Source organism: Rattus rattus, chromosome 14, assembly GCF_011064425.1.
Source record: "Rattus rattus isolate New Zealand chromosome 14, Rrattus_CSIRO_v1, whole genome shotgun sequence".
Classification (NCBI taxonomy): domain Eukaryota; kingdom Metazoa; phylum Chordata; class Mammalia; order Rodentia; family Muridae; genus Rattus; species Rattus rattus.
Genome location: NC_046167.1, coordinates 58,463,664 through 58,607,842, shown reverse-complemented (window position 1 = coordinate 58,607,842; position 144,179 = coordinate 58,463,664).

Genomic DNA, 144,179 nt, shown 5'->3' with positions numbered 1-144,179 from the left:
AACTGGCTCAGATGGTGACTGTAGAATGGGCCTTTGTTGAGTTTCCTCTTATTAGATTTTTTCATTGCTCAAGCCTGCAGAGAAGTTGTCACAGCCTAATTGTGCCATCAAATTAATTCATGTCGTACCCTGCGTTGTGGCACCTGGACATTTGTACCTATGCCTTGCTCAGGTGTACAGGTTTTATTGGATACCCTAGAAGCAAGATAGTTTCCAAGTCCATATTTGGAGGTGTATTATCAAGAGACTATGCTACATACACTCTACAGAGGTGACCCTGCTATGATCCCATATGCACAGCACAGATAGCAATGTGTTATGCAATATGGTGCATTAAACATAGTAGAACATATGGGGAAATATGGGTTTTATGGCAGGCCACTGAAATCTGGCGAATTTTTTAAAACAAAGTATTAACAACTCTAGTGAACCACTCTTTATTTTCTACCTGGATGTAAATTCCCAGGAGCTTTTCCTTCTAATAGTGATCAATCTTGTCACGGTGGCGGTCTTGCATCTAAGCTGCCGCCTTCTTTATAAATATCCATTTCAATATGAGAGAAGAGGCTGTTTGCAGAGAAATTTATCCTTACTTGGAGCTCATTATGATAGGTAAATATAGTGGTTCTAGAAGTTTCTGGTAGTTTAAGAAACCACTAGTTTAGTTATGGTATGTGGTTAGCGTGTGTGTGTGTGTGTGTGTGTGTGTGTGTTTGCGTGTGTGTGTACATGCATGTGAGCATGCATACAGACACATATTTATGTTTGTGGTGTTTCTGTCCTCACAGTACTGGGAGCAAGCGCTCTCCCTTTGAGATACATCTTCCATCTACGACCTTATCTGTAAGTGCGAGGAAACATACCATCAGTGCTTCAAAATATTAACATTACAAATCTGAGCCTTCATCATGTTGCAGTGACTTAAATTCTGGAGTTTTTTTTTCTTTCTTTTTTTCGGAGCTGGGGACCAAACCCAGGGCCTTGCGCTTGCTAGGCAAGCGCTCTACCACCGAGCTAAATCCCCAACCCCAATTCTGGAGTTTTTAATGGAGTGTCCAACCACTGAAATTGAGGAAGCACACACCACAGTGTATCAGATGTCAACACCCAAGTGTCTGAGGCAGAATCATTTATGCATCTAACTTCAGATACATAGACCGTTCTTTGTAAAATCTGGAATCTTATGAACAAGCTGGAGTAATAAGGACAATAAATATCTGCATGGCAATGACCTCACTCCCTTCGGCAGTGAGGCAGTGAGGTCAGGTCAAGATACAGCCTCTTAAGTTCCTCACAGGGTGCAGGTGTCCACACTAGTGACGTTGGCTACAACGGGTCTGCCTAAAAGTTCCCTGACTCTGAAGAAAGATTCCGTTGCTGAAACTTTTGTTACAAACTATTCTCCTAAGAAGACACTCTCACCCATATTTAAATAAAGAACTACTAAGCAGGCAGAAACAGAAAATCCCTGATAGTCACAAGAAAGCAAATCTTTCCTCATGTTATTTAATTTCCTCCCATGTCGTGTCACGGCAGTGGAAAGCACCCTGACACACATTCCTTCCTGGACTTTATTGTTTTATTGTCCTGTTTTTGTTGGTTGAGATGGGGTAGGTCTCCTTTTTCTACTCTTCTGCTCAGATGGGAGACTGAATGGCTGTTTTATCCCTTCTCTTAGACACATGGCTGGAGGCGACACATCTTCATGTGTTCTTACTTGCATTTCCCCAAGTCTTGAAATTCTGTTTTCCTTGCCACTTAGTCAAAACGTTTCCGAATGCTCTCCATTCTTTATTTAAAAACCCATGCAGCATTTAGAAATTCATTACTTAATTTCCAAGCAGTTGGGGACGTCTCTTGCTTTCTTTTCCTTATTGGCCTCTAACTCAATTTCGCATGGTCTAACAATGTTCTTTGAGTATCTCAAAACCTTTGAAGTGTGCTGAGGTCTGCGTTATAAACTGGTATCTGGCCAATTTTGGCAACTGTCTCATATGCAGTCCACTGCTGTTGGATGAGGGACTCTTTAGATCCTATGGCTAAGTGGGAATTTGAGAACATACTCAATTATCCCTGGCCCCTTATAATCAAACCTTTACATAATTTTCTTCTCTTCTATGCTGGAGTGTTCTAGGAGTGGCATTTTATAACAGAACTAGCTCTTGTTCCATAAGATTGGGCCATTTATATCAGTGGATGCTATATTCCTTCTGCACACACGTTGAAGAGACCTATATGTCACTAGAGTAAGGTTGTGAATGAGCTGTGTAGATGGTAACTTTAAGTCAATATGAGGTAAGCATCTGGACTGCTGGCCAAATAGCTTGCAAGACAAAGAATTCTCTGAAGACGCTTGAGATCCTGGAAGTGAAGCCCTGAAATGAAACTGCAAGTCCATGCTGTACCGCCATCTCGGTTTTCCCATGATGCTCTCAAGGTGAGGGAGTTAGACATAGAATTACCTGAGCCTAACCCTAACCCCTAACCCTACCGTACCCCTAATCCTGAAGGGCAGATTATACAGGTTTACTGATTCCAGACACAGCAATAGATTATGAGTACAGTGCTATTTAGAGCTTTTATATCTATACTGAAATTTTGTGACTTTACAATTAGTAAAGTGAGACAGAAAATGGGGTGCTCGATTACCTCCACCTTCATGGCATTCTTTCTTCTCTTAGTCCTATAATATTTTTTTGCTTTATATATTTTGAAATTGAGTTGTGTAATATGTTTATGTGCAGTGTGCATGTATGTATGTGTGCATGCATATATGCATACGTGCCATGGGACACATTTAAATACCAGAAGATACCCTGAAGTGTTGATCCTTGGTTTCCACACTGTTGCTGGCAGGATCTTTTGTTCAGCCAAGTATATGCTGGTCTGGCAGAGCATGAGCTCCTAGAGATCCCCAGCCTCCAATTTTGCCATAGGCACTGGGATTACAGATACTTGCTAAGGAACCTTGCTTTCTGATGATCAAGGTTTCTGAACTTTGGTCGTAAGGCACAGAGAACAAGCGATTTCCAGAGCCATCTCCTTGACCTCCGAAGTTCATTTTTGACTGCAGGCAAACTGAGCACGTTTCTGTCTTCCTGGTTAGCCTTTCTCCTGCAGCATTCGTGGTCAAATGTTTTCCATCTTGGTAGTGGGATTCGTGCCTACATTACCACTTTCCTCTGCCTCGTTTTTGGCAAGTTTTGGGTCATGAGATAAGCTGTTCCTTTCTTCTACCATTCCTGTCCAGCTTCAGCACCCCCTGCATTTGCAACTAGGGCTGGTCTCACCCTTGGCACCTATACTAGCTATAACTTGTCCACATCTTGATTTTACTCCTGTTGCTATCTACCTAGCATGTTCTAGAAAGTGTGTTTGTTACCCTAAAATTATCACATGTGATTTTACACATTTTCCTTTCATGAGTTTCTCAGTTTTTCCCCCTTTTGTCTCAATTTGAATGTTTGTGGTGATCTGTTTCCCAGTTCCCCCAGTATCTGTGTTTTTAAATGTATGTAATCAAGAACCTCAGGTCCCACATGGATTCTTAGCTTCAGGGATCCCATGGGTCTTTCATGAGTACTTCATCCCCGGCAAGACTGTTTTATTTTCTAGAAAAATAAACCAAATATTCTCGTAAACACTTTAATTTTGCATTGTTTACAAAGTATGGCAAGGTAACCCAACCTTTAAAAACCAGCTAGTTAAGGAATCAGTAAAGGGATCAAGTGGTACAGGGAAATTGATGTGGTAGGCAAAGTTGACATCATTTGGCAGCAATGGGGAGTGGTGCCGTTTAAGAGGAGGTACCCAGCGACTGAAGGGTAGCCGAGGCAATGATATTTGATGTAGTTTTAATAAAAGCAAAGATCTCCCGCTTATATTCTTCTGAAGAAATGCTATCCTAGACGGTTCTGAAGTGGAAGCCATCCTAGAATACACAAGGAATAGGAAAGATAATCATTGTTGTTGTGCAGTGAAAAGAATGTTATGCTAAGAAGTCCACGAAAAAGCAAAACAAAACAGAACAGGAAGCAGTGTAATAAAGTAAGAACATGGCAAACGTAGACACTGGAGTTAGACACAGTGGTGCAGGCCTGTAGTCCGATCACTTAGAAAACAGGCAGGGGCATCGTGAGTTCAGGGATAGCCTTGGATACAGAGTGTATTCCAAGCTAGACTCTGAGGAACAATGCGGCCGGCCGTGCCTCAAAGCAGAGCACAGAATGATACAGTGGCGCAATGCAGCACCGAAGGACAGAGAGGAGGACCTTCCCGATGCGAGGAGGATCTTATCTTTTCGCTTTCTCTGAGGCACTCTTGCTCTCTCAGGGGCTGTGACTAGCAGTACAAAGTCTAAACACGAGTGGACTCGTCATCTTATTCTCGTATTGTGCTACATGCCGGGGGATCGTGAGATCCCCGTCCTCCCCTGAGGATCTACAAGCAATAAACGGTTGCTGGAAGAAAGACACTGCCTTGAGTGGCTTAGCTACTGGTGAGGTGCCCATGTGTCTGTAAATAACCTTTCACCCATGTTCTCATAAGCAACCCCAGTTGAACTCATGTCACAAAACATAGGTAAACAAGGTAATGTCTCCATTTCATGGTCCGCCTTTGTCTATGTCTGTAACATGTCTTTGTAGAAGAAAGGCTTTCAGGATCTCCGCACCTCATGTTTGGGTGTTTCCCTCCGTGTTCAAGGTAAATGTCGTAGGGCGTTGATAAATGGAAGGGTTCAGCTCATTGGTATAATTCCAGATCTGTCTACTTTGGAAGGTGAAGCCCGGTGGCGATGATTTTCTTGTCGGTACGATTTTGCATTTAGGATTTAAGTAAAGACACTGAAACTAACTTAAAGGTGTTATTTTTTAATTGAATTTCTTCTTTTCCCTTGACTGCTTGGGGCATTTTGTCAGGTAATTTGATAGATAGTTCCCTAGAAGGTTCTCATTTCCCTGCGTCCCTCCATTAGTAATGGGGTCAGTAACGACGCTGCTTATTCAAAGCCTGGCTTGCTGTCTTTTTTTCAAAAATGTATTATTGTTTTTTATTACTGTTGTAATTTAAAACTCTGTGTGTGTGTGTGTATGTGTGTGTGTGTGTGTGTGTGTGTGTGTGTGTGTTATTCTCAGTGTCTGCATGTCATTGTAGGAGTGTAGAGGTCAAAGAACAATTTTTAGGCATCACTTCGCTCCTTCTGTCATGGGCCCTATAAACTCAGGTAATGAAGTTTATGGGACAAGTACTATTACCTGCTGGGCCATCACTTGTGTCCTCCTTTCTTGTATTTTTAATTAATATTTTTTACTACTTTCTGAATTTAATGTACATTAAGAGTTCCTTTCTTTATTTTTCATAATGCAGCCTTATTTATTTATTTATTTATTTATTTATTTATTTATTTACTTACTTACTTACTTACTTATAGAACACTGGGGATTGAACCTAGGCCTTATGCAAGAATTCTTAATACTCTGGTCTAAGGTAGACCTCTAGCAGGTCCTTTTAATAGCACATTGAATTTTAATATATTTTATTGCATATTAAGAGAGGACAGCTTTTAGCTGTCATAATGCCTTAACATTTTTCACTGATGCTTCCTCTGACTTTATGGTAATCCTTTATTCATACAGATGACCTCGTTATTTTCTAGTCTTAATTGTAAGTAAAAGATTCCCTATATCATTTTATTCTTCCTCTTCATAACCTCATCCTTTAGTGAAACTCTATGCTCATGAAAATTCCTCCACTTAAAGTCAATGAACGGGGCTTGTTAATTCTGATTAGTGTCACTCCACTCCTGAATTCCCCAGCAAGAATATTCAATCCAAGGCAACTAGTCCTTATTATAACTTTTATGTTTCTTTCTCTAATCCATACTGGAATTTGGTCAGGCCTTCACTGGGTCAAGCCTTCACTGGGTCAGACCATTATTGGGTCAGGCCTTTTCATTAGGACAAGCATTTATGGGGTGAAATCTTTATTTTTTTTAACCCCCTGTAAGACTACAGCTTCCCATTCTCATCCTAGATTTCTTGAGCTGATCTCCATGATTTACCACTAATCCAGTGGGGTAGAACTTAAGATTTTATTCTATGTCTTTATTTCTCTAAATTTGTATACACCAACCTTTTGGTGATGAAACCCAGGGCCTTGAATATATTGTTAGCACTTTACCAAGAAATCACACCCCAGGCCTTCAGTCTCTTCTTAATCCTCAGGAATGAATTGTTCACCTATCTGTAAAGGCCAAAGTTCTCTGAGCTTCCTAGCTGTCACTGTGGTGTGTTCAGCTTACGGCTGAAAATGGATTAAATAGCACTTTGTGCCTCTTCACTTGGCCCTTTGTGGTTATTGTCTCCCATGTACACCTATAGGATTTTGCTCGTAAATATCACATCAAATCATAACTGTTCTTGTTTCTTTTTTGGTGCCTCAATACTCAGTCTTCTGTTAGACTTGGATGTTCTTGAGGGCAAGATCTTCATTTTACTTCTTGTGTCACTAGCGATTAATATACTGCCTGGAACACCGTGGACAAAAATAAAAATAAGCGATTTCAGTGGATAAAAATATAAATGGTCCGATGCGTCTGGGTCAGTAGGCATCCATCACTGTTTCAAAAAAAATTGCTGAAAGTGTGGCCCTCAGGTATTGTGAAAACAAATTTATCTTTCTATATAAAGGAAAAATGAAATTTCACGGAGAATATTAAATATCTTACTCCACTGAGGTATTTATGAGGCTTCTGAATTGAATTGGAATTCCTCCCTCAATATAAATCCTAGATACAAGTAAAGTGTTCTTAGGGGACAGATACTAGAAAAGGAAACAGAAAGAAAACCAAACATTAGGTTTTAGTCTAAGAATTTAAGTGCTTTCTTAAGCCCACCAATATAATCAGATTTATATTTATTTTTACAGAAATGTTTGCTCTGCTAATGCATTCCTAACCAAATAATGGGTGTTGCATGATGGAAACTTCAAATAAAGTTCTTAAGGCTGTCAAAAAGTAAATAAGCTAACGAGAATTGTATTTTTTTTGTTTCCCAGTGGACCTCATAAATGATTGGGTAGGATGTGGTGCAGTTAGAAAGAGGCACATAGACACCCATATGCAAGTACAGTTAGCACTTTATCCTCTGACCCTCACCTACCCCCAAAATTGCAGTTTTACCTTCTGCTGAAGTATGTTCAGGTTTCAGATGAACATATATTTTACTTGATTTATTTTGATAAGTTCCTCTATGCTCCAGAAAATACCAGAAACAAATCATCAACTAATTTAATTTACTGTGCACAAAACAAATAGCCTTGTTTATTCTCTATTTATATTGTTCTTATAGATATCTGCATGAAATGTACCTCGTGAATGAATATTTAATTTTTAATTTGTTCTAAAGAATACATGAATGTATATTACTCAAATGCTACTTTAGATTAGTTTGATGTTGATTTGAAATTTTGAAGTTTTTTTTTTATTCGACAAGCTTGGCATGGTAGTCCATAGTTACAAACCAGCACCAAAGAAACAGCAAATACAAGGGGATTTTTCTCAAGTTTAGGGCTACCTTAGGTTAGGTAATGAGTTCTAGGATGGCCTGGGCTATATTACAAACCCTCCCTGTCTCCAAAAAGAAAGGAGAAAGAAAGAAAGAAAGAAAGAAAGGAAGGAAGGAAGGAAGGAAGGAAGGAAGGAAGGAAGAGAAAGAGAAAGAAAGAAAGAAATGAAGGAAGGAAGGAAAAGAAAGGAAGGAAGGGAAAGAAAGAAAGGAAGAAAGAAAGAAAGAAGGAAAGAAAGAAAGAAAGAAAGAAAGACAGACAGACAGACAGGAAGGGGAAGAAAGAAAGAAAGAAAGAAAGAAAGAGAGAAAGAAAGAGAGAAAGAAAGAGAGAAAGAAAGAAAGAAAGTAAGTTCTTTGATATGATGTCCAGAGCCTATGGGGCTTTCCAACTGAACATAAACCTATGATACAAGGATTAAGATTTGTGACACCGTGGTTGTAGAATATTTACCATAAGTAGTAATTCTGGATAGCTTAATATAACACAGTGGAATATGGCCTGCTAACAATGAAATTGTTCTGAGTGAAAGCATGGAGTGATATTTCAGTGGTATGATTCATAAGGCATGAGCAATCAAGCCAAGTTTTATGAGACGTCATTTTGAAAGATTTCATTAAAACAGGTTTGCAAGCCCTGGGATGAAGTGGCAGAAGTTCAGATTGTCTGTGTTTACTCTTGATTGAAATCTCTTTCCGTGGAAGAATGGGAACAGCGGGTCACAAGTTCAACTATTCTCAATCTGAGAATCTGCTTCATTAGAGAATTCGGGTTTACACGATGTACAACAGTGCAAGCAAGAGGACATTGCTATGTTCTGAGCTCATGAAACCTGAGGCCACCAAAAGCTCACCCCAGGAAGGACATTGTGACATACAGAGGAGCCTAAAGATTCAATGGCTGTGAATGAGAAATGTCTCCTATAGGCTATGGGCTGGTGGGGATGTCATAGAACCTCTAAGAGATACAGGTTTGCTGGGGGAAGCATACCACTGGGGAGAGGGTGTGGTGTGGGAGGTCCATATCCCAACTACACTTTCTGCTCTCTTCCTGCAGGCAATTGAAATGTGATCAACTGGCTTCCTGCTCTGGCCACTTGCTGACAAGCCTACCTCCCCATTTATGGACTCCTCTCCTGGAACCATAAGTCAAATTTTTTTTTTATTCTTTAAGTTGCTCTGGGTTGTAGTATTTTATCACAGCAATGGGAAAATCACTGATAAGGGGGTCTTCAGAAGAACATTGTTCTCTTTTCATCTAAGATGGGAAAAGAAAAAGAAGGGTCTCATTAAACATAAAGAAACCTTTGGTTCCAACATTTAAAAAAAATAAAAATAGACTAAAGGACTGTCTTTGTATTTACGTATCTCAATTTGCACATAACAATATCCCAGAATATTTGAAAAAAGGAGGCCTATTCAACCAAGGTTGCTGGTCTACCTGGATGTCTGTATGTAGAAGAGAGCAAGTAGAGCTGTGTTTATTACTCTGAATAAATTTCAAGACCAAGTGGACCAAAGACCTCCATACAAACCCCTGATATACTAAATCTAATAGAATAGAAAGAGGGGAATAGCCTTGAATAGTTCTGAACAGAACACCAACAACTCAGGCAATAAGGTCAACAATTAATACATAGGCCCTCATGAAACTGGAAAGCTTCTGTAAGGCAAAGGACACCATCCATTGGAAACAAGGTTCTTAAGAAAAGGAAAACTTTAGAACTTGTTTCTGCAACTGCTGACTTTATGGTTCCATCAATGCTGTCCGTTGTCTATATTGGGAATCATCTCAAGGCTGGCTTCTCTGCTTCTGCCAGCCTCGTCTCTGTCTAGTCAGAGCTAAAACCCAAAGTCCTCCCCAGCGCTGTGAAGCCAGGCACCTCTTTGCCCCACACTCTTCAGCCGTTCCTCACCTTCTCAGAGTAAAATATGGAAGCCAATTATGAGGGATGTGAACAACATAGAACAAACCAGGAAGTGTGTTCAACAACAACAAGCAGTTGGGACCTGGCAAGGCTTGTCAGGAATTTACACCCCTAAATTTAGATATCCTCTTTTATTTCTCACCCAATTCCAGTTCCTCTGTGGTTATATGGAGGAAGACTGAGACATGTGCTGTTTACATAGTGACTGCATCACTATCAAATGCCTCACTTAAGAAACTCCTCCCTCCTCCTGCCACCAGTAGCCTTGGCTGTCCTTGAACTAGCTCTGTAGACCAGGCTGGCCCACAACCTTTTAAATATCTTGCATATAGGTCTTCTTAGCCATTATTCCGTCATAAAGTGAACCCATCTTCTAGTATGGAAGGAGTATCATCCCTAAATACCAACTCTGCTCACTTCGTCTTAAACAAAAATTTCAGAAGACAAACAGAAATACAAAAGACAAAAGACAATGTTTTTCTAATGCTCTTAAGTAAAGATCTATGTTGTAAAAATTTTGGGGGACATTTCGGGACATCCAAAATATTTCACCACAATCTATCCAAATAATAATAATAATTGATGGTTCCCAGGGATTCCATTTCTTCTGTATACCTCCAGACTACTTCTCATTATAGCATCAGTTGAAGACTAAAATCTCATTTAAACACTATTTGGCTTAAAAGTGAAATATTTCATTCTCAATTCAGGTATTAACTATACTTTAGTTTAACTACAATGATTTCATGTGTAGACCTCATAAATGATTGAACAAGCCCCTTACTCCAAGTACTCCCACAGTGTACATGGTGGAGCAGGCACAGGCTAGACCAAAGTTGCCAGCACGTCAGTTTTGAAAGGAGGAAATGAACCGTACAGTGAAGTCAGCCCACAGTTACATAGCAGTCCACTCACTGAAAGCCCACTACTTGTGTACACACAAGATTCTATGCTTGAATCTTCCCTCTACCAACCAACAGCCTGCATAGGACCATACATTTTGTAAGCAAACATTCATTGTGTTCACTGCTTAATAGTTCTGCAAAGAGCTGAAAACAGTCAATCAACTTAATTTTTAAACTTATTTTCCAAGTAACTAAAATTGTGTTTAAAAACTTTTCGCCTATACCCTCTACCTTGCAGTGTTTCACTTGTCTTTTCCTCTAGCAGTTTCAATGTTTCAGGTTTTACACCGAGGGCGTTAATCTGCTTGGAGTTGAATTTTGTACACAGTGAGAGAGGAATCTAGCTTCCTTCTTCTGATGTAGATCCCTAGTTTCTCCAGCACCCAGCTTTTATTACTGTGGCTCTGTAGGATAACTACTGAAGCATGCCTATGAAATTAAACAGCTTCTCTGTTCAGGAAAGGAAATTTCCAATGAGTGGAAAGGTAGCTCACAGAACACGAGGATTGCTAATTGACCGCTAGACAAAGCATTAATATACAAAATACACAGAACTGAATAAAACATTAAGCTTTATGAAAACAACAAAAACGGTCAACGTGCGTGAGTCATGTATCTGAGCAGAGAGACTAGATGCAAATGGATAATTAACATTTCAAAAATGTTTAACATTAAAAAAACTGTTACATCCTTCCAATAGTAAATTTTACACCATTTCTTCACAATAACATTTTCATGTTTTCTAATATAAATATAGCAATGATATTGTCAACATTTAAACTTAATTATTATTCATAGTTTGAAGAGTATATCATAAAAGCAACAAATTCTATTAGTAACAAACTCCTCCCTTCTAACTACCCCAAGAAACTCAGAACCCTTTTCCATGGCTTGAAAATGTATTCTGCTTCATGCTAGAATCAAGTATCCAGCACGATAGCATCGAGAGGCAAGATCTTTAGTATGTTGCTAAGTTCTGAGAGCTCTAACCTTGTGAATGGGATTAATAGCACTGCAAACTGTTTCTAGGAAGCTAACTAGCTCCCTTTGCCTTTTCTTCTACCAACTGCAGAAGGGGAAAAGCAATAGCGTCACAGAGCAATACACAGCAAAAGTTTGTCAAACACTGAAGCTACTGATGCCTCCATTTTAGGTCCCTCAGAATCGAGTCCTATGACAAAGTTCCTTTCCATGTTTTTCAAATTACTAAAACTTCCCCCAAAAGCCTGCATTCAAAGGTTGACCACTGGCACATGATATTGAGAGGTGGGCAAACCTTTAGGAGATGTAACAGAAGGAAGTTAATCATTAGAGAGATTATTAGCAACTTTTCTTCTACCCTCCACGAGATGAGTGACATCATTCCACCTAGTTCTTCCTGCAAGGACTACCGTTGCACAGGCCCAAAGCAAGCATCGAATGAAATCTCGAATCTGCACCAAAATATAGCTTTCCTCCCAGTAAGTTTTTAACTTCTGTTACTACTGGAAGAAGATGGACACATTACGTCACTGACATGTTTTCAAAAGCAGCATAGAGATAAAGACACTGCAATGATTGTGTAGATCGTGACACACCAGTGGTATGACTAGAACCCATTTGCAAAGTAGAAATATCTCAGCTAAAGAACACGGGCACCAAGAGTTCACACTTGCAATAACCAAAACCCTTCCTGATTTTCCCCAAAATGAAAATCTCTGACTGGAAATCTTAGGGTCATTGGAAAATTTAGTTTTAACTCCTTTCAGAATTTGGGCACACAAGATTTCTTAAATATTACAAATTTGAGGACATGGTTTTGTTTTGTAGAATCTGTGATGGACAAACCAATGCTAGTTCTATGCCACCTATTAAGTGTCCTGCTGTATGACTAGTGATGAGGTCATAGGTTAAAGAGCATTGTCTCTAGTTTGTGTGAAAATCACAAATTACGAAGCATCCCTAAATCACCCACATTTATGCCAGCATTGGCTATAAGTTGAGGCATTCCTGCAAGCCATCTTTCAGGGTTAGATAATTTGCTTGAATTACATGTCAAACTCACTGATATGACAATACTTAAAGTGTCAGTTTTATAATGAAGGATGTGAATAAGGAATGGCCCAATGAACTATGCCAGTAAGGAGAATCACGAAAGGGTCCCACATGAGCTCTGCTGGTTTTGTGGGGTGCACTGTCATACCAGCTCATCAAGATGTCTGATGACTGTGGAGGATCCCAAGCCTTATTGTCTAGAGTTTTATTGGGATTCCATTATGTAGTTACAAGTGATCAAACTTAAGCAGTATTTGGAACTTAACCTTCAGTTCTTTCCTCTCTTAGGAGGTAAGATATACCATTGAGGGGGAAATCACCAACCCTCGATGGATTGCTTGTCTTCCAGAGTTGTCTACAGGCTTACCTCCTCTTACACCATTAGCATAAACTTGGAAATGACTCATTATGAATTGCAAAATCTGTGCCCACCAGTCATCTCAATCGTGTTGAAATTGTGTCAGGACTTGTGAACGACAGCCAACTATTTTCTTTCCTCCATCCTAAATATTTTATAAAATCTTGTCCCAGGCTGTGAGAACAGAGGCCTTGTTCCAGGGAAGAACAATTAGAGTGGTGGGGTGTTGAACATTCAGACAGCATGGGAGGCAGATTTGGAAGCAGGCTGCAAGTAGGACATTTACAAAAAGCAACTATCGAGGAAGAAAAGCACATCATACATATTTCAGATACGTTCTTGCTCATGGGCAAATAAGTCAAGTGATTGGATCCTAATGTATTACTAACATGCCTGGATTGGTGGGAGAAGCCCCATGGAATTGCTCGTGTCCTCGTGAATACTTAGTTTATACAGCCTGGAAGAAAAAAGATTTAATTTTAAGATGGAATGAGTTTAGTTTCTCAGAATATTTTTTTTCCTGCTAAGAACAGCTGTTCATAGATATTTGCCTATTCCCCAAATTCCCCTTGCTGGGACCCAAGAGAAATTGTCTCAGTGAACTCAATAAGAATCACATTATGGGGAAACTCACCGATCCTCATTTTATTATTTGCAAATTACAGTTAAGCAATGTCAATACTTTACTATGTGTGGCCATAAAAATCATATTCTGTTCACAAAAAGAGGCATAAGACACTGGGGCAAAGACCATGTGGGAAGCCCAGTGGCAACAGATACGTTCTTGGACTGACAAATTTAAACTGCGATTACATGTAATCACTTGACTAAGATGGACTACACTTTCCTTATTTTGTCAAGTGAACAGACTAGACTTCTATCTGTTAGCTCCAAATGCAGTGCTTTGCCATTTAATCCCTCTCGTGTGGAAACTAGAGAATAATAATCTGACCTACATACATAGAAACACACACAAGTCACTCTAAAATGTTTATGTAAATTCTCACACTGCAAGGATAAGGACATAAGGAACTGAAAATAGAGACTTTGAAAGAAAAGCACAAAGAAACATATTCTTATTCCTATTTGCATGGCTGTCATGAAGGAATACGAAGCACGACTTTACTAATGGCTCCATTTGGCTGACATTTCACCCCAATCACTGCCACAGCATGTATGTCCCTCACACCCACCTACCTGTGGTTTTTGGTTTTGCCATCAAGGCTCTGCTGATGTTTTGGTCAGACACTCATGCAGGCGTTCACTGTAGTCACACATGCACTAACCCAAGTGATGGAGAGTCGATGTCAGAGGGGACAATAGTGATGGGGAAAGGGTACCTTAGATGATGGCCTCTAAGGATGGCCTCCCATCCTTCAGTAGCTCAAGTCTGGGAGTTATTCTGTACAGCTTCTCTGAGGGTTACAGTGGGATTAAATCTCAGTTGACCCCAGAAGTGATCAGCTCCATAATATGTACTAAGTGGCATCCCTTGGTGATCTATTTCAACCCTCGTGTTTGCTGTCTCATACCCTGTAATTGCTTCCCCAAGAAACAGCCTACATGTGAGCTAATTGCTCAGTCTCTGCTTGTGAAAGGTCCAAGAACATGAAAATCAGCACTAGAAATATCAAAACACATCCAGACCTTAAAGAGGAGATTCTAGGAATGGACCACTTATTGGCAACAGGGATGCTTTGGCTGGCGGTGAGCCAGGTGGTCATTAATCTTCAGAAACATTACAATTGCAAAGACTCTCATCAGGGGTGAGTTAGAATGACCTGCAGGTGGAAGTTAGCCCCTGACCAATCTTGACCAATGTGGAATCTCTCTAGTAAATACCAGCTGATAGTATTCCATTAACTGCTTTAGAAACCTTCCAAAAAGTTAAGTGTGTAGTTCTTATTTGATAATCTTCAGCTTCATATGTGCTGTAAAAGATAGACATCTCCATGTATAGGAAGTCCTTATGCTTTTTTTTCTCCCATTGGAGAGATTGAAAAGCAAATGTTAGATTTCATTTTACGATCTGTAATGTTTTGTGGAGGAGAAGGTATGTAGCAGCTGGTGCTGTCTTGGTCATTGTTACTCCAAAAGCCTGCTTGCAGTGTCCAGCACATAAGTTAAAGAAAGCCTGCTCTCAGCCTGGCTCTGATTGATAAGAATTTCCAAAGTCTGCGCAAAGGGAGACAGGTTGAGACCTTTAGATTCATGAGTTAGGAACTGAGAAAAAAAGGTGCCCAGAAGCATCTTGGGCAGCAAAGACTAGGGCGCTGCACAGAAGGAGCCAGGGCAACAAAGTTAAAATATAGAATTAAGGCAGGATGACAAGAGTGAGGTGTGTGCTAGCTGCAAGAAGAATTAGAACTGCCCAGCATTTGAGGTAGACCAGATAGCTCCTGGGCAGATGCAGCACTTGCAACCCTCCAGGACCCAAAGGGGTGTGGCTAAACTCAATGCTACATAGGTCTTAAGAGACCAAAGATATGACCCCACCCATGGCCAGCTTTCTGAATCAGAGAAGCTGTTGATGTTACACAAGCTTAAGATGGGGTTGAGTGTTGGTAGCATGAATAACTCAAGGGCAAAGGCCCAACCTATCATGGATGATCACTCATGACAGCTGCGTCTCTGTCTAGCTTACAGGTGAGACAAACCCATTGTACAGACAGCTCCACTCCCACGGCTGTTCTTCAATGTTTATATACCTTTAAATAGAGGTCTTATGGACCTTTCAACTTTCTGGGCTTCCTAAGCCTTGTGAGTTTCATGACCCAAGTTTCATGAACTTACAAGTTTTGTTAGCTTCCTGTGTTTAATCACCATTTTTCCTTCCAAGATGAAAGTGGAAATTGGAAAAGGGGTGGGGTGTGGAAAGCGAATGGGGAGGGGAGCAAATGCCTGAGTGAAGATCTTCTAAGAAAGTGACTGGAGAAGAAACTCAGTCTGATACCTGCATGCAAGCATCTGGAACGATAGATCTGACAGGTGCTCTTGGATTCCTTCACTCCACCATAACCTCCATGACAGAGGAAAACTGGAGCTCCTGGGAAGATTGCCATGGAGGGAGATCAACATGAAGGTCCTCATCTCCCTCAAGTCTCCTTCAGCTCCGCTTATTACCCAACATTAATAACTACAGTATTAATGGCTTCAATACATGTCGGTTGGAAAAATATAAACCCTGTCTGCCAAGTAAAGCCAAAGTCCTCTAAGAACAGTAACACATGTTCTGCTAAGGAACAGGACATGGATTTTGTGACAGGATGAAATTGTGCAATGCAAGGATGGTTTAATGAGCATCCTTTGACCTGGGAGCCTGTTCACATGACTGGATGTCTGTCTTCCAAGAAAATAGAGAAGCACAGAGAGTGTTACACTAGTGGGACATTTCCTTGGAACATGGTTATATACCTGTGGGAGGTACATGGGATGATGCCTGAGCCTTGCCACCAAAGTGAGAGTAGCTGAAGCCATAGCTGAATGACAAATCTTGCATCTGGAACAGCGGTTAAGCTTTCTGAGTGGCAGCATTATTTACAGTGCAGAAGAAGCTCCTTGGTAGCAATCTGGTTATAATTGAACTTACTCTCTTGGGAGGATGCTGCCTGTGTCCTGGACTACTCACTGACAGACCTTACCTGCCCTTGGGGCTTGCAGGTGATGTGATGTGGAGTCAACAGAATCAGGGACAGACTCCAGGAGCAGGTGAAAAATGCCACAGCAAGATGACCTGAGCACTGCTGCAAGCTCCTCTAATACCCTCACCCATGCCCCATTGGTCCCAAGAAAGCATCTCCTCTAAACAGCAGTTCCTGATTGGCTGGCATTGTCCACATCACCAATCCTTGTTCTCTCAGGTAGTCTTCAATTAGGTTCTCCTGCAGGAGATGCTTTTGCAGCTGAACCTACCTTGTACTCCCAGTTTACATAGAGGTGGCTCTGCTGTTCCTACTACAGGAGGACAGTGGAGGAGACTTCTTAGAATGTATAAAATACTCATTTTCCAGCCTTACATCTATGGTGGTTATTTTTTGCTATCAAGTTGATTGAATTAAGGACAGGCAAGTGAATTGGTGGTGCATTCTTCTGGGTGTGTTAATGGGGGCATTTCTAAAAGTGATTGGTTTATACGTCAGCAAACTGAATCAGGAGGACATACACTGAATATGGATGTAACTATACAAAGGATAGAATGAAAGAACAAGCTTTTTAAAAAGAGAAAGAGGCACAATATTAAAGAGGCATGTGTCGTAGAAATCTCAATAAGGAGTCTGCTTCCAAAAAGGGATATTTGTTTCTATCCTTGAACATCAGACTTCAGGTTCTTTGAACAAAGTACTTGTGCCCATGGCTCTCTGGTACTGGTTCCTGATGTCTAGTCTCAGGAAGGAATAATATTATCAGACTCTCATCCCAAGTCCTCTAACTTTTAATAGGAAGCCACATTTCAGCTCTGTAGGCTCACCAACATGCAGGTGGCCATCATGCCTTCAGAAACCTGCCTGCTTTCACACATATGAATCCAGTGGTTCAGGAATGGTAATGTCCTTTGAGGACCCTGGGTGGTAAGAGGCAGTGAGAAGATTCCCCCCAACCAGCCATATGGAAGCAGCATTGTTTAGTGCTAATTATGCAGGTATCATTGTCTTTAAATGAAGCACTGAGAATAAAGTCTGCTGAAGACAACTGATTGAGAGATGTCTTTCACAGTTCCGAAGAGAAAAGGCATCATGCTATACCACACAAGATAAGGTTACAATGGAGCAGGGCACATGAGTTTATTGGATACAAGGGGTGCAGTCAGCATCCTCAAATATGGTTTGGGCAAGAAGGAATGAGTGAAGAAGAAAGCAGGCTTATAGGGGCAAGGATAGGTGCATTTGACTAACTTATGCAGGCTTCATGATGTTTTTACACTAGCTACAGAAAGAAAATACCTTCCCCAGAAAAAATAGGGCAGAGGGACATTGTCCTGGAATGTAAAAGAATTGATACAGGAGTCTGCTGAGGAAGTTGAGGGGCTAGATTGGTTTGTGTACATAGGAAAAGCATATTTCTAGAAGGTTCCTCTGCTGTTTTTAGGAGTCAGCCATCCTGGGAGGGCAAATCCCTCCTGAAAGAGCTGAAGACCCGGATGTTAAAATATCAGAGGGGCAGAAGGTAAAAGGCATGCTTAACTCTTTCATATTTGCATGTTATCTTCCCTGCAGAAATCTGTGGTTTCACTCTCATTGCCTGAAGTCGCTTTATAAATGAACCACCATTTCAGGGAGTCAATCTAATGCCCTGTTCTCATAGAGAGGATATGTGTGCAGCAAAAGGAAAGGGTGGGGGTAGAGTCTTGGATTAAGAAAATTCTCTCGCCCACTCTGTCTCCTTTAGAATGGTTGACTGTCACCAACAGAGTCAATGGCTATGGTTTTGTTGTAAACATCTTATTGTTGTTCTACAGGAAACTGACTTAAGAAATTAAACACATTATACAAAGAAAAAATCAGGTTTGCTCTTGGAGCTGGTTTGAGGGATTCTGAAATGATATTTGTGTGTGTGTGTGTGTGTGTGTGTGTGTGTATATATATATATATATATATATATATATATATATATATGGAGAGAGACAGAGACAGAGACAGAGACAGACAAAAGGAGTGATTTCTCCTTTGATGCTGGTACATTTAACAGTATGTTTTATATTTCACAAGGAAAATTAGTACCAAATCACATAAATAATTTTAATAGAATAAGAAAATAAGCAGATTCATCAGAGGCAAAACTGAAGCCGTTCTTTCCACCATGCTATGTCACTTCTTTCCCCACTAACCACAAAATTTCCCGGGTCAGTGAGCACTAGGGACCCCTATGTGTATATGTAAAGGTCACTTCTTTTCTCAAGGTCCTGTGATCACAATCCTACTGTGACACGAGGACAAGCCATGTGGCTGTTGTCTCCCTAAGTCAGGGAGTCTTAAAGCCAGAGTCGTCCCCACTGTCTGCAGCACAGCATGGCTCTCCATCATGTGCCTCCTTCAGGGCTGTGCCTCCTCAGTCATATTCCTGAAGGAGCATGGCAAAGGAAAACAGCCAAAAGTCACACAAGAAGACCGGCATTTTGTTACTTAGCAAAGAATTTTAATAATCAGATGAAGAAAATACCAAATTCTTTATGCCAGTTTAAGGCAGTAGGCAGGAAGGGAGGTAGGGATGCAGGTCTACTCTAGAGGGCTTAACTTGTATTTCTGAATGGAGCATGCTTTGGAATGATTAGCTATTGTCTCCTTTCTGAGGCTCCCCTGTGCACTTTCTTAAAGGTTGGACTTTGGGAGTCTAATTACTTCAGAGACCCAATTATTTAGAGTTTACCCCGAATACCAAGTTTGTGTGGGTATCTTAAAATAACTTAGGTGATAAAGTGAGGAGTAGTGATGGCCTGCAAACACACAGACCTCTGGGATTTTCCCAGTAGGGAGTCTCATCACCTAAATGGTTTTCATGAGAACCGAGTGACTCAGAGGAACTGGAAATCAGAGAGGATTCATTGATATTTCCATTATGTCCTAACTCAAGCAATGTATAAGCAAACCATCATTCTAAATAAATATATTTACATCCATGCCTGCTTAAGACAGGATTCAAAAATGGAGCGCAGCCCCAAAATCCCCATTTCTCAGACATTTCATCTTGCCTGTCGGACATCATATCGCAGATTGCTTAACCTTTCTTCCATTTGCTTCCCTGCAGCAAGAGGTGATGTCATCGCTCTAGTGTCGTGATGTATTTGCAGATGGACGTTAATCAGTTGCTCCTGGTTCATTTGTGCGTACTTCAACCAGTCCTTATATAGCTAGTCATGAAATTCCGGATATTCACCTAAAGCACAATATTGTGAGAGAAGCACAAGAAAAAAACACATTAATCTGAAAAGGAAGTTGTGATTACTTCCTTGGGACTTATTTCATACATATATAAAGTACAAGCGATGGGTCAAGCTGACTGTCCTAGGTAAAGCACTCAAGAAACTGCCACCAGGTCTTATCTAGTCTCAGCCAGAGGGTTCTTTCCTCCAGCTTCCACCTTTCTTCAAGAGGAACCAGGGAATGATCAGTTGGTCTTCCGAAGACTCAGCAGACAAGCCCATCAGTGCAAAACAGGCAGGAGTGCAGTGAGCTCTCCGAAGTGGACTAGGGCGCTGCATAATTGTTGCCTTACCTACTTGTCAGGAAGGAAGAAGCAAAAATGTTATAGATAAGCTGTACAGCCTTTATTTTATCTAATGATTAGGCCAAAGAGAAATAGAGATGGGAAAGGAGAGAAAGACACTGGCTAAGAGTCCAATTCTTGCCCACACAGCAGCTTGCGTTTTTGACATTGCAGAAGGCTGTGGTTGCATCCCCTGGGGTCATAAGCAGTACGTCTTCCCACGTGCCCCATCAGCCACTGGGAGTCATTTCTTCTCAGTTATCAGGACAGCTACCATGGCGATGGGGTTTGTGTTCTGGGGTGCTTTACTTCCTTTACTAAGGGACAGGAATAGTGATGCTGGCAACTTGGTTACCATCTATGGTTATCATTGTATTTAATTGTTAGTTGTTGTTAAGCTCATACCGTGCCTGACTTGGAAACGTATACGGAGTTTATGTTTGAGGAAAAGTACATGAGGCCCATCTTTCATATCAGCTACTCTAGCTGGGACATAGATTCTCTGTGCCTCGGCCTGGGGGATCCTTTAAAGGTGCATCAGTAAACTTACCCAGTCACTCTCAATTTCCTTTAAAACCCCCAAAGACCTCCAATTATTCTCCCATCCAAGTACTAACGAGCTTGATCCTACTTAGTTTCAGACACTGGGCACATTCAGGATAGTACGGATAGACATCTGTCCATTGATTCCAAAGACACAAATATTAAAATTGCCATGGCAGGTGATGTTAAGATTCTGCTCTGTGTATTTACAGGTTGTTATCAATATTCCTAAGGGATGGATGGTACCGGGCTTTGTATGTTTAAGTGGACAATTATATCTTATTAATTGGGTCAAAAAAAAAAAAAGGAAGCCCTACAACAGCAGTCAGGGGCCTGTGAATGGCTGCCGAGCATTGCCTGTTGAATATCAGCTTTATTCACGGTGCACAGTGGCCTGTTCTCTCTCGTTGCTTTACTTTGCAATTTGTATGATTTTCATTTAATTTTGGAACATCCCCTAGTAAGTGTTCATTAACTTGGAAGATACCAAAGCATTTTCCGATGTGACTACCACAGGTTTTACTTTCTCAGGAACATGGAAGTGGCCGTTGCTCTCTCTTGTTCCTCAGAAAAACACATGTAGTCCCTCTGGTCATTGTAACATTTGATTTCTAGTTTGAGGTATTCTTCTATTCTTTATTTTTCTTTATTGAGTCAGTTAAAGGACAATTATTAAATAGCCATGGATTCATGAAGCCACCATGCTGTTTCCAATGTCAGGGAACAGAGTCAGTTTTACAAAGTCAAATATCAGATAGTGATCAAATAATTATGCAAATCAACACGCAGCACGAGAATGATTGTAGAAAAGTTATTTGAGGTTGTCAGGCTTTGTGAGCAGAGGGATTGACTGTCTGATTCTTGTTTGTTTCTTGTGTTTTTAGATTCCCATCATTAGATTAAAATGCCGCACTAAATTGTAAGTTGTAGGCGTTCTTCGTGAATATGGCTGCCGAGTATTGCCTGCTGAATATCAGCTACTGGAGAGAGTTGTCCTTACTATAGAGTGGGGGACATTTCATTTCGGTGAGAATATTCGCTGCACAAGTGTGAAGACTGGATCCAGACCCTGGTCTCCATGCTGGCTGTGGATGTGCATGCTGCTAACCTCAGCGCTGGTGGAGGGGTGGGGGGCAGGTAAAGGAAAACTAAAGAGCATCTCAGACGTTAACTGAGAGACACTGAGCTAAAATAGTGAGTGTCCAGTTCAGAGAGTTTTAGGTACGAAGGAGTGTCAAAGCAAGACAGCCTGCGTCTTCTGGTGCACACATAGATGCACAGATGCATACACACACACACGTGTTTGCTTGTGTACAAAGTTGTCTTCACTGTATTCTCATGACTCTTTCCATGACCGTGTGGTCTAGAGCGATGCCCTTTCTTTCATTTCAGAGCTTTGAATGTTTCCCTTCTAGTTCCTTGGTACTGTCGATTGCAAGTTTGCCTTTTAAGTAGATAAGCTAAATTTGATTCACTTCTCTATTTTGTTTTTGATTTTCTGTTTTATTAATTCCAACTCCTGCCTTCAAGGATTTCTTCTTTATGCTCCCACTTGGTTTATTTTACAGATTCGGTTCAAGTAGTGGCATTCTAGATGGAGCACAGTTATTCCCTTTCTTTCTTTATCCACTATAATAGCCCTCGCTCTGGTGCTGTGTTCAGCCCATTTAGCCCTTGTTGTCAGTGGGGCAAAGCATACGTTGTTATTATTTTTGTTTGTTTGTTTGAATTGTTCCATCATATCTTTGTTATGGTTCTGTAGTTTTCCTTCATAAGCTATCTTTCGGAATGGCACTTGATTTTCACTGCTGGTTCAACTTATTTCAAACTTGAATATTTTAAGCAAAGCTCATAAAATACAGCCTTAATCAATCAGAGTCTATGCTATGATGACATCACCTCATCTGGAATGCACGTGCCTTACGGATGCTGTGTTCATCCATATTTCATTTCTACAGTGTAGATGACAGTAATTTTACTGCCACGGCACAAGTGACAACTATACCAGACTATAAGTAACAACTTATATTTATTGTAATTATATTAAAAATAAATAAATAATTATACTTATTTATATTTATAGCTGCTCCCCCACTCTTACCACCCTAAGCATACATTCAGGGCTTCACCTCTGGTGCTATTCCTTTTCTCTGAAAAAGTTTCATAGATGAATACAGAAGAAAATGAATCCTATTATTTTGATCTCATCTCTGCAATTTACAAGTACTGCCTCTTCTCTCGACCTTTCTGATTTCCCCCTCCCTTTTAATTTTGGATCATACTCTCTGAGCTTATTAGAAATGGGATTTCATACTTTCATTAATTTTTGAAAATATCCACAATTAATTCTTCTAATATTCACTCTGTGGCCTGCCTTTCTTCTCCTTCTGGGAGAACATTTAACTGCTGCTGTATATCCTTCTTGTCATGGTCTCAGGTATACAGGGGGTTTCCTTCCTCTTGTGCAAATGTAGACAAGAGATGGAGAATGAAGAAACAAACCCTCAGGGGCATGTTGGGCAGGATTCCTGATTAGGAGAAGGGCTACTCATCATTTGACCAGGATCTGAGCGTCCACATTTGTACATGTATCAAGTTTTTTTTTTCTTTCTCACCAATAACAAATAAGTTTAGAAGCAATTAAAACTCACTGATCTGCTGTTGTTAGTTCCAGTCTTCAGCCATGTTTGAGCAAGAATAGTCAGTTAGGACCCATGTCTTCTCTTTCCTGCCTGCCTCTTTGAAAAGGCTAGTGGGAAAAAAAAATTCGGTTCGATAGAAGCAAAGGATTATCATATTAGCAAGTTCTAATTACTTTAAAAATGAAGCTAGATGAATAAATGTAATTTCAGGAAAAAAAATCTCAGTATGATATATCGATATCATTGCCCAGCTCCAAAACCAGCGGGGTTTTCTGAAAATTCCAATTGGCTCTGGCAACTCTGTTACACGATTTCAATCCTCTATATCTTGTCCCTGTGAAGAGTTTGAAAAGTACTCAGGAAAGAAGCAGTTTCTAACTTTGTCAAAGGGTCGAGGTTGGTAAATCCTGGTCTTTGTTCAAGGTATCAGGACCCTAAGTAAGAAATGAATGACAATTTATCATTCCCTTCCATCAGCAGGGCTTTCGGAGGAAAGAGGGGTCAGGCATCCGAATCCCATACTGGTAAAATCCTCATCTCATTAGAGGTCTGCGGAGGAAAGAAAACAGTTTTCTACCAGGGTCTGTGCGGCTGTCAGGCAGCGGCATATTAACGCATTTGAAAACTCCTCATCCTGGAGCGTGAGTGGTTTTCAAAGGTAGCTATTCATAAAATGTTGACATATCATTACTGTAACTGTCAACGGACTTGGATGCTGGTATGATGACATGAAACTATTCTGGAGAAGAGCAGAAATCACAAGACCACACAGAGAGCTCCCAGAATTCACTGCTCGAATCAAGGCAATGGTCAAGTTCATCTAAGTGTGTAAAAAAATGTGATTAAAAGGAGCAAATTCAAAGTAAGAAATTCCAAAATAGTCAGGAGTGATTCCAATAGCATAACTCATTAGACAGTTTTATTATTTATATTTGTCAAATATTGAAGAACATAGTTTTGCAAGTCATCATATGAGAAAAAACTTGTTTTAAAAGATATTAAGTTGGCATAAATTTTAATACATTGTGCATGCCTTAAAAACAACATATAAAGCTTTTATACTCTAACAATATAAAGTGTCACCAACAAAATTGTGTTAGAGTAAGGTGAAGGTTTTAATATTTGTTTTTAGGCACTTGCAGAGAAATCTGGGGAAGAGCATGAAGTATTTATATTTTTCTGTTATTATTCATTTACTGATGGAAAAACACTAACAAACTTAGGTTTTCAATGGCTTAAAATGCTTATAAATAATATTGCAAATATTTTAAAATAACCTATCATTTTCTTTCATTACATTCTCTCTTTTAGTGGATTATCCAGAATCAACCACACTCATTGATTAATCCTTTATTGGTTAACTATTTTGTTATGAGGAAAGCAATTGGTTTTTGGATGTGCTGTTAAATGTTCAATAAAACATAGTTTGATATGTTAGTTACAAAATTATCTGGATAATGTACATTTTCAGACATGACAGACTTCAAAAATAGAAAGGGGACATCCTTAGTCTATTTAAATCTGGGTGCAGGCTTTCGGGATGTCTTGTGCTTTTCCTATTCCAATACTCTTTGTATCTTGTTGCTTATTTCCTGAAACTCTGTCAAACCCCTCCTTGAGGGTACACACACACACACACACACACACACACACACACACACACACACACACCTCCCTTGGCAGAGTCAAGCACTCAATCTCCAGCAGGTCTTGTGTGTACTCCTTTATTTTCTGCTTTCTATCAAGAATGATAATTATTTGCTCTGTTGCTATGCATGTAAATTAGAAAGGCTGTATGACTCATCCATTTGTGCACAGTTGCTCCCATGAGGTAGCCATTTAGAGAAAGACACTGGAAAAACAAAGCAAAACAAAACTTGCACCCTTTTAATCTCCCCTGACTCCTATTTGGAGTTGATAAGGATCATCCAGTCATATCCGCATTTATTATACCTTTTTGTCATGGTCTTCTTGAGTATCTCTGTATGAAATAATTGAGGGTGACTCGTTTGATGGGGTGTAGATATTTCATAGCAATGTGTCTCCTAGAGTGCTTGCATTACGAATTATTACGAATTATTTTACCAGCTACTTTTCTCATTATTTCAGAATAAAAAAACTATCAAATTAATCTGGAGTGATTATAGCCAATAGTAATCAAGTAAAACAGATGGATTTGTTTTTCTAAAAAAAGCCTGTTTTTCTTTCGGTTTCAAAAGATATTCACGTTTCTAGGTAAAGACATCAGAGCGAGCAGTATTTCACTCCTCACATAGATGCCTCTGCATTGTTTTCCAGACTTGGGCTAAAAGCAAAAGTAAGGTTTTGGGGTGTTTTGTTTTGTTTGGGTTTGGGTGTGTGTGTGTGTGTGTGTGTGTGTGTGTGTGTGTGTGTGTGTGCACACGCGCACACGCGTGCTTTTCTACACAAATTTTTTTCTTGTGGCTTTAAAGCTTTCTTTTTATTTTAATTTTTTTCGACTAATTCTCTTTGCTTGGCTATGTTTTCCTTTCTGCTCACTATGGTTAGGGGATGTTGACCCACTTAGATCTGTGGATTTGCATTTCTTTTCACCAAATGTGGAATATTTTTGCCATTGTACCTTTTCCTTTCCTTGTATTGTCCTCCTCTGCATTTCTCCCCCTCTCCCCTTTCTTTCCCTCCCTTTCTCTCCTCTCTTCCCTCCCCTCCTCCTCATTTCAGCTCTCGCCCTCCCTCCCTCCCTCCTTCCCTTCCCTCTTCCTTTTAGTTCTTTTTTTTTTTTAAATCTCTGACTCTCTAGCTTAGACTTTGAAGTTACAATCCTCCTGCCTCAGCCTTTTCAGCATTGGAATAGCAGGTGGACATCGCCTTGTGTCAACTTGGCCATTACCCACCCGATGATTTGCTTCCTCTTCTCAACCTCTAGAAGGTTCCCACTGTAGCATCACAGGTCTAAGTCTACATGCCTGATCTCACAACACAACTATTTTAGTTTATTATTTAAGACAAAAGAGTAAATCCCATGTAAATTATTATTTAATATCAGGAAGGAAAAGTATGATGTAGTTAATATGCAGAAAAATGACCTCCAATACTAAATTTAGCCAAATATACAAAGGAGAAACTCCGTTCCTTGGTATTTCCGCTAAATAAATGACAATGAATGCTCGTGTGTATGATGGTTTTTAAAAATGACAACTCTTTGTAATAGCCATGACCTAAAAGTAAGCAGAAAAATACATAGAAAAATTGTGTGTATTGATATAAGGAATATTACTCAATAATTAACAGTAACTTTTTGCATGCACGTACCATCAAGCCTGTTTCACAGATATTATGTTGTCTAAATAAGGAGAGCAAACAATCTATGTCAGTGATCCCACTGGTATGCAATTCAACAGTTGACAAAATACAATAATAAAAGTCCAAAACTGATGCCTTGAGAGGTGAAGATTAATTCTGAAAGGATCCCCAAAAGAATATTTCTGTGAAATACAAATGTTCTCTGGCAGTGAAGAGGTAGGGAATGGGATCTTTCACCTTTCCAAAATCCATCAAAGTATTGTGCATACTATAGGTGACTGAATGCAGCTGGGGTGGGGAGCTGGTCTTCCCCAAGGAAGAGCACATTAATTGTTGTTAAGTATCAAATGACCAGTGCTGGAAACGTCTGCATTATAGGGACTGAACGGGTTATATTTTAAGCATGCATATGTTCACATATATTCACATATATGTGTGCAAAAGCAATTAGGGAACAAAGAGGCCATGAGTTTGAAGGTGAACAGGTTTGGGGTGAGGAATGAGAAGGGATAAATGTAATTATGTTATAATCTCAAAAATCAAACTTCGAATTTATCTAAAAATTTACAAATAAGTACAATTGAATTTGTTTTGGAGCTAGAGGGATGGCTCAGCAGTTAAGAGTGCTTTCTGCTCTCACAGAGAACCCAGCTTCCATTCCCATCACCCACACTGATGGTTCACAACTTCCTGCAATGCTAGTTTGAGGGAATTAAGCACCCTCTTTCGGCCTGTGAGGGCACCTTCACCTACATAGTGGATGTACAATATGAAGTAATAGGACCTGACAATTCTGAATTGTCTTGAAATGACTCTGTAGTTTCTATGTGTTAGTTTTATAAATTTTTCAACTGTATTGGAGAAACTGGGAATTATATTATTCCTATTGGAAAATAGATTCCCTTGAAAAGAAAATTAGATTCAGGGCTGGGGCAGAGAAAGCATCAACAGCGAGCAGTTTTGACCATCTCAGTGAGACAGAAAGTCAGGAAGTGCTCACAGAACGGCGAGGACTGGAGCTATGTTAGTGGTGCAAAGGATTGAGTTGGGTAGAGCCCTTCCTTGTCAAATTGCAACTTGACAGTCAAATAAGTATTAATTGTAATAGGTTAAAGATGGCTGCTCTATATAAAGAAAAACAAGGCCTCTGTAGCAACATCTGATGGTTTTAAGAATGTAGATATTCCCATCATGAGGGATTTCAAGCTACGGGCATCATGCCATTGGTTTGGAGGGAGATGCTTACATTTGGATCTCAGGAGTAAACTAGCTGACCAGAGCACATTGTCAGTTCTAACCAAAAAGAGAAAAGAGGAAGCCTATATGATGAGAGATTTTCAATCCCTGATGGGATCACTTAATAGGAACTGAAAAACCTCCTGTTTTATTGAAACATTTTCATTCATAGAGAAGAAATGAAGGGGTGGGGAACTCTGCGATTGCCAGAATTGACAAGAGAAAGTTTGATGAATGGTTTAACGTGGGTACTCTAAGTGGACAATCTGAAAGCCTTGAAGATTCCATACTTAATTGCAAAGAGAAAAACAGCGACATCACATAAAGAGATCTGGTGGCTTCCAAAGGGATTAAAGAAACCAAGTCATCTCTGTTAGGATCCCAGTGCAGAGACAAACAGATGTTACCAGCCTCCTGGCGTGAGGCCCAAGAAGTCTAGGATCCATCCTCTGCCACACCTGCGGTACCACTCGGGGTTCTCCCGGGAAACAAAGTTGGTAAGACATCACTCTATGCAGGGATGCGTTCCAAGAAACTAGATGGAGCAGTTGTGGCATCAGCAAATGCAAAACCTGTATGGTGGCTTGGAAATTAAGCCAAGACTTCTAATGTTGAAGCTGAATTCTGCCTTGCCAGTGAGCCTCACTTTTGCTTGTTAGCCTTTAAATGATCAGAAGAGACCCATCGTCATCACTGAGACTAACCTCCTTAAGGTAAAGTCATCTAACACTAGGTTTTAATCGTGTCTACGGGGCACCTTGAGAGCAATAATGTTCATTTTGTGCATTAGAGCCTAGCAATGCTAAGGCATAAAATTTAACCATCACTCCATTCAAAAATTCATATTCTGAATAACAATAATGAAAAATCACCAGGTTTTTATTTTAAAAATGAAGGGTCAATATTGTGCTTAATATTCACTCATGATTGAGTTGCAATTTGACCCAAAGGAGTCCCACCTAACCGTGTCCTCTGTACTTCTGACAGAATTCCAGGATTCACCTTTTCTATGAGCATCTCAGGAAATCATTTTATTTAAAAAAAAAACCAGGGTCCAGCAGGTATCCATTTTTTAAATGCCTAAGGATTGAAGAAGAGAAAGTTTAATGACCACAACTCGACATAAAGCAAAGATTCGTGATAATTTCAGGTTTTAGTAGTCATCCTGTTGCCATGACAAAACACCCAATAAAAGTGACTTAACGGAGGTTTTATTCTGGTTCACAGTTCAGGGGCACAGTCTATCATGATGAGAGACTTGATAGTGTGAGAGTGAGGCAGCCGATTACACCACACTCATAATTAGGAAACATAGTGATGGAATCTACTTTTCAGCACATTTTTTTCCTCATTCAGGCAAGGATCCCAGTGCATGGGATAGGATTTTTCACAATTAAAAAGGTTATTCAGACCTCAATTAATTTCAATCAATCCTTTACAGATATGCCCAAAGGCTAACTTAATCTAGAAAATCGTGTGGTGTTGTTGTGGTGTCCCGAACTTGTCCTGAAATTGTCAGGCTGACAGTCAGTGTTCGCCATTCTATCTTTACATGGGATTTGAATGCTGAATTTGATTTAGTCGTTGGATGAATTTAGGGAAATCTCTACAATTGGATTATGAATGTATATTGGTTCCCTTTCCAATGTTGTGATTCAAACATCATAACCAAGGCAGCTTACAGAAGGAAAAGGCTGTTTCGAGATTACAGTTACAAAGGGGGAAAGAATCCATCACAGTAAAAGGGATCGTGGCCACAGCTAGGGATGGTGGCAGGGACAGCTAAGTGTTCACATCCTCAGTCGAAAGCCACAAATGAGAGAGTGGTCTTCAGAGGGCACGTGGCTCTGGAAACCAGAAAGCCTTGGCCCAGTCACATACCTCCTCCATCGCAGCCATATTTCCTAAATTTGCCCAAACTGTGCCACCAACTGGGGACCAAGTATTGAAATCCTCAAGACTGTAGGGACATCTCATTTCAAGCCACCACAGAGTGTGTAGTGTGTGTGTGTGTGTGTGTGTGTGTGTGTGTGTGTGTGTGTGTGTGTGGCTTTTTATTATATATTCTACTTTTTACTATGTAGCTATGGTCGTATAAGGGAATGTCCTCATTCTCAGGAAGAACGTGTTAAAACATCTTCCATAGAAACACACATCACCTTCTCCTCCCCCCATAGGATGATGGCGTCCAGTGCCCTGCGAACATGCTTCAACCTGAAGCAAAGGTGGCTGTAGATTTGAGGAAGGATCTGGAGATGAGGTTATTCTGGGAAATCAGGCTGGGCCTAGTAAAATCGCAAGCATTTAAAACTGGCAGACAGGAGTGTCAGTGAAAGCATGCAAGGGGAGAAGAGAGAAGGATTGCAGTGTAGTCAACATTGGCTCTGCAGAGGGAAGAGACAGGCCAAGGTGTCAGGGTAGACCTCCACACCATAAGGAGTGACCGTTTCGAAGCTTTAAAGAGTTTCCTGGGATGCAACCAATGTTAAGACACTGCAGGTTTAAAATATGGGGTTCCAAAACTATGCAATTGGATTATCAGAGCAATAGAGCCAACATACTTGAAAGAATTCTGAACCATTGCCCAGTTTTGGAAACTATAGCTCAAATAAATAGTAGAAATTTTACAAAATGGCAAATTTTACTTAACTTACTAGTAGTTCCTTGTGCTGATCTTGCAAGTTTATGTTTTTTTTTAAATTGATTGTAAAATATAAAACCCATAATATATCTAAATTTTGTTTCAAATGAAGCAGGGAGAAGGAAATAAATGAGATACACACACACACACACACACACAGAGAGAGAGAGAGAGAGACAGAGAGACAGAGAGAGACAGAGACAGAGACAGAGACAGAGACAGAGACAGAGACAGAGAGACAGAGAGCAGTATGGAATATGGTTCAATGGTTAGTTATTAGGAAAGAAAATGGGTGAAATAATTTAAAGAATACTATTTTTACCTGCACATGTTGAAAAGTCTTAAAAACAAAGCCAAACAAACACAACGCAGAGGCCCTGACTACGGCTCCGTAGGAGGTAGGTTGAATGTGCTAGAGTGTGAGTTCCAATAACCCATAGGAAACCTAGCGTGGTTGGATGCAATCCCACTGTTGAGATTGGAGGCAGATATGGGTGATTCCATGAAAGACTAGAGGCCAAGAAGCCTGGGACACAGAGATAAACAACAACAAATCAACAACCCACAAATTCTCTTAAACAAGGCAGTTAGCCAGTATCTTCATCCAAGGTTGCTCCCTGAATCCATACATGAGCCATGACTTGTGTGTTCTTGCACTCAGACACACAGGTATACACACACACACACACACACACACACACACACACAATATATATATATATATATATATGTATATAATATTCATATAATATATATATTTATATATAATATGCTTGTATATAGTATATTATATATATTTATATATACAAAAATGTAAGAATAGGATTACTATATCTAAAAGCTTGTGGGATGAATATGATAAAAATACTAATTGTCCTGTCTGAGTGTTAACATACTCAACTGAAGGAAAAGGAAGCTGTCCTAAGCTATACCGCTCTAGTCTTGCCTGCCCTTTTTATTTTCTTGAACAGAAACAGGTAAAGCAAGAAACGGAAGACCTCTCTAAGTATGTGAGCCAGCAGAGAGTGACCTTTCCCTCACTTCCCAAGCTGCTCTGCAGTTGATTTTGATTCTCTGTTTGTCTTTCTAATGGAAGACAAGATGTTTAGAGCATCCTGTTGAAAATAACCATATCTGAAGAAACTGGATGTCACTGAAAACATGATCCTTGGATAAATATTGCACGCCGGTGGCTTTCTTACAACATGAATAGGTTCTGACTTTGTCTCTTCCTGACAGCCAGAGTCACTTGATTTTTCTAAAGCCTCTGGTGATTCCGTAGTTTGAGGGGACTTTTGGGGAAGGAGCGCATGACAAGCATTTGGACATCACTTTCATGCGCGTCACCTGCGTCCTTTTCCGAATAAGTCTCCGAAAGAGTTGAAAATCTATTTCTACGTGATGCAAAGAAACAAGACAACTAAAGGAGCTCAGATAGATAGCCAAAACTCGTTACTCTTCCCCAGTGAGGCAAACAAATGAGAGCATGCATTTTCTTGGCCAGATCCAATGAATTTAAGTTTCCATTAGCACATAATAGGTTTAGGCTATAAATCCCTTTGAGCGTGGGAATCAGCGAGGAAACAACCGGCAAGTCTCTGCCCAAATAAAGCTCAGAGTATGATTTTAGCATAGCCTGCGCCTGTAAAAAGAACGATAATAAGTTTTATGTGTATCCATTTTTTTTCTTTTAAACAGCAAGCTTTTTTTCCCCCTCTCTCTTCTTTTCTTTTTTTTTTTCCTCAAAAGCCATTTCATCTCTGAGAGATTCAATGGCCATGTTTGATGGAGAGCCAGATGGCAGCGTCCTCCAGCTCTGGTGCCAAGAAGCATGGCAGGAGCTGCGATTTACCTTCCGTATTGAGGCTGGCTGTTGCAGCATACCCCAGCTGCGGGCGAGCGGGTCTCTGCCGGTAGGTGCGAGCACAGTTGGTTCTCTCCCAATTTGGATTCAGCAGGTAAGAGGCTGAATCAGTCCCCAGCAATTATGGAATTGGCATACCCTGCAATGTTTACCCACAGTCCTATTCCTACTGGACTTTATTAAAACACCATCTGTTGTCAGGGCAGACAAAGAATGCAACGGAAAGAATAGCAAGACATGGTGAGAGCAGAAAGCGGGGCATGCATGTGCATTTGGGTCCTGCTGTAGGATCTGGTTGCAGTTCTAAGCGGCCACATTTAATCTTGGGGTTTGGTTTTGTCATCCTATCCCCAGCTCTCTTCGATTTTTGTTTATCACTTTCCAGTGCCAGTGAGGCCAAAGCAATTTGTGGTCCAAATGAAGTTGGCTGTGTGTGATTCGGGCTGGAATGGAAGGCAATGAGCGTGCGCATACAAGGGGGAGGGGGAAACCCAACCGCATTAGCATCGCTGCAAATTAAAACCAAAATCATGGAAAGTGAAGTCATCCCACCAATTGATGCTCGCAGTCAACTTCTGGGTTAATGTTCGGAAGAGGCTGAGGACTAAGGGATATCTGCCAATGGTATTACCTTCAGGGCACAAGGAAAAGTGACTTTTACAATCAGCTGTTTTCCCTCTCTTTTTAATCCTACAGATGGGGATCAGATATTTTTAATACACAGCTGGTCTCTGCAAATGGCCAAGTGTGATTTTTTTCATACGTCTGCTTGCAATTCCAGGTGAAATTAATTAGTCAGAATTCCGCGTCAAATGATATAATAATAAAACCTGATGCAAGTAATTAATATGCAAATACAGGAAGGGCAGCATGAAAACTCGGATCCGTCATTTCAGTCCTACAGAAAAACATCTGCCCCCGTGGAACCTCAGTGCAAACCAGAAGCAAAACCTTAAAGAAACCTCGGGGTTCACATTGCAAACCAGCCGAGGTTTGCACACTGCAAGAAGGGAGTTGTGGGCGGATAAACCTCAAGCGGTCATTGAGTATTCGGTTGGTGAAAATATTGGCTCCCTTAAAGCACACATCCAGACATCGAGCAGCAGGTGAACGGAAAGTCTGCGAGATAAGCCACGGGGAAAGCTCATGCCCCGTATGATGTCACTGCGTTTCATGACACTACAGCCTTGCTATTCTTGCCAGGGTATGAGCGGTCATTTTAATTTACAGAGACGCCGTGTACCACTTTGCAAGCCCTACCAATATTTACAGAGAACCCGGGGAGTGAATGAAATGAAACAGCTGCAGCTCCTTCCACCTCATTGCCCACCTCATCCCCAGCTTTGCTCCTCTCTGCTGTCACCTTCACGGCCGTTTGGTGAGCAATGGATTGGGTTGGCAACATTTGACACACCGGTGTCTGTCTAGGAAACACGTCACGATTTCTCTTCTGCATTTCCCCTTTCTCAAGTGCTTTCCAGAGAACCCCACAAAACACTGACCATGTTTTGAGTTTGGTATGGATATTTAAGTACATGACCATCCTAGTTAATGTATATTTCTCAAATACTCCATTTAAAACGTGCTTTAAGTCATCACCATGACAACGACTTATTCTCAAAATGCCACTTTGCTCTTTGATAATGTATGTATACCTCAGTCGCAGTTTTGGTAAAGACTGTTTGAAAAATGAAAGGTCATTATTATTTCTGTCAGCGAACTTAAAATTTATTTGGGAGGGAAGACATATACCGAGACAACGGAAAATAACGTTGAAATGGAAAAACTTGTGACATTAATAAATAGATCCAGAAGGAAGATGTAGCAAACAAGACAGTAATAAAGATGAAATCTTTGCTTTATAATAGTTGAAGACCAGACAGGAAAGAGGAACTGAGTAACCCAGTGTAGAAAACAACAGAAAAGCAACTTTACAGAAGTCACAATGAACACAGGCGTCTTCACAGACTGCAATATGGAGTCCCTGCCCAGAAATAACCAAGCCGATCACAACTCAAGGAAAAACACTATTTAAGGAGCTCTCAGGGTTTATTGTAACTCATAACAAGGCAGCAGTCTTCCAGGGAGTGCAGCAAAGAGTTTTCTCAAAAAAGAAAGTTTTGGGGAAGGACTTTTAAGCTTGATTCGATGTTGATTCAAAGAGACAAGTTTTATTTTATCTTTTAGTATATATTCTAGCAAGATTTTAAACCGTAAGTATGTGTCTTTAAGATCTTTAAAGCAATATGTAGGTCTCCTTCACAGAAATTGTAGACACAGGAACAACTATCTACATAAAATGACTAGAAGTGTGGTGGCTTGTTTCTGTTTATTTCTTTTCTCTGCCAAATGAATGCTGTAGGTAGATAAATACTCCATTTCTTAAACTTCATTTTCCCCTCGTATATACAATTTCTAATCCCTCCCCATTGAAAGATTCTATTTGGATAGGCTCGTGATTTAGAGAATGTTACAGGAACAAACAAGGCACATTCCCTTGCCCCTTGTCTGTATTATCTTTCCTCCCTGACAAACTGTATCTTCATAGATGGATATACCATTGACATTGAGCAATTAGTCAAGAGATTTTCTTTCTCTTCAGTCATCACCAGAAGAATTCAGTTTGGAATCTAAAGCAAACATTCAAACAATGTATATGCAATGTATATGTGATGTTTTAAAAAAAACACTGCAATGGGAATGCTCTGGAACATTTTCCATAGGGTTCTTACCATGTTTAAAAAGTGTTCATCATGTAAATGGTCATGTATATATTTGCACACACTGTACTAAGCCTTTGGTCAAAAGCAAGAAAACAAAACAAAACAAAGAATACAAGTAGAATATATTTGGCTCCAAGTGGTCTATCAAGTCATCTACTTATCAAGATGATAGCCATAAGTCACAAGTACCTAGTTCTCCATTACTGCAAGATTCTACTGCTTGTTGATTACTCATTGAGTGAGAACTTTTGGAGATAGTAAAATAAATTTATTCCACGTGTGCTTGAATCAAGCTGTGGAAACCTGAAGTCACTGGTCCAGTTAATTATTTCTCTTCCTTCAATCCCGTTTTAGTCAGGGTTTCTATTCCTTCACAAAACATCATGAGCAAGAAGCAAGCTGGCGAGGAAATGGTTTATTCAGCTTACATTCCCGTATTTCTGTTCATCACCAAAGGAAGTCAGGACTGGAACTCACACAAGATTGGAACCTGGAGGCAGGAGCTGATGCAGAGGCCAAGGAGGGGTGCTGCTTACTGGGTTTCTTGCTTTGGCTTGCTCGGCTTGCTTTCTTATAGGACCCAGGACTACCAGCCCAGGGATGGCACCACTCACAAGAGGCTGGACCATCCCACCCTTGATCACTAGTTAAGAAAATGACAGCTGGATCTTGTGGAGGCATTTCCTCAAGGGAGGCTCCTTTCTCTGTGATAACTCCAGCTTGTGTCAAGTTGACACACAAAAGCAGCCAGTATACTATCTTAGTTTACTGAAGACATCAATTGTCCCTTTATGGCTGGATGTCAAGTAACTAAGTATTATATATTATCATCAAGAAGAATGTCACTGGCAGCTGGCTAGAGACACTCTCTGTTATAGTGAATTATCAAGAAGTCCTTAATGTGGATATTCTCTCTCTTCCCCTTGTCCACACCCTTTCCACTGAAGACAATGGATGCCTAAGGCAGGTACTTTCCCAGTCTCTCAGCACAAGGACTTAAATATCCTGTGTTGATCAGGTGTGACATGTGGATGAAATCCCAAAAGTTCAAGTTATCCTGGAACAGCCCAGCTGTTACAAAGGCAAAGTTATTGGGTAAGTCCCATTAACTATCTTCTGGGCAGTGAATGATAAGCTTCAAGGAGTGTTCAGAAATTGTTACAAAACATGCAGTATGTATAGTTAAGAGATATTTAAGAAATAGATACACCGACCTTCAGTTCCTACAAGTGCCAAATTGCTACAGCGAGGAAGGCACTTTGGTGGGCTTTTTGATCAATTAAATGTATAATAAAGTAAGGTATCATTCCTGGCTTGGATGAATCACAGAGAAGGCGTGTAGATTTGGGTACAAGGCCGTCCCACCATTAGCAAATAACTATGGCCTATGAGAGACATCTCCTGGCTGACCTTTGAACCTAAGTACTAACTAAATACTTGACATTGTGCTACCAACTTATCATGTGGTCTGGGTTTCCCACCATTAAGTGGGTTCTGTCTGACCCATGAAGCCATACAGCAAATGGATGTGTGTGTGTGTGTGTGTGTGTGTGTGTGTGTGTGTATACACATTCCTCATCAAGTCATTAAGGCAAAAGCAAATTACTTAATAAACGGCCCAAATTTGATGGTTCTTACTCTTTCTGTTGCCTTCTGTCCTAAATCATGTAATGAGTAGGGTATGCTCTATGATGTGTTGACTATGAATCAGAAAACTGTGGCTGAACTTACAGATGGTTCTACATGCTATGTCAGCACCAGCCAAAACTAGACAACTACAACATTGTAGTTGCAGTTGTCTTTCGGAAACATTCGTTAAAAACAAGCTATGAGGAGACATCTATATAATGAGCAGAACTTCCAAAAGGGCAAAGGTTATACATTTTGCTTGAAATGAAGGTGGCTAGTTGTGTGAGCGGGAACTGGGAAAGAGCATGATTGAAAATTAATGAAAAAGGTATTTGGGGAAGAGGTATGTGAGTAGACCTCTCCATATGGAGAAGGATGTGAAGACAATTGTTACTTAAGTGAATGCTTGCAAAACATGACCACAGCAGAGGAGGCTTTCAGTAACAGAGTGAGACAGGAAGACCTATTATGTGGGTAGTAGTTAACTTCTCATTGTTGTCCAATGGCTTTATGAACAATATGAGCAGTCAGGACAGGAATGAAGGGTGTGCACTGGCTTTATGACGTACATTCCACTCACCAAAGTTGGCTTGGCCATGACTATTAATTAGTATCAAGTCTTTCAGAAGCAAAGACCAGCACTGAGGCCACAATACATCACCTTTCTTTAATATTGAGCAGCCAGTAACCAGATTACAAATTGACTCCATTACGTAAAGAATAGCATTTTTCTCCCCATTGGAATAGACATTTATTCTGTATATGAATCCATCTTTCCTGTACATAATGCTGTTGTCACAATTACCATCACCAGACTTATTTATAGAATTCTTTGTCAACTCTATCTGGCAAAGGAACTCACTTCACAGCTAAAGAAATATAGCAATGGCCGCATGCTGTGGTATTCTCCATCACCCTGAAGCTGTCTTGGTAGTAAGATGAGAGAGTGGCCTCTTGAAGATGAAGTTATAGTTTAGGTGTCAGTGACTTGTAAGGATGGGATAAGGTTCTCCAGTGACTGCGTGTACTCTAAATCAGAATCTAATATAGAGTACTATTCCCTCCCTCAAAGCCAGGATTCATGAGTCCTGGAGTCAGTGGACACAGATTGGAATGACATCACCTGTCAACATACTATCGACTCACTAGCAAAATATCTGTTCATTTTTGCCATTTCCTTACACTTTTCTCTCCTAGAAATCTTTGTTCCAGGCAGAAGGTAGAAACACAGGCTTCTATCTTCCAGTAGACACAATGAACATCATAGAACTGGAAGCTAAAACTTATTCCTGACTACTCTGGGATCCTGATTCTCTTAAATTAACAGGTGAGGAACAGAATTAAAATATTATCATGGGTCACGGATCCAGACTGCCATAGGCAAATCAGAGGAATCTTCCACAACAGAGAAGTTCTGTCTGAATGTGAAATACCTGTCTCAAGTCTAATGTACTTAAACATTTGGTCCCAGTTCTTTGGGAAGGTTATGGACCCTCTAGGAGGTGGAGCCTCCTTCAGGAAAGAAGTTACAGAAGACATTTCTTCCCTTAAATTGATTCTTGCCATGTAATTGATCCTAGAACTGAAAAAAAAAGTATTATTTCAGGAGTTAAAGAACAATATCCCTGTAAAACGGACAATCCTTGTGGGGGGGGTTGCCTTTTAGTATTATTACCCCACCTTCAGGAAAAAGAACTAAGATTCTCTGTATCCTTGGTGAGGGCCAGAGAAATATGTGAGGCCTAGTAGGGATGATTAGGTATAAAGATTTGCCATGGGCACATGACTCCTATTAAAGAAACAAGGATTGAAATTAAAATTTCCTACTCTGTAAAAATATACATATATATGTATTTATGTCCTTATGTGCCAAGCAAATATACCTTTTTACTTTTCTACTCCTTTACCATGTGATAGAATTTGAGTTAGTATCAGTGTGTAGCAGTCATTAAGTGCATATCGTCATACTTAGGGTTTGGGTCCCCAAAAGAGGAAACATTCCACAGGGGACTTTTCCTGGTGAAAGATAGAGATTGGGATTGCACGTGGGATACTTCTGTCATATTAGAATGAATTGTGACCTTGTCATTGTCTTTATCTGGAAATGAAGCATGACCTAGGAGATATAGTTGGGTGTCAATATATGTGCAAGTGGATGATTGCTCATGGCTGGTAATTGGACTGGATTAAGGAAGAACTCAGACTAATGAGAGAGACCCACGTCTGCAAAGATTCGTCCAGAAGTGGTTGACATGCTGGACAGTGACTGGAGGAAAAAAAGCACTCTCAGTGTGGGTGTATATTTTAATTGGCTGCCCAGATTAGAAAAATTCTGAGGTAAAAGCAAATGAGGTCAAATGAGCCTAGCACTGTCTCTGTGGTCCACTGGTGACATCAGAATCCAGGTTCTCCAATGGTTCAGAATGGACTCAATACATGTCACTTTCCAGGACCCTTCCTGGCTTTCTGGCTTTGTCCTCGGAGAAGGATTTCTGAGGCACCATGTTCTTAGACTGAGCACTGACTGGTTACCTGTCTTTCCAGTGTTGTGTCACCTATTGTGGGACTACTAGGCCCCATTCTAATATTTGAACATAGTTAATGTATCTAATATATTTATATATTCTATTAGAGAACCCTGCCTAATATACTTCTCAAGGAAATGAATTACTGATCCTTAAGTGTGCTTACATTGAGATATATAAACATGATACAGGTTTTAGAAGGTAGACCTGCTTTTAATCCTTTAGGATGACATTTTTATTATGTTAGAGATGCTGAACAAGTCATTGCTCCGTTTCTGAACCACATTCTTTAAGTAGCATGTTCTAGGAGGTAGTTTTAAAAAAAAAACTCAAAGAGCAGCGTAACTTTCATATGCTAAAATAGGACAAGAAATTTGACTTCAGAAATTCTGTTCACCTTTCATCTGTCCATAAGGTTATTGGAATAGAAAATTACTGTAATAATTCAGTATCTGTCAATTAACTTTGTCTGCGGATCATACTGGATCTGTTACTAAGCAACCACTCTGGAGCACGTGAACTCACCACCAGAATGAGACCCGAGCAAGGGAAGGATAGCCTCCATTTAGAACCTGTCATTTGCCCATCAATTCAAGTATGAAACCGATTCAATAATACACTGCTAAATACAGTTCTGCATTTCTGTGGGTCCTCTTCCTGCTTCAGAGTATTAAATTGGAACATTTGTTGAGACACGGAGCACCTTGGGAATGATTAAAGCTACCATGGAAGAAGGAGCTAATGGCCTTACACCTGTGCACATACTCTCCCTAGGACATTCACAGTGGATCTTGGAATAAATAATGTCTGTAATTGTCATTACTCATTTAAAACACTTACTTATATTTTAAAATACAAAGAACATATTAAAGTAAAACTCTATAAGTAAAAAGTAAGAAACGAACCTTTTCCAGACAAATTGTTGCTACAGGATATATTCCGGTAAGTATTGCCGGAACCTAAGGAAGATAAGATGGTCACTGATAACTTCAAGATCCAGAACGTTCTCCTAGAGACCTATGTGTTACAGGCTTGTTTTCCAGCCTGAAGCATCGTTGTAAAGTATTAGATCGTTTAATAGGTAGGTAGCTGTTATTGGGAAGTCTGAACTTTCCTGGTATCTGTTTTTCAGGGGTTTTGTCCTGGCTGTCAGTTGGGCAGATGTGTTCCCACACATATTCCTTGGCCTGCTTTAAGCCCAAAAGCAGGAGAGTATGAAACACGGGCTAGTATCTTCAGAACTACCAACCAAAGTGAACCTTTTCTCTTATAATTTGATTATCTCAGGTATTTTGTTACAGTATGGAAAGCTATTACAGACAGTGAATTCCTTTTACCTCATTTTTTCTCTTATATTACACTGAAAACTGACTATACTTTGTAGATGAGGTCTGTAGTATTCTATCATATAAATAAACTTGGTTTTGAAGATCAGCAGCTATCTTTTCTTTGATCTTTTTTAGAAAGACAATTCCACAGACTACCTCACCAAAACTTACTTAACATTCTTTAAATATAAAAATGATTATTCCATTAATAAGTCTATTGAATCAAAGTACCTATGATTCTGTCCATGTAGACACCATTTGTTGTAGGTTATCTTTTGCTGTCCTTTCAGGGTTTTTTTTGGGAGGAGGGGGCTTAATTTGCTTTATTTTGTCTTTGAGGGCTGGAGGATCAATGAATATATTCAACAAGCATCTCTGGTAGTTTGAAGCCAGACTAAAGTTTGAAAATAGCTTTGCTGTAACTTTAAAGGTCTTTATTTAGAGTTTTCTAATGTACGACCAAAGCTTTAACCTTACAATGATCTGAAACTTCACATCCTTAACTAAAATGCACTCCCAGCGTGAATTGACAATTTGAGGGAAAGATACCTTTGATACATTTGATTGTTTTGTCTATGGGAAGCTTAAAGTGATACAACCCTAAGGGGTATTAAACCATGTGTCTCTGTGATTGTCATCTTGTTCAGTTAATAAGAAATAATAACAGGCGTGCCATCCTGGGAAGAGAAATGATTATGGTGACCAATTTCTCCTTGACAGCAGGGTGGCAGACTCTCCTGAGATTATTTCCTGAGGAAGCATAATCTAATGTGCAGTATAACTTGAGGTTTTAAAAGCAATAATTTTAGGGTCACACATAGTAAGTCGATAGGACCCAAAATGTACTCTCACTTCAATTCTGACTACAGAATGCATAAAATATGCAATGAACCAGTTTCCATTTTTTTCTTTTTTTTGTATCATTTTATACTTTCAGATGTATGATTCTATTCTCTCTGTTATTGGGAAGATAAGTTTGGGGGGGGTGGTATAAGGCTTGAAAAGAAGGTGGGAACAGAATGCCATTTGTCCCAGAAAAAAAAATGTTTTCAGGATCCAGGAGCCCATTAAGGACTCAACAGAGCCACTGACTACAAGAAGTTCCTCCCATATGAGTGGCATTAGATACTGACCTGCCAAGAAGACAAATACCACATGCCTTTACCTTCATAGGGGTCAGTGCTTGCACAAAAACAATTCAGGAACTGTCAGACATGCCTTGTGTCTTGGGCTACCTTTGTAGAATCTTCTAGACATATGAGGAAGAACCTGTCTCTTTGGGTAGCACAAATGTGCTGAGGCTGGGGACCATCAGTGCCCGATCTTTTGTGTCCTTATAAATCGTATCCCAGCTCTTGCTGAACCAAAAAGAAAGATTTTTTTTGTTGTGCTTTTTGTGCATGGTTGTCAATCATGGCATGCCCTGTGGATTAGAGTAATAATAGAACTGACTTTATCAGCTATGCACTGTTTTCTGAGAAAGTTTTGGGATAGTTTATTGTGGAGTAGAGGGTTTTCGGAGGACTTCTCTTTTATAATTAAAATAATAAGGGATCAGCACCATTTATCACAGCTCTCTGGGTAGAAATTACCATCGCTCCCAGAAAGCATGCTGGAGTAAGGGTAGAGAATAAATTATATACTCCACACCAGAGTGATATCTAATTGTTTGATGTCCCTAATGTAGCCCAAATAAAAACTACTTTATTGACACCAGTGGAGCTGACACCACCCCTCCATGCATCCCTACTACCTTGAAACTGTGGGTTTAACGCTTAGCATGGGTCAAGAGAAAGCTTCTGCATATTATAGTAACCAGCTTGAGAAGCAATGTCAGACAGGAACATGCGCAAAAGCAACCCATGTCCCCACGCTTTGAGTAACTTTGAAAATCTAAATGTTTCCCTCAATTCCTTTCATTTCCAACTCCTTTCTTCCACCTTCTCCAAGACGATACAAAGTTGTCTTCAACATGCACAAGTGTAAGTTTAGTGTATAAAATAGTGGTTTACTTCCGGTTTGAAGAGAGCTTAGTGCGTCTTAAGATACAGTCATTCAAACCCACACGTGCTGGACTGTGAACTCCATCTGTGGAGTCAACCAACTAAAAACACTCATGTGCTTAGAAATTGTTATTTTGACAGGAAATACTGGAAAGGTAGGTGAAACATTTATAAATTTGATCCATGATTTCTTAGAGATTGATGAATGTTCTAATTGCTTTCTCTTTTAGGGAAAAGTGGATTTATTATAGAATAACAAAATAGTTTATTTGCTGGACCAAAAGCATTCTGCTAAGAATAATCTCAAATATATTTCATAATGTTTATGATTATGCTCAAAGGTCAGCAGTTTTATATACCATTCTATTTTGCAGAGAAACTGCTAATACAACCATTTTATGTATTTATTTTTCTAATATTCACTTATTGGTCTATCTAAGAATAACCCAGAGAATTTTTTTGGAATCCCAAAGGCCTATGATTAGTTCACCATCAGACTAAAAAATTATTACTTTCATATACAGTTGAGAGGTTTGGAGAGCACATTTTGGGATCTTTTCTTCTAGTTCTATCCTTGAACATTTTTAGTAATAGCCAGAGAATTCATATGGCTCTCAATCCATCTCTCTGTCTCTCTAATATATGTGAATTTCCAAAAATTGTGAATTTTGTAGTAATTATTATTATTATTATTATTATTATTATTATTATTATTATTATTATGCATTTTAAGTACAAGTATCCCCTGGGAACCATTTGCTGAGAATCCCTGTTCACTCTGCATATAAATGCAAGTAGCCAGCTCACGGCAAGGGTATAAAGGCATGTAATCAGGTAACTTGGCATGCTTCCTGAATGAGCAATTATATCTTTGTAAGATTCATTTGATTTTTAATAACGGCATGTGTATGTGCCTGTGCAAGCGTCTTCCATGTGTGTGTGCAGGTCTGTATGGAGGCCAAAAGAGTGTGTGGATACCCTAGAGCTGAAGCCACAGGCGGTTACGAGCCATCTGACATGATTACTGGGAACTGAACTCCCATCCTCTGGAAGAACAGCGAGTCCTAACAGCTTTAGCCATCTTTCCAGCCGGAAGCGATAGCCCAGGCTAGCCTCCTTGTCATCCTTCTGCCTCCCCGCGTTCAGCACAGTTACCATTGTGTACCACCATAACTCACAAATTACACATTGAAAGAATAAGTGTCTTAGTTTCTTTTCTTGGTGCTATGATAAAAGGGTGTGATTAAGACAACTGAGGGGAAAGGGGATTTCTTTAGCTCATAGTTCCACATGTCAAGGCATTGTGGCAAGAACTTAGTGTGGGTCCCACTAAGTCCACAGTCAGCCATGATACAAGCTTGCTATTGCTCTTCTCCCTTTCTCCACTCAAGCAATCTTTTTCCGGCTCATATAAAGACAGGTCTTTCCACATCAAATCATGTAGCCAAATAGTCCCCCTAGCAAGGCAAGCTCAGAGGCCCATCTCTCTGGTGATCCTAGCTTTTGTCCGGTTAACAACGATACTAACCATTAGAATAGGCTATGTGTTATATATTGATCCCAACACTAAAGGGATTTGCTGAGCTGGTTTTCAAGGTAACTTGCTAAGATATTTCTCTCTGAGATGCCCCCAGTTTTCAGTTCAGGTTTTTAAAAATCCAAGGGGGCACATACGTAGTGATAATTGTTTCATAATGAAAACATCATTGATATCCATACACCAATAATGGTGTATGACACTGACTAAAATCATTTCAAAATACTTAGATCGAAAATGGACTGCAACTGAATGAACGAGGTGAGCAGCTGTGAAAGATAAAAATGGAGATGTTGAAGATAGAGCACAGAGATGTGTGTGCGTCGTACTCCGTATGAGTAAAGGTCAAAAAGATCCAGTGTTAGAGAAAACAGTCAACTAGGAACTGCTTTGTGCTTGCAATGTTTTCTTCGCGATTCTTAGATTACAGCTGTTCCTCGGATCATCTGATCACCTGGGATCGCCTGTTCCTGGAGTTCTATCCTGATAAAACCTCAGTGAGCTGGAAACAGCCGTAAAATGCATCTTCTACTCTCAGATATCTGAGCGCCAGTGCCCAGCAACTCAGCACACTAGAGAGAGTAGGCGGTGGCCCCCTGTGATCTTGTGGCTGCTGTAGCTGTGGTCACTGCCCATGTGTGATGTAGATGAGCCTAAATATTGCCACTTAGGGGGAAAAAAACCCTAACTTCAGATTTTAAAGTCTAGTCTCTACCAAATGGGCATTAACTTCTCACCACTGTAAAGTTAAAAAGCCAAACCTGAAGCCATTGCAAAATGGGGCATTCTAGATCCTAATTTAAAGCATTTATGAGCACAGAGTGTCAATGGTTCCTCAGCACATACAGAAGCCAAGCATCTTCTGACGGACATGCATAGGTTCTCCGCCAAATGCAAGTTTAGTTGAGGTTCCATTTTATTTTTCTCTTTGGCTTTTGCATGTAGCTATCCGTTGTGCAGTTTTCAGATTTCCAATAAGTCACTCATTTCTTTTAACTCCAGTGATCTCAGAGCTCGTAAACTCAAAGTAGTTTCTCTCAACAAACCTGTAAGTACCAGCGTCAGCCTTAAGTACACAACAAACTACCTCATGGTGACCTGAAGCAGCAGAGCTTGTCTCCTGTATTCCTCAGGGTCAGCCACCAGGCCACCATGAGCTGGTCTTCTACAGACATCACAATGGCGCTGCCTAGGAAGAATTAAGTCATTTCTTCCTAAGAGAAAAAACCACATTATTCTTCAAAACATAAAATATGTGAGGCAGGAAACTCAATATAGGTGTCTTGAGTTGAATGCCACAAAAGAAAGGTAGAATGCCCTTCACTGGGGTAAGGAACATACTTCTGTGATTCATGGGAGGGTCAGTGTTGTAGTTCGAATATGAAATGATCCCACAGGCTTTTGTGCTTTAACATTTGGTCCCCAGTTGTTAGCTCTGTTTGAGAAGATTGTAGAACCTTCAGGATATGGGACTCCCTAGAGGAAACCAGTCACTGATGGCCTTGAGATTTTCCAGCCGGGTCCCACTTCCACTCGCTGTCTACATCCTAGGTGTGAGAGCAACAGGTCCGGCAAGCCACCTCTGCTTCTGCTGCTGCTCTCCCCTCACCCCACCGCTGCTACTGGGTCTTCCCACCCACGATGTACTCTACACCGCTGGGATTGTAAACCAAATAAACCTTTTCTCTCTTAAGCTATTAGGGTACTTCATCACAGCAACAAGTAGCTAAAAGACACTCAAAATTCCAGCAACAGGCGTAAATAATGCCACATTTGGCCTTTACCAAAGAATTATTTTATTAAAAACATTAACTTGGCAAAGGGCTGCTATCTTATTAAGGACTGATTTGTTAGTTGCTTCCCTTTGCATTCTAATCCATGGTGAACTTGCGCTCCCTCCCAGGTGAGTGCTCTTGTTGAGGTATATCTCCAGGGTAACTGCTGAAAATATGGCAGATGTTGCAGTAATTAAGGGTACACTCGAACTCACATTTATTCTGTTGTGTTTCAGTTCAACCTTTTACACAACTGTGTTAATATTTATATGATAGCCTATTTAATTTTAAAACACACCAAAATTGTCAGCCCCGTGGGTGCACTCCTCACACAGGTACTTAACAGCTTTTCTCAGGCAAAGGAATTTGGAAAGAAAAGCTGATGGGCTAACTGCATTTTCTGAGACGTTATGACTGATCAGAGGTGCTCTTGGGATTATAAATAAACTCTTAGGGTGTGTCTGTATGCCCCTCATCCGCATAAAGGCATTGAGTACTGCGGTACAAATGTGGATCTTAAATATAATTCAAACAGCGCTGAAACAGTGATACAAAACTCCCAGTTAATTTTCCCACGAGAATTTCCTGAGGAAAAATAGGAACTATCACCTCCCTTTTGTCCAAGACAAATTTACTGAATTTCTAGAGCAAAAGGCACATGGATGCTTAAGGTTCCCTGCTGTCAAATTTTACAAATTACGCTCCTAAGTGGGGCAAATATATTCTAGGATCAACAGAAGGATTTTTTTTTCTTCTTCCAAATGATATCTTCCGAGTACAGAAAACAACAGCTTTGCACCAGATGCATACTGGAGCGTCGTTTAGGGTAATAACCTACCTCTTTGTGAGCTTATAACACACATCCTTCACAATGAATGCCTACTTTAAAACCCTGCAAATCTCATCTCTCTGCTAATAGAACTTTAATCTAACTCCTTGCTGGGAGTGACTGGCACAGATCAATATTCTTGGAAGCTATCATTTCCTCCGTTATTACATGATGATGAACAAAGGCTTTCTTGTTGGGCAAGCGCTGGCATTTCCAAATTCAAGTCATTCAGAGCTAACCACTGCTCTCTCATCTTCTCGTGTTTATTCTCTCGGCCCCATTGTCCTGACCATATTGTTGATGCTCGATTGTAGATAATGTACTTTCTTAAATTTTTACATTTCTCACCTTTCTATGCCTCCCCATCAATGATTTTAAACCATCACTAAAAAAATTATCAAATATTTTGGCATATACGAGTCACTGGCATTAGACCTTGAGTGGTGTGAGGAAGAAATTATTGTGTAAGATAGACATAAACGTCTTGCAGACATATCTTGCAAACTTTATTACTCCGTCTTGGGTCGTTTAATTTGTCATAGGGTAGGCAACCAGAAACAACAGAAATGTATGGTCTACAGTCCTGAGGTCCAAGAAACATTCCCTAGAAGATTTCTTTTTTTTCCCACCATCTTTATTAAATCGGGTATTTCTTATTTACATTTCAATTGTTATTCCCTTTCCCGGTTTCCAGGTCAACTAACTGAAAGCTTGCTTCCTGGATCAGTGAGGATACTAACCAACTGCATCCCCACAGAGTAGAGAGACAAAGTGGCTGTCTGGGACCTCTTCTTGTAAGGACACTAATACCACTCATAAATGTTCTGCCATATCTTAGCCATGTCCCAATATCCCCACTCCTTAGCACCATGATGTTGGCGATTGGGTTTCACCATATCAATTTGGGCACAGAAGAACCATTCGGGGTGTGGTACATCTCATCCTGTCTTACTGTTGATATCCTTGTCTATGGTGTTTTTACAGACTGTTGCCAACACACTAAGGAAAATGAAACGTCTGTAGATTCTAAGACCTCACCTCACACCTCTTCTCATCCCATCTGCTCTCCTTTCTTGCAACACTTCTATTTTGCTCCTGTGTCCTCCATTCGAGGAAATTTCTAGCAACCATTGATCTTTCATCTGTCCCAAGCCTCCTGAGAGATCATGTTGCTTAAAGCTGACCACATCCTCTCTCCTGTGTGGCTCTCCCATAATTGTGGTTTTTCTCATTATCATTCTGCAATATCTTCCTCCTATTCTCCTAAGGTACCTTATTGGTAAGCTGACGTTCCTAGGAAAATGCTTGCACCTAGCTGCCTTTAGAAGAAAGACTGAATTCCCAGATCTCAATCTACTTATCTTACATAGTGAGCTGATGAAAGGTGTGATTAAGGAGGGGTCATTCTGCCTATTTTCAAGTTTCTATAAAGTTGTAAAAGCCACCTACAAGTTACTTTAGGTTTTAAAAACCTTTTGCATATGTTATTTATTGAAAAATTTTTTTTTATAAATTTACCTTGTTAAATGTTGAGTGATTAATTGACGTGACCCAACTCTTTAATGGAGTTACTGCTGGAATCGAAATGCAGCTCAGAACACCTGAAATCTTACACTCCATCAGATTGCAAGCCAACAACTCACATCTCATGGGAAGAATGTAAACTGGCCGGAGGCCTTGGGTTGAATAATGCCTTCGTTTTAAAGTTAGAGACAGTGATGAAAACAAAATAAAATTTATTCATTCAAGTGTGTGTACATACTCAGTATCTTAAATTCAGCAAGAAAACATTTGAACAAACATCTGTGGATTCCTTCGCCCTCTTCAGAGTGGTCCCAGAATGTACTTAGTATGTTGCACAATGACGTGACTTCTTGCTGTCACACGTCTTAGAACCGTGTGCCATGATTTTAGTCTCTGAAAGGCACTTTATTGTTTTGTAACTCACATCTAGACACCCTTAAATCAACTTAAACCTCTACTTTCAAGTAAGACAGTAAAAGCCTCCTTGCTCCAAAGTGTTAGCTAACTTTCAGACACTGAAACACCCATGATAAACAATATATAAAGAAGAAAGTGTTGCTCTGGCTAAACTTTGAGAAATTTCGGTCTTTAAATAATTGGCATGACTCCCATTTGAGGCTTGCGGCAGGGCAATAAATTATGGTGGAATCATTTGGCACAGAAAAATTTTTTACCAGTGGTGTCCAGGCAGCAGAGAGAAATAAAGGCAGAGCTGAAGTCCTGAGTGGATGCATATTAATGGACACAGCTTCCTCCTCCTGGATGACAAGAGCCTGAGACTGCTCCCCTACAAAGACCTCCCACTCATATCCAGTACCTCACCTCCTCCTCAGTCTACCATAGATAATAAAGTTACTGCTTTGTTCAGAAGTTCATAATAAACGCATCCCCTCAATTGGCAGTATATAATAAACACTCTTTCTTTGCGGCTGAAAGTGTGTCTCCATCAGAGTGGGCAGCGCACCTGATCCCTGCTTCTCTACCCACGTGTGGCTGTCCTTTCTTCATTCTCTCATGTATATCCCAGGCATGTCAAGTCCAAAGCCATGTAGGTCACAGCCATATTCCTTTCAAGAATAACTCCATTGACTTAAGTTGGTCCCTTTGGCGTTTACCTCGTAAAGATTCCATCCCCTCTTGAGAATCACCATATCCTTTAACTCAGGGCATTGGGATAACATTCAACCATAACTATAGCAAGGCAAGACTGGTATGTCTTTTCTTATTTCATGGATTTTAAGCTGAGTGTCTCCAGACTGAGTCCATATCCAGGTCTCTAAGGCACACGTATTATAGGTGCCTGTTTTGTCCATGTAGTGACTCCCTACTGTTTTTCTCTTGCTCTCCTCATTTCTTCCTCTGCCTCTGATATAATTTACAGAAATACTAAACTCTCCTTCCAGTTATGTGTATTTTGATATGCAGTATCTTTCCCCCAACTTCTCTTCCACCTAAATTCCTTCATTGCTTTTGATTGCTTAAGAAATCAGGTTATAACATCCAGCTTTTCACTAAATGCAGTAGATTTCTATTTTTTATTTTGGTAGTAAAAATTTATACCATTATAATGAACACTGAAGAGTAAAACCTATCGAGCCAATTTATATAGGAGAACCACAGCATTTCCAAAAACCAAGGGTCACCACACATTCACCAACCAATCAATATGTAATAACATTTTATGTGTCTTTCTGCTTCAAGATATTTAAAATATGTTGCTGCTACACCAGCAATTAAATTGTGGATGAAGGCATTGACATTGAGTTTGCATTACAGTTTGAACTTACCTGCTTGGCCTGTACTAAAAATTCACTGTTGTATAAAAAGTAAGAGCTAACATGGTCCTAGCATTCAACTTGAATTCTCCAGGTTTTGAAACTTCTCTCATGCCACGGCGCAGGTCTTCTCCATGTGTCTTTCACAGTGTTTAAAAGAAATTAAGTCAGCTTTTTGTTGTGCAATGCCACAAAAGCAGGGATGACAGGAAGCTACATAGAACACTCTATATAAAATATTCCAACAAAGGATGTCCTACAATGTCATGAATCCTAGAATTCATGATATCTTTGCTCCAATGAGACCTACCTACACTCTATCTCTGCTCTATACTGTAACTTACATCCCATAATGTTATTCAAAATATCATTATAACAATTGCCACATCACCATGATCAAAATAATTTACTTTGGGCTGCTTTAAAATTTTTTTAAGTAGAAATTCATTTCATATTAAAGTGGCCATCTTGGTAAATATGCACAAAGAAAGAATTGTTGTATAGTATTGTATTAAGGATAATTCTGACAATCTCAAGTAAAATTTTCAGGAAAGCTGTGCATGTTAGTGTTTTAAACCATAGCTTCCTTCACCTCAAAGGGGTGAGATAGGACCCTGATCCACCAACTAATTTGCTTGTCCTCAGCTCCTTCGTGTCTAGAATGTATCTCTGACCACCTTGAGCTTTCAACCCAGTCGTTCTGAAGAGTCTTATGATTCCTTAGTACTAGAAAGCTCACAGACAGGTGATTCTTGTCATTCTTTTTATCTGAAAATGTGATAAGTTCAGAATGTTTGCTTTCTATGTATTTCTTATATACTGAAGAATGCAAGCCATCCTACTTAAAAGTCAGAAGCACTAAGAGAGATGTCTCATACTTGTTCATGAGTAATTGGCCTATGACCTGTGTGCTGATCATAGTTAGAGACTTAGTTGATCTGATTCAGATCCACTAATCTGGATGTCTTTCTAACCATATAGATTTCACTCTAATTCATCACTTACAGCTATCTATCTATCTATCTATCTATCTATCTATCTATCTATCTTGACTTTCATCTATTCTGTCTAACCAAGCCATCAATAATTCTGTTGTCTATTGTTTATATATCAAATAGGTGTATATGTATGTATGCATGTATGTATGCGTGTATTTATGTATGCATGTATATATATACATGTATGTATTATCTGTCCATTTGCCTGACTACTATCTATTATCTATCTACTGATCTAGCTAACTACCTATTTACTATTTATTCATCAAGCATGTTACCTACCCCATCCATTTATCTGTCTCTTGTAGTTTCATTTATGTTTTTTGCTTAAAATATTATTCAAGTTCCTTTCCCCGTGATATCCCTTGAAATCATCCATAAACATAAATATTCTAATTCATCAATGTCAATTCCTCACCTTTATCACTCTCAAACTTACAATTATTGCTAAAATTGAAAGAGTGCTTGGTCCCCTTGCATGGATTAGTCATTTTATCCCAGAGCATAGTTTTAAAGAGAAAAAGGCACACAAATGACAGCCGAAATTCTCTCCACCACCTAAACAAACTAGTCTAATATCAGCGTGATACTTATCTCTGCGGGAGATAACAGCTTTGGAAGTGAAATTTCCCAGAAATGAAGACAAGGGAATGGATAAAAAGTACATCAGAGGGTATCTTATCTACATGAGCCCAGAGCCTTATGCCAAGATGTATGTCTGGAGTAATTATAATTTCTGTTCAAAGCCTTCTTAATTGGCATTGCTCAAATCTAGATAATTGACTGGGAGTGTGACCCTGCTCACACTGGTGGACTTGTTCTCCAGAGAAGAGCACTGATAACAGGCTCTTTTGTCATCAAAGGGTGAAGAAATGTGACAATCTGGGAACTGGTTTTAGAGCCCCATCTGCTAAACCAGAGAGAAATCAAGGTTTTACAGTTCTATAAATATTTTAGTATATCCCATCATTTATGAACTGTGGCAGCTATCATAAAACGTCCCTGACTTTTGTTACAACTGCATATAAGGCCAGAAAATTGCATCTCGTGGTAAGCCATAAAAACCTAAGTAAAAGCACCGTTCCTTTCAGTATATTCTAAAAATATACAACCTCCCTGTCAGTCCACGGCAGAGTAGTTACCATCTCAAGAAGCCTCTCTCTCTCTCTCTCTCTCTCTCTCTCTCTCTCTCTCTCTCTCTCTCTCTCTCTCTCTCTGTCTCTGTCTTACCAGATCTTCTGATCTGGTTTTTTCAAGATCTTTTGTATTTCAGTATCTTTTTATGTTTCAAAATAGTGACCATCACCACATACCAGTTGAAATAGATTTAACTTTGTCCCAACACACTGTAAACAGGGGACATTTGGAGGATGATAGGTACCACAGCTATACAATCAACCTTCATTTTTTGACCCAGTGTCTACTGGTTCAAGATGCACATCTTGTTTTGTCTCTAGTGAGCTGTTTTACTATTATGATAAAAAAGAGTTTAATTAAGAGGTAGCTGGCAGATTTATGAGGGAGTCATTCCTAAAGAACTGTATAGAAAAACAGATACAAGGCTGAACTTGACATTAGATTTGAAAGGGGATTTGCAGATTATTTTGTCCCACTCCATATATTCGGTCCTCGTTTTATTTGTTTTTAAATGTTGAGTGACACTTTCAATCTGTATTTTTATCCTTTTAATGGCTATAGCAACAAGCTGCAATCATGTGAGGTCAAACACGATTCAGTGGGGACAAAGTGTTCACATTAGCACCATTTGGACGAAAAGCAGAATGCTTCTCTTCTTAGCATGTGATGAATTGACGGGGTACAAAGATCTTCATGCAACAGATGGCAGGACTCAAAAGTTATTTGTAGAAACCTGGATGGATGCAGTAGAGATAGACTCTCAGTGTAGCCTGCTATGTACAACATATCTTTTTAGAATTAGGCAAGCGCTTTCTTCCTTTTCTCTCTGTGTTCCTTTCCATCTCTCCTCCTTTGTTGAAAGAATCCAGTGCCTACCTTAGGCTAAGCTTGGGCTCTTCTGAGCAGCATCCCTAGCTCACTGTTGCTTTCTTACAGACAGACCAATGTGTGATTCTCAGTGCCCGAATTCCACTTGGGTGGATGTCACCCAAATCAAATGCTTCTCAGCTTGTGTTTCGATGTGATTTCCAATCCCCTAAAACCTGCCTTTCTATTTCTATTCCGTACCCTATAAATAAGCCTTTCTTCCTCACAGGGAGTAAAGTCCTCCTAATACTTGAAATGGGAATGTGGGTATGAGACAATCTGAAGCAGATTTATTGCTTATGAATGTAGTTTAAGTACACCCTCGTCTGTGATGGACTGCTTGTGTGCTCCTGCTCCCAGACAGAAGCAGTGTAAATAAAGTCGCACCCGGGATTTTCTTCTTGTGCTCTAGAAAGTATTTGACCCGAGAAAACCCTTTCAGACCTAGACAAACTAATGGGTGGGTGAAGGCACAGTAACCTGGGGTGACAGTAGGGCACCTGCAGAGAGCTGGCTGTGCTGCCAACATTGGTACCACCTGCCTACAGAAAACCTCTTACTCCTGAATATTTCCTGCCAATGAAGAAGAGGCAATGCAGATTTCTAATAGAGTGTGGTGACTTGGAATCGTTGACCCGAAGCTTTCTGGATGCCCTAACCTCTTAAACTACATTCACGTGCTACAGAGCAGAAACATGCTAAACCACAAAATTAGGACTTATCTTGACTAGGAAAAGTCCAGAATAAATTGTAACATTATAAATCAGTCTTGGAAAACATGCCTCTTGCCAGGTAGTCAAAGTTTATTCGTCCTCTCAAGTTCTTTATTTTCTTTTCTGCTAAATGGCAAGACCACATGCTTAAAATATTTTGTATATACCTTCTGGGCCTACCCATAGTAGTCAAATCAAAATATATAAGGCAATGAAAATTCTTAGCCTAGGACCTCAGAGAAAGAATTCAATAAATCACACTTTCAGTTGTCATTATACATAGCACCTAGTAGGTACTCAGTGGATTTTGCCTGAATAGAACTGAACACACATGTCTGTATTATACAGGATTTCCTTCTACCCAATGCACACAAAACTTACTGAGGAATCTTCTGCTGTCTCAGAGGAAGGGTGAGAAGTGGGAATGTTAACTCACGTCAGGTGCAGTACTAAGTACTAGGGGGCATTTAGTTCACAACCTTTTTATATGGATGCTCTTATTTTAGTACTCCCCCTCCCCCTTATTGGTTAAGACCGTTGATTCTTTTCAAGATCTGAATTTCTAACCACACACATAACAGAATTCCAAAATTGGTGTCTGGGCCCACCGTGCCAAATTTTGAAACCAAGCAACAATAACAACAAAAAGGAAGAGAGAGAGAGCGAGAGAGAGAGGTAAAAGGAAAAAGAATAAAAAGAAAAAGAAAGACAAAAGAAATGCATCAGCAGGCTACATTGTGTCAATATCCTGTCACAATGGGAAAAGAAGACTATGGCTGGAGAGGGAATAAAGGGACAGTCAGCACACTATTTCATGTAAACATTCTGAAACACTTCATGAAGGCTTTCGATGCATGCATACAGTAACATCGCCAGTCACAAGCCAATGTCCAATGAGCCCTTTCTGTCTGCCTTGAAACCTGGTGGGGACTCTGCATAGGACTTTAGAAGTAGTTCTAGTAGCTTCTATGTCACAGGAGAGAATTTTCCTCTGCCCCCACTCAAGTTAACGGAAAGGTAATCTGGGGACTTTGTCCTGGTGCCTTGAAGAAGTCCAAAGCTCACAGTCTCAAGGCTTACAAAATGGGTCTACTAATTATTTCAACTGAACTCACTTAAGGAATCAGAACTTCAGAAGTGGCCAGTGTTGCTGTTTTCTCCTACACATGGCAAACCCTAAAGACTTGCTGGAGTGAAGCTCCTCATGTACCAAGAATGCAAAATACCCATGACCACCCGGCCCTAGTCATCACCCTTCCCCTAAGCTGGGCCTTCAGAACACAAATAGACAAATTCCAAAGAAACATTGTCCTCTAACTTTTCGTGCTTCTAAAGTCCTCTTAATACAACCCTCAAATGTCACTAGCTTAGTTCAAGTAGCCGTTGTCCTCTCATTTCCTCTCAGATTCCTCATGCTCTGTAATATTTAAAGGTATCATACTCTGCACATTTCTTCAGACTATCCGCTTAGAAAGGTCCCCATACCCATCTATTTCCTCTTCTTCTAAAGATCTTGTCGTGAACAAGGTTCACATATCCAGCCAGTGAGCCACAGAACTCGGCGACAGAGAGGGTCTCTCTGCTCTATAACTCTGGCTCATTTTGGAAGAGGAGAGCATTACCCCAGACCTTCATCAGCTCTACCTTGTGCTGAGGCCTTGCTATTTCACCACAGGGCACAAGCAAAAGCTAAGTGTAGAAAGCATCGGAAAACGTAAGATCTAGGACAGTGGGGCTGTGATCCTTTAATACAGCTCCTCATGTGGTGACCCCGAACCACAAAGTTGTTTACATTATCCACTTTATAACTGTAAGGTTGCTGCTCTAATGAGTTGTTATGTCAATATTTGAAATGCAGGATATCTGATGTGTGACCTCTGTGAAAGGGTTGGTTGGTCCCTAAAGGGGTCTCAATACACTGGTTGAGAACCACTGTAAGGGCCTTTCCCACCTTTAGAGGCACTACTGGTTACCATTTGCTCTTCAAGAGATGTGTGTGTGTGTGTGTGTGTGTGTGTGTGTGTGTGTGTGTGTGTGTGGTGGGAAATTTAGCAGATGACATCCTGACAGCCTTTAGAGTCATCCCATCCCATGAGGGATTTTCCTAAAGGAAATGATCTTGACTAGACCATGACTATTCACAGCTTCTAAAGGAAAACACCTCTTAAAACTACAGAGGCATAGACACATGTGAGTTTGTATAATCCCAGAATGCAGACTAAGTGAGCCCCTTAGCTATTGTGAACATGGAGAATGTGGGCCCATCCTCGTATAACACAAGGCAGAGAAGACACTGCATCTGGTAGAATCAAACATCAAACGAGCAGAAATGAAAGTTAAAACATCTCAAGACTGACAGGAGGAGGTAGAGAGAAATCAGAGTAGAGCCTGCTTGATTTCCGGAGCTCCCTTTCACTCCTGTGGTCGCCTCTGTCTGAACATTTGAAGCCCTGGCAAGACCACAGTCTAGGGATAAAGAGTCCCGAGCTCCTTGTCTGAGCCAGTTGACCCGAAGTGCATCAGCCCACCTCTGTCTCTCCAGTTAAGAGAGCATGTAGGCCTGATAGAATAACCGTGGACGGTGGGGATTCATTTCCGAAGCAGGAAGTTGGAGAGGGAGGAAGCACAGGGCTGATACGCGTTAAGGTAACTGAATCCAAGTCTGTGTTTAATCAAAGGCCACTAGGGAGGGAGTCACAACAGGGAGGGCAGGGTCCCGAGTCAGTAATCAGCAGCAGAAGGCCACATCAAATGCTATTCCTGTGCTGGTGTTCCTGCTCTCCGTGTCCCGCATACATCTGTAGGCAGAGTGAAAGACACCAGGTAGAATTTTCTATGCTTTTAAGTCCATGGGCCTTCAAACCACTGGTAACTTACAGTTGCATTCTTCACAGTTGCAAAGACAGGACGGCATGCTACTATTTACTAAAGGCGAGGACCTTTCTGAATTGGGGCCTGGGACTCCAAAGGCACTGTGATCCTCCTAGTTCATGATGCCATACAAGATCCCGGGGAGACCCTGGGCTATCCTCTTATCCATAGTTGAGGGTTTGCCTGGATTAAGGAGCAGCTGCCTTCATGTAAGTTATCCCCTTCCTCCATATCTTTAAGGGTTTTTTTTTAAGGCAACTTTGAATTTTGAAAGCCTGCACTGGAAACCATGATATCACAACTCTGTACACGAAGCACCCTTCTCCAAGGGCAGCATTTGCAACACTTAATCTTCATTGTCAGCTGGATCAGCATGGAAGTGGACCTCAGGGTGTATCTCTGAGGGTGTTTCCCGAAGGGTTTAACCGAGGAGGAGATGCTCCTTGAATGTGTGTAGCATCGTCTTAGGGGGTGTGGTCATGGGCTGAATAAAATGGAGAAGGCAAGCTAAGAACTCCCATTTCCACTCTGCTCCCTGACTGCCAATGCGGCGTGGCCAGATGCTTGCCCTTTGTGTTGTCTTCTCCACCTTCATGGACTGCGTGTCTTCAATTGTGAACCAGAATAACCCTTCACTGCCTTAGGTTGCTTCGTATTAGGTATTCAATCGCAGCAAAGAGAAACTGAGCCAAAACAGCTTTCCTATGCATCACAGAACGCCATCTCTTATCCCAACTAAAAGGTAAATTTCAGGGACACCTCTGTGCCACAAAACTCTATCAAGAGCTACTTTCCAAATGGAAGCTACATGGAATAAATGAACTATTAACCTGTGCATGCATGAGGCCTTGACTATTCCTCACAACTCTAAAGATAAAAATGAAGAAAAGACAGTCAGAATGACTATGACATTTGTTTTAAGTTATAGTTCTTTTCCGAAAGCAAACCTACAATTCACATCAGTTTCTTAGAGCAATTATAGATTTAGAATAGCATTGCTCAGATCTCCTATTCTCATTCTGTTTAGTCAAGCTGGTCCGTAACAGTTGGGAACGTAACCATGTATTTAAAAATCATGCTTCTCATTACATCATTTGGCGTTTGACAGTTGAATTAGTAGAATTTTGAAATTCAGTCTTTGATGTAAGTTACAGATCTGTCCATACTCATTTAGCATCTCAGGGTGATTTCCAGTAATCTTAGCAAAAAAAAAAAAATCAATGTTGGCTCAGTTAAACTGGCTGTCCTGTTCACCTGTTCCTAATAATTGTTATTATTATACACAGCATGCATTAAATGTGAAACCACTTAGGTAGGTCTGAGGAGACACCAGCTTACACCTCCTCACCATTTACAAGTTTCCATAGCAGATCAGAAAGTCAATTTTCGATCAAATGTGTGAAACAGACCCTTTGAATGCTTCATAACAAGTGATGCAGAAAACTCCAGAACAATGAGGAGGTTTGGTTCACTGCTGAGAACAGCTGTTCTTTTCTGCTTTGGGGACATCCTGTTCTAGAAGACGCCTGCCAACGCCAATCACAGTAAAGCATATCTTGACCCAACTGCTGACTTTTTTTCTTCTTATACAACAAAAGGAATCTAAAATATCTTCACGGAGTACATCAGAATTAGTACTTTACTCAGTCCTTTGGGGATCAGTACTTTGCTTAGTTCATCGATCAGAGGACAGTACATCACTCAGACCTTTGGGGATTGACGTGTTAGATTGAGGAAAGCAATTGATCACTTAATTGTATCCAGAAGGGTTTCTCTAAAGATCCAACACCCTGGACTGAGCTGATAGAATCCTATTTATACTACTGATAGGAAAGCCATTTTTATTTCAAAGGTAGATAGAGGTTTGTCTTGAGGTATATTTTTTTAAAAAAACCAACACCTGATACATCCTTTGAAATCTTAGATTGAAGGGAAATATTAAAGAAGTTTTCTTTGTTCGCTCCAATTTGTTCTTTGCTTGTAATTCCTCTTTTCATTACAGACTTTAATGGGAAATGGTCCTGTTCTCCCATGAAACAATAAACTGTCTGCACACCATAAAACATGGGAAGAAAAGAACACAACAGCAAAGGATTTTAGGTTAAGGTATTGGCTTTGATGTGTTCTTTTTTTAAAACTATATAACTCTATGTTCAGAAAACTTCTGCTCCCGCCTGTGAGCTCTTCCATGGCTTTTCGTGTAGTTCCCAGCATCCAAGTGAAGGATCCCCGGGTGGCAGTAACGACCTGCAGTGCCTTGCTCTGGGCTAAGATTGGCATGGTTACTTCCTTGGGACATAATTTAGTTGAGTCATGATTTCATTTCTTTTGAGGTTGGAGCTTAAGGGCCTCAAAGAATCTTCATGCCTGTAGTCCATGTTCTGTTAAAGCACACTCCAGGATCACCAAGAGATATGCACCGGACTCTCTTAATAAAACTTTCATCGGGTACCACTGACAACCTTGCTCTGTATCTGCTTCTTCCAGTAGGTACCCTTAACCTTTATGATCCTGACCTAATATTGAAATATAAAAATGAGCAACCAGCTATGGATGGGGTTGTCATCTATTTGCTGGGTTCTATTGCTTAAGAATGAGGCTTCACATTGAGAATTTCACAGAAGAAAGAACTTATTGTGTGTCGGCTATCACTAATGTGCCCCTGGCCAGACGATGCCTGCTTTGGTTGTCAAATCTCACTGTCTCCGTTTAAACTTTTTATCAGTGCTTTGGCCTGAGACTAAATGATCGCCGATCTGCACGTCCTCAGATGGTACCCAGAACCTTTGAGAACGGCGTTTCCCACTCTGACAAGCCTGTGGTTTTATTTAAACAAATTCTTCAACCCCAATTCCCTCCAGAGCAGCTGTTGGACCCTTTTGTTGATTGTAGTGGATGTATTGCAGATCTCCAGTTACCTCCCAGCGGACCACCCACCACAAGAAGCGTTTGTCTGCAGCACGGAGGCTCTAGCTGCCCTCATGCCTCCTGGAGAGTGGGCAGAGTCCTGTGTCTCAGCGGATTCCACTAGCCCTGTCTGTGCTTTTTTTCTTCCTGACACAGAGCAAACTAATGAATCTCATCATCTAGCAGGAAAATAATTAGGTGGTAAAAAAAAAAAAAAAAAAAAAAAAAGGAAACATCCCATTGTTCCTCTGTGTAGGAGGCTGACAGTTTCCAGACGTGGAAAACCCGTGATATGAAACTGTAGCAAGGGGTCAAGGGATTTGACACTGGAAAGAACAAAGTGTCTTGGGAGACCTGCAGGTGAAGCACTCGGCAGACTGAGTATTTACACTCAAAACCTTGAACTTGCCATCCCTGCTGAAGTACATTATCCCCACAGTATAGATTCTTAGGAAGGAGGCAACCCTTGGAAGTGCGATTTGCATTGTGAGGTTTATCATGACGCAAAGATTAAGTTCCAGTTCAAAAGCAGCGCATCATATCAGCGCAGCAGCCATGTAGAATCCAATTCCTTAGCTTCAACTCTTTTCTTATGCAACTAAGCTACCAGAATAATGTGATCATTTCCCTTGCCTTCCGGTTCTGCCTTAATACCTTTTCATCGTAAGAAAAGAGGGTTCTGTAAATTTCACTAATTTCAAGTGCTATGTTAGTGAATTATAAAATCAAAGAATTCACACGCCATAGTTATTACTCACCATGAATTATAAATGCATGCTAATTTGGAGAAATGAATATCTGTATAAATATATAAATAAAACCAAAAAATTTCAATTAAATTTACTCCGTTATTTCTTTCTTCATCAACCCAAGACTACATAATTCTATGAATCACCTTTTCATGGAAAAGAGGTATATCTAATATTTGGCCTTCAACTCAAGATTCAGCACCAGGATGAAAACTGAGTCAGTAGGGATGCTTGCACACAAGCCTGGGGATATGAGTTCGAGGCCCCAAACCCCCATAAAGGTAGAAGAAGAAAACTGACTCCACAAAATTGCCCTGACCTCCACATGGGTGGCTTAGCCAACACAAGCTGCAGATATGCACCATGCACATGCAAGTTAACAATGAATGCATTTGTTATTGCCTCATCTTCATCTCCTATACATATTATTTAAGATGCAACAAAATATTGATGGATTTTATCAAACAAAGAGAAAAGAATTGTAATAAAGCTTAACACGGGATGTTTCCTCCCACTTCAGTCCTTCTGGTTTTCCTTCAACACTTTTCCACAGCAACTTTATTCCTTAACAGTTATAGAAATTCAGAACAAACACCCATCACTGAGCTGAACACATTGGGTTGTCGAATCTGTGCTCGCCTTTAACTATTTGCGCCCTAGGCCGGTTGCAGGCTCCATGCCCAATAGAAGCCAAGTGACACTTTGTCAACTTGCTGCTTATTCCTGGGATTCTAAACCATCATTTCTAGCACACACACACACACACACACACACACACACACACACACACACACACACACACACACACACACGATGAACATACACTGGAAACACGACACACATTCGCATTCCACTGCTGCATTTTACGCTTTTAGCACCACCCGGGGAGCCATCTTCAATGAGTACGTTCTCAGTTTTTATGCACAGCCGATAGACAACAAACATTTGAATATATACACAAGCCGTAACTCTCCAGATGAATAGAATAAAATAAAGCAAACAGCTCTTGTAGCCAGCAGTCCAAGGGAGAAACATGGTTCTAGGGACAGTTTCACACTGTCATTTTCCCAAAAGAAACCAATGCTCTGAATCCTAAAATAATAATGCTAATGAACTGCTCTTGCCTGTTTGCTGACGATCATTTAAGTAAAAGAGCTCACTATATACACATTGCTTACACTATTATGCCTACTATGTGTCGCTGTCTGCAGGATTTCACTGACAAGCTATAACACTGGTTATTTTTCTGTTCTAGTTTTGCGCTGTTTGCTCTTTGGATGAATCAAAGTAGGGCCAGCTGGATATCCCGTAGGAATGTCCTGGGTGGCATTGCCTAAACATGTGTGTTCACGATACACACGAGTACGGCTGCAGACGTGCCGTGCTGCACGTATGGAGAGAAGAACCTGAGATGAGGTCTCTTTGTGGTTTAGCTGCACTGTATTCCAGACAAAACGGCTCAACAGCTTTGAGGAATTACCCCGTCTCACCAAGAAAGCACAAGAGCTATAGATAGGAGCTATTACTCAAGGCTTTACGTGGGTTTTGGTGACCTGAACTCACATACGCCTGTAAAGAGGGCAAGCATTTAGCCATCTCATAAGACGCAGCCTGCGCTTTTGGCTTAACTGTTTTGTATCTCCTTCCTAATAACATTGAGGGGTTAAAATATACTTAGTTTTAGAAGCATTGCAGTACGAAATAGTTCATTGACACTTTGCCTGCTGTTTGATTGGTGGGGTTTCTTTGCCTGCTGACCTATAGGAGTTCTGCATGCAGCCAGAATGAATTCTTCATTGGATATAGAGTTCCGTTATATCTCCCCACTCTGTGGCTTCCTTTTAACTTCCAGTTGTGTCCAATTTAAAACCGGCACTTTATTTTTAAATTGCTATCATGCTTGCTGCAAGAAAAAAAGATTAAAATTGTTCATTTTTTGTAAGCTGTCTAATTGATTCAGAATAATTTACAGCGAGGAAAATTCACTCTTTCCCACACCAATATCTGCCCTTCATTACAAGTCTCGTCACCGTGTATGTGCCAATTTGTCGCTGGGCTTTCTGTCTCCGTCCTCTATCTCCCCAGCAATGCCACTGTGTTCTTCTTACGACAACAGCATAACAGACTTTCACACACTGGCCGTACTTCCTCACAGAGCTTCCTTACTCGCCCTTCCACTTCCTTATAGATTCAGAAGAGCGCATCATTAAATATGCACACATTAATAAAAAAGTGCAAAACCCTTGAAGTATAATTTTCCTCCACATGTCAATCTTCTTTAGGTTTTCCACTAACTTTTAAACCATGCCGTGTAAGTTTTCTTTTAGATTTATTTATTTTATTTACACGAGCACACTGCAGCTGTCCTCAGACACACCAGAAGAGGACATCGGATTCCCATTACAGATGGTTGTGAACCACCATGGGGGTACTGGGAATTGAACTCAGGACCTCTGGAAGAGCAACCAGTGCTCTAAACCCTGAAGCTATCACTCCAGCCTGTCAATTTTCTTTTAAACGGTATTTTTCAGCACGAAATTTCTATGCTTTACAAAATTTATTATTACTGTTGTTATTGGGTATGTGTGCATTTGACAGTGTGTGTGTGTGTGTGTGTGTGTGTGTGTGTGTGTGTAATTCAGGACCGTGTGCATGGCATGTAACTGGTGTTCTAGCACTGAGCTTCAGCCCCTGCCCATTGACATGCCTTTATGTTTCCATGTTTCTGTCCATTCATGCTGACATGTGAGTATAGTAAAGCTTTTCTACATGGACCATTCATTGTCAGACCTTGCTAAATTCACCAATAAAACATATCAGTGCATTGGTAGATCACGTGTGCTGTGATGTTGTACATACTCCTGCCTCCCCTCTTCCCTTTAGTGCTTTCTTGTTTTACAGAGATTCCCAATGAAATGCACATCATCACCATAGTGAGTGCTCTTGAGTATTGCTGGGCCTCGGCAAGGCAGTGCAGCATGTCACTATTGAACCTGATTCTCCATGCAGGTTTGTTCTTGTTACGTCCATCGAACAAGAGAAAATGCTGTAAAAATCTCCATTGTAGGAATGGTTTTCACTTGAATGGTGATAAGTTTAACCAAATTTCCGTATGTACAGAAATGCTCATATATATAGTTTCATTAGTGTTAAGTTGCAATAATAATGCTAAGCCAAACTTTTTGCAGAGAAAAAAAATGGTTTTATAATTTGTGACTTCATCCAGAAAACTGTAATTTGTATATACCTTTGTGTCCTGTCAGATAAAAGGTAAAATACTTATAGCTGGCTAAATGTAATGTCTTATATATTAATTGAGACCAATCTACCATGTTGAGTTAGTCAATAAACCTTCATAATGTTAAATGTTGTTTTAAAATGTCTTTAAATATTATCTAAGAGGAGACTAGGTAGGAGTAAAGAGAGTTTAAAGAGATGTCATTTCCCAGGGGCAGAAAATGAACAAAGGGAGAGGAAGAAACAATTGATATAAGAAGAGATGATGACCACAGGCTGGAATATGTTCACCCTTTCCTCACAAGGGTTGGAATTAGTGTGAGAACTCTTAGGTAGCATTTGGACAAAGGTTTCTGAGCATCTCTTTGCAGCGCTGGTGAATTCCTCCGTTGCTAAGTCTATTCACGAGGTAGACTTAGGAAACTGTTATTCTAGCTGAATCCCCAGTTCCTCTTTTAGCCTTTCTGATGTCTTTACTTGAAGGAATCCTAGTATAGGCCTTGCCTGGAGTTACTGGAGTCATGCAAGACTTGACAGGTGGGTGAGAAGACAGAAGGTAAAGGAACTCACTTGCAGTTACCAAGGAGAAAGATAAACAATAGAACAAGGAAAATCATACTCTATTTCCAGTACTGTCTGAACATTGACACTGTCCCTGCAGCCCAGGAAGCTAAGGTCTTGGAAAAAAAGAGAATAACAGGTGTGTGGCAAAAAGGTTCACCTTGCCATGTCACAATGGCTGTCAGGATTAATACTCTATTATTATGCTCTACTAATGTCTCCATTTATTACTCTATGGTCAAAGTGCTTGGGTCTCACAAACGATTATGTTTTGGACACAATGGAAGCAATAACATTAATATATTTTCATGACTCTAACACCACAAAACAGTGTTTCTTTTTTATTCCTATACCACTTTCCAAAATTGTTGGGTTTTCTAATAGTTTGTTTGGCTATGTGTACACATAACTGGGCTTTGAAGTCTAATTCCTCCCTTATATCCTGTCCACAGAGTCATATAGATTACTCCAACCATAGAACACTCCTGTAAAATTGGTGTCAAAACTGAGAAAACTTACAAAGGGGGCTTCTGTAACTTGAGAACAGATCCTCAGGGTGGTTAGGCCGAGGCTCAAACACAGGGAATTTTATCCACAAATTCTTACTCCCCCTACATCACCATCTCTCTGCACTGCTAGAAATGTTTATCTAGGACTTTAAGAAATACACTTGCTATGTAGAGACCATCTAGGGGCAGCTACATCAGTGATGTTATGCTGCCTCTTCGGGGGGCAGAGAGAGCTGGCCAACTCTTTGCTGACATTGGGCCTGAATTGCTTTATCTTTTAATAGGATTTTATCTGAGATGAGTTGGCATTGAGGGTTAGAAACAATGTGATAGGAGTTATCCTGTGAGAGCAGAAAGCTCACTAGCTGCTTGGCACACTTTCTTCTAGAGCCCATAGCTGGTTGTTTCTAGAGTTCTCTTATGCCATGAGCTAAGCTAGACTGATTTGTTTTACTAGCAGCTTAGCCATCCAGTCTCCCGGGCTAGAGTGTTGATTTCCAGACATTTGGAAGTTTCTAGCTGACCACCTGCAGAGTATCTTCTATAAGTCAACAAGGAAGTAGTGTGATGGAGTACTGCACACAAAGTTATCAGGATAACAATGTCCTCTCTGCATTCAATGTGTGGGAAATCTGCCATACGTGAACTTGTGGTTTGTACGTATTTTTCTGTGTTAGAATTAAATGAGAAAGAGTCTTAGAAGTTGGTTTGTCCTTCCGCACTGGACTTACACATTATGAGATGGTTTTAAAAGAATATAAGCTCCTCCATTTTCTTAAGAAGTATAACAGCATTGTTAAGTCCAGTTTGGTAAAAACTTCACCCTTCACATACTAAACGCTGATGAAAATTAATTTAGAATATTTAATATTAATTTGGAATATTTATACTGCTCTATTTTAAAATTAATATTTAGCTAGACTCAAAAGTAGTAGTCTTTATTTTGGACTTCCACGTGTACACAGCACTATACCGGGTTCTTATTTGCATACCCAACCCCTACTGACTTTTCCATCCCTCCTCCTCTCGCTTCAGCTCTTCATCCACCCTAGCAGTCCTTGCTTGTTCATGTCCTTTGCACGTTAGCCTCCACTGACCCAATTACACGTTTTCACATTGGGACAGAATGTTCTCAACTACAAAGTGCATGGATTTCATTTGAGTGACCAAAAAAATCGAAAAAAATTTTTTTAAAAGACTTACAAGGTTTAATGTAAGTTTACAAGTCTGTGCTTGGCTTCATTCATAGCTATCTTTGTCTGTATTTGACCCATATGCTTCAGACATAGAATGACTGCAAATACTGATCTCTTCTAGATTCTATAGTTTCTTTTCTATACTCATGTCCTGAGTGCAAAGGAGTGTTTGTGTTTGTGTGTGTGTGTGTGTGTGTGTGTGTGTGTGTGAGAGAGAGAGAGAGAGAGAGAGAGAGATTCTTTGTGTAATTTTAAATCTTCACCCCACATATAAAAGAAAATCGGATGTTGTCTTTCTGAGTGTCTCATTTCACTTAGCATCATGACCCCTATGTCATAGCATTCTTACTAAGACAGTCATAACTTTAGCATACAGACCCATTCTACAGTGGCTGTCCCCACAATCTGGTGTTCACATCTTTTCCCTGTCTCCCCAGGTGAGAATGGACATGAACTGGGGCTTGCTGCAGGATGTGGAGACAACCCTTTGTCTCGGGATATGAATCCATCTTTCTCACAGACGATCTTGGGTTTTCCTCCTTCAATGGATGTGTTCCCTATTTCCATTTTAATTAGTGTCCATGGATTAGATGCAATAGTGAGATTTCAGTGACATTCCCATTGTCCTCGCCCTCTCACGGCACACTATCCCATGCTCATCTCCTTCCCTCCATGTTTGATTTTTGAAATTCTAGAAATTGGAGATGCTAGATTGAGATCTAATAAAAAAAAAAAAAAAGCAAGTGACATTTGTCCTTCTCATTCTGACCTTTCAGCCTCTGGAGGAGTGAGGGGCCATGATGGAAGGCAGACTTAAGAATGGGAACCTCTGAAAGTTAAGGTTGAGTCCAGCCAAACCCTGAAATAAGAATGTCACCCAAGGCTCCTATGGAGGAAGAGTTGGGGAAGGATTGAGAGCCCCGGCAGGGATGGCAACTCCAAAGAAAGACCAACAGAGTTAGCTAACCTGAGCCCTTGAGGGCTCCCAGAGACTGAATCACCAACAAAAGGTGGAGCTCAGGCTGGACCCCCAGCCCCATACACCACACATATGTAGTGGATGTACAACTCCATCTTCATGTGGGTCCTGAACTACTGAGCGCGGTGGGCTGGTGTCTGTGTGTAGAATACGTTCTAAGAGCCAGGTTGTCTGGTCTCAGTAGAAGATGCTCCTAGCCCTGCAGAGACTTAACGTGCCAAGGTGGAGGATAGCCAAGGAGGACCTCTCCTCTCTCAGAGAAGGGTAATGGGGACAGGACCGTGGAGGGAGAACGTGGATGGGAGGCAGCAACGGGGATATAAAGTGAATAAATAAAAAGAGAAAAAGAAAAAATATATTCTTCTCTTCAGAAGCTATTATTTGTCAGAAATGGTGGCTGAAGCAATCAAACAGTTGTATCGCACAAAACAAAAAGAAAGAAAAAAGAAAAAAAAGAATGCCATCCAAAAGTTCACAGTAGCATAATAGTCATTCATGGTACACTGAGGTAAATACAGAGAAAAAACAAAACTACATGGTACATGTTTATTGTAAAAATGAAAAATCTAAGAGCTCAAGTGTGCAAATTTTTGGTAGTAAACCAACAATTACCACTGTGTTATTGTTCGTCTAAGCAATAATTGTACATGATGTCTGTCTGACACGCTAATATTTGGGCAAAGTACTAAGTCTTGACATTAGCATATTCAAATTGTTTCATCGAAAACTCACATAAAAAATGAGAGCCACTGCTCCACATTCAGGGAAGAAATTTAGCAAACTTGTGGGATCTAATTTGTTAAGTATTTTTGAGGGAATTAAAGTATTTTTTAAATTGTATTTGATTCCCATGCAACACCTTCAGTGCCTTTCATCCTAAGTCCAAGGTTTCTGAGTTTCAATTTAGAAAATTGAAAAGCCCTAAATATTTTTCCTCTTCTCTTTCTTTTTTACTTTCCTTCCTTCCTTCCATCCTTCCTTCCTTTCTGCCTGCCTGTCTGCCTGCCTGTCTGCCTGTCTGTCTGTTTGTCTGTCTGCCTACCTGTCTGTGTCTTTCTTTCTGTTTTCTTAGCTGTGACAATGGAACACTTCATATCAGAAATAGTTTCTCACCTCATGCAGACAAGGAAACAAACCAGAAAAAGATATTGGCCTTCCACAATACCCTTTCAAGGTATGCCCCTGTGACGTAAAACCTAACAGTACAAGCCTAGGAGCAAATCATTAAAACATGGATCTCTCACCAAAACTAAGGTAGAACCCGCATAGGAAATGAAGCTTTATTGGGTCCGAAGGCATGAAACTCTCCTCTCTCAGACCTGACCACGGACAAGACACCCTTCTTGCTGAAATCCTGCAAATGAATTTCATCTTCTATAACCAAGGCTCTTCTAGCTGACACAAGTCACCAGGACAGCTATGCATATCACTGGGGAGGTGGCGTTTCTGGGGTTGATGTAGCCTTGGACATAGACACTGATTACATCTACTCTTAGAGGGAAAGCCAACACACACACACACACACACACACACACACACACACACACACACACACACACACACACGCACACACACACATACCCCTCAGTTTTGAGCTTTTATTAATTCATCCCAGTTCCCAGTGTGTCCTGTGAGTAGTCCTCAGTGCTCTATAGACTGTTGGTGGGGACACTTTCAGGCAAGCTGCGGTTCAGGATGTCGCCACCCGCGTGACCTTCCACACTGCCGTTATTCTTATTCCCGACGTCTGCTGCCCTAGTGCATTTAATATGATCTCTCTGTTTTAATATGCACAAGTCTAATATCAAATGATGGTCTGGTCCTACACATTTCGGTTTGGGAATCTTTTTATTCCTTTTCATACCCTTTGACTACTTTCTATTAACCTTTCTCTTCTTCTTCTTGTTGGTTTACAGCAATCTTTTTATATCATCCAAGTGTGTTCCTTGTCAGCCTAATTGATTAATTACTTAACTAGGTGACATCAACAAGTACAGCAGTGCGAATATGGAAAACAAGATGCTGAAGTGACTTAAGATGCTGGGATGTGTCATGGCGCGGAGAAGTTTAGTTTTTCACACACAAGATTTTGCTCCTCCACAGGAAGAGCTTACACTGCACGGATTCACGAATGCATCCAACAGGCACATGCAAAGCATTCATCATATACCCCTTGAACCACACAATGCACGACGTCCGTACTTCCAATGGCCATGGTCTCCAGCAGCTGATACTCTGCTGTAGATTCGCCAGGCATCCATGAGAAAAAATGATAAAATGGGAGAGGAGCAGAGAAAGATCAAGCATTTCCTTAGGAACGATAAAACAGTTAAAGTTGTATAATCGTCAATCTTTCCACTATATTGTTCTTTAAATTTAAAATTCTCAGAGGTGATATAAGTACATTTTCATAATAGATTCGTATCATGGTGACCATGTGTCTGGCATTCTTAGCCAATGCCATACTTTATAGTATTTCAACCAAAAAATTTCCACAGTAAGGTTGAGAGATTTATTCCCGCTTACAAATTGTTGTAAGAATATTCAGAGCGCCCTATTACCCTATCTGATGTCCACCTAGGTAATAAAAGGTTAAACTCAAATCAAGACTGGGTCAAGGTGAAGTTGGGTTCCAATCAGCGCACTCATCTAAACCTGCCCTTGAGAGGCTTCAGTGGTGAGCGGAACACGCAGTGTTCAGGCCTAATGATTAGGGCAATCCTCTCTAATTAAAAGATTTAAAACAGTAAATGAACCTACAAAATTAAATCTTAACCAAGGCTGGAAGGACCCAGCTGAGGTCATGTGGGTAAAGCAGGACTTGAACTTGTCTTCAGCTTACAAAACAAGTATCTTTCCTTAAAAGTCATCCTGAAGGGCAGGAGAGATGGATCAGCCGTTAAGGGCACATTCTGTTCTTGCAAACTTGCACATAAAGACGCCTATAGCCCCGGCTCCAGGGATCGGCTGCCTTTTTCTGTTCTCTTTGGCTACCTGAAGTCCACATGCATATACCGCCCACGAAGGTACACATACATATACAAAAGGCATGCAAATCGATCTTGTAAAAATTAAACGATCTTCTGAAGAACTTCCCCTGGGTTCCATTTGCTCCTTTGCACCAAGATAAAATTCTTAATAAAATTCCCAACTGAACTGTTTGTAGAAGCGATGATAATTCTCATGTATTGGTAACTTTTACGTTTAATATCTGGAGGCCAACACTGATCGACAAGCTTCCCAGGAGAAATATTGCATGCAAATTATACCTTCTCAGAAGGATTCCAAACATACAGGAATCAAGGCTCCCGATCATGTACTTCTCTGGTAAGTGAGTCTATCTCAGGAGGATGATGGGAACAGCAGAATTTTTAAGTAATAAATTAACAAAATTTGGATTCATTAGAAGTATATTAATGGTAGAAAGGCTCTTCTGTAGCCAATATTGTGGTTACAGAGAAACCTGAATACTTTTTAAAGTTGTACTTATTTTATTATTATTATTATTATTATTATTATTATTATTATTATTATTATCATCATCATCATCATCATCATCATCATCATCATCACCATTATCATCATTATTATTATCATTATTGTGTGTGTATGTGCGTTGTGTTTATGCAAGCAAATCCCAGGAATCAATTGTCTCATTTTGCCTCAGATTCTGGGGACCAAATCCAGATCATCAATCCTGTGTAGCAAGTGCCTTTACTCACTGAGCATCTCAATATCCTGAAACCCTGAATTCGTTCAAGGGTCAGAATCCAGTGTATCATCCTTGTTTACATAACATCTCTAGTTTGGGATCAAGAAAACACAGCCCTTTTAACTTTAAGGGTGTATGTTTTGGATATTGAAGCAAATGAATATTTCACTCAACTTAATAACTAGAAGAAAAAAACAAAATATAAATATCTGTTTGAAGTAGTGTGACTTACTTTTAAATTCTGTTGTTGTTGCTGTCATTGTTAAGTATTTACTTTTACTTTCTGCGTATGAGGATTTTTGCCTGGGTGCATGGATGTGTGTTCTATACATTCAGTGCCTATGGAGCCCATAAGCGGGAGAGCACCAGATCCCCCAAAGAGGAGTTACCAACACTGAAAGCAGCATTGTGTGTGCTCGGAGCTGAACCCCAGTCCTTGCTGAGAGCAGCCAGTGCTCTTAGCCTCTGTGCCATCTCTCCAGACCCAAGGGTCAAAGTTTAACTCAGTCTCTTAGCTGGCATATGACCTTGGGTAAGAGACAATCCTTTGCAAAATAATTAAAAACTTATTTGTGATGTTTTTCTCTAAAGAAACTTTGGCGCAAACCATCATCTTTACCAACAAGGTTTAAAAGGAAAACTTATACTCGGAATCTTGCAAGAAAATTGATAGAAAATCCACTTTGTAATATTTTTCTAGGTCAATGGTTCTTTGTTAATAAAGTCTTAACCTTTCTGCTGAAAATTGAGCCCAGGGATGTTAATGTAGGGTAGACCAGTGCTCTCTCACTGAGCTATATGCAAAGCTACAAGTTTTATTTTTTAATATTTCGCTTTTACTTTCCTTGATCATATAAATTTCCTTCCAATGCATAGTATACCTTATTTTTAGAAAAATATTTTTGAAAAAATATTTTGCATTTTTAGAAAAAATAATTCCATACTACATATATTATATATGTTTGTATTATGTGCATGTAGATATAACGCAAAATAATTAACAACAATAATTATACACACACAGATATACACACACATTTTGCCATTTTGTAGTTACCTTCTAGTAAAATCTGGGTTTGAAAGGATGACAGTCGTGGCACATGATGTAATTTGAACAATGATGGCATACTGTGAAGCTGAAGACTTAGTTAATGCCCACGTGTGTCTCTACATGTGTCTCTGTGTTCGGCATCTTACAATCATCACAATTCCATATACACCGCCATTTTATGAACTAAACACAACAGTTTCTTCAAATATTAAATATTCAGTTTTTGAGGATTTCAGACTCAACTGACTCTATGGCTCAGCTGAGATGGTCACAGAGACCTGCTTGACAGTACAATGTTTCTGTACTGCAGGCTGTCTTAGACACTCCGGAGGCCTGTGGTGCAACCAGGAATTGGTGGTGAGACCGGGAATTGTGGTCCCTGTCCATCCTCTGCCAGACACAGATGCCCCCTGGGCAGCAGCTTCTTCTATGACACTGTTATGTGGATGAGATGACCTAGAAGAGGTTCCATCAGGTCTGAAATAACCCAGGATGCCTCTCAGGGTGTCCTTAGAAGGTTGAAGTTTCTTTTTAACCCCCAACATCAACATTTCAATTACAACTGTCCATTCCTTAGTTGGAGTGGTGGCTGTATCGGTGGTCCTCCCACGATCGTGCCCTAAAATCTACACAGTCATATGGTATTTTTATGGACTATGTCTGTATGTGTCTGTGTAAATAAAATATTACTAGGGCAAGTAATGATTGAATTGACAAGTAAACTGATTGATTATTTAATTAAATAAATTGCACATTATACATTATAATTTATATGTTTTATATAATAATCTTTAAGTGTTTGAAATATCAAAATGAAGAGCTTGAGAGTGTAAGGGTTCAATGAGTCCCCCACCCCCTCTTTGGAAAGCTCCAAGAATGGTTGTTTTCAATTGCTTGGTCTTTGTTTGTGACAACCTTTTTTCTTTGTGTCATTTTCTGAAACCAGACTGGAAACAAAGCAAAACAAATTAGCACATGAACAAAAAACCTACAAAATATGGCAGTTGCTGGATACTAACAACTAATCAGAGAGCTCTTTCGTAACTTTCAATGTTTTTGACATTACCAATGTTTACTAGTGAATACTGCTCAACGGGCAGAATCTGTCCGCCCTGGTGTCTCAGCCCGCGGTCAATCACACACTCATTGTCATTGACTTGCGTTCATTTTTACTTCTTCCACGGGACAATTCTCCAAGCGGCGCAAATCCTTCTGGGACCACCTTAATACAGGAGCAACATGGATCACGGCCTACCCTGAGTTCCTTTCTTTTGTTTGTTTGTTTCCGCTTGGTTGTGGTAAGGAATCTCTTTGAAGACCATGTCTCAGCAAAAAAAACAAATCCTTATTACACCCTAAAGTCAGCCAGGGCTCCTACACTTTGACCACCTGCTCAGCTGTAGCCTCTGACACGGAGTTGTTCACCCTATTTAACGAGAAGCATTAAACATGTGGGGTTTGGTCTTACAAATAGAACTGAATCTGATTGTTGGTGAGAAATGGCGAGCGTATTATCCTCGTTCTTCATAGCCTTTGCTGAGACTAAGAAGCGCTGGATTTTTCTGTGTTCTTCATCTTTACCCCTTCCCAGAGCGCCTCCCCGCCCCTTTCCTTATGGCTCCCTGTGCACTAAACATTAGGCTCATTGATTACAAGGGTGGTACTGAAGTGACCTAACGGTGGGTCGGTCTTAATGAGAAAAGCGGCTGCCTGTGATGTTGCTTTGGCTCGGGGCACCCCCCACCGGGTTTCTGTGTGTCCGACTTAGTCTCCTTTAAAAGACCGGAGCGTGGAAAATCGACAGAGATCCACCCGGTGCCTCCCCACAGAATGGATCGTGTGCATGGCTATTTAGTTCTGCAAAAGAGAGCTCATTTGCACAAATGGGAGCGAGCATAAGGAGTCCTTCAGAGAAGAATGGGGCCTTGGCAAATTTATAGACTCCCCTGAAAGAAAGCGATTACACATCATTATCCAATTGAGGCAGATTGATGGGCTGGGGTCAAAGTAATATTGCAGATCTCACCAAGGGGACAATGGCTGCTTGTCACAGGAAGGAAAGAAAGAGAAAGGGAACCACCACACAGAGTGCCAAGACTCCAGCTTTACTCACCGCCCTAAGAGGGCAGGGGTTCGTATGGAGTTACTTTTCTTGAGGGCCCTGTTTTATTTCATGTTACAAAGGATGTGCCATTGAGATCAAATTGGCCATTCAAATGTATCCCAGGAAGAAACATGCAAATTGGCTCAACAAAGACAGTGGCTTCCCGTGCTTTTTTAATGCTAAGTGATAACAGCAACAGGAGTAGGAAGAAAATAGTTCACAACCCATGAACCCCACCTCTTCTGCTCTGGCTTATGGAATTTAATATAAAAGAAATATAGTATCAGTGAAAAGTGTCTTAGTCCTGGCTGCTACAATGGCTTTCAGCAGACCTGAGGGATGACGAGATTTGACTTGGAAACTCCAGAATGGTTTTTTGTCCAGCAAGACTGCAGTCCTGAGACCCAGTAAGATGTGAACAACTGTGGCGCTCCCTGCTTCTGTTCTGTGGATTCTTCCATGCTTAAAAAGTGCTTTCAATTCACAAACTCTGCCTCATGTTGTACAAGAGGCAGAGAGCAGCCGTGGCCACCAGTGTCGCCTTTCATCTGATGGTAGGGCTTTTGTACTTGAGATTTAAAGTATCAGGCAAACATTCCTCAGAGACCGCTAGGATTCTGTCTCTTTTGTTTGGGTCCCGGGTATATTAGCAAGTGAATAAAAAAAACAAACTTAGACACTGAACAGATTTTGCCAGGAAGGAGTAGAGTCAAGTTTATTTTGTTCTCTCATATAGGTTATTCCTAAGCGATAAGATTATTTGATTTCTCCAATTTATGGCTATCTGAAATTAACAGAATATGATACAGACTATTACAAATTATATTAGTATAGACTTATTTTAATCCTTATGTGTTCAGATATAATACATATAAAATATATGTGCTATATGCACACACATATGAGAGTCTAGTTGGAGAATGTGCACATGTTAACTTTCCCTTTCATGATAAAGTTATGGAATTTTAGATCCTTTCCCCCATATCCTCTCTTCTTGCTAAGATAAACAGGCTGCAGCTAGTGAGTGTTGCACTATGTTACACAACAATGTCATGCACTGATACAGACGTGTATCTTGCACATTCGCCCTCGCTATCAGATAACAGAGACATATGCCACATTCTTCAGAAATATGGAAGACATTTTCCGGTAAAGGCTCGCTCCTTAGGACGGCTCCGTTTTGTGTTTCCATGATTACAGGGTCTTCTCTGTTTCTAATGAGCTCTTAATGAGCTGTCAATTGCTTATGCAAATGGGGAAAGAAACAGACGTGGAGGAGATGACAGATATTCGGTTAGAACGTGACCTGTGTGACCCCTCCAAGTTATTAAATATGTAAATTGGCCCAACTTAATAATTGGCCTTGATCGTCCTTTTCCTTCTGTAGTTTCCTTAGGTGTCTGATTAAAAAAGGACCCGAGACATCACTCTTTTCCTTAAAAGTACTAGTGTTGTGTTTGAAAAGATTGATTACATAGTTAAGGCTCTCTCTAGGATGAATGTCCTGGATTCATTCAGTGGGGAATGAGAAATCTAAATTAGAATCTTTGTGTTTTTATTTTTGAGTTGTAGAACACCATAAGCATAGCCAGTCCTGTCTGTGCCCTTGAGTTTTGTTTCTTCAGATCCATTCCACTGGAGATAGAAGCCACAGGGGTGGGGAGGGGGTAAGGAATAGCTGTAGTGACTTTATTTCTTCATCTCCATCCCCTAAACAACACATATTAGAACTAATTCTATAGCATTTGCATTATACCTGGGTTAAGAGTAATCTAGACATGGTTAAAATCTCTAAGGGTGTGTCTACAGGTTATACAACTCACGAACGTTGTATGTTTTAAAGGGACCTGAGAGGACACAGATTTATTACCCTTAGGGGTCCTAGAAGGAATCCCCCATAGATACTCGGGGATTACTGAAGGCCAAATACGTAACAGTGATTATCTCTGGAGAGATAGACAAAACATATACATATATACTACAACTAGTCAATTCATCTCCCACTTTATTTGTGACAGATCTCACCACAGAGATAACAAATATGTGTGTTTGTGTGTGTGTGTGTGTGTACATATATATATGTATGCAATTGCTTGTATAAATCATGTATAAGGTATTCACATGTTCCTGTCTTCTAAAGACAAGTTGACTATTCTTGGTGGCTGTAGGGACATCTGGGCTAAGGAGCTTGCCTGAGAAGAATGGAACTGGGCCTGTATTTGAGTGTCTCCATGCTAATTAAGTTAACTTGTTTTATCAATCAATTAATTAATTATTAAGCTCTACACCTTGATCAAGAGTCTGCTGATGTCACAGGTATATATTATCACAATCTTGCCTCCAAGGTTTGAATTTATTAGTCATTGACTCTGATAAATTCATGAGAAACTCAGAACATGCCCCCCTTTCCAAAAGCTCAGACAACTGAAATTACAGAGGGAGACATTTTTTAAGTATGTAAGCAAGAGATGGGCAAAGGTCACTGAGAGTCACAAAAGCAAACCAACCCATCTCCCCATTTGTCTGCGACAGATCTCACCACAGAGCTAAAGCTCTACAAGATGCTTGACGCCTTGCGAGGGCCAAATTGCCTTCCTGAAAAGTCAGCTGCGACTGTAACCACGCACCTCTGATTGCGTGCTGCACAGTGTGATGGCATGTGGCACAGGCAACCATTGAGACAGGCCTGGTGCAGCCCAACGCTCAGCAAGGCTACACCCGACTCAGTAGAAGGGAACGCATGGCGGGCATCTTGGCACAAGCAGGTTGGCACATTTCTTTATAGCCTTGTATCATCTTGGCAAGATAACCACCTTTCTATAGGGGGCCTTTTCTACACTGTGAGAATCTGTAGTTAATCCAAGAATTGCTAGCCTCGCTGTGAAAGAAAGGCTACATTCAGACACAATGGACTACAAAATGGTGCAGGTTTTCTAAGAGCCTTGTTCTTGGCCAATTCTGTAACTGCATCTCTGAGCCATTAATGTAATAGAAAACCTCACCCACCTTTAGACACTTTCTGTGTAAATATTTAACACAGCAAACAATGAAAACATAGAGTTGTGGGCATATAGTTTTTGGTCCTCTACACTAAATATACATGGGCCAAGAAATTTAAAAATAAGTCACCCCAATTACAATATAAACAGGCCAATGCTTTTAATAAAGCAGTTATTGGTGATGCGTCATTTAACATTAACAAATAAAAAAAGCGAGTGAAAACTCAGGGCAGATGAAAATTACAAGGCTGTATAGTTTTCCACTTTGCTTTCCTTGTATGAGATGAAGTCATTGTAATAATAATCAATGTGCTCAGATGTACACCGTCCTCCTAAAGGAGCCAGGGGAGGGGTGAAATGCTTGAGGCTCTACATCACTCTCTAGAGAAGGGCTCTATGCGAACAATGAATTACTATAGTGCCGTTGTAAGAGGTAGATGTTTATACTGCCCTGAACTCATGTAACAGTGCGTTTCTGATTTGCAGAACTGGTGATTGTGTTGATGAAGTAAAAATCTGTCTGCTTATATAGCTACTCTGTAAAGAGATTAGAAAAATTTCCTTTGGAGAGGCTTATCTCTTTGGATCAAGTGAATTATTATCTACCCTCACCCAATGTCTTTGTTCAGATAATCTGCAGCTTCCCAGGATGTAAAAAGCATCTGGAACCTGATTGATTTCACATCTCAAACATTATCTCTGACCACAGAAAGTGGTACCTCGAATATTTGGGGAAATAGGAAGAAACCATAGATCCATTAAACTTTTCTAGCTGTAAATGTGAGTTAGATAGAAATCAAACAGTTCACCAATTCCAAACTACAGCATCTGTCCCTATTATATTTGTATTAAATGGATTAAGACCACCTTTATTGTAATTGGGGTTCTATAGTGAAAGATCTGTTGAATTAATACTGTTTCCCCTTAAAACGATATTTCTGTCTGTTTCAACTCACTCTAGATTGTTGGTGGTTCTCACAAGTACTATGTTGGTTGTCATAACAATTAGACTTTCCTTGATTTTTAAGTGTGTGTGTGTCTGTGTGTGTGTATCTGTGTGTGTGTCTGTGTGAATAAACTCCAGATGTATATGGGCACCCACAAAGGCCAAAAAAGAGAGGGAGTCAGATTACGTGGAACTGGACCTACAGTAGTTCTAAGCCACCTGCTGTGCTCACCTAAAAACAACCTTGAATACTCTGATTTCATAAAATGGCTCTAAGACCAAGCTTGCTCTCTGTCACCTACTAACTACATTTTAAAGTGTTGTTGTTACTACCTCTTGGTATTTTAGCTAAGGTCAAGTTAAAACAACTGTTAAAGCACTATTTTCATGCAACTCTAATAACCTATTTTAAGTAAGTTTGAGTCAAGTCCCCAAGAAAACAGAAGCTAAAGGAAAAGCAAGTGTGTTACTAAAATTTAGTTTTCAAGCTTCAGTTGGTCCCGGGGTGAATGATGGTGGAACAGTAGTCTTCAGTGGTCAAACTAAACCAACGACCATGGGTCCCATTCTTGATCTAAGTCTCAAAGTATTTATGGAATGGTACTGTGTGTACAGCAACCAGGTTATCTTGTAGGCATAAATCCTGAAACATTCTCACAGTTTCTGGGTTACAAGGAAGGACAAGGACTAGATCCATTTGCACAATGTTAAGTGAGGGCAGCACAGAGAATGTGATCATGGCACACCCCAATTCTTTTGGCCAACTACTTAGAGCTACTCAATGCTTAGCCGCATGTTGTAAACAAATTTACTTTCAACCACTGTGAAACTATTGAACACTCACATAGACATACATATACACAAAGATAGAGATATATAGGTAGACACACACACATACACACACACACAAAGATACAGATATGCAGGTACACACTCACTCTCACACAGAGATAGAGAATATGTAGGTATACACTCAGAGACACACACAGATACTGACACATAGGTATGCACACTCACCCAGAGACACACAGAAAGATACAGATATGTAGGTACACAGAGAGAGAGAGAGAGAGAGAGAGAGAGAGAGACAGAGACAGAGACAGAGACAGAGACAGAGACAGAGACAGAGACAGAGACAGAGAAAGTTGGCAAAAGATTTGGCTGAAAGGCATTCTCTCAATTATTGATTGACAGAAAAAGGGCCAGCCCATTGTGAGTGTTTCCCTCCCTGGGCTGGTGGTCCTGGGTTCTACAAGAAAGCAAGCTGAGCAAACAAATAAGCAGCGAGCATCCCTCCATGGTCTCTGTATCAGCTCCTGCCTGCAGGTTTCTACCCTGTTTGAATTCCTTTCATGAGGAACAACAATATGGAAATGTAGTTCAAATAAACCATTTCCTCCCCAAGTTGCCTTTTGGTAATGGTCAGAACAACAGAAGCCCTAACTAAGACACATGGGCTTGGTCAGGCGCATTCAAAACTGTAGTTCAGTAGTCTGTGTTGGAGAGATTTAGTGATGCCATTCCCATCCTCAAGTACTTGTAGCTACAACCTTTTTATTTTTAAATTTACTAAATACATCTTTTCAGAACATTTTCCTCCCATCTCCTCTCTAATCTTGCTTTAAAAAATTGAAATAATTTTAGCTATGAAAACTGCTTCATTTCTTTGCAGCCTCATATTAATCTATATGGCTATAGCGTTGTTCACAATCTGCAGTACTATCAAATGTGGGGGTTCCCCTAGCCCTACCAGAAAACAAAGTCCGTGACATGTCAGAACTGCTTTAGCTATGACGCGTGTCTTCCCAGATTGAGGAATTAAGAAAATGAGCTAAATCCGGTCTTACATACAAGACACGGTCATATAAAGACTAAATTGTAAAACATTGAGTACGTGATTGTCAGTGTGAAACTTAATAAATCTCTATTAAAACCAACTCCAGTTGGAACACAATCAATGTATTAACCGTCTTTCCCTTGGAAGGCTTGGTGTGCAACTAAAAGCAAATGGGCTGTTTGCAGGCGAGTACAGCTCAACGCTTCCGCCTAACTGAAGGGGAGCTGCGTCAGACCTACATCCCTTGACTTCAAGCTGGCCCGTGATGCCAACAGTCGATTTAAGACACCGTGAAGATGGGCCTATAAGGAGAAGAATATATCTGTTGTGTCACTACCTTGAGTGGTCTGTGTGGATTTAGGCTGAAAGGACTAAAATGTTCTTGAGATTAAAAAAAAAAGTTTCGTTTCCTATGATTTATGGCCCTTGCCATTTAAAACATTTTTCTCCAACTTGGTGGATAATAAAATATAACGTAATACCTGGAAACTTGTATTATGTGGTTGAATTTATAACTATAGAGCCAGAGGTCATAAACACAAGACACGCACGCACGCACGCACACACACATGTGTGTACATGGTTGGGATGGAGCTTGGTCAGGAAATCTTTTTCAGCATGAGTGAGGCCCCAACTTTGATCCCTGTTACTGAAAATAATTACATACACCGGACATTAAAGTGAAGGTGGACTGTTTACTCCTTGCTCCTGGTCCTTTCCTTTTAATCAACCTAATTCTTTTCCGTTTGTTTGAGGTAGGAAACAACAACAAAAAAGAAAGAGAGAGAGAGAGAGAGAGAGAGAGAGAGAGAGAGAGAGAGAGAGAGAGAGAGAGAGAGAGAGAGAGAGAGAGAGAAACAATTGTTTGAAAGCTTTCGCTTTCCTCACCTTTATCTCATTCTGGTAGCATGATTTTCCTGTTTTGGGAGTCCAGTAAGGTTTCTCTAAGAACTTCTTACCCTCCGAAGATCAGAGTCACGCCCACACAGAAAGCTCAGTCCCCACTGCTCATTTGCTTAACAGAGGATGTCAACCTGCCCTGACCTAGGGCAAAGACAGGTTTCAGTGCGGGCTGTTCCCCTTTCCTGCTCCGAGCTCCATAGCCTGGAGCGATGCTGATCTGATTAATGGGCTGCAGTTCCTGCCCGGCTGCAGAGACCTCCTGCCCATCAGCTCAGCTCCGAGCTGCGCTCATTCTGCCTAATAACTGCATTACGTCATTCACGGGTAACCCATGTAGAAACGCCTTGCTTCTTCGGTAGTCATTTGGCCACGGCATTCAGTCGGAAGGATGATAAATCAATTTTCAGGAGTACAAGAGCAGCTACAGTTAAGTCTGCAGCTGATGAACAAAATTGGTTTCAGATTTTGTTCAGTTATTGAAGAAAACAAACACGAACCCTGAAAATTACCATTATTTTGTCCTCGCTGCTTTTTTTTTTTTTTCCGGTAAAGAGAGTCACTCCATAGCCTAGGTTAGCCTCTTAACTTGTTCCGTCTCCTGCTGGGCGTACAGAGATGTGCTTTGTTCTTTTGCTGGGTTTCTTCCCACACTGGCTAAAGGGTCTCTTTACCTCTCCCTGTTGCAGAACGTAACTGGTTGTTGTTGTTGCTGTTGTTGTTATCGTCATCGTCGTCATTGTTGTTTTTGAGACAGCGTTTCTCTGTTACTCTGACTGTCCTGGAGCTCATTCTGTAGATCAAGCAGGCCTGAAACTCAGAGAGATCCACCTGCCTCTGCTTCTTGAGTGCGGGAACTAAATGTGTACCTCACCACTGCCCCGTTAGTGTAGCAGTTTTAAATTTCCTGGTGGGTTACTTTTCCTCAGTAATACATATCGTTTAGTAACAGTCATGACTGTTATCAATGGAAGGTAAAAAAAATCAGCTGTTTCAATAGGTGATATAAAAATAAATCACTCAAAGGGGTTCTGTCTCTGTGTGTGAAGGCCAGAAGTTGCAATTCTGTATCTTCCTCTGTTGTTCCCTACCTTACCCATTACAAAAGGATTTCTCACTAAACCCATGTGCAATTAGTTTGGTAGTACTCACTGGCCAGAACTTGCTGCATATCTTCCTGTTTCCACCCCATCAAATCTAGTATTTTTGGCATGCACCACCACAACCCTGTGGCTAGATTTTGATGTATTTTCCGGATATCTGAACTTGGGTCTCTGTGATTGTCTTCAAACACTTCATCCACACAGCCATCTCCTAGCCCCAATAATGGAGATTCTTGTAAGAATGAGAAAAATATTAAGGAGCTAAATGACAGCTGATCTCTGACAGTGGCACCGTTAAAAATAAAGCCACTGGCTACTAACTACGTTCATCCACAGGAAAAGTAAATGGAAGCTGATTTATTCCAAGCAAATCTTCATCTTGAGAATGATTTTGAATACCTACATCAAAACAGTACCCAGATTTGGGGCACTTTCTCTTCCTTAAGCTCTTTGAGAAGAAAAGCCGTGGAAGCGTAATGAAATACCCTTAGCATCCTAAAGGAAATGCAGGCTAAGGAACTCACCCAAATTACACTGGCCATAAAGGCTTCACTAGGCCATTTCATTGGTTTATTAGATAAAATTGAATGAAAGGGGCTCTCAAGTGAATTATAACCAGCTTGTGGAATAACAAATATATTGTGTGTAAGAAAATGAGGTCCGTGTGACATTGACGGCCACCATATGTAAAGCCTCTACTGTTTGTCCCTTCTTGAATGTCTCAGCTAAACTAAAACACATGACTATCCTTCTCACGACATGAAAGGAAGCACCAAGGACAAGCCTCAGCCCCAGCCCCCATGCTTTGCCTATGAACTCTGGGAAAAGCAACCTCAAAGAACTTTCTATCAGCGTCCACAGAACAGTGAGTAGATCACATGTACACCCAGCCCTTAGCAGTCTCTGCGTAAAAGAATTTCGCTAACGTTTAGGAATTTGCCTAATGAAAGGCTAGCTTGTTAAAGCTCTACTGGCCAAAGGATGAGTCTGGGTCTTTCTTTCCCACTTCCAGGATGGCCTTGTGTGATACACAGCAAGGCCTGCATCATGTGACATCGCCCAGGCCCTGGACAATAAGCTGGCTCTGTGACTTTGGAACACACACCTCTTTGCTGTGCACCCAAGCTTATTTCTACCATACAGCTGCTTTTGCACACCACAGAGTACAACAATGTAGTATATTTAGTACGCAGTGTGAAGTTGTCCACAGGGACTCACGGTGGGGGCCGTGTCCAGGCTGTTCCTAACACTACCAAACACAAGGAATTGACAAACCAGGAGTGTCGCTCCGAGAACTGCGATGAAAGACTACCTCCCACAGAATGCTACATGGCAGTTTTTAGAGTGTAATTTAATCACGAAGAATCATGGGAGCTTTATCTGTTTCCATTGTGGCTCCCAAATAATGGACACAAAGACTTATTAAGTTTACTGACAAGCTCCAAACCTAGGCTGGACAGAATCTGGCTATGTTAATCCTCTAAGTTATTTACTTCCCAGCCACAGAACCTTTACTTTCAATTTGAGTCTTTCCCCGGCTCACTCTGGTCCATGTGTGTCCTCATGTCTGCTCTCTCATCACATCCTCAATGCAAATCCTCCTGGGCTCTCCATGTGACCTCTCTACCTCTTTTGCTCAAGGTCCTTTCCTTCCCTTCCTACCTGGTACCCCTGACTGAGATCGGAAGTCCAGACTCCTATCTCCTCTGCCCAGCCATAGGCTGTTCAGCTCTTTATTGACCAATCAGAGATAACCAGGAACATTCTTTACATAACACTAATACAGGAGATGGTAATCGTGCCTGTAACCAGATCTCTGGGAACAGAAATCAGTATCGGAATGCACAGTGCACAAGATCAATCCCCAACTGCATCTTCTCTTAGTGGGTGGAGGACAAGTTGACTCAAGCATTGAGGACACTCTTCAACAAAGATGTTACATCAAAGCACATGAGTGGCAGTTTCCTCAGATGGGGATGCTGTGCAGAATTCCTCACGGGGCACTTAGACTTTTCTTCCCAGGATATTCAGACATGGCTTTGTCTTTCTGTTTTCATTTGCAAATCATTCCCTTATCATTATGCAACCTAGTTATTATTGAAAGTGATACTAGGTAAGGCTAATACTCTTATTAATGAATTTTAGTGGCAATAACAACCTTAAACCTTCAAATATTGTACACATAACTTGGCTACTTAAAATCTACCCCTTGGCAATTTACATAAGTCACTCCATGCCCTAACAAGACATACAATAAATATTTCAGCTCTTTGCAATTTTTAAAAAGAACCTTAAAAGCATTCCTCACACTGATAGAGCTATACTTAATGCCCAAATCCATGCTTCCAACCAAGACATCAGCTCCCTGTGAGCCCTTCAGAAAATTCCTTTACATAACTGGATTGGTTCAGCAAAAATAAAATGATCCCTTTGTTAGAGATGACTGTAACATTTACATAATTGAAGTAATTTTATCCCAGTTTCTAAACAGTCAAAGATACAGACTTTCTTCTTGCTGACTTTATAAACATGAAGATGACTAAAATATCATTAAATGTAATCACAGGATATTCCTGACTTGGATCATGAAGGAGAACCTAGAAAAGAATGGTGTTAGATGGTGAAATGTGTCTCCTACTTACCTTTAGTGTGCTAGTTTACTCTGTATTACTGTAACAAAATACCTGCAGCCAGCAACTCGGAAAGAGAAAAATATTTTTGCCTGAGGTTACATTACCATGATGTGTTGCCCTCTGTGGGTTTCGTATCTGCAGCGAGGCAGCAAGTACCTCATGGATAGAAAATTGATGGAAAAGCATGGAACTAGACATTAAAGCAAGCAAACAAACAGGAATAGATAAGTTCCCATAATCCCCCTGGAAGGCAGTTCTTAATGACCTAACTTCCACCACCTCCCAGTGGAGAAATGAGTTGGAGACCAAACCTTTAATGTGTGTGTCTCAAAAATCACTTGTTCAAACTGGCAGATTGACTGGGTCTGTAGTCTACAAGCCATTGTGCACACCTGAAAGGGATTTTCTTACTTTTTTCTTCTTTAAAATGTCTCTCTCTCTCTCTCTCTCTCTCTCTCTCTCTCTCTCTCTCTCTCTCTGTCTCTCTCTCTCTCTCTCTCTCTCTCCTCTCTCCCTCTCCTCCTCCCTCCTCCTCCCCCCCTCCCCTCCCCTCCCCCCTCCCCTCCCCCCTCCTCCTCCTTTCTCCTCCCTTCTTCCTCTCTTCTCTCTCTCTCTCTCTCTCTCTCTCTCTCTCTGTGTGTTTAAAATCTATTTCAGATGCAGATGTTCCAGCCAACCATTGGACTGAGCATGGGGACCCCAGTGGAGGAGTTAGGGAAAGGACTGAAGTTGCTGAAGGGGTTTGCAACCCCATAGGAAGAATAACAATATCAACCAACCAGATCCCCCAGAGCTCCCAGGGACTAAACCACCAACCAAAGAGTACACATGGAGGGACCCATGGCTCCAGCTTCATATGTAGCAGAGGATGACCTTGTTGGGCATCCATGGAAAAAGAGGACCTTGATTCTGTGAAGGCTCAATGTCCCAGTCTCCAGCCAGGATGGCAAGGTGGGAGTGGGTATGTGGGTGAGGGAACACCCTCATAGAAGCAGGGGAGAAGGGATGGAATAGGGAGGGTTGCAGAGGGGGAAACTGAGAAAGGGGATAACATTTGAATTGTAAATAGATAAAATATCCAATTAAAAAATCTATTTATTTATTATATATAGTGTTCTTCCTGCATGTGCGCTTGCAGGCCAGAAGAGGGCACCAGATCTCATTACAGATGGCTGTCAATCACCATGTAGTTGCTGGGAATTAAACTCTGGACCTCTGAAAGAGTAGCCAGTGCTCTTAACCTCTGAGCCATCTCTCTGTTCCAAAAGGGATTTTCTTGATCAGGTTATTTAAAGTGGGGGACCTCCAGCACTGACAGGTGGTAACTAAAAGAAAGACAAAGGAAGTCTGGTTTTTGCCTTGATTCTTGCTGGCAAGATCCTTTATCCCGGTGCTGCTGCTACAGTGTATTCTTTCGCTGAGAGCAGGACCCAACTTTGTGCTTCCGATGTGCACTGAACTAGAGAACTACAAGAGACTTACGTCAACGATATAAAAATATCTCTCTACACAGGGTGAGGCTGATGTTTACAAAACCATTGACTAATTTAGATTGTACACAGAAAGACCTGGGGGAGGAAGAACAAATGATTTCCATTGGTCCATTAAATTCTTCAGAACATGAAGTTTCTATTCAGGATTCCATACAATATTATTTAACCATTCTGGACTGTCAACCCCCTCCTTCCCATCAAAAGCAGTTTATAGGTTCAGAGGGCAGCCAGTGTCCCTAACATAATTCAACAACTCACTGACCCCTCTTTCAAGAGTCTGAGGAGGAATGCTGGGCCACAGGTATTCACAACAGATGTTTCTGGTAAAGGCACCACTCAACTTAAAATCTGCATCATATAGTATTTGGTAAGGCCATTTTCCCTCCTTTTAAGCCCAATAATTAGCTCATTATGTTCAATAACAAGTTGGATTTACATTAAGGAATCTACCTTCTTTGTGACGTTCCTGTCCAGGCTTCCTCTTTGACTTAGAAAATTCGAACATGTCACATCGGTGGACATGAATACATTATCAGTTCCGATCACCGATGGGTCTCAATATCTTTCACCTGAGCATCACAAAGTTTGTTACCAATGTCAAAAGGACAAACTTGCTGCAGTTCTGTCTGAGAGGAGCTGGAGCCTCACTATGCCCCATGATCCTCAAGCAGAGGCGCAGGAAGCAGCCATGACTTCATAGGCCAGCATCAGCCTGCAACAGGCCTGAGGAACTTACATGATTATTTTTATTTTCTGTTTCTTTGCATCACAAGGTCATAGGTAGCCAGTTTAATTTTATGCAGGGTGTATGGAAGAATAAGAGGACAGAGGGGGATGACTGAAACCTACAGTTATTTCTCTTTGTGCTTTTCTCTAGAAAGGTAAGCATTCTAAGGTAGGATTTGGTCTCACTTCTTAAGTTTGAAAATGTTTGGTTTCTTTGATGCCTTTCTCCATTGGCCGGCCTCTTCTCTCTCTCTCTCTCTCTCTCTCTCTCTCTCTCTCTCTCTCTCTCTCTCTCTCTCTCTGACACATATACATCTACACACACATACACACACATCTCTACATACATGGAAGTATCACTGAAAATTGTGAGAGAGGAGTAGAAATTATAAAATAAATGGTAAAGCCATCCTCCATCTATGTGAGGGAGTGCAAAAAAAATGTCCTACTTATGACAGCTATTAGAGCAACTGAGTCTGACATTCTTCCAAAATTCTGTAAAATCATACGAGATTCCATTATACTGAGTTGAGTTGTGCTTACTACAAAAGCACAGCAAATTATTGTTTTTCATATATTTTTCATAGGCAATATAGATATTGTAGTGTTAGTGCCTAAAAGTGAAACCAATAATATATTATAATACATACAGGGATTTCTTTATGCATATGATCTGCTAAATTATTTACACAGGAGCTACTGGTCATTAACATGACTTTGGGAAAATATGTCAGATACATCAGTAAAATCATGATATTTTTTTTTGTCCCATGCAGCTGTCAGATCGGTTTTCAGGTTTTAGTACTTTAATTTCTTTTAATGTTTCCATAGAAATAGCATTAACGAGATGATAGATTAGATATAATAATATGATGCCCCTGACATCGGTGGAATTTATCTTCATCGCGTGTCTGATAATGCCCTCTTATTGTGTAATGAACCCTGCTATTTGTATCCATCATACTTTTCCTCATTCATCTTCTTACTAAAGATAGAATTCTTCGCCAGACTCTCGGGTATCAATGCAAATCCTCGCTCATCTGTGTGTCTGCCATTATCTGTGGTCATCTGGCAAATTGATTCAGCACATCTCAGTTCAAATGGCACTCATTAGAGTGCAGGAGATGGGTACCAGCATTTTAGACATACCTAATCCCAGCTGAGGGTGATACCGTTACATCTCGCAGGCACACGATGGAAAAGTCCAAATGTGTTTCCACTGACACATGAGCAAGGGCAGGGAACTGAGGAACGGCATGGAATCCTTTCGCCTTCCTGATCTCCAGGAGGACGAGGGGGAGCCATCCCTTTGAAAAGCACCTCGGCTTCCTCCTCTACTTCTTTATCTTTACATTTGCTCTGTAGCTGGGTACTATTTAACGATAGGAACATGCTCTGAGAAACATGCCGGTAAAACCGTTCAGCTATGCAAACCATACAGAAGCTGGAGGAACTGTGTGGTATCTATGAATACTGAGTCCCGGGAGTACTGATACGTTCTAAAATGTGCAACAAATAAAATGTAATAGAAAAGTTACAGGGAATATTCAATTAAATTGGTTAAGAACAAATTAAAGGGAAAAAAATGATGTGTGGGTGTGAGATAAAATAGAAACATGATGGTTTTAAATCCAGTTGTACCTGGTCACAAATGCCAAGATGGAAACATTCCAACCAAAAAACAGAACGTGTTGGGTAGAAGGAGAAATGGACAAAACCAGGCTGTATGCTGTTAGCAATGATGGTGATGAATTTAAACACACCCATCCTTTGAAAAATAGGGAGAGAAGAGAGAGAGGGAGAATGGGTGTGCCGTGACACTTATAGGTGGAGAATAAGAAAACGGTGGTGGATGTGTAGGCAGCTTGTCAAAGCAGAATGCACAGATTCCAGGAGACCAGCAAAGTGACAAAATTGCCTGATGTCATGTAGACACAGTAACGTCAACTGTGCAGACACCTCAGAATAACAAGGAACTTCCTGTCTGGAAAGGTGGAACAGAGGTGATTTATGTTTGCATTTGACTCTGGCTTAGTACAGGTCAGTCCTTGCCTTAAACATGAACTGAACAAGGACAGCACCAAAGGATATGCCAATGTGGATGGAAAACAGCTCACAAGGTCTCAGCTCTGCCCAAATCTGCAGGTAACCAAGGAATGCTGAGAGCAGGAGAAATGCTTCTCCCAGGGAAGATCACACCGGCTGGTTGTTCAAAACCAAATGGTCAGCCCAAAAACATGCATAGAAACACTATTAGACAGGGAGAGCATGCTATATTCTCAAAGGTGTATGTATTCCAAATGTACACACATATGTTCTAATAACAGTTAATGAAGAAAGAAGCTGGGAGTTTGAAAAAGAGCAAGAGGAGATATATGGTTGGTTCTAAAGGGAGCGAAGGGAGGAGGAAATGCTATAAATAAATCTCAGAGACACCCTTGATCTTTACATAACTCAAGCATGAGAGACTGTAAGGAAGAGAGAAGGGAGCAGGCCAGCCAGACATCAGTACCTGAAAACCACAGTGGTCCCAACTGAAATCCACTCATTATTTCATGCAGCACAATGGTATGAGATTGAATGGAAAGAAAAATTAGGATAAAGAATGGATAGCAATATCTAGATGGTGCCATGTTTGACTCGTGTGGTAATGTTTTGCCACCATGAAATGTTTTAAGGAGCAAGTATAGAGATTTAAAAAAAATCAAAAACATGTATTTAATGAAGAGATAGAATACCTCACTGAAAAGGATGGACCATATCTTAGTAACACTTTGGGGCCTAGAAGTTGGCCAAATCCATCTTTATTCTTATCGCCTTAAAATCATTTTTCGTTTTATTTAATTCAAAGAAGAAATAGGACATTAACCCAAATAGTCCTACAAATGCTTACTTTAATGTAATTTTTACTCATAGGAATCGAATGTCTATGTACAAAATCAAAACTAAACAAGCTCTATGACCATAGAAGACCAGAGAAATGTGCTAGGATTCTTTTATTTAAATGTAACTTTATCTGATCACTTAAATACTGTGGTTGAGCACTTTCAGATCAAGGCACATATAAGTTCCCCAAACACAGTGTTAAGTGAAGGAGAAAGTGGAGCATAAATACATGGTACAAACCATGTATTGTATTGTATTGTATTGTATTGTGTTGTATTATATTGTATACATAGATGATAGGTATAATAGTAATAGGTTTTAATTACATATAATTGTATACATACTTACCTGTGTATATAGACACACCCATGGGGTGATGCTCACAGGAGTAGCCACATTAAAAGAGCAACTACCTTCTCTACAATATCAATATTAGTAATCATTTAGTTTTGATTTTAACTTTCAATTTTTGAGCATTTCATACAAAAGTATTGTTTATTATTATTATCACCATTATTATTATTTAATCTTTTTTACAGTCCACTCGTTATCCTCCTTCCAGTTTGCCCTCTGACTGTTCCTCATCCCATACATCCTCCCCCTGCCCTGTCCCCACCCTCGACCCCCACTCCACTATTCTTCCCCACTCCCTAGGGCCTCAAGTCTTTTGAGAGTTAGGTCCATCTTCTCTCGCTGAGGCCAGACCAGGCAGTCCTCTGCTGTATATGTGTCAGGGCCTCATATCAGCTGGTGTATGCTGCCTGGTTGGTGGTCCAGTGTCTGAGAGATCTCGAGGGTCCAGGTTAGTTGAGACTTCTATCTCCTGCTTCCAAGCACTCCTTCTCCTCTTTCTCCCTGCCCTTTTGTTCCCACCCCACCCCATCTCAACACCCTGTTCCCTTTTCATCGTTCGTTGATCCTGAAAATCACCAAGGAACTAAGGAACCAAGAAATACAACCGAATTGCATTTTGTGTTTATAGAAAATTCTCAGCACTTCTGTGTCCTGGCTGCCCCAGGCAACTTCTCTAAGGAAGCACCAAAAGGCCCCAGAAGTGTCCAAGCCATTTCTGAAATTCATATGCTCTGTGTCTGTCTTTGACCTACTCCCAAAACATGCCTTGGTACAGACCAAAACAGAGTAGTGTAAGGAAAGGTCAGTGTATAAGTCAGAACGGCCCATAGTTTAGGAAGGGAAAAATAACCTAAGAAATACTTTTTATATATTCTTATATTAAATATTTTTGATGAAGCCTGAAGAAATCCAACCTCAATGGCTTGGAACAAGTTTGCAACTTGTGCCCTGAGAACTCACTGTGATTTGCATTCATATAAACACCTTCATTTTTTTCGTTAACTGAGCTGATTTAACTGCTAATTAAAACTAGTCAGTAAGCACAATGCAAAATTAATTAAAACCATTTAGTAGAGAGATGCAAATTAGGCGACTCAGTGCGTTGGACGCTATCAAAGTCAGGAAGGCGCCTACTTGTCATCAGGCAACATAGTTCTTAGGGTAAGTGCCTTCCCCAGGGAGAAACGGTAAGGAATGAAAATCATCCTGTTGATTGTATGATGTTTTATTCAGCAAATGGGCTCAAATTCAGCGGATCTTTTCAATGGAAAGCAATAGGGGTAAAAGGCTGGCATCTCATAGGTATTTAACAGGCACAAGACAGTTTATAAACTGAGTGGAACACTTACAATAAACACTGTCATTTCAGATCGTATAAAGATAAAAGTGAACACTGTGTAATAAAATAATATTACCTTGCCTAAAGATAGACACCAAGCAACCTTTTTCCACCCTTGATTTCAATTCGAGACAACTTTTCATTGCTTCAACCTTTAATCATCCTCTGTGGAGGAGGTGATCACTTCTTCCTGTATCAATACTCCATTTTGACACTGGAAGTATTCTTTCCTTACCATTTTATTTTTCCCTGATTTTGGATCATTTTCTTTTTTGAAAAACTTCCACAAAGCATATATCAGTAAAGTAGACAGTAGATACTTGGCCTTAGAGCTTTGTTTGAAATGGAAAAGGGGGAAATTTTCCCTGTAATTTTGTAATTCTCTTTCTTACCGATGGTGGCTTGTATAGGCGGTTCCACCTTTTCACAGGTAATTTCACCTCAGTGGCTTGCTAGCATCTATGGATGTGGATAGTCATTAGATTTAGAACAGACAGAGTTCTATATGCACTGAATGGCTCAAAGCTTCATACATGAGCATATGCATGCACATGTGGTCACACACACACACACACACACACACACACACACACACACAAGTTTTCTGCTTTAAGTCCAATCACTACCACACTTTATCAGATAAAGAATACGTAAATTTTGTTGAGTTTAGTTTGAAGTTTTATTTGATTGATTTTTGTGACTGTTGGCTTGGTTTTCATTTGTATTTCACCTATGTGCATATATGTGTTAGAGAGTAAAAATGTGCAGCTCTGTGCAGATGCCCACACAGGTCAGCTGAGAGCACTGGATCCCTGGAGCTGCTGTTACAGGTGATCATGAACTGCTCCACCTGATGCTAGGACATGAACCTGAGTCTTCTGCAAGCGTTTTTTAAACCTTGAAGCCATCTCCTCAGATGTCAGTTTGTTTGCTAACTATTCACTAAGTAGAACAGGCTGTCCTCAAACTTGAGTGACCCTCCTACCTTTGCTTTCGAAGTATGGAATTGCAGGTCTGCTCCACCATGCTCAGCTCTATGGAAGTACATTATAAAGCACACGGAAAGTATTCATCACAGCCAAAAGAAAAGGACATTTTCCTACAAAGCAGTCTGCCTTTAGAGTCAGGTTTACAGAGTGAGTACTGGAGTTAAAGGTTAAGGTAGCAAACACGGCTATCTAAGAGACCTACACAAAAAGGTTGGTAGATCTCTGAGTTTGAGGTCAGCTTGTCTACATTGGGAGTTGCATGCCAATCAGGGCCACATAGTGAGACATTGTCTCAAACAAAACATCACAAACAGGAGCCCTACATCTAAAGGAACATCACAGTAAAGGTTGCAAGAGTCAGGACGTCTACTGCAAGACTTGTCTTGTGTCTATGACTGGGAAGTTACACCCATGAACTAGTAACAACACAGCTGCACTAATCAAGATCTAGACAATGACACCACCAGTTAACACGCCAGTGTGGGTGGGAGAAATCTTACAAAGCCCCACACCTAGATCAAGAGCTACTGGCAATCAATGACTGCTGAGAGAGAAGGGCTTAGTCTTCCCTAAGAATGAGTCCTCTAATTTGTTATCCAATGTCAAGCCCCCCAACTCCTAAAAAACTTAGTCACATGCAAGTACCATTAAATGGACTCAGAAGAGTGTTTTTACCTATTTATAGCTCAGTGTGTGTGTGTGTGGAATAACAGTAATTAAAGAAAGGGTAGCGTAAGTTTGAGGGGGCGCAAGACAGCATGGTGAGAGGAGGAGGAAATGATGTTAATACAATATACAAATATGATATTTAAAAATAAATGTAAAAATTAAATTATGTCTAAAAATCAAAACAAAACTCTAGGGTCAAAAAAGTTCTGAAATATATACTTCTGTGAAAATTGTGTTACAGTAGGCAGGTGCTGGCTGAGCCATAGAGAAAGTACAGAAAATTTGAATAGGGGGTGGACTTACACATGTCTTAGAACTTCTATTCTGACTTTGTTTCTGCTGTTACCTAAGAAGGGAAAACTGTCCTATTTCCCTGCTTGGGTTTCTATGGTTTATTTCAGCTCATAGCTCCAGGTGTCAATCCACCACAGGGGGAACTCAAGATACAAAATGAAGGTGGTGACCTGGAGGAAGGAACTGCAGCAGAAGTTATGAAGGCATACTGCTCAGTGGCTTGCTTACTCCTCATGGCTTACTTAACTGGCTTTCTTATTCCAACCAGGATCAGCTGTTTATGGATGGCACCACCCACAGTTGGCTGGAGCCTCCAACATCAATTATTAATTTAAAAAAAACAACACTACACATGATCTAATGGAGGAATTTTTCTCAGTTGAGGTCTCCTTTCTCAGATGACTCAAGCTTGTATGAAGCTAACAAAACACGAATCTGAGCATTGTCTATAGGATCAGTTTTCCTTTCTGTAAATGATGAGCTTCATTTGACCTGCTTTTACAGAACTTTCGCTGGGTTATCTCTTCACCAGCGTTCACCATTTCCCAGGCTGACTGCCAAGCACACTCTGCAGCAGAGGAGAACATTGAAATCTTGGTCTTCCTGCACCTGCCTCCTGTGGCATAGGATCACAGGTGTGCTACATCGTGCCTGGTCTAAGGCGTCTGAAACTGGCACTTGCTCTTTGATAGTTCCTTTGTATCCAGACCTTACCTGTTTGTACTCCACCTCTTCTTACTCCAGCCATGTTTGTGCTTCTCACATTTTTTAAAAGTTTTATTTATTTATTGTATGTAAGTACACTGTAGCTGTCTTCAGACACACTGGAAGAGGGCATCAGATCCCATTACAGATGGTTGTGAACCACCATGTGGTTGCTGGGATTTGAACTCAGGACCTCTGGAAGAGCAGTCAGTGCTCTTAACCACTAAGCCATCTCTCCAGCACCTGCTTCTTACATTTTAATTACAAAAAAAGACTCAGCTTTGAAGACGTTGGGATGACTTCTACAGCTTACTCTTCACTTCAGGTAAGAATTTTGGGAGGGTCAATGGAACCTATGAATCACTTTTGTATCCACTCTCACAAAAGCACTGTATATCACCTGATGGGACACATTCTTACGAGAACTCATAGAATTCATAACTGTTCAAAAGCCTTAGATAGCAGAGATTAAATAATTCCTTAACCTTGAAGCATAATTTATTTTAGCCAGTGTTGTTGACTGAGTTAGATGACACCCAAGTCCACATGTTTAACCCTAAGACTTCTTCATGGGAACTTGAGTATAATAGGGTCTTTATTGAGATAACTGGGCTAAAATGAGGTTGTTGTATTCAGACTTAAGCTAAACTTATTACAGAATCTTTATTAGAAGGTAAGATTAAGACCTAGATGTCCCAGAGAAAAGACACCATGTGCAAACTGTGGGGATTGGTGGGGGTGGGGGGTGTGTCTTCTCTGTTGGCCTTTTAGTTTATATAACTGGATAGAAATAACTTTGTTATTTAAGCCACTCTGACTTTGGTTATTTTTATATTAGCATAAAATAAAATATAGTCAGTAATTGTGGCAGATGGGAAATTATCATTAATATCGGAAAATTTGTTTGTAATGTATACTACATGTCTTATTTTGGGTAGATAATAGAGAAGGATTTTTATTTAATTCTATTGCAAATTAAACAAATGTTTGAGTCTTTCAAACAGTGTACTTGTGAAAGGTTTACTGTTAGAGTAGAACCCTCCACTCCCCATCAAGAGAATAGAATCTCTGACCTGGAAAGAAACCTAACATTCCAGTTGGGTGGGTCAATCACTTGACCAAGAAACCCCGTCTAGGGAGGCAGGTTCCTTTAAGTCATGCTAAATCGATAGATGGAATAATTAATTAGTCCTTTTTTGCAATAGTATACTCTTACCTCCCCAGACTCCAGCTAGTGTAGTAGCCTATAGGGATATGTCCATATAGCTCTGTAAGTCTATCCACCTTTCCACACTGCTCAATAAAGTGTAATTTCTCTTCCACTTCTGGGCAGCTCTTGAAGTTTACAGCTTGACTGTCCAGAAGGGTGTTTGTTTGTTTATTTGTTTTTTGTTTTGCTGGGGTATTTTTATGCTGATAAAATTATCCCAGGGTTTCTGTTTGAGTCCATTCTTAAATTCTTTTATCAGTGAGACTAAGAACCCCAAGAATGGATCCTAACTTCCACAGAGTCATCATATCTCAAGCAGAGATAAACCCAAGAAGTCATCATTGTCTAAAGAATACTAATCTCCTAGTGCAGTCTGGTGAATACATCATACCAATCAGATTTCTTCATACTAAACTTTCTGATTAACCCAAAGGAGAGGATGAATAAGTCTGAGGTAACTACTGGAAAACCTCAGAGGCCCATCATCCCTCTTCACAGTAATCTGAGAAGGGGACATGTAGCAATATGACTGAGTGGCAATTGTCCTCCTAAATTATTTTTTCCACATACATACATACATGCATACATATAGCATACATACATACATACATACATACATATATACAGTTTTTTTTATTTTCCATGTGTGATAAGATGTCAAACCATTTCATAATCCTATCAAAATCCTATCTTCCTTTTCTATAGACTGCTAAACATTACATTATCTACTTTCTTCAGAAATAATTTGATTTTCCTGTGCCTTAATCTATATGCTGATTATGATGAACCTGGAAAAAAAAGATAATACTTCTAAACCCTTTCTATCTACATAAAACAGAAGAAGAGTATGCAGTAAGGAACTGGAGATGAAATAATTTTCTGGGCAACAAACTGTTTCCCATGTCTATCATACACACACACACACACACACACACACACACACACACACACACACACACACACACAAACACACACAAATATACAAGGTAGTCTAGTTTGTCACTGAGAAAAAAAGAGGCAATCTTTTTGGTGGCCAGAGGCTAAGGAGATTCAGGACCACAAGGATCATGTGGCAGTTAGCTGAAAACACAAGGGCCCCCAAAACTGGCTGGATCCAATATGGCCTGTGTAAGCCTGATGTGTACCTCTGGTATAATGAGAATGACGAAGCCTCCCTAGGCTACTTATGGGTTTACCAGAGAGAGCTGGATCATCAGCTACTCAATGGACCCTGAGGCCACAAATCCTCTGTCAAATGTACAGTTTCTGAAGGCTCCCTTCCAGGTGCTACATGGCTTTTGGAAGTGTGCTGATTGTTCTAGCTTCTGTTATGCATATAAAATACATACTTAGAAAGTGCACAACTTAAAGGTCTAGAGGATCTTTATACCATAAAGTCTCCCTCCCATGCTGATGAAAGCTTATGGCTTTCATAAGATTTTTTTAAGTCCTTCATGGATTAATAATCAGAGGCAAGGGCTTTGGTTGGGATTGTGAAGAAAATGTGTGGCCTATAAACCCCAAGTCCCAATACAAAGATGACAAAGAAAAGAAAGGTTAGGCAAGCCAGACACCACAACTGAGTTTTAGACTACAGTGGAAAAAGAAGTGAGTTAACTAAGTTCCTACATTCTGGTTTTGTGAGACTAAGACACGGCTTGTAAGAATGCTGCTATAGATCCATTTATTTTAAATTATTGTTTCATCTTTTGGTCACTTGAAATCTGTATTCAAATAATTCTTTCCAGTGAAAAACATATATTAATGCCACTGGTTAATGAACAGTATTTACAGGGACTCTGTACACAAAGATGGGGCAAGTATTATCCAGGTTTACAGTAATTGGTCTAAATATGTGTAGTCCAAAGTCCTTGGAAAGTCAAGATGCTGTTGTATTACGGAGGTAGGATAATATGGTTGAGTCTGAGGTCTGGAAGGCCTAATCCTGAGCCTTACAATAGCAGAACATGCAGAAATAGTAGGCAGAAGAGGAGGCTGGAAAATTCAGCCACACCCCTGGTACAGGGTTAGAGGCACACTACGTTTGTGACCTGTAGCTCAGTATAATACTACAGTGTATACCCCTGCACAAAAAAATGAAAATGTTCAAGGGGACACGTGACACATGAAGTTGTGTAGAGAACACTAAGCAAACCATAGAAATCCCATACTATGCAGAAAACCCAGAAACCCTGAGCTATGGTAGCTTCAAAAGCAAGCTCTTTGAACAGGGTTGCTTTTTGACCTGCTGAACATGTCCCCACTCTGCCCAGCCTCCTCCTTTGGAAGTGTGTCCTTACTTAATAAATCCCTGCTTTGCTTGCTACTATCCAAGTGTTCAATTCCTCATTCTGGGAATGAGAACATGGAAGCTCTCATGCATGCCTTCCCATCGCTAGCGTGAGTCACCATCACTTCCCTTCCTTTGGTGAGAAAGCAACTTAAATTTACAAGCCACTGTTTGTGTCTCACTAAATCATTTTCATGTTTTACTACAGAAATGCTAACACAGTTTTACCTGTTACACTAGACTCTTAAGAAATAGGTGCCATAGTAATTTTAAGTTAATTCATTAAATGCTTCTAGAATCTTCTATATTTAGTTTCCAAGAGCAACAACATCATAGACTAGCTTCTTACACGCACCTCCTCTGGTGTGAGATTTGTTTTTCACTAACACTAACATGAATTCTTTTAAAGTCAATGAAATTCACAGACCCTGTGAATGGGAACTGTTGAGCCCTCCATAAACTCTGCTTCCATATTTGGAATAACTCACCCCCCCCCAAAGAAAGAACCCAGGATGAAAATGAATTGTCCTTAGAAAGCACTCAAAGGTGGGACTCTTAAGACACGTTAAGGTGAACAAATTAATTCTGCTTGGGCCAGAGTGATTCTTTGCCATACACACGTGTGCTTGGTATTAAACTATGTCATAATCTGGGATGAGTCCTTCACCAGAGGCCAGCACTGTGCTTTTACACTTCTCCACCTCCAGAACTATTAGACAAAAGCCTTCTATCGCTTACAAGTTTCCCAACTGTGCCACTCAGCTACGTCAATGGAATATGAACAAATATGATGGCTTGCCTCTCCTCCCATCTGTTACAGCGCTCTGTGGAGCACCGAAATCTCGGTGCATTGAACCCACTGGGTGTCTTTACATGGGGAATTGATTTGAAGATCCTCACATAGCTTGATTATGACTCCACTGACATACCATCCCTTCAATCTCCCAGAAAAATAGCAGTTCCCACATCTTTGTGCCTCCCGTACCCTGTGTGCTGTGTTGTTTCTTTTAATTACTCTTTAGTACCAGTCACCATGGATGTAGCATGTATGTATAATTCATATATGCATGTATTCATATATGTAAGTGCATGTGCTTTATTTAATGTTTCACTCTCTTCATTAAGACACTAACTTTGTGAGGGCAGAAAGGTCTCATTTTTATTCATTAAATAGCAAGGTTTTAATGTATGAAGCTAGCTGTTGATTACCTTTTGCTTTTCTATTTCTTGTATTTGTGTATTATTTACCAATACTATTATATTCAATGACTAGTTTTTTCTGTATTAAAATTAATTCCTTCTTTATCTTCTTTCCAATTTCATAACATTATCAAAATGCTCATCAAGTCTAGCAGAAGCAAAGTAAAAAAATTCTTTGCTATATTATATTGACCTAGAGTAAAGTCAAACCAGTTGAAAATAAAGAAACTTAAATTTATCAGAAGCTAAAAAGTATGGCAGTATGGGAAAGCACAGATTCAAGCAACTTTCAAGTCTGGTCCCTCTTGGGAGATGGCTCAGAGGTTAAATCATTTGCTCTGCGGGTGTGAGTGCCTGAGTTCGGATCTCCAGAATCCATGTAGGGCCATACAATGTAGACACATTTGGAATGCCTAACTAATGTAGAAAATGGAGGGTGAAGCCAGGAGAAGCCTATCATAGGTACAACAGGAGACCCTGCCTCTAAGATGAAGAGGAAGACTCAAGGTTATTATCTCACTTCCACACATGTGCTGTGGTACATGTGCCTCATATTCATATGCATGGAAATAAAGACATAAACACATGCATATATGCATACATAACATTCACTCATATGCACGTGTGCATACACACACTCTATTAAAAACAAATAAATCTGGGCTGGCAATATGGTCTGTCAAGTTAAGACAATTTCTGTCACACTAGACAATCTATGTTAATCCCAAAACCCACATGGAGGTTGTCCTCTGAACCAGCATGGGCACACACACACACACACACACACACACACACACACACACACACACACACACACACACAAAAACAAAGGAATTCCGTTCCAAAACTGGGCATAGTGACAGGTGTATAACCTCAGTATTTGGGAGGTAAAGGCAGGAGGATCAAGTCAATTTCTATTTTAACTGTAGAATAAAGTCAAGAGCAGCCAGTGCTGCATAAAACTGTTGAAAAAAATAATCTGTCCAAGATCTTACAAAATTACAGTTCCATTGGGTGACCTCGCTTGTTCTTCAAGGATGGCGATTCGTACTAGCAAAAGTTCAGCTGTCAGGTAGAAGGGGCTGACACATCCTTAGTCTCTGAGCAGCTAAGGCTCTTTGTGTTCCAAAAACAGCCTCTCGCCCTTGAGTATTGGTCAAGTTTGTATATCTTCATCCCTGTTCAGGTCTGTCTGAGTTCTAACAACTCCTGACTCCATTTTAAGAGCTCCAATCAAAGCTACCAAACTTCCCTTTCCCCTGACAACAATTTTAATTCAAAGTCAGTTTTATGAATAGATATTTAGAATATGAATAGAATAGTTTTATGGTAGAGTAAAACCATGAGCAAAAATTTTCAACACAGATTATTTTCTGCAAAAAGTGCTACTGGAGGTAGGTATATTCTTTGAGTTTGGCAGATATTTCATTAAAACAATTTAAGTCTACCGTTAGGTAATCACCACCTGCTAAACCCTTTAGCAAGCTATCATTCATCATGAATCTGTAAACCTGTACAGTTTCCTTATGAAGGGCCTTTGGTGATTGTGACAACGTCCCATAATATCGATGTACATCAGTATAATGTATAAGAGCTACACACTCCCTGTCCCACAAAAGTCTCTGTCTTACACCCCCTGACCAAATCCCAGACAACACAAACAGTAACAACTGAGCACTATGTACTTAAGAAAAAGAATAACAGAAGTGAACCAGATAAAATTCCCACCTGGGCCATCGAAAGCCTGGTTTTTCCCATTACAAAATGAGCCAAGTAGGAGAGAGAATGCAGCTGGGACATAACTTAAAAGTGACAGTTGCAGACATGGTGACTCACCGGTTTCATAAGTGAGTACAAATGTCCTGCAAGCTGAGGTTTGGCGTGTGCGTGCATGCGGGGAACATGCAGGGGAGTTACCTGACTCTTTGTTCTCTGTAAGTCAGAGCTGTTTGCCAAGGGAAAGAGAGTGGGGCATTTCTCAGGACTCCTTTAAAGACATGTAAAGCAAGAGGTAAAACAACAGCTGTCATGACCTCACCGGGAGGCACACAGAAGAAGAGCAAGTGAATGGACTTTGTTAGTGGACCTAATCATTGCCAAGAGTCTAATGGGACACTCAGAATTCATATCATAGAGCTCCAGTCCCCATGAAATAAGCTGCATGGACAAAACCCCTCTGTCAATCTGTATCCTAAACACAGGTTGAGTCCTAAATTATCATACCTAACAGGGTAAAGAAAGATACCCAAGTTTCTGGAAGCCTAAGCATAACCTCCAGACCAAGAAGTTCAGGCTTTGAATCCCTTCTCTGCCCCACATAGAAGGAGCTTTTGGAGCGTGCTGTATGCATCAGGTAGATCTGACGAGATCAAAGGAATGCACAAGAGGAAGAAGAATCTGGAGGAAAACATCCTGGGATTGCTGTAGGTCTTCATGTGGTGGTGGAGCTCCTGTGACATTTGTGACCTAGCACACCGGTATTAATGATTCCATGGGGATGTATTGATTAGAATTTCCTCTCTGTAAAAAATTGTACTGATCTAGAGTCAGAACCAAATTGTCCTGGGCTACCCATCTTTCTTTTTTCTTTTTCTTTTTTTTTTTTCCTTCGGAGCTGGGACCAAACCCAGGGCCTTGCACTTGCTAGGCAAGCGCTCTACCACTGAGCTAAATCCCCAACCCCGCTACCCATCTTTAATGCTCTGGACACTCATCCATTTTCCACCCTGGTGCCTGACCTAGCAATCCTTTTGACCATCAGTTCAAATTCTCAGTTTTAAAATACCTGTAAAGATTTTTAACAAACCTCCAGGTTCTATCAAGCCCAAAGTCAATGTCCTCTGCAGTGAGGGGACAGACTTTCCTGTTGGCCACAGCACATCTACCTGATGATGCTGGAAACCAATGTCCTCTGCAGTGAGAGGACAGACTTTCCTGTTGGCCACAGCACATCTACTTGATGATGCTGGAAAGTGTTTGGCTTTCTAACTCTATTCTATCGTGGAGTTGTGGAAAGTTTGTGTTGGAACGTGTCATTTTGAGCATCTTGATCTGTACTTCTGAGACATAATCACTCATATTTGGCTCAGAAAAAAAAACATCTGTTAGTCTGTGGTAGATAAGAACTGTGTTCTAGCATCTGTATCTATAGTGTGGTGCTTTTATTCAATTCACAGGAAAATTATCAAAGACAGGAATCACAAATCACAAACATCTAGCAGAAACTCCTTTGTGTTTCAGAGACTGCATTAGTATCACCTTGAAAACCTTAGGGTGTTTCAGAAACTATGTTAGAATTACCCTGAAAACCTTAGCAGTGGCTCAGTGACTAAGGGGCTTGTTGAACAAGCATGCGAACTTAATTTGATCCTTAGCATCCATTTAAAGGACATCTGTAGCACCATGTGCTCATAATCCCAGCACTAGGAAAATTTGGAAAGACTTGGAAATAGTCTTTACAATGAACATTAGAGAGTGTGGGATTAATTTTCAGTAAAGGATACAGACAAGAAAGAGAATGGATATATTAGAAATTTGAAAGAGGGATGTACACCTTAATCATAGAGGGAACTCTAGACTTGTGAGTCAAATCAGAACAAGGGAAATCTCTTTATACCTTTTCTGAAACTGTTTTCCAAAACTGCTACCCAGCATTACATAAAACTATGTGTTGGTATTTCATAAATATTAAAACATCTCCACAGAGAACTGAAAACTTACCAAAAGACATTATAATAAAATTATACAACACAATAATAAAGAAAATATAGCCATTAAAGCAAAGACACAATGACTGAAACAATAAATTTCTCATCAGACACCATGGAATTAATAAAAATAAAAAATCAAAAAAAATTGACACATAAAAAGTACTTGTGTCGAAAAAGCCAAACATACAAAGCAATTGTGAAAGCAGAAGTTCACACAGAGAGAAATTTTCCTTTAGAAATATGGGTTAAGCTCTCTTTTTTCCCAGCAGACACACTTCCTCAGGCTTGTCGGTAATGGTACAACAGGGCAACAGCTACAACCTCTTTACCTGTGTCCATGCCTTCTGGCATCCCACAAAACATCCCCTCTTCACCTCCCAGAGGTCAGAACTCAGATCTATAATTGCCCTGTCTTAGCCAGGGTTTGTATTCCTGCACAAAACCTCATTATCCAATAATAGAGATAAAATTAATTACAATATTCAACTAATGCATAATAAGACTTGGAAATAAAGCAAAGATTAGACAGAACCTCAAATTAAAAACTAATAAATATTATGTTTAAACCCAAGTGTACTGGCTTATCTATTAAGCATTAATGGCTTAAAGATTTATTTTAAAAGGCAGAGATTGTCTTTATTAGAGATAAAAACTCATAACCAAACCCTAAGAAAGCCATGTAAACTATGAAATGCAACTATATTTAGATATAAAGACAGACATCAGTCCCTAGCTATAACTTGGGCATTCAGGTCTTAGTGGGAGTATTTTCACTCAATGCTTTGGTGCTCTGCTGTCTATTGGTTGTGTTATACTATAGCATAAAATTGGTATTTACTGTCAGTTCCAAATCAAGAAGTTTTTGGGATAAAATATAAATATGGACACATTCCCATCCATGTAATAATACAGTGTCACTTCAAGGTCATTACGATGGATAACCATATGCAAACATTAACATTTCCTTCCCAGTTTCTCTCTCTCTTTCTCCCTTATTCACTTCTCCCTCCCTCTCCTCTGTAATACACTATGCCTGTTGAGCTCTTGTTGAAACACTGGGCTACATCCCCTAGCTAGTTAATTTTTAAAAACTGTTGAAATAAAACCTTTTTCATATGGACTCTTCCTGCAGAGGTTAACATCAAATTTTCTTCTATATTTCAAAGATTAAAACAAGACAAACAAGAAAAGGGGAATTAAAAGACCTGACCTTGCAAACAAGATAGATTAAAAAATGTGATTATCTCAAGCACTAGGTGGTTTTTTAGGTAGCCACAGAAGCATGGATTCTTAAAGAAGAGATTCATGTCATCACTGTTAAGTAATTACAGATTTGGCTCCAGGAAAAGCTTTCTATAAGCCAAAATATGGAGTTTTGAGTAGCAAGTGATTACCGCCACTATATGCAGGTCTGATCACCTATCAATTATTAATTCTCTTGGCGTATTCTGCCTAGCATGTCTGTAGCTGGGCAAGTAAGCCAGAGAAGCTCCAATAAAATTAAGCTTATTTTAACAGCTGGAACATTTCTCAATACTGCATTTTAATTGGGAGATACAGGGACATAAGTGATTGTGTGGGGGGTGTGCATGTGCATGTGCGTGCATGCGTGTGTGTGTGTGTGTGTGTGTGTGTGTGTGTGTGTGTGTGTAATACCCAGATGTTTCAAGAAGGATGCTTCTGTGTTCAGTAATACAAAAGAGATGGAATCCATTCCCAAATCATATAGTACTAATAAAAAAATAATTACTCAAGACACCACCATTTCTTCTCTGTTGATATCCATTCCGTTAGAATTTCAGTCCCAATGTTCATAGACACACTAGCAGCATTCAGAAAGTTTTCATCTGAACATTCGTCAACTTCTTAAAATGACAGTGGCTGGGGGCTTGTTCGGATGAGGTGATGTCCTGCGTTACCTCTGACTGAAGTCAAACCATGGCAGCAAGTAGCACTGCTTAGATTACACTTCCTTTATATTTTTATTTTGCTGGCACCTGTCTTCTTTGCATTCCAATTTGCATTCCAGTGCACTGACGTTGCAATCCACAGGTTCCTCTTCTGTTTGTAGATTCATCCAATGTGGTGTGCCTGACCCAACCCCTGCATCCCAGTGTCTAAGCAAATGCATCTCACTCAGAAGATACACAGTGGTCAATACTCTTACTATTGTTTTTCTCTGAGGTCAGGTTTGGGTAGCAGCTCCTAGATAATAAAAGCTGTCATCGCTTGATAAATAAATAAATTTACCAATAAAAATAGGCTGGCTAATGTTTAGTTGTTTTGTTGACCATGTGACTAATCAAGACAAGGAAATCCTTGCAACTCTTTATACTCAAAGGAATTGGACTGCTGAGTAGTCTTCATAAGCAGCATAAATACAGTGTACAGATTTAGTCAATGATTCACATTTATAAGGTGTCAGCCCCTCTCGTTACTCTGGTAATAACAGAAGATCAAAATTTTCTCTTCAAGAGTCTATGGTCATAAACCATCTAAATATTCAAGAAAATTATCTTATGTCAAAGAAAGTGATGAATGAAAAAATTTACCTCATTTCTTTCTGTGGAATTGTCAAGACATATTCCCACGCAGGGAAAATGTGATTCCAATAGTCATATACAAGAGAGGAGCAACAGGGAGCCTTCCCCTCTCTTGGACTGGGAAAATGATAATGGTGCCCTAGGTAGGATGGCATCATCACACACCGTGTTCTGCATGAGGTTGCTCTTAGGTCTCTACCATGGTTTCAGGTTTTCTTTCCCCGAGAAGAGCCTTAGACCCTCTTGATTGGGTCTAATATCTGCTTTTAGCCTCACAAGTAAGACTAGCTATTCCACCTCCGGAGTTTGGGCAAGCATCTCACAACAGCTCTTCTCCTACTTGAAAAGCCAATCCCCTATGTTTGTTAGCCTAAGAGAGAGAAAAAAATATCCTGTTTCATACTCCTACTCCACTGAGAGTGATATAAATCACTAACTTGTTTGAATAATAAACAAATAAAAAGGTATATAATTTTTCATTCCCGTCTAAGAAACTGGAATCTTATTACTCTGAATGTTGAGATATAATCTAATATTATCAATATATACTGAACAACCCCAGCTTCCTCAATCTGTTTGCATTTGTAATGTAATATTTCTTCGGAATGATTCTTTTAAACAGTCAGACGTGTCTGTATCACCATGTGGTGATGTGTGGCTATATTTTTTTAAAGATAATGAAATGCTGGATGGGTCTCTGGTAGCATTCTTGGGTTCAGTAACACATTTATTACCACTCCATCTGTAAGAGACTGTGGCATGTGACAAACCAGCTTTTCCATTATTATATTTCTATGAGTGATAGAAAGTTAAAGCTAACATTCGAAACACATCCGATCGTCACCAGCCATAAGCATTTTAAAACATCCCTTTCCTAGGAAGCTAGAACAAAAGGAACGACAGAACATGACTGTTGTGGGATCCCTGAAGGTATTACAGCCAGCAGGAAACAAACCACAAAGAGAAGATCCTCACAGCTGGACTTAATCAGTCTGGATCAAAACTTTTGGAGAGTCTGGTCCCATGTTTGAAGTTTCTCGTGCATTTAAACGTAATCAAACTTTTTTTTTGGGGGGGGGGAGATCTCCACGTGACAGTTCTCACAACAGAGTTTCAGGGATGACTACATCAAAATTGGCTTGTGAAGTATCAGAAGCACCTTTCCAGTAGGAATGAGTTCTGCTCTCTGATAAACAGTGCTCATGACTAGGGTCTAGAGAAAAGATTTGTAATAAGCACAAGGCAGCTTTTTAACGGCTCTTGATGAGGATGGAGAGTACACGTGACCTTTAGCACATGTTCTAGTCTCTGAGAGGCCATGCCTAGGATTAGGATCTCGGCCGTTCTCAGGATTTGGGGAAAGTTCAGGTGGAGATTGGCTCCAAATAAAGTACCAAAAGATCACCAGGTCGTTCGACCCCTTATGCTCTAGTACGTCAGGTAACCAGGGGTCATTCTTTGTTCCATTGAAGAAAGTTGGCCTGTATGTTTAGCAATCTTGGTTTCTCTAGTGCTTATTTTAAATTGTGCTTCATTTCAGATAATGGGCAATTAGCATAAAAATGATAACACGTATCTGGAAGGGATGGATGAATAAAAGAATTAGAGTCTCTTTTCTATATCTACCTCTTCACTTGAGGGCGATATGACTGACACACACAGGACCTAGCTGCCTTAGGGACATTGGTTCTGATTTACAGATGTGAAAACATCAAGGTGGGTCCAGCAGATGAAGGGAGGGGTTACCCATAGAAAGAAGAGTGATTTTAAAAATAGAGGCATGTATGGCAGCCAAAGGATTCTGACCAGAAATCCTTGGTGGATTCAGCAGCCTTTATGGACTGCTTGGTGTAGTGTTGGAGTCCAGATATGGCCCGGCCAACGTGTTCCTCACAAGAGTAGGAATTAAGTGGCATCTAAGCTGTGGCAGAAGAATTCTTGTAACCTTTGCAAACAACCAAAGCTTGACAAAAGCAGAAGTTTTGTGATTAGTCTTTAGTCTAAACATATTGTTCCAAGTTTTCAACATGAGGAAACCTCATTTTTCAAGTCAAGTTAACCTGGTTTTGTGGGCTTTCTGGAAGGTCTTCCTGGTCTGTTGGTTTGAAAACCAGTACACACAATAGGAACATAAATCTCATTTTACCTAAGAAGTAAAGACTCTGGAAACAAGTCTGGAAGCCCAACAATAGAAAGAATGGAGGCCCTGTTTTTACTTAACCCACGTTAAAATCAATAGTGAAGGCAGAAATGGGAGGTCAGCTTCTAACACTGCACATTTTTTAAAATTTATTTATTAATTTATTTATTTATTTGAAACATGGGTTTTCTTTTTTTTTTCATCTTTATTAAATTGGGTATTTCTTATTTACATTTCAAATGTTATTCCCTTTCCTGGTTTCCAGGCCAACATCCCCTCCCCCTCCCCTCCTCTTCTATATGGATGTTCCTCCCCATGTTCCCCCCCTTCTGCTCTCCCTGTAACATTCCCGTTCACTGGGGGTTCAGTCTTAGCAGGACCCAGGGCTTCCCCTTCCACTGGTGCTCTTACTAGGCTATTCATTGCTACCTATGAGGTTGGAGCCCAGGGTCAGTCCATGTATAGTCTTTGGGTAGTGGCTTAGTCCCTGGAAGCTCTGGTTGCTTGGCATTGTTGTTCATATGGGGTCTCGAGCCCCTTCAAGCTCTTCCAGTCCTTTCTCTGACTCCTTCAACGGGGGTCCTATTCTCAGTTCAGTGGTTTGCTGCTGGCATTCGCCTATGTATTTGCCATATTCTGGTTGTGTCTCTCAGGAGAGATCTACATCTGGTTCCTGTTGTCCTGCACTTCTTTGCTTCATCCGTCTTATCTAGTTTGGTGGCTGTAACACTGCATATTTTAAATATACTGAAAGACTCACAAGGCTTTTTTCAAGTAATAAACTCCTGTCTCTGAGGCATCTGAAAAAATAACCCTGAGTCTCAGAGATGTAGGTAACCTAGTAACCCTCACCTCTGTGTGTGTGTGTGTGTGTGTGTGTGTGTGTGTGTGTGTGTGTGTGTCTGTATGGATGGATGTGATTGTATTTGTGTATGAATGTGTGTGGAAAGGTGCATGTGTGTGTTTGTGCATTTGTGTGTGAGTGTGCGTGTGTGTGTGTGTGTGTGTGTGTGTGTGTGTACATGTAACCCAGATACCTCACTTTTTATAGGAGTAATATTTGAACTCAGGATGCCATTACTGTACAAATACTCTATTCATTGAACAAGCTTCCAGCCCAGTGACAATTATTTCCATATAATTTTTGTTACTTTATAGTGTTAGAAAATATTATTATGCCTAATTTTTATAAATCTTATTAACTAAGTCCCCTGTATGTATATGCATATGCAATATTTTACTATTAAAATCAAACTTTTTAGTATGAAATGGCAAGGAAGGGACACCTGTGACTGTTTTATTTGCTACTTTCTCAAGGACTATTGGAAGGTCTCATGGTCTCTGTCAGACATACAAACATTTACTAGACTCCTCGTGTTAGGGATGGACTGAAAGTCTGTTTTTCTAGCCTCTCACTTGTCCAGATAACATTGAGGCTGCAGCAATGTTGATTCTTCTACTGATCAGGCATCTTCCGTCTCAAAACCCTCAATTCCTTTTGAGTAAAATTTACAGTGAGAAGTTCCTGGATCAAACCAAAAATCATGTAAGCTTTGCTGGCAAATGCAGAAACCAGTGAAGGGGAGGTAGAGAGACGTTCTCTGTGCAATCATGAAGACCTATGTTTGGTAAGAGTTTCGCATTTGCATGCTTTAGAGTAAAATCCAAAAAGGAAGGAAAGGCCCTCTACAAATTACCTATAGTGGACATTGTGGGTTATAATATATGAAGGAGAATTCTTGAACGTCTCCTTGGGGTTTGTTTCTAGCTGTAGTTTGGATCTGAACTGGGGTGTGATTTTTGGAAGGATGTGGTGGAATCTGTATACAGTGAAGGAGTGGGAAGCAGTTAGCTGATGATGGGGTTTACCTTCTGAGGGGACACGAGTTCTGCTGCCTCTTGTTGTTTTCTTTGTTTCCTGTCTGCCACGTGGTCCGCAGCGTTGCTTCATCACGTGCTCACACCATGATGGACAAGGTTACGACAGGCCTGAAGCAGGAAGGCCAAGAATCCCTATGTGGAAAAATTTTGAAACTGTCACCTAGCATGAACCTTTGTTGAAGGTTGATTATTTCCAGTACTTTTTCATAGTGATGGGAAAACTAACTAACCCATGTTGCTTCAATACTAAAAACATCATATGGTTAGTTACATACTTAGCATATATGTTCGGAATGTCTCAAATTTTACACACACACACACACACACACACACACACACACACACACACACACAAAGAATTCCGTCATTTAATGTTTGACAAGAAGCTTAGATTTTTCTCAGAATAAGAGCTAGTGTCAGCTCACCTCTGTCCCATAGTCACATAGAGCTATTTTACTTCATGGCTAACCTGAGGTTACGGTATTGAGGTCCTAGTTCTCCAAACCTCGTGGACACACCCCCCCACCAGCAGGTTGCTCCCCTGAACTATACTGTATACGACAAAACCATTTTGTTTATATTCCTTTCTTCAGTGCTCTATATCATAGCTCACATCTTAAAGTTAATCACTTTCCAGTCATGTCTTATGTCAATGTGCAGACCTTGAAGAAGACAATGTAAAACAAAGCCAAATCTGAAACAATACATGATACAAACATCCAAGCATCCTTTTGAGACCTGAATTTCTACGTTTGATGTTGTGTTCATGTCATTTCCAACATTAAAGGACAACACGATGACATCTGTCAGGAACAGGTAAAAACCAGATGTGCAAAGAAGTGGCATGCATGTCCCTTGTCCTTTTGTCCTTTTGAATGTGCCCCACAGAAAACTATAGAAAATAAGATGTGTTAGAGCAAACCTGCATAGCCATTCTTATCTACTTAGTTTTTGGTGCTGAGGAAGGTATTTTAGCCTCCTGGGTACTAATCACATGGTCTTGCACTTGGCCAGATCCCCAGCCTAAGTGGTCTCTGCTAACAATGTTAGTTTTATGCAGTGGTCAGAAAAGCTTCCGGTTTGACACAGGAGTTATAAATATCTGGGTAGTTTTGCAGACGTCATACAACAACTGTTGCTTAACCCAGTGATAGCTGTTAGAGGGTGCCTGGCATTTTAAACCTTCATCCTTTCTCCCTGGATGCTTTCTGGAGCTGGTTCTGATGGGCTCTCGGGACCTCGGTTTGCTGCAGACACATGGGGCATCAGCCAGTTTATGTTCCACCTATTTCCTGACTGAAGGAGAGGTTCCAAACCCATTTGCATCAGCATTTGCAGATGCTCTCTCCCTCCAAATGTCTTTTTAAGTACGTAGGCACAGCAGTCTGGCGCTTCTTCTGGAGTGATCTCCTCTTCTGGCTCCGGGTATACTTATGTGCTCCAAAAGAGAAGACCTTCCAAGGATTTGACCTTGAAAAAGAAACCAAAAATAATCCGCCATAGGTAGATGCACACCGTCTTGACACAGAGAGGACCACCGAACAGAAGGAAGGCGAATTCACTCCATCATATTTGCACAGTGGGTCTGCGAGGCAGGAACACTTGGATGAGGTTCTTGGGCACGTATCAGGACAGGAAAGCTGTTGCACATTAGAGGAAGTTATCTTTGTGTCTCTCATTAGGCCACCAGGAGTGCTTGAACCCCAGCTGCACACAGCAGGAGGCTGGAGCTCTCTGAAGAGGCAGATGGAGCTGTGGAGGAAACTCAGAGGCAGTGGCTCAGCTCTGCTTGGAACTGTCCCCTTTCCTCCTTTGTCATAAAGCCCACCAGGGACTGAACTTGCTTAGCCCTTCCTGCAATTAGAAGCCTAGGGGCCATTGCCAACAGAAACGCACGTCTCCTTTGCAGGTCCCTCCAATCCTGATGCTCAGGCCCTGGAAGATAAGCTTTGGTGTGAACTTGGAAGTCAATGTCAGAACATTTAGATGGCGAAGATTAAACTTTGTGAAGAGAAAATAAACAGCCCTCCCCCCCTTATTTCTCTCGTGTACTTCCTGCTGACTAAAAACAATGCGAATGACTGCCAAGGATAAGGTGGGTTATATTTCTCAACATTTCTACTCTTCTTGAATGGAACCAATTTATTTTGTGTTGAATGAGGGTGCTCATAAGCCAAAAGGTAGCCTTGGGACTGGATTGAGATGTGAAGGGAAATTGAAACACAATAAAACCCCACGTCTGATGGTTTGCACCAGATCCATAATCGCACGGAGGATGTTCCCAGATAGACAGGTGCAGGTAATTACACAACACATCGCCAATCTCTCAGTCCCTCAGCCATTTCCAAGGGAGCTTGGATGATGCTATGCTCAACAGACGAACCTTTCTAGACAGGATCAGGAAGGAAGAGCATCTAGTCCGCTGTCCAGTCTTCTTAGTAAATATTAAAATTGAGCAATTGAACTTTGGGTTTTCGTACGTGTGTGTGTGTGTGTGTGTGTGTGTGTGTGTGTGTGTGTGTGTGTGTGTGTGTGTGTCTGTGTCTGTGTGTCTGTGCATGCCAGAGGTCTACATTGGGTACAATCAAACATTCTCTATTTTATGATACAAGATCTCTCACTAAACCTGGAGGTCTCAAGTCAGCTAGGGTGACGGGCCAATGAGCTTCGGGGACTCTCTGCCTCCACTTTGCCAGCACTGGAGTCACTCTTACTCTGTAACACCTAACTACCTACTGTTTTATGTGAGTGATAGGGTCCAAACTCATGCTTAAGTGGCAAGCACATTCCCAAACGAGCTATTTCTCTAGTCACTGAAGTCTATGCTTTTAGCTGAATGTGACATATCACTTAAATCTGAGCAGGCTAATTATCTGCTTCAATGTCATTGGATAAATCAATACATGATGAATTAGATCAAAATTAAAATTGGGTTATAAAAATATTCAATCTCAGAATTTCCTGGATTTATCAGTAAAATCTAACACATAATATGTTAATCTACGGATAAAAATAGTTATGGATTGGTACCTTAAAAGCAATAGACATTCATTTACTATTTGCCTGCCACTATGCTCCCGCCACTTGACTTGATTCTTGAAGTAGATGTCATTTCTGCTTTACAGAAGAGGATGTTTAGAGAGGCTAGGAAAGTTCTTGACAGCACAAAGCCAGAAGGATTGCTATCTGGATGTAGGTTATATCTGATAAATCTTCCTGGTTTGTGTGGACACCTGAACAGCTCATTCACTGAGCATTAAATGCCTTCCAGAGTTAGGGAGCCACAGTAGGTCAGTAAGTATGGCTCTCAATCTACTCAGGTTCCTTTCAGTCCTCATCAACAGCAGAAACCTGAAATTGGAGTAGGCTTCTTAGAACCTAATGAAGTTTTAGCTCCCAATAATATCTCATCAGTAAAGAATAAAAATTGGTCTTGGACATTTCCCTAGCCATTAGCCGTTGAGTGAAAATGGACTCCCTAAAATTTATATCACCTAAATACTTTTTAATTCTTATCTTAGTAAACTAACATGGGAATGTTGTCTATATTTGTGAAATTCAAAACTATAAATTCTTGCTGACAAACGAACAAAGGAATAATAAAATTTGGAGTCAACGAGATGGCTCAAAGGGAAAGGACACTTGCTCTCAAACTGGGTAACCAAAGTTTGGTTCCTGCCAAGGAGAGAATTAGCTCCCACAAGTTGTCCTCTGCCCTCCAAATGCGCGTGTGCGCGCGCGCACGCACACACACACACACACACACACACACACACACACACACACACAAATGAATAAATTCTAAAATCTTAGAGATAATAAATAGATTAGCTTAAAAATGTTTAAATATAAAATGACCCAAATTAATCGATCTTTAAATGCTTAATTTCTATGTAGAATTACAAAACTGAATTCGGTTTTTTATAATCCCAATACAGTTGAATCGATCTTGGACAACAGATGACTGTTTTGAAAACATGATAATTGAGCCTGTTCTCACTATTATATGGATTTACCTTATCAATAAATGTAGTATTTAAAGTGGTTAATTTATTACTACTACTACTACTGCTACTACTACCATTATTACTACTAGTAGGAGTCTGTATGTTTGTGCAAGTGTGATGTATGTGCATCTGGTTCATGAGCCAAGGCCCGTGTGTAGAGATCAAAGGACAGCTTTGCTGAATTGATTATCTCCTTTCACCTTTAGGTGGGTTCTCAAAATTAAACTCAGGCCGTCAGGGTGGTTTCAGAAAGGCCTTTACCCATTAAGCCATCTCACTGGCCCTATAAAGTTCTTTTTAAAGTTAAATCAGGGAAGAATAAGAATATCAGGACTCTGTTTTGTCACTGGCAATAGTCTGTCATGAGTCATTGAAGATGCTCTGTAAAGCTCTTTGGGCCTCAGTTTCTCCATATCCAATGTAAGACATCAAAAGAGATGAGTTCTGGGTGCCTTTGTGTTCTTATTTAGACAGGATCAAATGAAGCATCATATGACAACAATCAAGTTCCTGATTAAAAAGGAGAACAATGGTTATTTTGTGTGGAAATTTAATATATAAATATCTACCTAATCCCATAGGCCAAAAGATGTCTGACCTGGATACTGTTTACTTATTTGCTAATGCTCATTTTTAAAAAGGAGGAATGAAAATGGATTTCAATAAGCCAGATACTAGAAATAGCCAGCTGCAAGGGGAGCATCCTCGTTGAGGACATTCAACAACAGAACAGGCTACAAAGAGCCATTACATCACTTTCTTCCTTCGAACCTTTTTTTTTTAATTTATGCATATGCGTGTGTGTCTTTTATGGGTATCAGGTACATGCAGATCTCTGAGGAAGCTGGGGGAGTCAGATCCTCTGGAACTGGAGCTGCAGGTGACTGTGGGCTGCCTGATGTGTGGGCTGCCTGATGCGTGTGCTGGGAACAGAACCTGAGCTCTCCACCATAACCATCTTTCCAGCCCCGTCTTGGAAACGTTTTATATGAGAAACATTAATCATTCGTTCATCTCTTCCTTTTGAATGATTTTTAGATTACATTTCTTTATCTATCTATTTACCTGTGTTTTGCTTGTGTGTTCACATGCATATGCCACAATATGTGTGTGGGGGAGAAGATAATTTGCAGGAAACAGTTCCCTCTGCTATATGGACTCCCAGGAATTCCTAAACCAGGCTGCCAAGCTTGTTAGCTGTCTAATCCATCTCGTGTCCCATGTCTGGTCTGTTACTAAACACACCAATTATTTCACAGTAGACCATGAATTCTTGCTCACACTCAAGAAATCAAAAGTTAGTCTATGGCTGGACCATCATTTTGCATTTGGACCGAGGCCAGGGTTAGCTGGCATTTAGGCATCTAAGGCCTATCCAAAGTTCTAGATGGCATCAACAAAAGGGGTGGTCTTCGATGTTAGATGACAGTGCTTTTAAGTAAGTCATGGTTCTAGTAAAAGAGTGCAGAAGCCGGGCCATCACCATGAAGACTGAAGAAGACAGTGCTGTTACCTCACACCACAGCACTGGGTAGTTTCACAAAAACAAGAACAGACCAGGGGAGTGTGGCAGAGAGACCTGGATTCTAGTAGAAAGGCTGACAGAGGAAGCTATCACCTCAACACATACCTAGGTCATTTACAAAGGTAGCTTCTGGTGACAAGAAAGGTCCCATGAAGCCACCCTAAGGGCTTAGATCTTCCTCAAAAATGCTCCAGTGTCTCTGTACCTATATGTAGGATGCCCTGGCAAGGAAAAATGTGGATTCCAACAACAAGCTAGAGGGAGCATTTGTTGAAGGGGATGCATGAAAATCAGTGCTTCCATGTGCATCACGGCTTGTTCCCAGGGAAGATGGCCAACTCCGTGTCTGCTGACTGGGAAATGGTCCTTTTGGGAAACGGAGATTCATGGCTAATGACTTGGGACTTGGAGCAGGCATCCCTTTGGTTGTAGGTCTCCAGAGAGAATGCATGTAAGGAAAGAGTCAACATAGCCGTGAACTGGTTACCACTTGCCAACTTACATCTCTGCTGCGGAATGAAGTAAGAAAATATATTATGACCTGCTGGAGTATAATGTTTGTTGTAGCACATTTTGATTCACTGAAAGTAAAGCATATTTTCAATTTCCTGTACAAGCTTTGTCTGAGGATCTGGCCTGGATGCCTGTTTATCGATGATCAGGCTATAATACAGTGCCTCTGCCCCACAGGCCCATCTCAAGGATAGAGGCATCTGGAGGGCTGAGTGGATAACCTCCCAGGTCCCCATCAGCTCTTCTTCTGACACATGTTAAAATTACAGATGGGAGAGTGACTTAAAATGCCATAATGGCTGTCTATTTATATACACAGCATATGCAACTGTCGATGTGTGGGAATTTCTTCCTCATTTGTACCTTCATGGTTTATAAAACTCTGTGAGAGTTAAGATCATTAGAAATTTCTCCACTCAGGGTTTGCAAAGCTGTGGTCTTACGTGGATCTTCTATCGCATTTGTTAGACAGGCTAATGAATGGATCACCCCAATGGGGAGAGTTTTGATGGCCTGTGGGAGATTCTCATGTATTTTCCCCCTTCGAATTATTGCCACGGGAACAGATAATGGAAATGTAGTACAGGCGCAAAACAAGATACTCTTCAGCTGTAAAGAAAACAAAATCAGGCAATGGGCCAGTTAATGTGTGTACCTTGCAAAGATTTTATCAAGCGAGGTGACCCGAACCCAGACTAATACATGAGACATGTTTTCTCATCTGTTTTCTGCCTTTCAATGTTCAGAAGTTAATATGCAGCATAAAGAAAGCTCAGATATCAGGAAAGTATAAGCAGGCCATACACTATAGATTACTGCTGTTGCCCTCAGTCATCTCACAGAGGTTGAAGGTAAAGCCCTATAGCTGGAGATACCACACGCGTAGGCCAAAGCACGCAGGGGATTAGAGTCGGGTTTAACCTGAAGGTCTCCTTCCTACCATCGAGCTTCAATGGTACCAGAATAAACTACACAAGCTGCGAAAGGAGGCAAACCATTAATATTCCTGCTGCAAAGTCTATGAAGCACAATTACCTGCATGGCAAGATAGCCACAAAGGTGCAATATGTGGAACTTACATGTTGGTGATAACCAACAGCTCTCAAGTACATTTACTCAACATGAGGGAATCATGCTTCGTACTAGAAACATAGCCAAATTCCAGGGATGAGTGAGGCCATGAACTGTACAGAACAAATCTATGGTAACGACTTTCCTAGACAGTATAATTCCTAATACATTCTAATTCTTATCTTTAATCCCAAAGATGAGTCTAGCCATCACCCATCATTAAAAGAAAAAAATTTTTTCTCTTTATAGCAAATGCAGACAATCATAAGAAACCAGAACTGGGTACAATGCAGAAGCCAGTGGATCATTGAAAGTCCAGTACCAATGTCTGCATGTGCATTGCAGCTCATTTGTGTATACGGCTTGAGGAACATCTCAGAAGGAGGTGGGAAGATTGTAAAAGCCATAATAGCAGGTAGCTGTGGTGAGTCAATTTCTCCCATAAATGTGTACATAAACAAGACTGGGATGGTGGCAATAAGCATGGACATCATGATAAACTGGAAGGGGGTAATTTTACAGGGTTCCTCCCCTGGACACTATATGTACTATATGACTACTATAAAGAACTATATGTAGCTAATGACTGCTAGGAGAGGAAGAATTCATTTTTCTAAGGTTATTCGATACAAAGTGATCAACCTGAAATTACATACACATAAACAATAAAAAATGGACTCGGTAAAATTTATAAAATTTTCATGTGCACAGATATACAAATCTGTAACTATATATATGTGTAAAAATAATGATAAATTAAAAGAGGCTATCAATTTGGGAGTGGGGATGTGAATCAGGAAGTGTCGAAGGGCAGATACTTACCTGAGAGGGGCTTAAGGGAGAAAAGGGACAGAGGAAAGTGATATAATTCTATTTTAATTAAAAACTTTAAAGAGGAAAAGTAATGCATTGATGACACTTTGTATGTCCTATCTAAAATATATCTTCATATAATATTGTATAATTAGTGTAATTAGTACATAGCACAACTCAAAATTTAATAGATTTACACTTACTACATCTACCACTCTGAAACTGTGCACTACTCAATTTTAAGCCAAATGTTCTATGCTCATCATCATGAAAAATTAAAAAGAAATGCATGGAGGAAAAATTCTGACTTCATTTTACAACACTCAAAAAGAGTAGGACTAAATGACATTTTTTTAAAAAAGAAAAAAAACATTCATTTTCAAATGTCATTTAATTTTTTTCATCTCTGCAGCAACAAATGAATTTATTCATTTACAGCTCATTTCTTTCCATCACCTGTGCTATAATAGTTTAAAAACTATTTAGCTGACATAGCTCAAATGAAATGATTATTTTTTCTTTCCCAGTGACATTTAATTTATCACAAAGAGACACTCAACTCTACGTATTCCTATTAGCCAAACAAGCAACATGTCAGTAAACAACTGTGGCCATGTTGTGGAGATCTTTAAACGACGAAAATGAAAGAAATATGCAAGAATAAAAGAAAATATTTTACTTTACTCTATAGTCAGTTTTTCAGCGTATTGATCGCTGTGCAAAGATTGATTCTTTAAAGCCCATAAAAGTACCACTTTTGTGGTCTGACTTATGCTATAAACAGCACGGCTAAGTTATGCACACACAGGTCCCAGTGTGTGCACTGTGTACTTACATGCACAGTCGCCTTTCTTGTACGTCACAGAGCAAGTGATGCCCTCTATGGGTTCCCTTCAGTGCCTTCTTCCTTGTAAAGAATATATAGCTTGGAACACCGGAGCAACTACTTGACAAATAACAGAATCTGGACTTAAATTATTCGGAGAGCATGCTACCATAAAATGTAGTGTGTCTAAATAACTTTGCATGAAAAACAGTGTTCAAGAAAAAGGGGATATTCAACAACACGTAGCCTGTAGTGGGATGCGAGCGCTGAACCTATATTTGAAGTGTCTTCAGTGTTAAGTGTGACGGCTCATGCCTGTAGTCCCAGTACTTGGGAGGCCGAAGTAGGAAGATCATGAAGTGAAAGCTACCCCATGATACACATTGAATTCCAGGCAAGCATGGATCACCTACTTCAACCCTGTGTCAAGAATAATAAATATATAACCCTTTGTAATATAGTTAATTGATATATTTGTCAATGTAAACGCAATATGTGATTTGATATATTAATATGAAACATATCTGTTTACAAGAGTTAACAGCGTGAGACTGGCCAATGTTATATGTTTTGGAGACATACAGGATCACGGAGTTCTGAAGAAACTCAGCTGAAGTTTCGATGATGGAAATAACGGCTGAGGCTGAAAGGGGTTATTTATGATGATCCTAAATTTTACTTTCTATGCTACCAATGTTTAGACCGTGCAGTATTTATCTTTCGGTACCTCTGCATTCCACACGATGTCACTCTGTCAGCTACTGTTTCTGCTGCCGGAGAGGTGATGAAATATACAGCTAAAGGCAACCGAAGGGAGGAAAAGTGGAGTTGTGGGCTTTATTGTTTGTTTATTTCATTTTGGTTTTGGCTTGCAGTGAAGGAATTCAGTGAGCTATGATGCTCGCTGGAAGACATGATAGCAGCGGACCAGGAAGGCACGGTGGCAGAAGAAGGAAGCTGGCTGGTCACTTTGCATCCACATTCAGGAAGCAGGAAGCAAACAGGAAAAGGAGCCCAGTTATGAAGCCTCCAGCCTACACCAGCGAGCCATTTCCTCCAGTGAGACTCTACATCCTTTTGATTCACAGCATCCCCAAAGAGCATCACCAGCTCAGGCCAAGTGAGCTATGGGAGATATTTCATACTCAGAGCACAACAGTAATAAAAGACGCTGACTTTTGACTGAACTTGGCACAAATGCACCATTCCGTTTACTTCTTGGAGGAATCACAACATACAAATAAGAGTGAGAACTACACTAAAGAGATTTCTCAGCGACATTCATAGAGAGCAAAGACAAGGGCTCTAACTTCAACCTCCCTGTTGCCCTCCTTAAGTGGTGACCTAGAGCCATTAATATTTGCTCTTGATTACTGTAAATTTCTTACTAAGATATCACGTGTTTAAGTTAATGATACAACGTGTCATAATATCATCGTCAAGAACCCAGTGAAGTGTCACAATATTTCACATGAGTTTCAATGTTTTCCATAAAATAAACACAGCTTTAATTTCTAAACCCTTCACAAGGCAATGGCAAAAAATTGTTTGAAAGGTAGTGGTCTGTATTTATTCTTCTTTGCCTCAAATTCTTCTCCAGGAGAGTCAGACATGACTCTAGTCATTTTAGGACCTAGCCTAAAATGTAGAAGGCACAACAACAGAGGCTGATGGCACAAGAGCAGAAGCACAGAGCTGTACTCAGACATCGACACTGTCATCATACCCGGGCAAAGATACCAACGATTGCATGACGTGGAAGGAAACATGAAAGACACCCCTTAAGAAATAGTACAGAACTTCATTTTCAGACATTTCTCAGCGACTCCGCCAAGCAGTGTAAGGGGATAGAAGAAAGGATCAGCTTGTTTGGAAGCTTTTATAAAAAGATGAACTCCAAGAAAAATAAACAGAAAAACAGTAACCTAGAAACACACCTGATAAAACACCATTGTGTTGGGTCTTTGTGGGGCCAAGTTTCTGCACCTGTTGATATGCTATGTGAGAGCATACGTGTGAGCTTACTTTACCTATAGAGGCTTTAAGAAAGCAACGGGGTGATGAGCAGTGTGTGGAAAACAATTCCAATCACAACACCAGGAACAAAGTTCTAGCAGGACGTCTTACTGGTCCAGAGTCTACTCTGTGTATCAAGGAAGCAAAGTGCCGTTTTCTAACTAAGTTAGTAAAAAGTTTGACCACTTGGGAAGGATTTTAATTCTCTCTTCCTATTTTGCTCCTATTATATGCCACTCTCTATTACACTTATTTAAAAAATATATTCAAATGAAACATTAGGCAGAAAATTGAAGGTTTTGTTTAGTTGTCATTTCTAATTGGTGCATTCCAATAGACAAAGCAGAAAGCTACAGGAGAGCCCATGCCGTGGGGCTGGGCAAATTCATCAGCCTCTGGGTAAATGTCAGGAACCAGGGTCCATTGGAGGAAAGATGCAAAGAAGGATACTGGGGGGAAAAAAAGACCATTGCTCTTGAGTCTCACACACAAGCCCTTACCTGTGCCTAAGGATGACACGTGTGTGTGTGTGTGTGTGTGTGTGTGTGTGTGTGTGTGTGTGTGTGTGTGTGTGTGTGACACATGCAGGGACAAAAGAAACATTTCTGCAATACTGGCCTGTAGGAATTACTTTACACTAAATGGTCAGAAAGAATTTGGAGAGCAGGGGATCTGGGTAAAAGATCTACAAAAAAGTGACAGTAAGTGTTTTGAGACTGGGGTAAGTCAAAATTCACCGGAACAATGATACAATAAAAACTCAGCCCAAACCTGACTACACTGACAAGAATTTAGTTCCCACATTCAAGATTGGGACCTCCATGGTAGACACACATACACACACACACACACACACACACACACACTCACACACTCACACACTCAAACATAAAAATGGAATTAAAAAATTAAATGTGTAGTGTAAAGTGGGTGGGGGCAATTCTTAAAACTTGAAAAATCAAATATCTAACCAGCTACCCACAGGAGAGATTATGTCATAGGAGAAAGAAACATTTACTGACTAGGAAAGTTTGATGTTCTACTGAGGCCAGCTGCTTAGAACACGGGGTAAAGAGGGAAATTTGCTGGCATGTCACACAGAGAGGAAAAGCAATGTCACGAGAGGAGGAGATTTCTTGTCAGAAAATGTGCAAGCCAAAAGATCCAGGGCAGCTAAAATTCACTGGAATATAATTCCAGCCCACACTGTCACCAGAACTTTCTCAACCATCACCACTATTGTATTTACAAGAATTGACCTAGAACATGACAATTTTGAAAATCTTTTGTGAAATTATAGGCAAAAGCAAATCCTTGGGTTTTGTTTTTGGTTTTTGTTTTTTTTTTTAACCAAATAAAAGCAAAAGAATTTATGATCTATAGACATTTCAAAGAAAACATTTCTATGGAAAGAGAGAGATAACACCTATAAAGTTGCCCCCGTACAAAGACAGAGGAATGTTGGACCAGTCAAACTTTCAACATGGATGGGAAGGGGCTCATCCTGTGTGCAGAGCAATTGGTGGTTGATGACTGCTAAGGGATGGAGAGTCAATTTTCTTCAGAGAGGGGGCCCTGAGAGACTGCTTGTTCTCTGTGCAGATTGTCTATGCACCTGCATGTACAGGTTGCACTAAGTGGATTTACTAAGTGGAGGGAGATGGGGAGGTTGTTTTATTTTTATTTTTTTTAATGAGCACATGAAACACATTGGGGGAAAGCGGTTGGGAGATGGGAAGGAAATGGGGGATGGATTTCACCAGAATGTATTGCACACGTATATGACTAAACAGACAATGAAAAATGAATAAGTTGTGTTCTTAAATAGGATCCACAGAAGCACACAGACTTTGTAATCTGAGAAACCGTTATATTTCTCTTAATCCGAACCTAAAAATAAGCAGCCTCAGGTAGCTTGTCTATGTGCACACAGTCTGCTTCTCATCCTAATGTCTTTCTCCTGTCCTTTGAGGGTTGGTATACTGTTAATGAAGCCATGAACTCACATTGCCTGTGAGAATCCAAGGGTGTGCGTATTCCTAGCAAGAATCATTAGGACGTCTGTCTGGTCAGGACATGAAGTGCTACTGGACAAGCTTCCAAAAGTGTGAACCTGCTAAGAATAATAATACACAAATTACAAGCCCTAGTCATTACTTATGATGGCATTGGTTCTATATGTGACACTGAGGTTTCAGTGAATAACTGAATTCCCTTGAGTAGAAATGTACGCATCTTTCCCGAGTCCCTTCTGAGTCTTCAACAACACTCTATCCTGGAACCCACCACTCCCTGTATGACTTCACTGGAGCCCTTAAGCTATAGTTTTTATTATGTTGATATTGGTGAGAAGCCAAGTGTGCACACATGATCACAGATGGCATGACCCATAAATTATTCTGGGAATGAAAGAAAAGTTACAATTGATGGGAACAGTAAATGGTAATGCTGGGACGACCTTAAGGAGGCCCTCAGCACTGGAGAGGAGGATCACAATCCATTTTAGCTTCATTGAAAGATGTAAAGTCATTCTTGAGACTTGTGAGAAACAAGGCAGGTTCTGGAAAGACTTTTGTTTTGTCCAGTTCTGGTCACGACAATTGTGTGCAGTAGATATTAGAATGTGTAAAGTGTTGCTAGGAACCCAGTAAGAGAGAGAAGTCAGATCTAGTCCAAAGTACACAGTAGCTATTCCCAGAGATGCAGAAGTGGGACATCATGAAGAAAGAGCGAATACCAAATGGCTTTGGACACTGCAGAGGATTCCCATGTTAGTAAGTTTTCATTCACTTAATACAAGATATAAAATATACACATAAACATATAAATCTATTTCTAAATCTGTTCTTAGGTATGAAAGCGTTGGATTCTTAGAGGCTTGACATCCTTTTGCTACCAAGGTGTGTGATGCTTGTTTGAATGGGACAAGCACGACTTCTGATACTTTCTCTGCTCTCATAAAACAAACAAACAAATAACAAAACTCCCTTTTTATCTCCCGTATTTGTGAGGAGATGATCAGAAGACGTTCTATCTCACAGTTGCAAAGGATGCTTTGTGGACGGGAGAGTCATCCCTGTAGGAACAGATGTCTAGGCTTTCTCTACAGAGGAAAAGGCTGCTATTTCCTGCTGGAGTTGCTACTTGGAGGGGATGTAAGCTTTGGAGGTGGTGCTGTGTCTGCCCCACACAGAAACTGGGGCCAGAGGAGAGTCAGCGAGCAGAGGGAGGAGCTGAAGGCTTATGGTTGGCCCGCTGGAGTTAGCGCCTTCAAAGGGCTACTTCCGGGTTTTTCATGTGACGGACCCCAGAAAACCTACCTACCTTTATTGGGTCTAGTTTAAGAGAATCCGTTTCATTTGCAAAAAGCAATCCTTACTGCTGTATATGCTTTTGAAGAACATGAAACAGGGATGTGTGTGTGTCCATGAGGGGGCTAACAACTTGGCCCTTTAGGGCTGAGGTATTTCTCAAAGTTCTGCTAAAGGCGGGGACAGCCATGCTACTTCTTGGCTCATAGATGAAACCACCCACACCTAAAGCACAAAACAACCAAGAACAGTGTCTAAGAAGACAGATCTATGCAATAAAACTGTCTCTAGAGGGCCCATAGCCATTCTGGTTCAGCGTGTCCCTCAGCTCTGTCTAGCATCTGTTCCACGGTACCCCATTAACTGTGTGGATGAACTATTTTTGAAATGGTGTGATCAAAGGTAGTTCAAATAAATCAAAAGCTGCTATCTGATGGGCGAGGGCTCAGGAATGCACGTTCCCTCGATTCCCTGGGGGTGCCATCCACAAGTGGTTCAGGAGTGACTGCTGACAGCATTTCTTACCCCATTCTTTGAAACAACTGTTCTGTGCCAACTTCTTGAGAGTGTATAATTAACAACGATAACAAAAGGCAGATATTGACATCCAGCTATACTGCTTTCCCTATCTAAAACTTTAATGACAAATGTATTTATATAACTGTTATGTCACTGGCAAGGAGGACAGCAAACACAATAAAAGGTTACTCATATCAAGGAAACTATTTGGTCAGGATCATGTATGATATATATTTAATAGATAAGACACACTTTAAAATATAAAAATGTTTTAAATAATTTCTACTTATCGTGATTGCAAAGGCAGTGAGAAATCTGAGGGGTCATATCAAACTAACATAACTCTACAAACCTCAAAGAGGACACTGGAACAACCATACGGAAAAATATTGGGTCCAACACAGGTTAGAATTGGAAACAGTAGGCCAACCAGTGTTTAGCTAGATGAAATTACATATAATATTGCTTTAACATGATAACACTTGCTTTTATATAAAATAGATATTTTTCATACAGTATACTCAGATTACAGTTTCCCTGTTTCTAACTTCCCCAAGATTCTCTCCACCTTCCCTCCCATTAGAATCTATACCCTTTCTGTCTCTCATTAGAAAACAAATGGGCATCTAAAGAATAATAATGAAATAAAGTAAAGTAAGATAAAAGCAAAATGAGTGAACTATAATAGAACGAAACAAACACACATAGAGGGACATAGTTTAGCAAAATGTAAGCATTGGCCAATGTTGATTTTAAAGGAAAACAAAAGTCAGCTGTTCTTTGTTTTTCTAATTAAAAGTTGTTGGAATATTCCTGAACGACTGGCTGTGTATCTTTTCACCCCATTTGTTTGCCAAATGGATTTCTATGATTTTTAAAAGTATGTGGTGAAATAACTCGCAATTTTCACACTTACAAAGACAAATGCATTAAGAAAGTACGTAATGAGGGGTCAATTGTTCACTTTTGGGTCTGGTTTCTAAGCAGCCTACGGACAGGTTTATCCTGCTGCACGGCTGGGAACATTCTAACCTACAGTCCTATGGAGTCATGACCTTTGGTTGAAGGGCAGTATACCACAGCCAGAGCTTAACTGTCTCGTGGCCAGGTTAGGAAAGAGAAGCAAGAGGGAAGCTATGTCCGACCATCCCCTTCAAGGGCACTGTTCCAACAACTCAAAGACTTTTAAGGGAAGTAACCTCTTAAAGTTCCTACCACCTAGCAACTGAACCAAACTAGGGTGCAATCCTAAACACTGAGGTATGTCCGTGGTGCACAGCGTAGCTTGACATTTCTCCACAAGGAAATCACTAGCAAAAATGTCCAATGAAACAGTTGTGAGCCAAATGCAGTCCTCTGTATATACAAAGCCCTACCACATGTGAAGTTTTGCATACCTGGGGGGCTGATTCTGCATTACAGATGAGAAGCTCCAGATAGAGGAGTAATGAGCCCATTCTGCTATCCCTTTAAGAGGAATTCACTATGTTTTAAATTGGCAACAAATGCCATTATTTAAACATAAAACAGTTCACAGTGGGCTAGAGTTTGGGTCAAGAGTGGAGTTTGCTGTTATCATCTGAAGACCTGGAATTGCAAAATCATAAACGAAACAACAAACAGTAAATGGGTTTCTGGGACACTTTTGTTATTATTGATGCAATGGAGGGATCTTGATTGGGTTTGTTTTCTGTCAGATAATTAAAGGGCAGGGAAAAAAAATCTAAGGTGCAACAGGTATCAGCAGAGAAATCTCGAACGCTGAGGATGGAACCAGAAACAACAGCAGGACGTTTATTTTGGGGGAGAGGAAGCAGGCACATTCAGCAGACCCAAAGTAAAGGCAGAGTGGAAAAGCATAAAAATCCAGTCTCCTCTGGAGGGCGGCTAGGGTTTGAAAGCCTTGAACAGTTTTCCTTTCCTAATTTAGGGTGGGTCACTTTGAAGACAGATGCTTGATTGGCCCTGTAGTGCTCTGGGGCATTTGTTTAGCTGGTCCATCAGCAGAGGGCCTTGTCCACTGGGAGACAAAAGTCTGTAAAGCCTTTGTTTTAAGCTGCCAGGCTTTTGTTTCAGGTAAGAAGGGTGACTGCACTCTGAGAAATTTGCCACCTTTGTTACCTAGTCAGGGCTCCTCTCCCTGTCTGTTTGCCTGACCCCTAGTTTCTCACTGTGAGAAAACATCTGACGAAAGCATTTTGAGGAAGGGAAGCTCACAGTTCAAGGAAGCAGTCCATGATGACAGGGACACTCATACTGTGACCAGTTGGGAAATAGAGAGCAAGGCATGCTGGTGTTGAGCTTCCTTTCTCGGTTTTTTTGTTTGTTTTTGTTTTTGTTTTCTTTTCTTGGATATTTTCTTTATTGACATTTCAAATATCATCCCCTTTCCTGGTTTCCCCTCCGGAAATCCCCCATCTCACCCTGCCCCTCATCTATCTACTCCCTCCCACCTCCCCACCCTGACATTCCTCTACACTGGGGCATCAAAGCCTTCACAGGACCAAGGGTTTCTCCTCCCACTGATGTCCAACAAGGCCCATCCTCTGCTACATTTGCAGCTGGAGCCATGGGTCGATACATGTGTACTCTTTGGTTGCTTCTTTAGTCCTGGGAGCTCTGCGGTGTCTGACTGGTTGATATTATTGTTCTTCCTATGGGGCTACTAACCCCTCAGTTACTTCAGTCCTTTCTCTAACTCCTCTATTTGGGGACCTTATTCTCAGTCCAGTGGCTGGCTGCAAGCATCTGCCTCTGTTTTTGTCAGAAGAAGATCTCAGAAGATGGAAAGACCTCCCATGCTCATGGATTGGCAGGATTAATAGAGTAAAGATGACCATCTTGCCAAAAGCAATCTACAAATTCAATTCAATCCCCATCAAAATTTTACTTAGACTTAGGCAGAGCAATTTTCAAATTCATTTGGATTAACAAAAACCCAGGATAGCAAAAACTACTCTCGACAATAAAAGAACTTTTGGGGGAATCACCTCTCCTGACTTCAAGCTGTATTACAAAGCGATAGTGATAAAAAAAAAAAAAAAACCTGTATGGTACTGGTACAGAGACAGACAGGTAGGTCAGTGGAATAGAATTGAAGACCCAAAAACCTACACACCTATGGTCAGTTGATCTTTGACAAAGAAACTAAAACCATCCAGTGGAAAAAGATAGCCTTTTCAACAAATGGTGCTGGTTCAACTGAAGGTCAGCATATAGAAGAATGTAGATTGATCCATTCTCAAGTCCAAGTGGATCAAGGACCTCCACATAAAACCAGATACATTGAGACTAATAGAAGAGAAAGTGGGGAAGAGTCTGGAACACATGGGCACAGGGGAAATTTTTCTGATCAGAACACCAATGGTTATGCTCTAAGATCAATATTTGACAAATGGGATTTCATAAAATTGCAAAGCTTCTGTAAGGCAAAGGACACTGCCAATAGGACAAACCAGCAACCAACAGATTGGGAAAATGTCTTTAACAATCCTACATCCAATAGAGGGCTAATATCCAATATATACAAAGAACTTAAGAAGTTAGACTCCAGAGAAGCAAATAACCCTATTAAAAATGGAGTACAGAGTTAAACAAAGAATTCTCAACTGAGGAATATTGGATGGCCACAAAGCACCTAAAGAAATGTTCAACATCCTTAGTCATCAGGGAAATGCAAATCAAATAATCATGGGATTCCACCTCACACCAATCAGAATGGCTAAGATAAAAAAACCTCAGGTGGCAACAGATGGTGTGGATGTGAAGAAAGAGGAACACTCCTTCATTGTTGATGAGATTGCAAGCTGGTACAACCACTCTGGGAATCAGTCTGGCAGAAAATTGGACATAGTACTACCTGAGGACCCAGCTATACCACTTCTGGGCATATAGCCAAAAGTTGCTCCAACATTTAACAAGGACACATGCTCCACTATGTTCATAGTAGTCTTATTTGTAATATCCAGAGGCTGGAAAGAATCCAGATGTCCTTCAACAGAGAGACAGATACAGAAAATATAGTATATCTACACAATGGAGTACTAGTCAGCTATTAAAAACAATACTTCACGAAATTCTTAGGCAAATGCGTGGTACTAGAAAATACCAGCCTGAGTGAGGTAACCCAGTCACAAAAGAACACACATGGTATGTACTCACTGATAAGTGGATATTAGCCCAAAAGTTTAGAATAACCAAGATACAATTCACAGACCACATGAAGCTCAAGAAGAAGGAAGACCAAAGTGTAGATGCTTCAGTCCTTCTTTGAAAGGGGAAAAAATACTCACAGGAGAAAATATGGAGACAACCTGTGGAGCAGAGACTGAAGGAAAGATCATCCAGAGACTGCCACACATGGAATCCTTTCTCATTTTTATGCAACACTGGATTCTACCCCACAGAATGGTGGCACCCATATTTAGGGTGGGCCTTTCTACCTCAGTTTACCTAAACTGGAGAACCTTCTACTGACGTGTGCAGAGGTTTGTTTACATGGTGATTCTAAATCCCCTCAAGTTGCCAGAGAAGACGAACCACCACAAAGCCGAGAAGTGTCCTATGTGTAAGGGTGAATAAAAGTGGTTTTCTAAATTTCATAAAGCTTTTATTTCAAACTCTAAAAGGAGAATCAGATCAAAATAAATTGACAAAAATAGTATCATAAAATGTATCTTAATAGTGATTTTTAAATATTGTTTACAGCTTCATACATGTAGGTGACAAATTTGAAATGTTTCTAATATAAAAGATTACAAGTCGTAGAGTTAAGTAAAACATCATGTATGAAGGACACATTAAAAAGGCATTATGATGGATGTGAGGTTTAAAATTGGGTTATATTATTATTTTCTTTCAAAAAAGAGAAAACTGTAGAGGACAATGGCTTTATACAAAGACAATACTTTGTCTTGTGAAATGACTTGGATGAGTTTGTAGGGGGCTTTCATGACATAAAGATGTGACTCTCCTCTAGTTCAGCATCTTCACATTCGACTTCTGTCCTGCCACTTTCTGCACTGTCGCATGCCTGGTCTTGGCCTCCGTGGTTTCTTTTGCCTCTGCTCTTGTCTCTCTGTGGACAGCCTTCCTCCTGAACCATCTCATAATCCCAGCAAAACTCAAGCCCAGCATCTCCTCACAAGTAATACCTGCAGTTCCCTGCGGAAGCTTGGGTTCCTTCTGCGTATCCTTCATCTTCTGTAGATGCTTCTCTTATTTTCACAACAGTCTTTCTACTCTTTCGCAAAGCACTCTAAAATCACTACACAGATCGTCCTCCATCTTTATACATTCCTTGTATACAGAGCTCAATAAGACATGGTGACAACTTGGTAGATATCTATAGGGGAAAACTTAAAGTATGAACTTTAAGTAGATCTGTGTCCTGTCTGGTTGTAAGAGAAAGCCATAGCGTGACCAAGACAAGGTCAAATGTCTGGCAAAGACAATGGAGAGCTGTGGTGATGTGAAAGGTGAAAAATGGCCGAGAAAGTTCCGGGGGACCTTGGCTGTGAGCAGAAGCACCACACCAAAAGAGGGTCAGTGAGGGTGAGGGATGTGGATCAAGTGGCCATGGAGCCAAACACATATTATGTTTGCTTCTGGTAGAGCGCTGTGCCTGTATTCTGAAATTATTTGGTTATGATTACTATGAATCAAGGTGTATGTATATTTACATAGGTGTTAAACATGAGAGAGAGAGAGAGAGAGAGAGAGAGAGAGAGAGAGAGAGAGAGAGAGAACACATTGAAGATAGGCAGACATAATAGAGGCTACTTCACGAACCTTGAAAATGGAAGCAGATTTGTGTAATTGTGCTGCACACACCACCAAGATGACAGCATTACACTTGAGCATCAGAGCAGCACAGGAACCCAAAGGGGCTTCCTTGAGAGATGCTGAGGCTCTGGGATGGAAACTTCGAATCGGTCTTAGTACTGGAGATCAAAAACCTTCCCATGAGTGTTTGAGTGACAGTCAGAAGCCTTATGCTGGTGGTCTGCACTGTGTCCTGGCAACTGACCACTTCGCTTTGACCTTTGACCATCAGGGTCAGAGCTACCTTCTAGTGACAAGTTAGAGAGGTTTATGTGATCCTCTTGAATTGGAGATGTTGAATCACAGTGGTTCTGAGGATCCAAACATTTCTCTCTGGACCCAGGGTATGGGCATAAACCAGCTCATTCCTTCACACCTGGGGTCACGTCCCTCACTTCCTTGTATAATCACTGTAACAACGCCAGTAGTCGTATCTCCTGTAGAAAGTTAGTTCCAGGTTTCTCCATCCCTGATTTCTGGCTTCAATCTACACCTCACAAGTACACTCCTCCTCGTTACCTTAGACTCTGCCCTTTCAGGTTTCTTTGCAAAGCCTCCAGGTTTTCACAAGCTTGCGTGTGGCACTGGTCTTGTATTGAGACCCTTGGCGAGCTTTATCACCATTCTGTTGCTTCACTGCACGGGCCATGCTCCTTTACAATTTGGCTGAAAGAGACCGTAAGACTTGCACTCTTAGGCACAGCTTGGGCAACGTCATGAAATCAGAGTGAGCTGTAAGCTGGGAGGCGATAGGTAATGGCTTACAAAATGCCCTGTTTGTTCCAGTGATGACAGAGTATCAACATCCTTTTCTCATTTTAAACTGTAGCACTCAGCATCATTCAGCCAGACTTTACTGCTGTTCTCCTTCTCAGACCCTTGCCTTTACTCTCTCTCTCTCTCTCTCTCTCTCTCTCTCTCTCTCTCTCTCTCTCTCTCTCTCCCTAGGAAGGGCACATGCTGTTTTCATTGGTCTATTATTTCCTGCACACCATTGTAACTGTTACTGCAGTCATTTTGTTCTATTCCCAAGTTTCAAAACATCCTCAAATTCAATTTATTATATTCTATTGACAGTAATCCGATTGCTGGCTAACCTGCCTTTTTTCCCTTTTACAAGTAGTAATAGAATCCTAAGTAAACTGTGTAGCAAGCTCATGGTGGTAACTATGATTTCCCTTTACCAGTGTATCCATCATTGAGATAAAATGTTTCTTTAATCGAAGATCTGGAAACTACATAAGATATCTTCTTGTGTTCCTGACCCCAATATTTCTCGGTGGCCACACACTGTGATGTGAGAAGCCACACCACTGTTCTTTTTTTCCCCATTACTTTCAATATTTCCATCAGAAATTAATCTACTGGTTGACTTGTCCCTATAAATGCTCCTAAGATCAGTGATCATGAGTCCAGAGAGGGGCCAGGTCTCCTTTAAAAAATAGTTTACCTTCAGTACCTGTATATTGTTCCTCCACAGAACCAACTAACCCTGGAACAAAACATTCAGGAAAAATTGTTTGTGCTGAAGACACGAAGTCCTTTGTTTGCATGTCTCCAATGAGCTTAGTAACTACTTAAACTGTGAAAGGGATGATAAGTGACCTAGCCAAGCCTGATAGTATGCAGGAATGTGTAGTGTCCATACGCTGGTTGCAAAACTGGTCCACATATATATAAAAGGCACCTTCGTGTCCATGGATTTAAGTACTGACAGGAAGTCCTGAAACCAAGTCCTTTAGGATACTGAACTCTCTTGAGGAGATGATAAAGTCGGGTGGCAAAAGGGAAAGTCTCCCAGAGAGTAACTGACATATTGAAACCTCAGATTGGAATTTCACTCAGGATCTACTCCAAATCAAATTTAAAAAAAAAATGGGAAGCCTGTTTATTTTCCATGGCAGTAGCTGTCCCTGAGTCCCCAGCATCTACACATCAGCACTATGAGCACACACAGAGGAAAGGACACTTGAGTCCATCGGGTCAGTCCCATGTGCATAGACCACAGCTCCCACGTAAGCCCCATGTCAGTTCTTCAAGTACTTTTGGAAGAATTCGCCATAAGCTCAGATATTTGTTTCCAAAATGACGGTTCTTCTTGGGAACACGAAAAACTAAGTAGAAATGGAAATTAAAACAAAACACACAATTTAACTGCAATTTTTATTTTAAAAAATATGGCAAACATATACAATGAAATATGAATATATCTACTCCCCAATTTCCCTCCTCCAACTCCCCCATATCCACCTCAACATCTTCAACATGTTTACTAATTCTCCTCTCAATCTTCCACCCCACCTCCCTCCCTCTCTCTCTCTCTCTCTCATTTTTGTTTTTATAAATCAGACACAAGGGCCATTTCCTAAAATGTTAGCACTTACCCATTTTCAAAGACTGAGGTTTTAGCAGAGCAGTAGAAGCATTTCCTGGGAGTATAAACAACAACAAAAGACAAAATAGAGAAACGTAGAAAGAAATGCCCAATTTGACAAGGCCTTCAGTGAGTAGGACGGTTCTGTGGATGTCTATAGCTGAAGAAGTAGACTGGGAAATGGCTCTGTTGAAGAGCCACTTTATTCTCTGTTGCAGCAATAGTGTGGAGAGGGAGAGGTTCTGAAATGGTAGTAACAGTTCCTGAGAAGCTGCCGAGCCCTGCTGTCTGAACGGTGTTCTCAAGTTTATGCTTAATATCTTGAGTTTCATTTGAGCTCTTGGGGGTCAAATACATGCTCCGAAAGTGACCTGCCTCTAGGCTACGCTACGGAGCCATATTTCAAGCCTGTTTGTTTACTTTTTCATGCTCACTGAAGTACAGACATCAAAATAACTCTTTATGATATGAATCTTTGTGACCTGTGAGACTAGACTTTTATTAGTTTTGTTTTCAAAAGATGAAACTGAAGCACGGGCATGTTAGATAAGCCGGTGTTGAAAGGAAGCCAAAGGAACAACACAGAAGACATCTCCAAGGCGGACGAAATATTCATAATCGCTCTTACATTATATTGATCTGCTTATTCTCCCCGTGCTCTGTGCATATAAGCATGTATTAGTGTGTGTGTGTGTGTGTGTGTGTGTGTGTGTGTGTGTGTGTGTGTGCTGGCGTGCCGTGGCTGCACGTTGCGCTCTTACGCACACATGTTGCACAGTCATGGATGCACCTCTGAGGAAGTTGTAGGTCAAGTAGGGAGAGTCGGTTTTCTAAATTACCTCTGGGACTCAGAATTGAACTCAGATTGGAAGACTTGGTGGAGGACACTTTGATCCAGTGAGTCATCTCACTGACCCTGATGAAATATTTTGGATGACTTTAATCCTGATAGAGCGGTGAGGAGGAGGACAGTAACAGTCCTTGAGTAACTGCCTAATTGGAAGCAGTAGGACAGAGGCCACTGGTAGCCAGAGTCTTTTCCTTAAAGCAGATGGCGGCACTTATGAAATCATTGTAGTATGAGTGGGAGGGAGAGGAGATCTGAATTTGAAAGAGCAGAAGCCGGAGTCATCAAGCCAGGCGTGGAGGTGCGCATCTATAATACCACCAGGAGTTTGAGGCAGAGGGATTGTTACAGCACAGCCTAAGCTGTTGTCTTGGCAACAACAGCAGCAGCATTAGAAGGCAGAAAGAGAGAGAGAGAGGGAAGGAGTGACAGACAGTCAAGAAGGACAAACAGCACTGGTGTTACATCTTCTGCCTGTTGGACAATGAGATGATTGGCCATGAGTGTAAACTTTCCACACAGCGTTTCAAGCTAACAAAACCATCACTCCAGTTATAAGCATTCTGGAGACAATCTCAGTCCGCAGCCTAGGTGAGACTTGAACTCATAACCTGCTGCCACATCCTCTGTGTGCCTGGATTCCCAGTAGGTGTGGCCACTTCAACCTTCAAGGAGACAAATAGTATTTGGCTTTCAGCTTGAGATAAAGACACATCTACAAAATCACTCTAGAAATATACCTTACAATGACACGGTAACAATTTAGATTTGTCCTGATCCTTGGGTAAACCAGAGGTTTTGCCTTACAGATCCTGGGAGGGCAAACCCACATGTTCAGCTACACTGTAGTGTTTTGTGTCTGCACTGCTCAACGACTTAGTTCAAACTGCTTTATTTTGCCCTCAAGGTGTTTCATTTTTTTTTTAAATCACCTTTCTTTTTAAGTGCAGAGTTAGTGCAAAACAACCAGGGGCTTCCAAAAGATTTAAAATTTGATAAAGAACGTTGGAAGAAGAAAATCCAGGAATTAACTGCCTTCACTTCCTCGGTGCATACAAATATTGCATTTATTTTCAAAGAGTTTTTATAGCTAATGTGATGCCCAGTTCACACATTTTTCATGTGTAAAAATTATGGAGGGTTCAAGGTTAGATAGACTGAATCGCAATTTATTTTATTAATGTATTAAACTAAGGAAGGCCATATTTGTGTTGTTGTTACCATCTTTGAACTCACTGGGGGAATTTTCAGCTTTCCAGTATAAATTAAAGCTATTAGATGAAGCGTGGGAGCGCATTATATTCATGTGGACGTAGTTTATTTTTAATTATGTGTCTGTTTGGTATGTGCATGCAAATGTAGGTGCCCACATGGGCCATGAGTCTCAGATCCCATGGGGCTTGAGTTATAGGCACGGTGAGCAGCTCAAGATGGAGGACTGTGAACTCTGACCCTTCCCAAGATCAGTGTGCATCGCTTTGACTTGATGAGCCGTCCTATGACTTCTCTTCATTTCGTACGACATCTCCCACAGTGGGATTACAGAGTATCAAACTTTAATTATTATAACCAAGAATTATTTCTCTCCTTCCTCAGAGTGTGAGAGAGCCATGGGAAAATGGTCAGAGTGAGTGAGGAAGAGTGGAGAAGTCTATGTAACTGAAATACCAAGTCATTTAATCAAGAGCCATCTCCTCACTGATGTAGACTTCTGAGAGTGCTACCTAGGGTCTCTGACCAACAGGTCCAGGTTGAAGTCAAATGCAGAAAAACCTGCTAATTGTTGTGGGGGTGGGGCAGGCAAAAAGGGAGATGGGTGACAGTCGGTGTTCAGTCTTTATGTCTCGCTGTGCCTTTTCCCGAACCCTGTCTCCCGTTGTTAAACTTCTCGCCTGTGCAACATGGATTCTGACGTCAAAGCCCATGTTCCATGAGGGTGTGTGCAGGTTTGTTTTATTTTACTGTTTTTCTGTCTCCGCGGCTGGATAAAGTACTCCGGAAATGGCTTGTGGGTGTGCACAGGAATGCAGGGCGTTCTTTGATCTTTGAATGTCTGAGACATGCCCAAACCAGCTGTGGTGTGGAACCCAAACCTGAGAGGCTCTCCCAGGAGCCATGGCAACAGGGCACATGGGTGCTGTGTCGTTTATCATGTCTATGGGGACAGAGCTGATAGAGTCCTTTATGGAGTCTCCTTTATGGATGGTGATAAGATCGATTCCAGCGTCTCCCCTCATGACTGTGCTATGGGATCTTACATCTACATAGCACCCTTAACAATGTAAAGGTCTTTATGACCATTTTTGGGGTAAATATGTAAATATGCTGTTGGTCCTGATTTTCAAATGCTGGAAATATGAAGTCAATTAAGTCTGAAATCAGACCCTAACACCCGCCATTTAAACACCAGAGTCTTACTCTTCCCTGATCTCTCTCTTGAAATGACATTGCTATTAGCTAACAATTACAGACATTTACTTAGAGAAATAGGAAATCATGAAATTATATAGAAAGGTAATAAAATTTGTACTATAGAAATACTACAAAATGTCAGACTAGAGAGGTAGTCTAAGGTTTAAAAGCACTGGCTGCCCTGGCAGAGGATCTGGGTTCAGTGCCTAGCACCTATGTGGTGGCTCACGAATGTTCATAATACCAGTTCCAGGATCTGGCATCTACTTCTGATCTCCACAGGCACCAAGCAAACACATGGTACATAAACAAACACTCACACACATAAATAAATAAATAATAAATAAATAATAAATAATAAATAAATCTTCAGAAGTTCACTTTAAAGTATTACAAAACAAAAGAAAATAATCTTTGTGTCTTTACTATTTTCCCATGAGCACTTTTTCTAAGGCCTTCTTTATATATAATCCTGCAGTTAATCAGGGTCTGTGATTACATGTTTAGGTCATTTCTAATTTCTCTGCCTTATAAGCACCGTCATATTGGAATGTCTGTCTATTCTTTAATATATTTAACTAGTGACCTAGAATTTCTAGATCAAGTGATGCAAATTGCAATTAATACTTCCAGAAAGTTCAGTGTGTGCTCTTATACTTTGCCTCATTTCTGTTACATGGAGTCTACCACAGTCTAAAAGCCACCTTAATTTGGTAAGCGGAGAAGCAAGTCTCAATGACATGGGCTTGGATACATTCTATCACTAGTGTTGAATTTTGTCTGCTGCTTGTTTCATTTCATGGTGTTTGTGTGTGTGTGTGTGTGTGTGTGTGTGTGTGTGTGTGTGTGTGTGTTCTTTGCCAACTGTGATGAAATTAAGTTACAAGCATCATGCATCTATGTTGTTACTCTTGTGGGACTAATTTAGTCTGTCCTCTATTATTTTGTGGTGCCAAGGAGGGGAGGTGCCCAAAACAAAAAACCCAAACTATAATTTTTATGGCTTGAAACTGCTTCACCTTTTGGCTTTCATAAAAGTTTTATTTATGCCTTCCTATTTGGAATATGTTACTTTCCATGTTAGAAAACACATTGAAATTTTGTGTTTATTTATTCACAGTGTATATCCTATCCACATACAAGGAGTTGGGGAGGGGAGATAGATAAATAGATAGATAGATAGATAGATAGATAGATAGATAGATAGATAGATAGATAGATAGATAAGATAGATAGATAGATAGATAGACAGACAGATATCATATGCTGGTTAGTTTTTTAGATATAGCACTCTTCCTGTGCCTTAGCGCTGGCCCTGAAAAATGAGTATTTAAAAACTTAGTCATATCAGTATGTTAATAATATCAATTTAGGGCCAATTAAGTTGCTTAAATGAAATATGCAACAATTCGGAGTCCCTGTCTAGGTCATACAGGGTAATGTTATATGTCTTTGACTAATTCAGTTTCCATCTAATGTGTTTGCGTCAATTTTTCTTCATGGTATTTATATCATTAACTATTTAACTGAAGCCTCAATTGATACACCATTTCCATGGTTTTTTTTTTTTTTTAGATGTATTAATTTCTTCTATGCCAAGTCCTCTGAAAACGCTTTTAGACACTGTAAGTGCTTTCAACACACATGCTCACTGGACTGTAAGAACGTCCTTTGCATGATGTTCCAATGGTCTTTCTTTTCTATCTTGCTGTAACTATCCCATGTGTTCTGACACTTGTAGAGGGCTGACCTAATACTACCCCTCATATGTATCCCACTGGAAGAGCAGCAAACCAGTGTGCTTATGCTTTTTTCACACTCTGCCTTAGCCCAAGAACTCCTCACTGGTTTACCTGACCAGCGGGTCAGGTTGAAGAATGCAGTTTTGCTTTTCACGAAGTGCATGATCTCTTCAAACACAGCTATTTGTCATGGTTCATATTTGTAACCCAAGAGGCCAAACTCTGGTGGTTTTGAGATGGCAAAGTAGCAGCTCATTTATTTCTGCAGGGTTCTCTCCTCAGAGGAATCTCTCTTTGCCCAGTCAGACAATGCTCAGGAAGGTGGCACTCTGTGCACATGGTGGAATTTTAAGGGATGGGCTTCGGGAATTCTTCTGGTCACTGGGGTCTGTCCTTCAAGGGGATCGTGGGACACCAGTCTCTTCTTTTACTTCCCAACTGCCATGAGGTGAGCAGCTTTCCTTGGAAGAGGACTGAAAGCATCAGCAACCATGAACCATGGGCCAGAATCTCTTAAGCCAAGAGCTTCTCTTTCCTACAACACCCCCTTTCATTTTAACTTGATTATCTGATGTGTTTTACACAGTGACCAAATGCTAACTAACAGAGAAAACATGCAGTGAGTCTTCTTCAAATGTCTGTCCGATCCCCTCACTGTAGGTAAGCCTGTGACTACCTCAAGGCAAAGACAGAAGAGACATTAGTATGCCCATTCACAGATGAGGAACCAGAACAGGTCACACTGAAGTCATCCCAAGACAGAGAGCAGACTTCCGACACAAGTAGAGGTAACCCTGCTTCTAGAGTGTGCACAGCCTCAGTTAGAAACCCACGAGCTTCAGGAGTTTTGCTTGTCTTTGAGGGAGGATCTTGCTTCAGAATCCAGAAGAGCCTTGAATCATGGCAATCCTCTTGTCTTAACCTTCTAGGATTTCGGGCTTACACCACACAGCCAGGTTCTAGGATTTTAAATAAGTCTATGTCATTGATTTCTCCTTTGTTAATCCTTTACCAAAACACTCCTCCTGTTCTGCTTCTCACTCTCAAAATGTTTTAGAAGTTGTCAGACCTGCCCGGCGCTACGTCTATAATACCAGCACCAGGGAAACTGAGGCAAAGGATTGACCAGAGTTCAAGACCAGTTGTGGCTACGTAATCAGCGTCTGCCTCAAATAGGTTTTAATTTTTCTATTAAAGACAGACAGATTCATTTCCTATATTAGTTCTCTGACACAACTACTGTGATTCCCATAAGTAATGGAGGGCAAACAGAAGACTGGAGACTCTCCTCACGTCAGCAGAGGTCATAGCTTCAGATTTCACTGTCTCCAGACCCTGCTCCCTTCCCCCCCAACTCATGCCTCCATGAACAAGGAATATTTAAAACTCACACTGTCACTAAGTGGGTGCTCAAGACAGTGGCCACAAGCTAGAGTTGCACCAAGTGACAGCACTAAAGAGGACATCGGAGGCTGTGTGTTCTATTGCCAGCAAGACAGGAAGGGACAACCTGTCGCCTAGTTCACAGAAATGGTGCACAAGCCTTTTCATTGTAATCATTTATTGGTAGCTTTGTGTCATGTCATAGCTGAATATCTGATTTGGGAAAACTGAATGCAGTAGAACTGGGGTGTTGGTTACTGATGACAGAACACAAGCTCACTGTATTAGCCCAGGTTCTCCAGACCAATAGAACAAACACAGAAAGTTATCAGTCCAAAGGTCTGAGAATTTGGAGCGCTTAGATCTAAGAGGTAGGTGGCCCAGCTTAAATAAGCACAGCAAGTCCACCTTCACCTTTATTCTTGTCCTATTGGGACCCTCGAGAGACTGACTGAACTCAACACACTCACCACCATGAGTGAGTACAGTCTTCTCATCTCATCGTCAGGCATCTGTCTCAAATGCTAGACATAGCCTCCCAGATACACCCCAAGATATAATTCACTAGCTATGAGGGTTTCCCTCAGCCCAGACAAGTGCACACATTTATTCGTTCACCCCCACACTCGCATTGGCCTGAATTAGTAGAGTGCGCTTAACCCGCACGCTGGGATTCTTCCCTGGGGCGACTCCCTTTGCAGCATACATCAGAACTATGAGATGTTGCTCTCACGCAGGGGGATATAAGTATGAACCATCCAGTTATCTAATTGCAGTACTCGCTGCGCAGTAAATAGTATACGTGCCTGCAAAAATAGTAGCAGTTGTTCAGTTTATGCATGGATATAAAAAGATAAACAGAGGTGTAGTTTGGATCATATGCACGGAAAGATCTGAGGAAACAGAGGAGGCACTGAGGCCAGAATAATAGCAACCGTCACAGGTGCTATGTGCCCTCTGGGTTCACTCTGCCTCCTGGGGGCTGGTTGTTGATTCTCTGCTGTGTTCTGGGCCAAGTTCCACACAGGGACAAATCTGTGGCTATATCAAGGTCGGCACTTTAAGGAGGAGACTCTGCTTGATGTGGGGAAAGGAAAGGAAGTCATTGAATCGATGATCACATGCCATGTTCTGAGACAGGAAGAACTGATCTAACCTAATTAGCTCTCCTTGGGAAGGCAGGGTTGGAGAGAAACCTTGACTATCAGGCAGAGGACTGAGATGGGCTAGCGGCCAACTGCTCAGACAGCGTGTTCTGTGAAAGTTTTATGGACACACTGAAAGGCAGTGACATGGGAGCACAGTGACTGAAGGAGCACAGCCCTTCAGTCAGGAGGAGCACCCTAATGTAGAGTGATGATGAGGACTGGGCGATGCCTAACACACTAAACAGGAAGAAATAAGATAGCCCATGGGACCTGTAGCGAAAGAGGAAATCTACCTAGGTACCTGGAACCATAGGTGTTTGGGTTATTTTAGAAATGCAGACAGGATCGGAAATGTTTCCCGGATCACATGCAGATCAGAAGGCAGTGTAGACAGCCCAGGTAGAAGCTCATGTTAGGGGTGGACACTGAGCTCTGCCGAACTCTAGTAAAGTCTAGTGAGCTAAGACAAGAGCGCACAAATATGGACCAACAGCACAGGTACTCTTATTCCCAGCCCTCAGGAAGACATGACTTCTCTTGTGATTTTATTTATATTTACATGAACATACATGGAAAGGGGAAAGCAAATCATATTTAGAATTTTTTGTTAATAGCATGTATATGATTTGTATGCATGTATGCTATCTACATGAAATATATGAAGTTGATAGGTGATAGATAGATAGATAGATAGATAGATAGATAGATAGATAGATAGATAGATAGGCAGACTACAGCCTTGGATTTTTACTAAACTTTGAGCAAATCTCTTCTGTTTTTTCCTCTTTGCTTTCTGAAAATATGCTAGTCATATTAGCACATGAGACCACATCCCATACCTATTTGTAATTATATAATTTTAAAGATGCACTTTAAACTATTATTGACTTTGCTTTCTCTCAAGATTTAGACCAGGCTTGGTGGTTCACGTCTTCAATTCCAGCCCTGGAGAAGTAGAGGCAGATTGATCTCTGTGAGCTTGAGGTTAGCCTGGTCTACACAATGAGATCCCGCCTCAAACAAAAATAATCCCCCTCAACATTTCTGGTTGTTTTTGAAGGCTGAAGAGCTGTTGGTCTGCTGGTTTGTGTGTTGTGTTGTACGTATGGTGTTGCATGTATGGTGTTATGTGTGTGCACATGGCGGCCTAAAGTCAATGTCAAATGTCTTTACCCTTCACTTCCTACCTTTACATTTTGAGACACGGTCTCTCCTAGAACCTGAAGCTCATGGTGTTGGTGTGTCTGTCAGGTAAGTGACCATCAGAGATCTGCCTGTTTCTGTCCCTCCTCCATGTCCTTGATTTACGTAGGTTCTGGAGATCCAGAGTCAGGTCTTTCTACCACCACAGGCATTGCTTGACTAAGCCATCTCCTTAGTCTCTCTCATTGTAACTACTCTTTAATTATGTTTCCAGTCAAGAGAGATAATTGAAGATGTTTTTACAGACTTGTGCACACATAAGGTCAATTACAGAGTTGGAAAGGAAAGGGGAACTTTAAAGACCGTAGCGCAGGTACAAATTTTTAGAAAAAGCCTCGATTTGCTGAAAGATAAAATAATTGAGCAGTAAAAATAAAATTAGAAAGAAAAAAGAGAAAAAAATACAATGCATCCAAGAACATTGGGAAACTTAATGAACACAATCATTCAGTTGCCCCACTGGAACTCCCCTCGAGAGATAATTACGTGTATCGTTATTGTATCACGAAATACGCTGAAAGTGTATTTAAGCATCCCAATCGGGACCTGGGATATGATTTAGTGGATAAAGTGCTTGGTAGTGTGAGTGTGAAGACCTGAGTTCAGTTCCTCAGCATCATGTTAAAAAAACCCTCTGTTTGCTAGCTGTCTGTAAATGCAGCTCACGGTGGCTGAGCCAGGAGGATGCTGGGAACTGACGATACAGCCAGCCGGAGCTCCATGTCAATCCATGACATACCCGGCTGTAAACAATAAAGTGCAGAGCTGTGAAGGAAGACATGTGATGTGGACAGCTGGCCTCCACAGACTCATGGACGCACATGCAACACACACAAAACAAGCACACATGTACAACTCACACAAAAACAGGTGAATAAGAACGAAACGAAATTCTTTTCTCTGGAAGCTGAGGTGTGCAAGATTTGGGGACACTGAATTTGAAGTCCGTCTGGACGACAGCAAGCAAATAAACAGATAACAATAGCAATCTATCTTAAGGAACCCAGCAAAGAAGAAAAGAGGGAAGGGGAGGTGAGGGGAGGCGAATGGAGAGAGAAAGGAGATGAAAAGAGAAAGAGAAAACTGTGTCCCAGCTCATGACCAGACACCTCGCGGTTTAAAGTCATCTAACACCGAGAACTTCAATGGATTGAAGCTGACTTTAACCCTTTGCTTAAACACACCCACTACTTGGTTATTTCTTCCTCACATGCATATCTTTTACTCTGTTTATTCTCTCTGCAGTTACACCACCATATGGGTTATATTTTTTACACAATGATTTGAGAATTTGTTTTAGTTTCTACATCTGGTTAGAAAGCGAGGACCATCTCTAGCCCTGTTTTCTTAGGCTGGGTTTACTCCTATCTATGCCAGCCAGAAACCCGGTGGACAAAACAGACCTACTGTGCTGGAGTTTGCAGCACCGGCTCTAAACTAGGTAATGCGAACTGGCTGGGCTTTAGCTGGGGTCCACTTCAATCTGGGGTAATTGTTTTAAACGCTGTAAATATTCATTTGATACCTTCGCCACAGAATAAACAATTTCTTACCACTCGCAAACACTTCTGAGGTTTGCAGAATACCAGAAGGATTTATTTACTTCCTGTAAAACAACAGGGGTCCCTAATCCTGTCAACAGATCAGGAGGCTGCCGCGGAGAGGTTGTTTGTGAAATGCCGCCATCTATGGGAGAGCGATGTGTACTGCAGGCGAAACCACAAGGCGCCCCACGGCCTCACAACGTGGTTAGTTCAGCAAATGGAGCAGTTCTTAGTCAATAAACAGGAATAAAAATTATACCCCTGGTCAGAAAATACACACTGGAAACTCCAAGCTGGCACTTAGCACTGCCACAGCTATTTCTTGAGGGAAGAAGTGAGTTCTATGGCCGATATGTCCTCAGGACATTTAATAACTTTGATCCACCACCCCCACACCCCATCCTCGCCCCGTTTTCATCCAGAATGCTACCATTCTGGTAAAACAATGTGATGTCATCTTCCACGTACTCACAAGCATGTAGGTTTTCTTGGTTAATCAAAGCAGTTTTCCAATCTTCTGCATAGCCAACAATGGAAAACAAACTTGCACTCTGGTCTCACATTCGCATATTTAATTGACACTATGAGCTGGGGCGATGTACTGCGCTTGAACACGTGTCAAAGAAATTCCAATCTAGTTTTTCCTGCTGTTCACGTGCTTGACGTCCTCACAGGGACAGTGCAAAGTACATTTTACTGTCCCGAATAACCTTGGAGATTACCTGCTTGGCAACATAGCTTCAATGATGGTTAATCATCAATCACCCCAACTCTAGGAAACGACCATTGTGATCACTGTCCCTATCTGAAAAAATAAAAGAGCTAAACTGAAGGTTAGAGAGACTAAGTGAGCCACTGTATTCTTTCCTTTGCTGTGATAAATACCACAAGCAAAAGCAACACAGGAGGAGGGGAGGGTTTATTTAGTCTCACAAATCTTCCTCATCAAAGGAAGTCAGGGTAGGAAGTTGAGGTAGGGATCTGAAGGTGGGGACTGAGCAGAGCCCATGGAGGAGGATTGATTACTGATTTCTTCTTCCGTGGCTCATTCAATCTCTGTGTTTATGTAACACAGACCACCTGCCCAGGTGAGCTTGTCTCTCCCTTGTCAATCATGTCTAACGAAAATGCCCCACAGACTTGCCTATAGGCCAATGGGATGAAGGCATTTCTGAGCCCCCCCCCCTTCCCTGATGACTCAAGCTGGTGTCAAGTTGACGAAAAACTAATCAGTACTGTCACATTTCTTAAGTCTGCATCAGCTAGCAATAAATACAGGATTTGAAAGCGATCCATCTACAGTTAGGGAATAGCAACAAAAATAATTTTGTGGTTTGGGGGTCACCACAAACATGAGGAACTTTGTTAAAAAGTTGCAGCATTAGGAACGTTGAGAGTCACTGCTCTCGAATGACACAGAGTTCACAGAGCTCTTACAGAGACAGGTGGACACGGAGGACGTTGGTCTTCAGACGGGGTCACAAGCTTACTGAGGGGATTAACAGCCACTCCTTTTCCTTCCTGGGGCCTTGGTAGTGAGTCTTGAACAATACTCTTCCACTGTGGAGTGCACATCTTTGAAAATTCACAATGAGTTTTCTTCAGCTGTGCCAGGGAAGTCTTTGTGAGTGAGTAATTACATAATATTCTTTTTCCTTAGACAACATTCCATGTGAAGATTCAATCAGGCAGCACCCCTTTTTCTGGGATCATCTAGATGACTGGAAAGCTGCAGAGAGAATTGCTATAAACCGCATGAGAAAGAAGGCCAGATCACTGTCTTCTTCTGTTTGGACCACTGTTATAACTTGTAAAACCAGAAAGCTTATCGAAAACCAACAAAAGCAAAAGCCCAACGAACTGACCAATCACAGGAATGGAGCTAAAAGACCAGGCCCTGCATGGCCAGGTTCTACCAGTTCCTTGATCCTCGAAGCCCATCTGGTAACAGAAAGACTGACTATTGTGGGTTGTGTTCTAGAAGAGTTGCCCTGATTTAGAAAACTCCGATATTTTCTGATGTGTTTTAAGAAAACCCATCTGACCTTTGCCATGGAAGAAAACCATGCCTTCATCATGCGGAGAGAAAACAAGTCTGTTGCATGGAGTCTCTTAGCTTTTCTAGCCATCATTTGGAGGCAGCCAAGTGTTGTCTTGTTTCTGGGATGCAAGCTTTTGGGCACACCATTCCCCGGAGGTTTCTTTTGCTTCTTTACAACTTAGTGGCAGAGACACTCAAAGTATTTTCTCCCAGAATATATTTTCAATAATATTTATATAATTAACACCCTTGTAAGATAAATATAGTCCTTTTACAACCTCTACTCTATGTCTAATATTCAATAAGAACTGGAGAGACTAATATATTAGGAAAATCAAAACATTATAGAAACAAAAGTTAAGGCAGATCCAAAGGAAGAAAGACACACTCAGATATATGTCTTCCTCAACAGAAGCTTTAAGGCAATTATGACTAAATATTAAAGAAGGAAGTTATTGGGAACTGAGCACAGTGTCTTGCACCTGGAATAACAATACTTGAAAGGCTCATGGGGGGAACTCATGTAAATGAGGCAACCTGGGCTACACCGTGAATTTGAGGCCAACCCAGACTACATAGTAAGTAGTCTCAAAACAAACAACAAACAGACAACAGTTATCTAGGGGAAAGGTTAGTCATGAATGGGACAACAACATGGAATTGGTCAACAGCCAAGATGAGCTAAGTATAAATGTTACAAATTAAAAGAGCAAAACCAGAAGCCTTAGATAATTTGTAACATGTTTAATAGAAATGACTCAAACTGAAATAAGA